Consider the following 144,179-nt stretch of genomic DNA (forward strand, 5'->3'; position numbering starts at 1 on the left):
TCCCAAGGTGCCACTGGGGGCACAAAAGGAGGCTGAATATGCAGGACTCCCTTGACAAAAGTCTGAACTTCAGGCAGTGAAGCCAGTTCTTTCTGGAAGAAAATCGACAGGGCCGAGATCTGGACCTTAATGGACCCCAATTTGAGGCCCAAAGTCACACCTGCTTGCAGGAAATGTAAGAAACGACCCAGTTGAAATTCCTCCGTTGGGGCCTTCTTGGCCTCACACCAAGCCACATATTTCCGCCAAATGCGGTGATAATGCTTTGCGGTGACATCCTTCCTGGCTTTGATCAGGGTAGGGATGACTTCCTCCGGAATACCTTTTTCCTTCAGGATCCGGCGTTCAACCGCCATGCCGTCAAACGCAGCCGCGGTAAGTCTTGGAACAGACAGGGTCCCTGCTGCAGCAGGTCTTGTCTGAGCGGCAGAGGCCAAGGGTCCTCTGCAAGCATCTCTTGAAGTTCCGGGTACCAAGTTCTTCTTGGCCAATCCGGAGCCACGAGAATAGTTCTCACTCCTCGCCTTCTTATTATTCTCAGTACCTTGGGTATGAGAGGCAGAGGAGGAAACACATAAACCGACTGGTACACCCACGGTGTCACTAGAGCGTCCACAGCGATCGCCTGAGGGTCCCTTGACCTGGCGCAATACCTTTTTAGCTTTTTGTTTAGGCGGGACGTCATCATGTCCACCTGTGGTTTTTCCCAACGGTTGACCAGCATTTGGAAAACTTCTGGATGAAGTCCCCATTCTCCCGGGTGGAGGTCGTGTCTGCTGAGGAAGTCTGCTTCCCAGTTGTCCACTCCCGGAATGAATACTGCTGTCAGTGCTAACACATGATTCTCTGCCCATCGGAGAATCCTTGTGGCTTCTGCCATTGCCCTCCTGCTTCTTGTGCCGCCCTGTCTGTTTACATGGGCGACCGCCGTGATGTTGTCTGACTGGATCAGCACCGGCCTGTTCTGAAGCAGGGGCCTTGCTTGACTTAGGGCATTGTAAATGGCCCTTAGCTCCAGAATATTTATGTGAAGCGAAATCTCCTGATTTGACCACAGTCCTTGGAAACTTCTTCCCTGTGTGACTGCCCCCCAGCCCCGAAGGCTGGCGTCCGTGGTCACCAGGACCCAGTCCTGTATTCCGAATCTGCGGCCCTCTAGTAGATGAGCCTTCTGCAGCTACCACAGCAGCGACACCCTGGTTCTTGCCGATAGGGTTATCCGCTGTTTCATCTGGAGATGGGACCCGGACCATTTGTCCAACAGGTCCCACTGGAAGGTCCTTGCGTGGAACCTTCCGAATGGAATTGCCTCGTACGAAGCTACCATCTTTCCCAGGACTCGTGTGCATTGATGTACCGACACCTGTCCCGGTTTTAGGATGTCTCTGACTAGAGATGACAACTCCTCGGCTTTTTCCACTGGAAGAAACACTCTTTTCTGGTCTGTGTCCAGAATCATTCCCAGGAACAGAAGACGTGTCGTCGGGACCAGCTGTGACTTTGGAATATTGAGAATCCAGCCGTGCTGTTGTAGCACTTCCCGAGAAAGTGCTACCCCTACTATCAACTGTTCCTTGGACCTCGCCTTTATCAGGAGATCGTCCAAGTACGGGATAATTGAAACTCCTTTCTTGCGAAGGAGTATCATCATTTCGGCCATTACCTTGGTAAAGACCCTCGGTGCCGTGGATAACCCAAACGGCAGCGTCTGGAACTGATAGTGACAGTCCTGTACCACAAATCTGAGGTACTCCTGGTGAGGAGGGTAAATGGGGACATGTAGGTACGCATCCTTGATGTCCAGGGAGACCATGTAGTCCCCCTCCTCCAGGCTCGCAATAACCGCCCTGAGCGATTCCATCTTGAACTTGAACCTTTTGATATAAGTGTTCAAGGATTTTAAATTTAAGATGGGTCTCACCGAACCGTCCGGTTTCGGTACCACAAACATTGTGGAATAGTAACCCTTTCCTTGCTGAAGGAGGGGTACCTTGACAATCACTTGCTGTGAATACAGTTTTTGAATAGCCACCAACACTGCCTCCCTGGCAGAGGGAGTTGCCGGTAAGGCAGATTATAGGAAACGGCGGGGGAGAGACGCCTCAAATTCCAGCCTGTACCCCTGAAGTACTACTTGAAGGACCCAGGGATCCACCTGTGAGAGAGCCCACTGTGCGCTGAAATTTTTGAGACGGTCCCCCACCGTACCCGGGTCCGCCTGAGCAGCCCCAGCGTCATGCTGTGGACTTACCGGACGCAGGGGAGGACTTCTGCTCTTGGGAACTAGCTGTGTGTTGCAGCTTTTTTCCTCTACCTTTGCCTCTCGGCAGAAAGGATGAGCCTTTAGCCCTCTTGCTTTTCTGGGGCCGAAAGGACTGTACCTGATAATACGGTGCTTTCTTTTGCTGTGGGGCAGCCTGTGGCAAAAAGGTCGATTTCCCAGCAGTAGCTGTGGACACGAGGTCCGAAAGACCATCCCCAAACAGTTCCACCCCCTTATAGGGCAAAACCTCCATGTGCCGCTTTGAGTCGGCATCGCCAGCCCATTGCCGAGTCCATAACCCCCTTCTGGCGGCAATGGACATAGCGCTTATTCTTGATGCCAGTCGGCAAATATCCCTCTGTGCATCACGCATGTATAAGACTGCATCTTTTATATGCTCAATCGTCATCAAAATATTGTCCCTATCCATGGTATCGATATTATCTGACAGGGAATCTGACCACGCAGCAGCAGCACTGCACATCCAAGCTGATGCAATCGCCGGTCGTAATATAATGCCCGTGTGTGTGTAAATAGCTTTTAGGGTAGCCTCCTGCTTTCTATCAGCAGGTTCCTTCAGGGTGGCCGTATCCGGAGACGGTAGTGCCACCTTCTTTGATAAGCGTGTCAGCGCCTTATCTACCCTAGGGGGTGTTTCCCAACGTGACCTATCCTCTAACGGGAAAGGGTACGCTGCCAATAATCGTTTTGAAATTATCAATTTCTTATCGGGGGAAGTCCACGCTTCCTCACACACCTCATTTAATTCCTCAGATGCAGGAAAAACTACAGGCAGTTTTTTCTCACCAAACATAATACCCTTTTTTGTGGTACCTGGGGTATTATCAGAAATGTGTAAAACATTTTTCATTGCCTCAATCATGTAACGGGTGGACCTATTGGAGGGTACACTAGTCTCATCATCGTCGACACTGGAGTCGGTATCCGTGTCGACGTCTGTATCTGTCACCTGAGGTAGCGGGCGTTTTAAAGCCCCTGATGACATTTGAGACGCTGGAACAGGCACAAGCTGTGTAGCCGGCTGTCCTATGTCGTCAAACCTTTTGTGTAACGAGTTGACACTTTCACGCAATTCCTTCCATAAGTCCAGCCACACAGGTGTCGACCCCGCAGGGGGTGACATCACATTCACAGGCATTTGCTCCGCCTCCACATCATTTTCCTCCTCATACATGTCGACACAGCAGTACCGACACACAGCAGACACACAGGGAATGCTCTTACAGAGGACAGGACCCCACAAAGCCCTTTGGGGAGACAGAGGGAGAGTATGCCAGCACACACCAGAGCGCTATATATCACAGGGATATCACCTATAGAAGTGTGTTTTCCCTTTATAGCTGCATAAAATAGTTATACTGCGCCTAATTTGTGCCCCCCCCCCCCCTCTCTTTTTTACCCTTTTCTGTAGTGCAGGACTGCAGGGGAGAGTCAGGGAGCTTCCTTCCAGCGGAGCTGTGAGGGAAAAATGGCGCCAGTGTGCTGAGGGAGATGGCCCTGCCCCTTTTTCGGCGGGCTTTCTCCCGCTAATGTAAAAGTTCTGGCAGGGGTTAATAAGCACCTATATAGCCCCTGGGGCTATATATGGTGCCAGTTTGCCAGCCAAGGTGTTAGTATTGCTGCTCAGGGCGCCCCCCCCCCCCCCAGCGCCCTGCACCCATCAGTGACCGCAGTGTGTGGTGTGCATGAGGAGCAATGGCGCACAGCTGCAGTGCTGTGCGCTACCTTGGAGAAGACAGAAGTCTTCAGCCGCCGATTTTCTGGACCACCTTCTTGCTTCTGGCTCTGTAAGGGGGACGGCGGCGCGGCTCCAGGAACGGACGACGAGGTCGGGTCCTGTGTTCGATCCCTCTGGAGCTAATGGTGTCCAGTAGCCTAAGAAGCCCAAGCTACCACCACTTAGGTAGGTTCGCTTCTTCTCCCCTTAGTCCCTCGCTGCAGTGAGCCTGTTGCCAGCAGGTCTCACTGAAAATAAAAAACCTAAACTATACTTTCTTTCTAGGAGCTCAGGAGAGCCCCTAGTGTGCATCCAGCTCGGCCGGGCACAGAAATCTAACTGAGGCTTGGAGGAGGGTCATAGGGGGAGGAGCCAGTGCACACCAGGTAGTCCTAAATCTTTCTTAGAGTGCCCAGTCTCCTGCAGAGCCCGTCTATTCCCCATGGTCCTTACGGAGTCCCCAGCATCCACTAGGACGTTAGAGAAATGTCTTGAATAGTAGTCTAAATGACTTTGCTGTGGATCTGTTCCCGGAAGCTTTTACCCCATGCCAGGTCTGTGGATGTTCTGATCGATCGGACTCAGACTTCCCAAAGCTAGGACAGCTCCGGAAGGAGTTCCGAGGGATGTACTGCTGCGGATGCACTACTTTCATGTTAAAGAATCCATCTTGAAATCTGCTAGATCTTTGTAAGAAGCGTCAGATGTTCTAGGCTCTATTCAAGTTATTTGGGACTTGTCTCAAGCGACTATTTAAAAGGCGTTCTATTTATCCCATCACTTCCATCCTTCAGAGAGAAAGTATTCCATACAGATGGGGCTTCCCGACGAAGTTGCTGATTTCCCGTGATGGCTTCACTATCGCAATTGCCAACGCTGAGGGTAGAACCCTCCTTTCCAAATGGAACATTGCAGGCTTTTCTATGATTTTGCCTCCTGACCGTAGACTCCAGCAGGACTGGTCTACAGCGGGACTTAAAACATAAGTCTTCCATGTTAGCATTGTTATATTTCTCAGGCATGCTACATTTCCCTTTTTTTTGTACAGGAGTGCTATATTTAGTCTTGCAATGTTATATTTTTCATCCATATTGCTTGTTTTTTTTGTTTTGGTGGGTATGTGATATTTAGTATTGCCTAAAAATTTATTTTGTTAATTCAGTGTTATACTTTGTACTGAGCTAGATTTTTTTGCTCCACAGCTGCGTGATTGTTATGCTGTTATCACACTAGTTTGTTATTGAAGCGTACAGCTTACTATTGTTATCCACAGTTCTTATATTGGTAGAGGTTTCTCTCTGTTTTGACTGTTCCTCTGTTGCTGTTTGCGATGGATGCATTTGTGTTAATTATGTGTCTGTTGCTCCAGATATACCGGATGACTGTTTTGACTATCCAGTTCTTTCTACTGTAATACCCATAACTATGCTTTTTACTTTATGTAACTGTCTTGGTGGTTTGCAGCAACAGACCTAGGATACTGAGGTACTTTACCTTACATTGGTAATCCCAGGCGAAGGTGGGTGTGCCACTTCCCCCCAACTTCTCTTTCGGGTTGCCATGGTATGGCGTCCACAAATGCCCTCACAAGGGTTTTTTTTCCTTATTTTGTTTTTTTTATCTCTCCTTGTTCTTGTTTTCCCTTTCATTTTCTTTTTTCTCCTATTGTTGCCAGATAATTGATTTATATTGTATATGCCCGGGTGTTGACCGTAATTTTCCAGTTTTCTACCAGTTAAATATGGTTAATATTATTTCCATAAACGCAAAGGGGCATAAACGGAAATTAGCTCTTCATTACTTCCACAAACACAAAGAACAGATAGTAGCAGTGCAAGAGACACATTTTAAAAATTCTACCCCACCTCAGTTTAGTAATATGAGATACCCTCTCTGTTATATGGCCAATAGCCCGCGAAGAAAGCAGGAGTGGCAATTCTTTTCTCCCATCACTGTACATTTACTATCACCTCTAAACATTCTGACTCTGAAGGGAGATGCCTGATCTTGATTGGGCTTCTTGAGAATGTAGAGACCACCCTGGTGGTTGGTTACGCCCCAAATACAAGGCAACTCTCCTTTTGTAAGAAATTGTGCTCTAAAATTCAACAACTTCGTAAAGGTGCTCTATTAATAATGGGAGATTTTAATATGGTTTTGGACCCATTAGTTGATAGATTACGTAAACGATCTCCACTCTCCAATCAGCCCCTCAAATCTGCAAAGGGTTTTCGCCAATTGTTAGCGGAATTTGATTTGTTTTTGACGTATGGCGTACAAAATAGCTGTCAAAGACTTTACATTCTACTCTCATGTACATGGTACGTACTCTAGAATAGCATTATCTGATAAGTGGACCTCATTGTCTATTAAAACGATTGCTAATCTACCCATGACATGGTCAGATCACTCACCATTGTTTGTGTGGGATATTGGGAGTCTCAACCAGATAGAAACTAAACAGGCCATGCAATCTTCCCTTGACTGTTACCCGAGTGTTAATTCTCTCAAGGATGCGCTGTTAAATCAGTGATTAAAGTTCTGCAATACAGATAGCGGCTAAGCTTAAGACAGATTATAGGGGGAAATTTGAGCAGGCCGAATCTGAAGTTGCTAGACTAGAAACAGAGCATAAATCCAACCTGCACGATAAGGCACTATTTACATCACTATGTGCAGCTAGGGACAAAGTGAATGTCTTTTATCTAGACGAGGTTCAACGTAACCTTAATAGACTCAATCAGAAATTCTATGTTTATGGAAATCGGGCCAGCAGATTGCTGGCTAATAAATTGAGAGGTAGAAAAGCAAGAGAAAAGATTCACAATGTCTATTCAGATACAGAAATTAAAGTTTTCGACCCTACTGACATAGCAGATGTGTTTGCATCCTATTATTCTAAACTCTACAATCTAAGGGATGACTTTTCCACCTATCAACCTATTACATTAGCCATAGAGAAATTTCTGGGTGATCTTGATCTCCCCTCGTTGTCACTAGAGGAGGTGCAACGGCTTATTGACTCTCTGCCAAGTGACAAGGTCCTGACGGATATCTATACAACTTCAACAAAATATTTAAGGATAAGCTGGCCTCGGTCCTTTTGTCTGTGTTTAGTGAGGCTTCTGAGTCCAAACACTTTCCAAAAGAAATGTTGGAAGCACAAATTATTGCTATTCCTTAATCGGGAAAGAGTCAATCATCAGTTCAAAACTAGTCTGATGTAAAAATATTTGCTAAATTGGTAGCCAATCTCCTCCCCTCCCTTATTAAACCTGATCAAGTGGGCTTTGTGTTGAACAGGCAGGCCCCAAACAATACTAGCCAGGTGATCAATGTCATTGAACAGTGCATGTCCAGGAGGGAGCCCCTTTTAGTGTTGTCGCTCGATGCCAAAAAGGCGTTTGATAGGTTGCATTGGGGGTTCTTGCAAGCAACTTTGGAGAAATTTGGTTTCGCTGGAAGGATTTTGGATTCCATTTTAGCGCTTTATTCAACCCCGTCTGCTAAAGTATTTGTAAATGGTTGTCTTTCCTCGGGATTTGATATCTCTAATGGCACTCGACAGGGATTCCCGTTGTCCCCTCTTATTTTTGCCCTAGCAATTGAACCTTTAGCCGAGAGGATTAGGTCACAGGTATTAATTAGAGGTCCTTTAATAGGAGGTCGCTCCCATAAAATTAGTCTGTTTGCAGATTATATTTTGCTGTGTCTACAGGATCCGGAGTCCTCTCTACCAATCCTACATAAGGTCTTGGAACAATACTCAGAGATCTCGTACTATCGATTAAACACCAATAAAATGGAAGCACTTCCCTTTAATATCCCTGCTGACGTTTTGGTTAGACTAAAAAACACATACAAATATGCCTGGCAGGGGCATTTTTTTTTTAAATACCTTGGGATCAATTTGGAGCATGATAATATAATGGATTGTAATTATGGCCCCTTATTGAGGGCCTTCGAGGGGTTGACTGGAGATTGGATGTTACAGGCGGTCTCATGGTTAGGCAGGATAGTGGCAGCAAATATGGTCCTTCTGCCGAAATTAATGTTCTTGTTTCGCGCTATTCCTCGGCTTCTCCCAAAACAATTATATAATAAATTCAACCGGATTTTGATTAAATATATTTGGAAAGGTTCCAAAACGAAAATCGCAAAGAAAACTTATTTTGCCAAAGGTTGCAGAGGGGTTGCTTTTCCAGACAGAGAAAATGGGATTTTGGTACTTACCGGTAAATCCTTTTCTCGGAATCCATAGGGGACACTGAAGGCTGATTACACTGGGGATAGACGGGCTGGCTATCAGAAGCTGGCACTTTAACTAATTTAAGAGAATGCAGACTCCTCCCCCACAAGCCCCAGTTTTAACAACTGAGCCATAAGGAGACAAACATAGTTTTTGAGGTTGAAGAGGCAAAATGCCCATCGTGTTCAACCTATTTTAAGTTGTCATGAGTCTACATACTTGCTGAATAATGTAGTATGACTAGTTAGCTACTATAATTCTCATGTTACCCCCGGATTAACCAAGCTGACATTTTAAGTATTATAACCTTGGATAGCTTTTTCATTCAGAAATGTATCCATTACTTTTTTAAATGAAATTACAGAGTCTGCCATTACCACCTTCCCTGGCAGGGAATTCTACATCCTGATTGCCCTAACAGTGAAGAACCCTTTCCTCCGTTGCATTCAGAACTTTCTCTCCTCCAGTCGCAGCGAGTGCCCATGTGTCCTAAACAGTGTTCTTTTAATAAATAATTCCTCTGATAACTCTGTAATGTCCCTTTACATATTTGAAGATATTAATAATATCTCCTCTTAGGCACCTCTTTTCTAGTGTGTACATATTCAGCCTAGTAAGTCTTTCCTTATAGTCCTGTCCTTCTAGGCCTTTGAACACTTTCGAGTTCACTGATGTCTTTTTTTTATACAATGGCGCCCAAAACTGAACACAATATTCCTGGTGCGGACGTACCAATGCCTTATACAGCAGCATGATTACATCAGAGTCCCTTGTCTCAGTTCTCCTTTTTATGCACGCTAGCACCTTACTTGCCTTCTTTACTGCGTTTTGACATTGTGTATGGTTATTAAGCCTATTATCAATGAATACCCCCAAATCTTTTTCCAACTCTGTTTGCCCTAGGCATTCCCCATTTAATATGTAGGATGCAAGTTTGGTTTTAGTCCCAAAATGCATAACCTTGCATTTGTCTGTATTGAACCTCATTTTCCATTTAGACGCCCAGAGTTCAAGTTTAGATAGATCATTCTGCAAGGACTCCACATCCAATTCTGAATTAATTACCTTACACAGTTTAGTATCATCTGCAAAGATTGACACTGTGCTTTCCAGGCCTATTTCTAGGTCATTGATAAATATGTTGAACAGTAGTAGTCCGAGTACGGACCCTTGTGGTATTCCGCCGACTACTGGGGACTAGGTTGAGGACTTCCCGTTGACCACTACTCGCTGTACCCTGCTATCCAACCAGCTGCTTATCCATGTGCAAACAGAGGAGAACAACAACTAACAATTACAACCTTGAACCTGAACCACAACACAGGCAGGAAACAGTGCTGGGCGGGCGTCCAGTGTCCCCTTTGGAATTATCGGTAAGTACCAAAATCCCATTTTCTCTAGCATCCACCAGGGGACACTGGAGGCTGATTACACTGGGGACGTCCCAAAGCTTTCCCTGTGGGCGGGAGAGCACTGAGGAATCTGCAAAACAAGCCATCCAAACCGTGAAGTGGAGGCAGGAAACAAACTTATAAAACCAAACAAAAGTATGAGCTGTGGACCAGGTAGAAGCACGGCAAAGCTGTGACAGAGAGGCACCGCGGCTCGCCGCCCAAGACGGGCCCACGGACCGCGTAGAGTGTGCCAAAATAACCGCTGGAAGTTGGCAGACCGAATGCAAAATTAGGCTTGGCAAATGGCCAACTTAATTCATCTGGCCAAAGGTTGCTTTGAGGCAGGCCAACCAAGCTTGACCACATCATACAGCAAAAACAAGGCATCCGCTTTCCGCAAGTGACATATATAGTAAGCGCCTGGACCACATCTAGAGAAGATGGAGCCCCGGAGTCATCCTTCAAAGTAGGAACCAAGATTGGCTGGTTTATGTGGAAGGCCGAAACCACCTTTGGCAAAAAACCGTAGTGTGTGCGGCGTTCCGCTATATCTTCGTGAAAGACCAGTTAAGGTGGTTTACATGATCAGAAACCCTGCAAGCTGACACGAAGGCCAAAAGGAGAACAGTTTTCCCAAGTAAGAAATTTGAAATCCACCTCCTCCAAAAGGTTAAAAAAAAAAAAAAAAAGACAGAGGCTTGTAAGAAGTGAAGGACCAAATTGAGGTCCCACAGAGCAGTAGGTGGAACGAATGGCAGTTGCACCCGCAACACTCCCTGCAGAAAGGGCTGCATTTCCGGCATGATTGCTGATTTGCGCTGGAAAAAGATAGACCAAGCTAAAACTTGCACTTTGAGAGAGCCGAAGCGTAGGTCACTATCCAGGCCCGTTTGTAAGTAAAGCAAAAGACAGGCCAATTTGAAAGATCATGTGTCGAAACTTCTTTCCAAACTCCAAGACATGTAGGCTCGCCATATACGGTGGTAATGGGTCGTTGTAACTGGTTTACGAGCCTTGAGCATGGTACTGATTACTGAGGAAGGAATACCTTTACTTCTCAAGATGGAGGCTTCAAGAGCCACCCCGTTAAACGCAGTCACGTCAAATCCGGGTGACGTAACAGGTCTGGACGAAGAGGCAACAGCCATGGTTAGGCTGCGAGGAGCAGAAGGAGGTCCGAATACCAAGCTCTCCGAGGCCAATTCGGAGCCACTAGAATGACTCACGTTGATTCCCTCTTGATCCGTTTGAGTACTCGTGGTAGAAGTGGGAACGGAGGGAAGAGATAAACCAGATTTTACGATCAAGGAGCAGTGAGATAGTCTACGTCTTCTGCTCTGGGATCTCGAGTCCTGGACAGATATCGCGGGAGTTGATTCTACCAGGAGGCCATCAGATACACTTGTAGAAGACCCCATCGCCGAACCAACTGTTGAAAAACCTGGGGGTGAGGAGCCCACTCTCCTGGGTGAAGGTCCTGACGGCTGAGATAATCCGCTTCCCAGTTGTCCACTCCTGGGATGAAAACTGCCGATATGACCTAGTGAAGTTCTGCCCACCTCAGGATCTGAGCCACTTCTCGCATGGCCATGCGACTGCGTATGCCACCCTGGCGATTGATGTAAGCGACTGCAGTTGCGTTGTCCGACTGCACTCGTACTGCTCTTGACCGAAGCAGGTGAACAGCTTCTCAAAGCGTATTGAAGATCGCCCTCAGTTCCAATACATTTATGGGCAGTAAGTTCCTGTTCGGACCACTTACTTGGAAGTGATCCTCCAGTAACACAGCTCCCCAGCCTCTGAAACTGGCATCTGTCGTGACAAAAATCCAGTCCCATATGCAGAATCTCCTTCCCGCCATGAGGTTGTTCAAATGAAGCCACTAGAGAAGAGACACTTGGGTGCGCAGAGCTAGCTGCACCATGCCTTGTAGATGTGACCCCGACCACTGGGTGAAGAGGTCTGTCTGAAAGGGGCAAGGAATGAAACTGCCCGAACTGCAACATCTCGTAGGCTGCCACCATCTTCCCTAAGAGACAAATACAAAGGTGTAATGACACGCTCTTTGGCTTGAGGACTTTTTGAACCATCAGCCGGATATTCTGCCCCTTGTCCTCTGGCAGGAATACCCTCTGTAGCTTGGTATCCAAAACCAGTCCCAGAAACAGTATGCGCTGGGCTGGCAAGAGATTGGATTTTCTGAAATCGAGGATCCACCCATGTCGCAAGAGGACGTCGTGAGTGATCAAGGGCATGCTTCCGAAGTTTCTCCGCTGTTAACTTTGAGCAAAAGATTGTCTAGGTACGGTACAATCGTTACCCCCTGAGAGCGAAGGTGTGCTACCATGACTGCCACGATCTCGGTGAACACTCTGGGAGCCGAAGACAGGCCGAAAGGAAGTGCTCTGAACGGATCATGATCCTGTAGAATTGCAAATCAAGAATTCCTGATGTGGCTCCCAAATAGGAACATGTAGGTATGCATCTTCTGGCTCCAGACCAGCTATCACAGAGCCAATCAACTCCATCTTGAATCTGTGATATGTGAGATATTGATTCAGAGACTTCAAATTCAGGATAGCAGTCTGACTTCGAGACCACAAACAGGTTTGAGTAGTAACCCTTTATCCGTTGAGGGCCTGGGACCAGCATTAAGACCGCTGAGGTCAATAGAAACTGAATCGCTCCCTGAAGAGCAATCAGTGTGTCCTCTGAAGCCGGAAGACCGTGGTAAAGAACCGTGGTGGAGGTGAAACTTCGAGATCGATCATGTAACCCCTGGACACGCACCCACGCATCTGTAGAAGTGTGCATCCACGCCTCCTGAAAATTTAGGAGACGGGCACCCCGTTACATTCACTGTACTCGGTACTCAGGGAACAGGGTGAACAAGCTCCGAGTACAGGAACGTAATGCTATAAGGGCGAAGTTCAGCAGTTACCCCTAAGAAGCCCTGACTCCGTTGTTTCACCCTCGTGGTCAGTCTACGCCTGCGAGACTGTTTGCTTGGGCCCACGGCAGCCGCGTTTGAAGGGCGGATTAAGTCTGCCCAATTCCGATGCCCCCCAGTCTTAGTTGGAGACAAGGCGTAAACTGAGACAGGGCGATAACAAGGGGAACCTCTAACTAAAAACCTGAAACAGAGTTAGGGGCAACTCCAGAACTCTAAACAAAAGTATGTGCGGCTCAGCCGCCAAGACAAACTACAACAAAGGCAATGCTATCCACACGCCGACACAATACTGTTGTGTACCGGCGACAGCATACGCAGAACCCTCTGCAGAAAATCCAAAGCAAATATAACAAGAAGCTACGGCCAAGGGCGTAAGATGCGGCAAAGCCGCTACTCACGAAACCGGTGTGAATACAGGCGGACGGACAAGAACCCCCCAAAACCGCAGACACAGGCTCACAGAACCGGAGGGCAGGCAGGATTCCGACAACAGGCCAGAGGACACCAAGACACAGGATAACTGGATCAGGAACAGGCAATACCACAGGACTTATGGATCAAAGGTTGACAGAATCACTGGGTTTCAGGACAGGAACGCTCCAGGACAGGAAGCAGCTCACAAGAAGCTCCGGACTCTGACAGAGCTGAGTACACAGGATTCCAGTATCAGACAGGGCCGGGACACAGATGCAATACTGGACAAGACACTAATCAGGAACATACAGGTATCTCAACAGAACGTCTATCACCAGCTCAGAACTGCAGAGCTAGCTAGATAATAAGGGAACACGCCCCAATCAGGATGGCTGGAAGCCATGCACAAGATAATGACCAAAACAGCTGCAGGTGAGAGTAACACAGACCAGAGCCAGATTGCAGTACAGAAACTCACCACATAATGATCAACTATCAGACAGGTGAGGCTAAACACATAGAAACAGGCTGCAATTACATCGACTCACCACCGGCGGCCAACAAGAGTCTTCTAAACAAATACAATGGAAATCCTGGCATGCAAACAGAACTACAATACATGAAATTAATAAACAGAATGCAAACAGGAATGAACCACTGCTTGTGGTTCTACCTCTTGTCGTCAGAAGCCTAAAGCCCACTGACAAAACAGTGGCATGACGGACTCCCTTCCCACCTGGGTTCTCCCATGGGGGATGGGAGAACCCAGGTGGGAAGGGAGTCCGTCATGCCACTGTTTTGTCAGTGGGCTTAGGCTCCTGACGACAAGAGGTAGATTGTTGGCCACTGCGGGCTCTTCCACCCTTGGGCTGACTTGCTGAAGTTCCGGATCGAAAGGAAGCAGAGGTTCGAAAGGAACAAAAAGACAGACCAGAATAGGTCCGTTTAGGTGGAGGAGTTACAGACAGCAAAAAACCTTGGATTTTCCACCCGTAGCTTGAGAAATGAGCTTGTCTAGATCGTCACCAAAAAGCACCTTCCCTGTAAACGGTAAGGCTTCTGCCGTTCATTTAGATTCTGCATCGGCCTTCCAAGAGCGCAGCCACAGTGCCCGGCGAGCAGCTAGCCGATATCCTTTGAAGCGTCTCCCAGGTACGCTGCTGATTCTTTAATATGTTCTGCTAGAACAATTAGTCAAGTGGAACTCCTGCTTCCAGGCCAGAAATCAATTGGGCTGCCCAATGTTCAATAGCCTTATTCACCCAAGACCCTACAAATGTGGGTCTAAGTAAGGCACCAGCAGCTGTGTAGATGGATTTCAGTGTCATTTCCATCTTACGGTCTGAAGGGTCCTTCATGGCTTTTGCCCCCTGAAACGGTAAAGCAGTCTTTTTTGACAATCGTGAAAGGGACGAATCCACTGGGGGAGGTTGTTCCCATTTTTCAGTCATAGTAGCTGGAAAGGGATACGAAGCCAGGAATCGTTTCTGTACCTGGAATCTCTTATCTGGGTGTTTCCAGGCTTCGAACAAATGTTCGTCCAATTTTGGTGAAAAGGGAAACGTTATGGAAGATTTGCGATTAGTACCAAATAAAGAAGAATCCGGGGATTCCGGAGGAGCTGTGTCAGTGATGTTCAACACCTGGTGAACCACTTTTTTAAAGGCTTCTACTCCTTGGTCTCGCAACGTGTTATCCTCTGCATCGGATACATCCTCCTCCGTCCCTTCTGCCCCCCAGTCACGCTTCGTCAGACTGAAGGATTGCTGGAAGAGTCCTTTTCTTTTTGGGCCGTATCGGTATAGGTTGACTGGCGAAGTAATCCATCCGTTTAACCAAGTCTTCTGCGGATCTGACTAGACCCGTTGCCCACGCTGGTTCTGCAGGGAGAGAAGGGGGTACAGAGGGATCAATAGCTCTAGCTGAGTTTCAATCTCTGCGAGAAGCTGCCAGTTCTGATCGGAGATCAGACATAATCTGTGCTAAATTACAGGCCCAAGGGGGTTCTGAACCTTCCAAAGAGGTAGTTGCCTGGACTACCTCTTCCTGCGCACATGCAGAACAAATGGTCGAACAGTCAGAGGCCTGGAGCAATTTCTTATTGCACCTAGTACATGTAAAGAACTTCTGAGAGGTCTTTGGCACTGTATTCCTCCCCGACATTGTGGCTCCGGCACAAGGACACTAGGAGCACTGTGAAACACACAATAGGGGATAGGGAGCTAGATAGAGGAGAAAGCACTCTCTAAAGCGTAAAAGCTGTATCACTTGCTATACGCTGTCTCTAATCTGTCCCCAGCACCTTCAGCCTCCAGGAGATGAAGGAATGCCGTTTTCAGGAGTCAGCAGTCTGGAGTCACTGCAACATAAGACGAATGTCACAGTGTTTAGTATATGTGAGCTTAGCCAGAAGCTCCGCCCCCTCCCCACCGCTGTGCGCCTGCTCAGCACCATTGCAAAACGTGGCTGGGTACACGGTTATAGGAGCAACGTAGATACAGACCTTCCCCCTCCACTGCCCCGTCTAAGGGGAAGCGCTTCGGGGACCCGCTGTCTCACCGCGGCTTATAGTCGCGGTGCTTGTATGCCGCTTCCTGCGGCTCAGTGCAGTCTCCCCCAGCCATTCTGCGCCCAGCGCTGGAGAGGGGGGGGGGGGGGGGGCAGCCATGCTCTTACCTGTGAGCGGGAGGCTGGCAAGCACTTTTCAGTAAGTGCTGACAGTCCTGTCCTGACGCATCTTCCAGCTGGCAGACTGCCCAAGGACCCAAACCCCACCTTTGCAGAGGTGGTGAAGGGCCTCCCCAGAGTCTCTCTTCGTTTGTTATCCGTAGTGCAGGAGCACTAAAAAAGATGACCGGCTTCTTCGGCACATTAGAAAAAACTGCGGCTTGTGGGGGAGGAGTCTCTTCAATTAGTTAAAGTGCCAGCTCCTGATAGCTAGCCCATCTATCCTCAGTGTAATCAGTGTCCCCTAGTGGATGCTAGAGAAATACCACTTTTCTTGTGTGCTGAACCAGATTAGAGATTAGTTCGATCTAGATTCCCCAAAGCCATGGGTTTCTCTGGAGAGCAGTAGTTGTTACCCTGTAATTCTCCACGACTTGTTGTGGATGCCGCCTTCCCTCACCAGTAAATGGGTGGGTTCTTGTAAATCACTAAAGAACACCGTAGATGTGTGGCATAAACGGATTTCTACTTGTGAAGAGGCAACCCTACTGTCCCCTTTTCTATAATTGCAAGCCTTGATGTTACGAATTCCGAACTTAGTACTGGATAATTGGATAAGTAACAGGCTCCAAAGTATAGGGGGAGACCGAGTTAGATCTTTTACTGATGGCGAGTGGGATTCGATCTTTGGTACTTGTTTCAAACTTTCCAAATGTATTAACCACTTAGAAATGAATTTCAAATTGATACAAAGAGCATATTTTACCACGGAGAGACAACATAAAATCTGGCCATCTACGTCACGATTTTGTTGGAGGAAATGTGGAGGGATAGGCGATATATATCATTTTCTGAGCTTGCCCGCAGCTACAATCACTTTGGAGAGAGGTGTTTCAAATGATGGGTCAGATCTTTGGAGTGTATATTCCTGCAGACCCCAATACAGCTCTATTCCACATTTATTTGGGTCAGCTGTCTGCTGGGGATAAATATGTTATGGGACATATCTTGATTGCTACCAAGGCTGCGATTGCTCAGCTCTAGAAAACAGAGGCAATCCCCTATTTGATAGCTATTCAGAATAAGATACATAAACACATATCTAATAGACAGGAAAAAACAGACACCCAACCGACTTTTCAAACACTTGAATTCCCCCCTATGTGTTTTAAACGGCTCGTGCTCAATACTCCTCTTCTCTATCCTCTATTCTCATGAAGTGGTATGGCTGGAATCTTTATAGAGAACAAATGGGTCACTCAACCATATATAGTTCTGAGCTAAATTCTCATTAGGATTTGTAATACCCTTCATTACACAATATATTTTACTTAAAAAGTCAACCTGTTGTATATAGGTGTACCTGGCTCCCTTACTGTTTTTTCCCCCTCTTATTTTTGTACCCCATTTATTTGTGAAAAATTTTCAATAAAAAGTAATGTTTGAAAAAAAAAAAAAAACACTTGGCCACTTTCTCTTTTGAAAACCCCACTAAACAGATGAAAATGTAATGGTGCTAGGAGAACTATGAATAATAAAAACTGCACAAAGATCGCTAGAATGCAAAATACATGAGGAAAAAAAAAAGAGCCAAGGTACTCGAACACCTACTCTCTTTGTACGCTGAATGATTTCCACCCCCTGTGATCCTTAAGATCACAATTGTGGCAACTCAAATACTTCTGGTGTGTCAGCCCCTCTGTATATTCCTTTTAAGAACCATAAAATGCATTTTTGGAGCTCTACTTGTTTTCCCTACATACTGTAATTCACATTTGCTTCTTCGTTATCATTTTGTTATATTTACCACTGATACTGTTCCTGTTAAGTTCGTCTTGTATTAAATTTGAACACACTGTTTTTACTTTCCAAGTTGTAATTGCTTTGGAATTCTCATATTTTGCATTTTTTTTTTTTTTTACAGTTCACTGCTATAGGTACATTTCTGCAACCATGCCTATTATGACGTAACGGCCATTTCCTAGTAAGCATTTATTCCCGACAAGAGGACTATTTGTAGAGATTGATGTTAATGTCTTTGTTGAGCAGCACTCCCTACATGAGGTAATTGCTTGTCAAACTTACCAATCAGAAAATACTTCCATACAAAGAACAGCGCCCTCACATGGGCTATTTTAGCTCTGCATGAGCAGGTCTTTCCGCATAATTGGGGTCATTCCAAATTGATCGCTCGCTACTTTTAGCAGCCCTGCAAACGCCTAGTCGCCACCCACGGGGGGAGTGTATTTTTTGCTTTGCAAGTGTGCGAACGCGTGTGCAGCCGAGCGGGACAAAAATGTTTTTTGCAGTTTCTGAGTAGCTCTGGACTTACTCAGCCCTTGCGATCACTTCAGTCTTTTAGGTCCCGGAATTGACGTCAGACACCAGCCCTGCAAATGCTTGGACACGCCTGCATTTCTCCAAACACTCCCAGAAAAAGGCCTTCTTCCTGTCAATCTCCTTGCGAACGGCTGTACGAATGAATTCTTTGTTAAATCCATCTCCCAGCAACGATTTACTTTGTACTCGTACGACGCGTCTGCGCATTGCGGTGCATGCGCAGTAGTAACCTGTTCGCTGCGAAAAATGGCAGCGAGCGATCAACTCGGAATGACCCCCAATATACATTAAAGAGAACCTTTCACCAGGTTCTACTTGTCCCTTTTCATTTACCCAGTACATTGCATTGGAAGCATGATGTAGCATAACAAAAATAAAAAAACACAAATACTTACACGGAGGATGAGAACCACTTGGTCCATCTAGTTCACCCTTTATTTTTGTTTTAACCTTTTGGTACCTTCGACACTACTTAAATAGGCGTTTCTCCATGAAGGTGACAGAGGAAGCCACTGAATCAGGACAGCGCTTTAGACAAAAAAAATCATTTAGAACTCTGACAAGATTATTAAATACAGATCAAATGGAACCAATCAGCCCAACTGACCACAGTTCACTAAAGTACAAACCAAAGTAAAAATAAAATGCAACAATGTAATTTCTAACAAAGAAAAAAGAGGAAGCAGTTTTTTTTCCAATATACTTTATTTGGGCCTGCAGTGATTTTTCTCCTCAGATCTGTGCAGCGGATTCTAGAATGTACATTATGAGCAGTTATATAGGTTAGAAAGAGAGTCATTTAAAAAAATAAAATTCTAAATGTCTTTAAACCTTTTGGTTTTTTTGGCTTATCCTGGTTTGTTAAAAAAATAATAATTCAGCAATTATTCCCCATTACTGGGAGACTCCTGGTTGTATTTACTGGAACTTTGCCAGCGTTTTGAGGTAAATTCATTTGGATATACATAATTTCAAGCAAATTTTGATCCGAAGCTCGGGTGTAGCGTTACCTCCGGTGACTTCTCTGCGCCTCTCTCAGTAATGTTTCAAAGTCTAGCGTTTCAAGCTTCCTCCTAACGGGCACTGGGTCAAAGTCATCGCGGTTCGAATCTGAAAGGAATTCAGATGTAAAAACTGAGACACAGACATGCAAAGTACTAGAGCGAAGTCACATTCAAAATAAAGACCAATTACTTTTTTTTTTTTTTATAATCAGGACAATTAGGAAAATAATGCATAAACATGGCAATGATCCATGACCATATTTAGATATTATAACATCATTGTAAGTAAATAGGGGGATGATGTGTGGTGTTGTATGGCACAGTTGGCTGCTTCGCGCCACATAGCTTGGACTGTTCACTCAAATATCTGATGCAAGCTAGGGTCTACGTAACAGCCCAATGACGCTAAACCATTGGCAAATTCCTGTGGATTAAAATAACCATATGCGAGCTGGTATAATGCTTATAGGAAGAATACATCACAAAACTACAGTACAGGATACAGTAGATGGAAAGAAGAGGAAAAATGTCTAACCGTGACATCCTTCTATTTATAGGTGTTGCCCCATCTCGGGTGCTTCAGGCCCTCTCTGTTTATAAACGATGCTAACCCACCCAATGCTATAATAGAATGTCCATAAATCCCAAGGATAGAGCACATAAAGTAATCCTTGACCAATCCATGGACATAATGCTAGTCTTACCGTCTACCAGCAAGCGGACTTGCCTGCATGGCTCAAGACCAACACGCATTTCACCTACAAGCAGTTAATTTCTCATAGGGTGTTCGGTGACTCAAGATAAGAAATCGCACTAAACTGATGTTATCCCAGAGCTCCAGAACATAAACCCTCCCCCATCAGACACTCCTCCTGCATCCACCGCTTAAGACTCACCTCTTCATGTCTTCATGGAAGCCTATCAAGTCCTCCCCTTACCCGTCTGCTCAGCCCCTCTCCCCCACCCACCTACTCTTTCTCCTAGTTCACTCTTAAGGCTATAGCTTCTTTCTTAACATCTAACACCTCAGAGGCATGGCTCTATTCTTCTATGCTGATATAGCATATTAAGTGCAGCTACAAGCTAAATATCTTCACAGTGCAGCAGACGCAGCTCCAGGACCAGGGAATGTAAGCAGTCTTACACCTCTCTGCTGCAGTGCAGAAACATTACAGGAGCAAAACCACCGTTTTCCCATCAGGAACTTGTGACACCACTGATGGACAAACTACCTCATGCCTCAGCGATGCATTTAGCCAGTACCCTGAATGCACCCTGTGTTGTACAAAATGAGGGCTCTCATACCGCACATTGTAAGAAACACACTGATTAATATGTAACACGCTATGAGACTTACCCAGATCCGCATAATTACTTTTACAGAACTGTCTCCTTCCCCCAAAGCAGAGGTCAAAGGCCAGCTCACCGGGAAGGCGCAGCTTGTGGCCACTCTCTATAGCAGCAAAGGCTTCCTCGGTGCAGCTGTACGTCACAAAGCCGTAGTTATCCCTGCAGACAGAAGCACAATATTACACATGGGGGATTTACATTCCCTGAGCACAGGACAGCTCATCACTGTACAGGCAAGTGACCCAACGTGAGGCACAGGCTGATCTAGCACGAGTCAGGCAATCTGAACATGGACATCCTGGTAAATGCGTCCATAGAGTGTAAATGCAGAACTTGAGGATTGATGCTATATTTGCTTTGCATCTAATGCATGATGGCAGGCCAGGTCACCTTTACTAGAAACAAATAGAGCACATGCGATATTACATTAGTGCTGAACCCGTAAGAGCAGAATGCGCCATTCCAAGCTTCCCACCGGGCAGCCACGTAAAAACCATTAAATCACTATGTAAAAGTGTTTTTATGCGCAGTGAGTGAGTAACATAGAAATATCTGCATGCTAAATGATGCAATTTTCATCCTCAGTCACTAAAATGATTTCAGGGAGGTGGCGGATAACCATATCACAGTTTCCCCATTTGTTTCTGCGTATTTACCTCCGGAGAGGTTCTAGGAATCCAGAGTGCTGCCTCGTCACATAATATTTAAAATGTCATTCAATTTCCTCAAATTGAGGGAGACTGGCTCAGGACCATGTAAGAGCTGTATAATGCTGGCAGTAATCAGCTAATCTGCATGCAGCTAGACAGTCACAGACTATTTGTGTTAATAGCCGGCGCTGCAGACCGCTTGTGGCTCCTCACAAAATATAACAGACATGCGGAACGCTGGAAATCTGACCTGTTATTTTAATGAAGGAACCTTTATTTGCAACGCTATGGCCACATAAAATAAACAGTTACAAGAACTATTAAACTATTGCACAAAGCAGGAGATGCAGAGATGGGAGACCCACAAGGTCTGTGGAACCCCGCTTCACTACCTATATAAAAGTAATCCTTACCCCTTCTCTCTTAAGTGAATGGTGCAGTCTTCTATATTCCCGAATGCAGAAAATCGCTCGCTCAGCTTTGACCTGGTCATCCGGCTGCTGATCTTACCGATGTACACAACTCTCCTCTCCTTCTGCAAAGGGCAAAGACATTCATTACAATCTGGAGGCTAAAGGACTGCAGAGCATTTAGCAAAATAATGACCGGATGGTAGCTAATTAGGGAAACAGGAAGTGGGAGGTAATGTTATAATTCTGATAAACTCTCTATGGGGTATTCAATTAGTGCAGAGTTTTCAGACAGTCGGAAAACCGGCACCAATTCAACGGTCTGGTATTCAGTAGCGAACAATTGACAGGTTTTTGCTCCGTTTTCGCCATGCCTTTTTGAATTTTTTTTTTTGTTGAATCGACAAGGGCGAAAACGGACCAAAAACACTGTCGATAACGCCCGCGAATTCGACAACACACGTGGATTGGCAGCGAATTTTCCAATCCACGTGGTTTTCGCCCAGGCGGATTTTTCGACAAGTCGAAAAAGCAGAATGCGCTGTGAATAGGTCGAATGTGAGTTCGACCTACAATCGGGCGGAAAAAAAACAAACTGCATTAACCGAATACCCCCATATATACGGATTGTTGTAGTAAACACATTACAATCACCTATACACCAACTACAGTCACAGACGAGCAACACCAAGCTGAAAGACTTTATAAATATGGGTGTGCCGGGCTAAGCTGGCCATATACCACGATAATCAGCCAAACAGCTGTCTGGGTCTTTTGGTTACCAAACCTTTTCCAATGTACCACACTGTCGTTCAGCCAACTTCATGCTGTGAAAGGAGATAAGGCCACATATGGTGCAGTGTATGGAGGAATTCAGATTTTCGTCTTGTTACTCCTTTACTCCTCTTTCGTGTCTCCTACGCAACTGTGCAGTCTATGGCCAGCTGAGATCAGCACCAAAGACAGCTCAGTTTCTTATAGCGTTGCCTATGACAGCAGCATATGTCCAGCTCACTTACAGAACATCTCAATATTGCATATGGCGAGAGCGGTGGAATGCTCCTGCGTGTTACATGTGAGTGACGGAGCACTGAAGACGTGCAACCCGTGTGTTACATGGGAGTGACGGAGCATTAAAGACATGCAACTCGTTACATAAAGGTGACGGAGCACTGAAGACGTGCAACCTGTGCGTTACATGGGAGTGACGGAGCACTGAAGACGTGCAACCTGTGCATTACATGGGAGTGACGGAGCACTGAAGACGTGCAACACATCAGCGAGCTAGTACTTTTGAACACTGCTCTAGATGGACAAGTGCAGTGCTATGGAGCCTGTGTGTCACCACTCTTCGTCCCCTGATGAAAATGAGAATAACGGGCAAAGGAACATGAGGAACAGAATGGAGAAGCTACAGGGTCCAGCATGTTAGGGTAAGTACAGAACTAAGAAACCGGATACAGATCCGTGCTCACCAACTGAAGTCGTTACCCCAGCACACTTTACAGAAACACTCGGGAATGTGCTGGGGATACTTACTATAGCTCGCTCTTTATGAGAATTCTTCTGCCTGTCATAACGGTCCCGGGATTGGAACCTGCCAAGCCAAAGCAGCATTTCATTTACATCCTCGTAACAGAACAGGCATGAAAAAGGATTAGGATTTGCAGTATGTCCCTATAGAGTGTAAGCTTACAAGCAGGGCACTCCTGCCTCTTTGTTATAACACAGCCTTTTTTTTTTATTTATTACTGTTTGATTCCCAGTTGTAAAGTGCAGAGCATGTCAGCACTATACAAGTAAATGTAATAAATTGCAGCCATAGGAGTCTAGGGCAATAAACGGACTTGTCTATACACAAACTACCATCACAAGCTTTTGAAAGAGGAAAGACTTAACTGAATTAAACTGCACAAATATTCAGCAAGATGAACAACAAATTTCTCCAACCATAAATGACCAAGATCAAATACAACTTCATCTGGACACAGCCCATATACTTAACATGGAGACACAAACATAAGAAAGGATAGATGCACCACCTATGTGATTACATTAACAGAAGGATCATATAAAAGGCACTATAGCAATAGGTAAGAGTATGAGAAGGTGATCCGGAGATGGACAGGAACCAGAAATTCATACTAGCAAATAGTCATTTCATATTCCAGGACAAATACTTCTTACACATCCAAGGAACAGCAACGGGAACAACATTTGCCCCAAGGTATAAGCAGCTTTACTTTTGTATGTGCGTATAAGTCTTGTTCACAAAATGCATCAAGCTCTGGAAAGAATCAATACTGATCCACTGGGGTGGCTGCAAAACCTCCCACACAACCAGTTCAGCACTCAGAAATAGGATGGCTCAGACCTAAGCACATGCAAAAGCAAAGACGACGAAACTAAGATTTTAGGAAATTTAATACAAAGAAACACTATATATACACACAAACACAAAAAAGACACTTGCCTCCTGCTGCGGTACCTCTTACAATCAGATGACCTGGATCGGCTGGACGATGAAGAACGTGATCGTGAATGCGAGGAAGATCTAGATGAACTACTTTCACTATAACTGGACCTGGAGGATGACCGTGATCTATGACGATTTCTAGGTCTGTATCTGGGGAATGGATTTAGAAAGAAATAAAGACAAGCACTGCAGTACAAAAGATGAAAGCTTCCCATTTACAACCAGTTTCCATCAGTCTCTACCACCCAAGACAGACTATCTTCTACTGTAGTCCAGTTCAGTGATCACTATCACCTGTACAGGAGTCCAACACTTCACAAAACCCTCCTTGGAGTTAATTATACACATTCTACAATACGATGTTAAAGAAATAAAAGGCTCAAAGCAGCACCCCTAGACAAACACCTAGCATACAAACGTAGACAACAATCCCACCCATTCATGAACTCTTTCTTGAAGGATTTATGCTTCAGTGGACCTGTACCGTAGGCGGGACAAGCTAGTCCAATGGATGATGTAAAAGCATTTCTGATCGTTAGCTGACAATTTAATCAGGGACAGCTGCTGGAAGCCCCACTGCAGCATGTGAATGCAGTATCTGCTAGGAAACTGCTCAGAAGCTAACAATTTGCTAACAACCCTGTATTACATCAGCAATATTTAATTGTTTCAGCTCAGGATCAAGTCCACTCAAGCAGATACAAAAACCGTTATATAGAGCTTTACAATACATACACATTCAGTAACCATTATATGAAGATGAAGGAACCTTAGCATACTGATCAGAAATATCAGCAAGAACACCCTATTACAAACTCTTATCTCTGCTCAAGCCTCTAACCCCAAACAACTCTTTAATACATTTAAAATCACTTCTGAATCCTCCCACACCTACCCCACCAGTCACTATCAAGGCAACAGATCTTGCTTCCTACTTCAAGGAGAAGATTGATAAGATCCGAGATGAAATGGTATGCTCTTCGGCAGCCAGTGACCTGCTCAGTTATTTACCAGAACCCTCTGGCACTCTCTTCATTTGATCCCACAAATGAAGATGAAGTATCATCACTCTTCTCATCCTGCTTCTCTACTACCTCTCCTCTTGATCCTTTACCCTCAGAAATAAGTAAAGCTGTGCCTCTGGTGCTCATCCCTACATCTGTAATCTCTCTCTCTACTGGTATTATTCCTTCACTCTTCAAGCATGCAGTGATTAATCCCATTTTGAAAAAAAAAAAAAAAATTCTGACCCAAACTCTCAAACTACCGCCCTATCTCTCAGCTACATTGTCTCTCTAAGCTACTTGAGAGACTTGCCTATACTCAACTCACACACTTTAACTCACACAATTTATTGGACCCACTTCAGTCAGGCTTCCGTTCCCAACACTCCACAGAGACAATACTGACTAAAGTGGTAATGATTTGGTCACTGACTAAAGTGGTTAATGATTTGGTCACTATGAAGTCTAAAGGCCATTACTCACTACTTATTCTTCTAGTTCTATCTGCTGCCTTTGACACTGTTGACCACTCTTCTCATACAAACACTACAATCCATAGGTCTTAAAGACACAGCCCTTTCTTGGTTCCTATCCTACTTATCTAATCGCTCCTTCAGTGTTCGCTTCTCTGAATCTACCTCCGCTTCGTTACCTCTTTCAGTTGGAGTACCGCAAGGCTCAGTCTTGGGTCCTCTGCTTTTCTCTATCTATACCTCATCTCTTGGTAAACTAATCAGCTCTTTTGGATTTCAGTATCATCTGTACGCAGATGATACTCCTATCTACCTATCCTCCCCTGATTTGTCCCCATCTGTACTGGGCCGTGTCACTGAATGCCTATCTGCCATTTCATCTTGGATGACATCTCGCCACCTCAAACGTAATATTTCAAAGACAGAGTTAAAGATATTCCCACCAGCCAATAGTAGGTACCAACCTGATATCTGTCAAGTTTTCAACAGTGATAATCTACCCTACCCCACAAGCTCGCTGCCTGGGTGTCAACCTCGACTCTGATCTGTCCTTTGTTCCCCACATTCAATCTGTCTCAAAATCATGTTACATGCACCTAAAAACATATCCCAAATACGACCATACCTTCAAGACGCTGCTAAAACTCTAATCCATGCTCTCATTATCTCCCGCATTGATTATTGCAATAGTTTCCTAGCTGGTCTTCCCAAAACGAGACTCTCACCACTACAATCCATTCTGAATGCAGCTGTGAGGCTAATCTTCCTCGCTAGACGTTCGTCTGCAGATCCACTCTCAGTCTCTCCATCGGTTACTTATATTCTACCGTATTCAACATAAAATATTTTTACTCGCATATAAAGCCATTAACCACTACACCCACGTACATCACTTCGCTTATCTCAAAATATCTCCCAACCCGACCTCTTCGCTCTTCATCAGATCTGCATCTCTCATCTACACTCATTACTCGCTCCCACGCACGATTGCAGGACTTTCATCGACTGCACCCACTCTGTGGAATGCCCTACCATGTACAATAAGACTCCTCTAGTCTCCAAACCTTCAAGCGTTCCCTGAAAACTCAACTCTTCAGGCAAGTATATCACATTCCAGAACCACCCACAAAACTTTCATAAACCTTCCTATCAAATTGGATCCACTCTGCACAGTCCACACATCCTCACGTCTTCTCATCCTTCCTCTCGACCCCGGTTCATCATTGCTGTGTGACCATATCATACAGCCCAAGAACCTTTGCAATCTGGTGAACAACTAGGCAACAGATAGCACCTAACCTTGTGTATCCATGCCTATTTCCCTATATATTGAAAACGGCCTTCCTACCCCTATGACTGTTTGTTATTACCCGTTTTGTTATATCATTGTTTAGAATTGTAAAGCGCAACGGAATTTGCTGCACTATATAAGAAACTGTTAAATAAATTACGAATCCATGACTATTCCAAAACTTTTCCAGGTGACCAAGCTCACTGACCTCAACTGGATTTGTAAGAGGTAAAAAACAAAACAAATAAGCATAGCAAAACCAAATAACTACAATATATAAATACAACCAAGTAACGAGTATAAGGAAGAGCAGTACGAGTCCATCCTATCCGCTACGTTAACATTATTTTGAAGACCCAAAACAAAGTCAGACAAGTGCGTTTCCCCCACTGGAGCGGATGCGCACTGTGTTACTATCTTTTGCAGGTAATCCAGTCTCTAGGTTGACCTCACTTAGGTCAACAGTCATTAGGTCGACCACTATTTATCGACGTGGTTAGCAGGTCGACACGAGTTTTAAAAAAATATATTTTTTAAACCTTTTACTTTACTATCCACGTGGACTATGATTGGGAATAATAAGCAAGCCATGCAAGGGAACACGGTACATTAATTGGGGTTCCCGGTCACTTTATGAAGAAATCTACACCAAATATTTTTTTTAAACAACTCATGTCAACCTCGTGGCCGCATCGACCTACTCACTGTCGACCAACACCCCTTTTGCAGTTATTAAGTCCTATATCTGCCCGCTGTTCTAGCAAAAATATGAAATGTCAGGTCATTTATCATCATAACGTACCATCATGATCGCTTTTGAAACTTTATACATTAATATTTTTATCCAGTCAGAGCCATACAACCACACCAAGTTTAAGCAAGCCTGATGCTCCTAGAGTCAAAATATACTGAGATGCTCACAATCTATACAATAATCAGCCAAGGTCTGTTCCGTCGCACACACACGTAACGGGGGAAGGTGCACATCCTCCTCCTCATCATAAGGGTTGTAAAGACCAACCCCCTGACAATCCAGATTTATTTCTAAATTGCTAATGGTTCCTGTACTGGGTCAGAGAAGGTTCAATCTACCAAGTGAAAGAATGTAAGAAGTTGAACTATACATCATAAAATAAAGATTTGTCTTTACCAACATATCAGTCATTAGTTAAAAATAAATTGGACAAGTACTCAGATATTGGTGGTCATTCAGAGTTTTTCGCTGTGCAGCAATGAGGGGAAAAATAAGATTTTAAACCTACCGGTAAATCTTTTTCTCCTAGTCCGTAGAGGATGCTGGGGACTCCGTAAGGACCATGGGGTATAGACGGGCTCCGCAGGAGACATGGGCACCTATAAAGAACTTTTAGTATGGGTGTGCACTGGCTCCTCCCTCTATGCCTCTCCTCCAGGCCTCAGTTAGAGAACTGTGCACAGAGGAGATGGACAATACGAGGAAAGGATTTTGTTAATCTAAGGGCAAGATTCATACCAGCCCACACCAATCATACCATATAACCTGGAATACCCAAAACCAGTTAACAGTATGAACAAACAACAGCATCGGTCCAAGACCGATTCCAACTGTAATATAACCCTTATGTAAGCAATAACTATATACAAGTCTTGCAGATTTTCCGCACTGGGACGGGCGCCCAGCATCCTCTACGGACTAGGAGAAAAAGATTTACCGGTAGGTTTAAAATCTTATTTTCTCTTCCGTCCTAGAGGATGCTGGGGACTCCGTAAGGACCATGGGGTTTATACCAAAGCTCCCAATCAGGCGGGAGAGTGCGGATGACTCTGTAGCACCGACTGAGCAAATGCTAGATCCTCCTCAGCCAGGGTATCAAACTTGTAGAATTTATCAAAAAAGTGTTTGAACCCGACCAAGTCGCCGCTCGGCAAAGCTGTAATGCCGAGACGCCTCGGGCAGCTGCCCAAGAAGAGCCCACCTTCCTAGTGGAATGGGCCTTAACGGAATGTGGTAACGGCAATCCAGCCGTAACATAAGCCTGCTGAATCGTTTTACAGATCCAGCGAGCAATAGTCTGCTTTGAAGCAGGCGCGCCCATCTTGCTGGCTGCATACAGGACAAACAGAGCCTCTGTTTTCCTAATTCTAGCCGTCCTGGCTACATAAATCTTTAAGGCCCTGACTACATCCAGGGACATCGAATCCTCCAAGTCACTTGTAGCCACAGGCACCACGATAGGTTGGTTCATATGAAATGAAGACACCACCTTAGGTAAAAATTGAGGACGAGTCCTCAATTCTGCTCTATCCACATGAAAAATCAAGTAGGGGCTCTTGTGAGACAATGCCGCCAATTCAGACACCCGCCTTGCCGAAGCTAAGGCCAATAACATGACCACCTTCCAGGTGAGAAATTTCAACTCAACCGTTTTAAGGGGTTCAAACCAGTGCGACCTAAGGAACTGTAACACCACGTTAAGGTCCCATGGTGCCACTGGGGCCACAAAAGGAGGCTGGATGTGTAGCACTCCCTTCAAAAACGTCTGGACTTCTGGAAGAGAAGCCAATTCCTTCTGAAAGAATATCGATATGGCCGAAATCTGTACCTTAACAGAGCCTAACTTCAGGCCCATATATCCACTCCTGTCTGTAGAAAGTGGAGAAAAAGGCCCAGGTGGAAATCTTCCGTAGGAGCATTCTTGGCTTCACACCAAGATACATACTTCCTCCAGATACGGTGATAATGTTTCGTCGTCACCTCCTTCCTAGCCTTTATTAGAGTAGGTATGACCTCCTCCGGAATACCCTTCTCAGCTAGGATCTGGCGTTCAACCGCCATGCCGTCAAACGTAACCGCGGTAAGTCTTAGAACATGCAGGGCCCCTGCTGCAACAGGTCCTCCCGTAGCGGAAGAGGCTAAGGATCTTCTGTGAGCATCTCCTGAAGATCTGAGTACCAGGCCCTTCGAGGCCAGTCTGGAACAATGAGTATTGTCAGTACTCTTTTCCGTCTTATGATCCTCAACACCTTTGTGATGAGAGGCAGAGGAGGAAACACATAGACCGACTGGAACACTCATGGCGTTACCAGAGCGTCTACTGCTATTGCCTGAGGGTCCCGGCACCTGGCACAGTACCTCCGAAGCTTCTTGTTGAGGCGTGACGCCATCATGTCTATTTGAGGAACTCCCCAGAGACCAGTTATCTCTGCAAAGACTTCTTGATGAAGTCCCCACTCTCCTGGATGGAGATCGTGTCTGCTGAGGAAGTCTGCTTCCCAGTTGTCCACTTCCGGAATGAAGACAGCTGACACAACGCTTACGTGATTTTCCGCCCAGCGAAGAATCCTGGTGGCTTCCGCCATCGCGACTCTGCTCCTTGTCCCGCCTTGGCGGTTCACATGAGCCACGGCTGTGACATTGTCTGAATCAGAACCGGTAGGTTGCGAAGAAGACCCTCCGCTTGTCAAAGGCCGTTGTATATGGCCCTTAATTCCAGCACGTTGATGTGCAGACAGTACTCCTGGCTTGACCATAGTCCTTGAAAGTTACTTCCTTGGGTGACTGCTCCCCATCCTCGGAGGCTCGCGTCCGTGGTTACCAGAACCCAGTCCTGTATGCCGAACCTGCGACCCTCTAGAAGGTGAGTACTTCGCAGCCACCATAGGAGAGACACCCTGGCCCTGGGGGACAGTGTTATTTTCTGATGTATTTGTAGATGGGACCCGGACCACTTGTCCAGAAGGTCCCATTGAAACGTCCCCGCATGGAACCTGCCGAAGGGAATGGCCTCGTAGGCTGCCACCATTTTCCCCATAACTCGAGTGCATTGATGAACTGACTCTTTTTGGCTTTAACAGGTCTCTGACCATGTTCTGGAGGTCCTGGACTTTTTCCAACGGGAGAAAAACCTTCTTTCGTTCCATGTCTAGTATCATGCCTAGGAACGATAGAGTTGTTGGAACCAACTGTGACTTTGGCAGATTGAGAATCCAACAGTGTTGCTGGAGCACTCTCAGAGAGAGTGACACGTTCTTCAGTAATTGATCTTTTGATCTCGCCTTTATCAGGAGATCGTCCAAGTATGGGATAATTGCGACTCCTTGCCTGCGCAGGATCACCATCATTTCCGCCATTATCTTGGTGAAAATCCTCGGGGCCGTTGAAAGCCCAAACGGCAATGTCTGAAACTGGAAATGACAATCCTGTACCGCGAATCTCAGGTACTCCTGATGAGCGGGATATATGAGGACATGAAGGTAAGCATCCTTTATGTTCAGTGACACCATAAAATCCCCCCCTTCCAGGCTAGCTATTACAGCTCGGAGTGATTCCATCTTGAATTTGAAACGTTTCAAGTACAGATTTAGGGATTTTAGATTTAAAATGGGCCTGACCGAACCGTCCGGCTTCGGGACCACAAAGAGTGTCGAATAGTACCCTTTTCCCTGTTGGCTCAGGGGAACCCCGATAATCACTTGCTGTTGACACAGCGTTTGAATTGCCGCTAACACTACTTCCCGCTCTGGGGTAGAAGCTGGTATGGTCGACTTGAAAAATCAGCATGGGGGCACCTCTTCGAATTCCAGCTTGTAGCCTTGGGAAACTATCTCCATTGCCCAAGGATCTACGTCTGACCAAACCCAGACCTGGCTGAAGAGTCGAAGGCGTGCCCCCACCGGTGCGGACTCCCGCAGGGGAGCCTCCCGCAGGGGAGCCCCAGCGTCATGCGGTGGATTTTGTAGAAGCCGGGGAGGACTTCTGTTCTTGGGAACCCGCCGCGGCCAGTGTTCTTTTCCCTCTACCCTTACCTCTGGCAAGGAAGTAGGAGCTCCGACCTCGTCTGAGCTTTTGCGACCGAAAGGACTGCATCTGATACTGTTGAGTTTTCTTTTGCTGTTGGGGAACAAAAGGTAAAAAGGTAGATTTACCTGCGGTAGCTGTGGAAACCAGGTCCGCGAGCCCATCCCCAAACACCACATCACCCTTATAGGGTAAAACCTCCATATGCTTTTTTGAATCCGCATCACCCGTCCATTGGCGTGTCCATAAGGATTGTCTCGCCGAAATAGCCATGGCATTGGCTCTGGAACCCAACAATCCAATGTCTCTTTGGGAGAGAATTCCCAACGTGCCCTGTCCTGTGTAGGGAAAGGGTACGCCATAAGAACCCTTTTGGGAATATGCAGTCTCTTATCTGGAGATTCCCAAGCTTTTTCAAATAACTCATTTAGTTCACGAGATGGAGGAAAGTTTACCACAGGTTTCTTTTCCGTATACATGCACACCCTCGTGTCGGGAACATCTTTTATTGCAATAATCATATACTGAATAGTTTTTGCCACCCTAGGGTGCAATCTAGCATCATCATAGTCTACACTGGAATCAGAGTCCGTGTCGGTATCTGTGTCCACAATTTGTGACAAGGGACGCTTTTGAGACCCTGACGGCCCCTGTGAGAGTCGGTCCAGTCCGTGGATTGACCCCGTGATGTCTCCCTGGATTCTGCTTGGTCTAGCCTCTTATGCAATGATGCTACACTTGCATTCAACATATGCCACATATCCATCCATTCCTGAGTCGGCACTACCGACGGGGACACACCACTCATCTCCTCCACCTCCTCCTTTGATAAGCCTTCCGCTTCAGACATGCCGACACGCACGTTACCGACCCCCCCCACACACAGGGATATAACTATACGGGGACAATTCCCCAACCAGGCCCTTTGGAGAGACAGAGAGAGTATGCCAGCACACACCCAGCGCCAAACTGACACTGGAAAACCCAGATTATTTATTATATTATATACATACATACACACACATACACACATATATATACACACACATACATACACAATGCTATTCCCACTCACTGCACTTGAAATGTGCCCCCCTCTTTTTCAGCCCTCTGATGTGTTCAGCAGGGGAGAGTCCGGGGAGCCAGCGTTCTCTACAGCTTCTGTGGAGAAAATGGCGCTGGTTAGTGCTGTGGGATCAAGCTCCGCCCCCAGCGGCGGGCTTCGGTCCCGCTTCAATTTCATAAAAATGGCGGGGGATCGTCTATTTGCTGCCTCCGCAGCCTAATATATATATTTGTGCCAAAAACGAGGTTTATTGCTGCCCAGGGCGCCCCCCCTGCGCCTGTGTGTTTTGTGTGGGAGCAATGGCGCGCAGCGTTACCGCTGCGCGCTTACCTCACGAAGATCTGAAGTCTTCTGCCGCCTTGAAGTCTTCTTTTCTTCTCATACTCACCCGGCTTCTATCTTCCGGCGGCGCGGCTCCGGGACGAACCCCAGGGTGAGACCTGTGTTCCGACTCCCTCTGGAGCTAATGGTGTCCAGTAGCCTAAGAAGCAGATCCTATCATTTAAGTAGGTCCTCTTCTCTCTTCTCAGTCCCACGATGCAGGGAGTCTGTTGCCAGCAGTGCTCCCTGAAAATAAAAAACCTAACAAAATTCTTTTACACAGAAAACTCAGGAGAGCTCCCTGTAATGCACCCTATCTCCTCTAGGCACAAGATCTAACTGAGGTCTGGAGGAGGGGCATAGAGGGAGGAGCCAGTGCACACCCATACTAAAAGTTCTTTATAGGTGCCCATGTCTCCTGCGGAGGCCGTCTATACCCCATGGTCCTTACTGAGTCCCCAGCATCCTCTAGGACGTAAGAGAAAAACAGCGCAATGTGCACGCGCGACATACTATTACAACAAACGATAGTTTCACACAAAGTCTAGCGATGCTTTTCAGTCGCACTGCTGGCCGCAGAGTGATTGACATGAAGTGGGCGTTTCTGGGTGTCAACTGACCGTTTTCAGGGAGTGTTTGGAAAAACGCAGGCGTGGCTGGGCGAACGCAGGGCATGTTTGTGACGTCAAAACAGGAACTGAACAGTCTGAAGTGATTGCAAGCGCTGAGTAGGTTTGGAGCTACTCTAAAACTGCACAAAACAAACTTTGTAACCGCTGCGGTCCTTTCGTTCGCACTTCTGCTAAGCTAAAATACACTTCCAGTGGGCGGCGGCCTAGCGTTTGCACGGCTGCTAAAAACTGCTAGCGAGCGATCAACTCGGAATGACCACCATTATCTGTTCCCTGCTATTTGTAAAGATTACCATCCAAAAACAGTGAAGAGAAAAAAAAGAGACTTTTGTGGGCGCACTCTTTACTTTTAAATGATAATGTAGATATTACATGAATCAAATACGGAAAAATCTAAGTATAAAATATTACTTTTATTAGCATCATGGAATAAAAGGATGTATAGTCGTCAAGTAAGGTAACAATCCAATATATACTGAAATTAGGATAACAAAAATTATGTTGATCCTCAGTAACAAACTAATAATATAAAGTAAATAAATGTTCAATTAGTAACAAGTCAATGCTGGAATTAGCATAATCGGTCCCGACTGCAAAAATCTAGTAAGAATGCCATGAAAATGTAATAGACGGGCTCCGCAGGAGACTGGGCACTCTAAAGAAAAGATTAGGTACTATCTGGTGTGCACTGGCTCCTCCCTCTATGCCCCTCCTCCAGACCTCAGTTAGGGAAACTGTGCCCGGAAGAGCTGACATTACAAGGAAAGGATTTTTGGAATCCAGGGTAAGACTCATACCAGCCACACCAATCACACCGTACAACTTGTGATAACCTTACCCAGTTAACAGTATGAACAACTGAGCCTCACTCAACGGATGGCTCATAACAATAACCCTTATTTAAGCAATAACTTTATACACGTATTGCAGAAAGTCCGCACTTGGGACGGGCGCCCAGCATCCACTACGGACTACGAGAAATAGAATTACCGGTGAGTAAATTCTTATTTTCTGACGTCCTAGTGAACGCTGGGAACTCCATAAGGACCATGGGGATTATACCAAAGCTCCCAAACGGGCGGGAGAGTGCGGATGACTCTGCAGCACCGAATGAGCAAACACAAGGTCCTCCTCAGCCAGGGTATCAAACTTGTAGAACTTTGCAAAGGTGTTTGAACCCGACCAAGTAGCCGCTCGGCAAAGCTGTAAAGCAGAGACCCCTCGGGCAGCCGCCCAAGAAGAGCCCACCTTCCTTGTGGAATGGGCTTTTACTGATTTTGGATGCGGTAATCCAGCCGCAGAATAAGCCAGCTGAATTGTGCTACAGATCCAGCGAGCAATAGTTTGCTTTGAAGCAGGAGCACCCAGCTTGTTGGATGCATACAGGATAAACAGTGACTCAGTCTTCCTGACTCCAGCCGTTCTGGAAACATATATTTTCAAAGCCCTGACTACGTCCAGCAACTTGGAGTCCTCCAAGTCCCGAGTAGCCGCAGGCACCACAATAGGTTGGTTCAAATGAAACGATACCACCTTTGGGAGAAATTGGGGACGAGTCCTCAATTCTGCCATGTCCATATGGAAGATCAGATATGAGCTTTTACATGACAAAGCCGCCAATTCCGACACACGCCTAGCCCATGCTAAGGCCAACAGCATGACCACTTTCCACGTGATATACTTTTGTTCCACGGTCTTAAGTGGCTCAAACCAGTGGGATTTCAGGAAATCCAACACAACGTTAAGATCCCAGGGTGCCACTGGTGGCACAAAAGGGGGCTGAATATGCAGCACTCCCTTAACAAACGTCTGAACCTCAGGCAGTGAAGCCAGTTCTTTTTGAAAGAAAATGGATAGGGCCGAAATCTGGACCTTTATGGACCCCAATTTTAGGCCCATAGTCACCCCTGACTGTAGGAAGTGCAGGAATCGACCCAGCTGGAATTTCTCTGTAGGGGCCGTCCTGGCCTCACACCAAGCAACATATTTTCGCCATATACGGTGATAATGCTTTGCTGTCACGTCCTTCCTAGCCTTTATCAGCGTAGGAATAACTTCATCCGGAATGCCTTTTTCCGCTAGGATCTGGCGTTCAACCGCCATGCCGTCAAACGCAGCCACGGTAAGTCTTGGAACAGACAGGGCCCTTGTTGCAGCAGGTCCTGTCTGAGAGGCAGAGGCCATGGGTCCTCTGTGCGCATTTCTTGCAGTTCCGGGTACCAAGTCCTTCTTGGCCAATCCGGAACAATGAGTATTGTTCTTATTCCTCTCTTTCTTACTATTCTCAGTACCTTGGGTATGAGAGGAAGAGGAGGAAACACATATACCGACTGGTACACCCACGGTGTCACTAGGGCGTCCACAGCTATCGCCTGAGGGTCCCTTGACCTGGCACAATATCTTTTTAGCTTTTTGTTGAGGCGGCACGCCATCATGTCCACCTGTGGCAGTTCCCATCGCTTTGCAATCTGTGTGAAGACTTCTTGAAGAAGTCCCCACTCTCCCGGGTGGAGGTCGTGTCTGCTGAGGAAGTCTGCTTCCCAGTTGTCCACTCCCGGAATGAACACTGCTGACAGTGCTTGCACGTGATTCTCCGCCCACCGAAGAATCTTTGTGGCTTCCGCCATTGCCATCCTGCTTCTTGTGCCGCCCTGGCGGTTTACATGGGCGACCGCCGTGATGTTGTCTGACTGAATCAGCACTGGCCGGTTTCGAAGCAGGGGCTCTGCTTGACTCAGGGCGTTGTAAATGGCCCTTAGTTCCAGTATATTTATGTGTAGAGAAGTCTCCAGACTTGACCACAGCCCTTGGAAGTTTCTTCCCTGAGTGACTGCCCCCCTTCCTCGGAGGCTTGCATCTGTGGTCACCAGGACCCAGTCCTGTATGCCGAACCTGCGGCCCTCGAGAAGGTGAGCACTCTGCAGCCACCACAGAAGAGACACCCTGGCCCTTGGGGACAGGGTGATCAGCCAATGCATCTGAAGATGCGATCCGGACCACTTGTCCAACAGATCCCACTGAAAGATCCTTGCATGGAACCTGCCGAAGGGAATGGCTTCGTATGAAGCCACCATCTTTCCCAGGACTCACGTGCAGTGATGCACCGATACCTGTTTTGGTTTCAGGAGGTCCCTGACCAGAGATGCTAATTCCTGGGCCTTCTCCACCGGAAGAAACACCTTCTTCTGTTCTGTGTCCAGAATCATGCCCAGGAAAAGCAGACGCGTCGTAGGAATCAGCTGCGATTTTGGAACATTCAGAATCCAGCCGTGCTGTTGCAACACTTCCTGAGAGAGTGCTACGCTGATCAACAACTGCTCTCTGGACCTCGCCTTTATGAGGAGATCGTCCAAGTACGGGATAACTATAACTCCCTTCTTCCGAAGGAGTATCATAATTTCGGCCATTACCTTGGTAAATATCCTCGGTGCCGTGGACAGGCCAAACGGCAACGTCTGGAACTGGTAATGACAGTCCTGTACCACAAACCTGAGGTACTCCTGGTGAAGTGGGTAAATGGGGACATGCAAGTAAGCATCCTTGATGTCCAGCGACACCATAAAATCCCCCTCTTCCAGGCTTGCAATAACCGCTCTGAGCAATTCCATTTTGAACTTGAATTTCTTTATATAAGTGTTCAAGGATTTTAAATTCAGAATGGGTCTCACCGAACCGTCCGGTTTCGGTACCACAAACATTGTGGAATAGTAACCCCTTCCCTGTTGAAGGAGGGGGACCCTGATAATCACTTGCTGGAGGTACAGCTTGTGAATTGCCGCCAGTACTACCTCCCTTTCCATGGGGGAAGCTGGCAAGGCCGGGGGGGGGGGGTCGCTTCGAATTCCAGCTTGTATTCCTGAGATACAATTTGTACAGCCCAGAGATCCACCTGTGAGCGAACCCACTGGTTGCTGAAGTTTCGGAGACGCGCCCCCACCGCACCTGGCTCCGCCTGTGGAGCCCCAACGTCATGCGGAGGACTTAGTGGAAGCAAGGGAAGGACTTTTGTTCCTGGGAACTGGCTGCATGGTGCAGCTTCTTACCTCTACCCCTGCCTCTGGCAAGAAAGGATGCGCCCCTGACCCTCTTGCCTTTCTGAGAACGAAAGGACTGCATTTGATAATACGGTGCTTTCTTAGGCTGTGAGGAAACCTGAGGCAAGAAAGTCGACTTTCCAGCTGTCGCTGTGGACACGAGGTCCGATAGACCGTCCCCAAGCAATTCCTCACCCTTATAAGGCAAAACCTCCATGTGTTTTTTAGAATCAGCATCTCCTGTCCATTGCAGAGTCCATAAGACCCTCCTGGCAGAAATGGACATAGCATTAATTCTAGAGCCCAGTAGGCAAATGTCCCTCTGAGCATCCCGCCTATATAAGACGACGTCTTTTATATGGCCCAGGGTTAGCAAAACAGTATCCCTGTCGAGGGAATCTATGTCGTCTGACAGAGTATCTGCCCATGCTGCTACAGCACTACACATCCAGGCTGAAGCAATAGCAGGTCTCAGTAGAGTACCAGAGTGTGTATACACTGACTTCAGGATAGCTTCCTGCTTTCTATCCGCAGGCTCCTTTAGGGCGGCCGTATCCTGAGATGGCAGGGCCACCTTTTTAGATAAGCGTGTCAGCGCTTTGTCCACCCTAGGGGATGTTTCCCAACGTAACCTGTCCGTTGGCGGGAAAGGGTACGCCATCAGTAACCTCTTAGAAATCACTAATTTCTTATCAGGGGAACTCCACGCTTCTTCACACAATTCATTTAATTCATCAGATGGGGGAAAAGTCACTGGCTGCTTTTTCTCCCCAAACATATAAACCCTCTTGGTATTAACAGGGTTAATCTCAGAAATGTGTAATACATCTTTCATTGCAATAATCATGTATCGGATGGCCTTGGTCATTTTAGACTGTAAATGTAGACATCATCGTCGACACTCGAGTTGGACTCCGTGTCGACATCTGTGTCAACCATCTGAGATGGAGGGCGTTTATGAGCCCCTGACGGTTTCTGAGTCGCCGGGGCAGGCGCGGACTGAGACCCCGGCTGTCCCAAGGCTGCAGCGTCATCAAACCTTTTATGTAAGGAGCTTACATTGACGTTTAAGACCTACCACATATCCATCCAATCAGGTGTCGGCCCCGACGGGGGCGGCACCACACTTATCTGCCCTTGCTCCGCCTCCACGTAACCCTCCTCATCAAACATGTCGATACAGCCGTACCGACACACCGCGCACACACACAGGGAATGCTCAGACTGAGGACAGGACCCCACAAAGTCCTTTGGGGAGACAGAGAGAGTATGCCAGCACACACCACAGCACTATATAACACAGGGATTTTCACTTATAATAAGTGATTACCTAATAGCTGCCTTATATGTTTTATTTGCGCCTAAATTTATGTGCCCCCCCTCTCTTTTTTACCCTTCTTGTACCTGGATACTGCAGGGGAGAGCCTGGGGAGCTGCTTCCAGCGGAGCTGTGAAGAGAAAACGGCGCTGGTGTGCTGAGGAAGAAGGCCCCGCCCCCTCAGTGGCGGGCTTCAGTCCCGCTTTCTGTGTAAAAAAAATGGCGGGGGTTTTTACATATATACAATGCCAGACTGTATATATGTACTTTTATTGCCAAAAGGTACTTCAATTGCTGCCCAGGGCGCCCCCCCCCAGCGCCCTGCACCCTACAGTGACCGGAGTGTGTAAGTGTGCTGGGAGCAATGGCGCACAGCTGCGGTGCTGTGCGCTACCTTAAATGAAGACAGGAGTCTTCTGCCGCCAATTTCGTCGTCTTCAAGCTTCTGTTCTTCTGGCTCTGCGAGGGGGACGGCGGCGCGGCTCCGGGAACGGACGATCGAGGACAGGTGCCTGTGTTCGAACCCTCTGGAGCTAATGGTGTCCAGTAACCCAAGAAGCACAAGCTAGCTGCAAGCAGGTAGGTTTGCTTCTCTCCCCTTAGTCCCACGTAGCAGTGAATCTGTTGTTAGCAGAAAGCTCACTGAAAATAAAAAACCTAATAAGTACTTTCTTTACTAGTAAGCTCAGGAGAGCCCACTAGGAGCACCCAGCTCTGGCCGGGCACAGATTCTAACTGAGGTCTGGAGGAGGGGCATAGAGGGAGGAGTCAGTGCACACCAGATAGTACCTAATCTTTTCTTTAGAGTGCCCAGTCTCCTGCGGAGCCCGTCTATTCCCCATGGTCCTTACGGAGTTCCCAGCATCCACTAGGACGTCAGAGAAATGATAAATCAAATATAACGCCTCCAATTAATACTGGGGCTGCCTAAACTGGTTGGCCCTATAACCGTGCAAGATCAAATGATAAAATGATAATTTTCACACTATTTGAGCAGGGGATAGAGCAGATAAGAAAAAGATAGTGTGAATCTGCTGTCAGCGTTAGACTCAGAGCGTAACGGACCAATGTGAGCTCTACAACACCGGGTATTCCTCAATGGTCACCCACTAGAGTACTGACCCAGCCCGACACGGATTAGCTTCCAAGATCGGACGGTTTTGGGCGTTTGCAGTGTGGTATGATAGTAGAAGATTGCGGATGAAGGCAAGGGCTCTGGAATCACTGATGAGAGTTCACTAAATGTATAGTAGAAAGAAAAAGATGGATCTGCTGCCAATGTTAGACAGGGATAAACCCTGAATCAATGGTGAGAGTCCACGAAAAAGATATAAAGGATGAAAGCAGATGATAGTGCCTGTCAGATCAATTTATGAATAATGTCAAAACTAAGATTCTTAATATGCACAGACATTAACAAATGATAGAAAGTGATGAGTTCTTCACATGAATGCAAAGAACATAATATCAGGCTTTAAAATGTAACAGCAATGTTGCCAGTGCTCCGTGATTGAGCCCCAGAAGGAAAAAGATACTTTGTCAATGTTGCTGATTCCAGGTCACAAAAGGACCCACTGATCTACTGATAAACATATCTTGTAATTCCTATCAAATCAGGATTTTGGTACTTACCGATAAATCCCTTAGTCCGATTCCACAGGGGCCACTGGAGTGTAGTTACAATGGGAAATAGTAGGCAGTAATTGGGAGCTGGCACTTTAAAAAATTCTAACCCTGTGGCTAGCTCCTCCCCTACTATCTCCCCTCCAAGCCAGTCTACGTAAAACGGTGCCCAAGGAGAGCTGTAATAAAGAAAACCATAAGGTAGAGGAGGTTATTGACGTCTACTCAACCAGGATAACCCAAACTAACCCTGGAATCGAACCTAATAATAAACAGGTTAACCTGAACTCAACAAGCGGTCATTAATTGAACCGCAAACCGTTAAGCAAAAAACAACAAGGAGGAACAGCGCTGGGCGGGCGTTTAGTGGCCCCTGTGGAATCGGAGAAAGGGATTTATCGGTAAGTACCAAAATCCTGATTTCTCCTTCATCCACTAGGGGCCACTGGAGCGTAGTTACAATGGGGACGTCCCAGAGCTCCCAGAACGGGTGGGAGAGCGCTGAGTCCTGTAAAACCGCTCGGCCAAAGTGAGATGCAGAGGCCGCATAAGTGTCAAACTTGTAGAATTTGACAAACGTATGACGGCCGGACCAAGTAGCCGCCCGACATAAAGTAGTCATAGAGACCCCCCGGGCAGCCGCCCAAGAAGGTCCCACAGAGCGTGTGGAGTGTGCTGAAATGGAAGATGGAGGTACCCGAGAAGTCGCCAAATAAGCTTGTCTGATGGTCAGTCGAATCCATCGAGACAAGGTCTGCTTAGAGGCCGGCCAACCACGGCGGGCAGCGTCGTACAGCACAAATAAGGAATCAGACTTCCGAATAGCCGAAGTTCTATCCACATAGATCTTGAGCGCTCTTACAACGTCCAATGATCTCGCATCCGGAGAGTCCCCCGAGAGGGCCGGGACGACAAGCGGCTGATTGATGTGAAAATCAGACACCACTTTAGGTAGAAAGGACATACGAGTACGAAGCTCGGCCCTATCCGCATGAAACACCAGGTAAGGAGACCTGCAAGAGAGAGCCCCCAGTTCCGACACCCGTCTAGCTGAAGCCAGCGCCAGGAGAAGAACCACCTTCCAGGTGAGATATTTTATCTCTACTGATTCCAGGGGCTCAAACAAAGACTGCAGAAAGGACAGGACAAGACTGAGGTCCCATGGCGCTGTTGGAGGACGGAAGGGAGGCTGTATTCGAAGAACCCCTTGAAAGAAGGTCTGAACCTCAGGCAGCAAGGCTAACCTTTTCTGGAAGTAAACCGAAAGAGCAGAGACCTGCACTTTTAGTGAGCCCAGTCTTAGGCCTGCTGAAAAACCCGCCTGCAAAAAATGGAGAAGACGGGCTAAGCTATACACGGAAGGAGAAAATTCTCGACGTTCACACCATGCTACATAAGCCTTCCAAATGCGGTAGTAGTGAGAAGATGTAACCGACTTTCTAGCCCGAAGCATAGTAGGTATAACTGTACGAGGAATCCCCTTCCTTGTCAAGATGGCTTTCTCAACAGCCACGCCGTCAAACGTAGCCTGCGTAAGTCTGGATAACAAAAAGGACCCTGTTGTAGAAGGGACAACAGATGTAGAGTGGAGTACCAAACCCTGCGTGGCCAATCCGGAGCCACTAGGAGAACCAGAGCGTCTTCTCTCTTGATGCGTTGCAGAACCTTCGGCAACAGCGGGAAAGGAGGAAAGAGGTAAACGAACTGGAAATTCCAAGGAGCCGTGAGAGCATCCACACCCGCCGCCGCCGGGTCCCTCGTCCGAGAGTAGTAAAGAGGCAACTGATGGTTCAGGCGGGACGCCATGAGGTCGATCTGTGGTTTTCCCCACCGGCGGACCAGTTGCCAAAACACCTGGGGATGTAGTGACCATTCTCCCGGGTGCATGTCCTGCCGGCTTAGATAGTCGGCTTCCCAATTGTCCACTCCCGGAATGAATATTGCCGAGAAGGACAGAGCATACTTCTCCGCCCAGAGAAGGATGTTGGTGACTTCCCTCATCGCTGCGCGGCTGCGAGTGCCGCCCTGACTGTTGATGTATGCTACCGTCGTGGCGTTGTCGGACTGAACTCTGACCGCTCGACCTCGCAGGAGGTGATGTGCCTGCAGCAGGGCGTTGTACACCGCCCTTAGTTCGAGGATGTTTATGGGGAGAGCGGATTCGTGGATTGACCAGCGCCCCTGAAACTGATGTCCCAGGGTCACTGCCCCCCAGCCTCGCAGACTGGCGTCCGTGGTGAGGAGAGTCCAATCCCATATGCCGAACCATCTTCCTTCCAACAGATGGGTCGACTGGAGCCACCAGAGCAGCGATGACCGTGCCTTTGGAGATAGCGTCACCCGCTGATGAAGGAACAGATGAGATCTTGACCATTGATTTAGAAGACACAGCTGAAACGGTCGAGAGTGGAAGCGACCGTACGGAAGAGCCTCGAACGCTGCTACCATCTTTCCCAGCAGGCGAATGCACAGATATACTGACACCCGACGGTGTTGAAGGACCAATCTTACCAGTGTCTGCAGAGAAAGTATCTTGTCCCGCGGAAGGAAAACCCTCTGATGGACTGTGTCGAGAATCATTCCCAGAAACAACAGCCGTTGTGAGGGGCATAAGTGAGACTTCGGAAAATTCAGGACCCACCCGTGTCGGATCAGAAGGTCCTGTGTCATCCGGATATTCTGAAGTAACCGTTCTGCTGAGCTTGCTTTTATTAGCAGTTCGTCCAGATAGGGAACAATTGTCACACCCTGCTTCCGAAGCAGGGCCATCATGACCGCCATGATCTTTGTGAACACTCTGGGGGCAGAAGAGAGACCGAAAGGAAGGGCCTGGAACTGTAAATGAGCGTCCTGTATTGCGAACCGGAGAAAAATAAGAATTTACTTACCGATAATTCTATTTCTCATAGTCCGTAGTGGATGCTGGGGACTCCGTAAGGACCATGGGGAATAGCGGCTCCGCAGGAGACTGGGCACATCTAAAGAAAGCTTTAGGACTATCTGGTGTGCACTGGCTCCTCCCCCTATGACCCTCCTCCAAGCCTCAGTTAGGATACTGTGCCCGGACGAGCGTACACAATAAGGAAGGATTTTGAATCCCGGGTAAGACTCATACCAGCCACACCAATCACACCGTATAACCTGTGATCTGAACCCAGTTAACAGCATGATAACAGAGGAGCCTCTGAAAGATGGCTCACAACAATAATAACCCGATTTTTGTAACAATAACTATGTACAAGTATTGCAGACAATCCGCACTTGGGATGGGCGCCCAGCATCCACTACGGACTATGAGAAATAGAATTATCGGTAAGTAAATTCTTATTTTCTCTAACGTCCTAAGTGGATGCTGGGGACTCCGTAAGGACCATGGGGATTATACCAAAGCTCCCAAACGGGCGGGAGAGTGCGGATGACTCTGCAGCACCAAATGAGTGAACTCCAGGTCCTCCTCAGCCAGGATATCAATTTTGTAGAATTTTACAAACTTATTTGCTCCTGACCAAGTAGCTGCTCGGCAAAGTTGTAAAGCCGAGACCCCTCGGGCAGCCGCCCAAGATGAGCCCACCTTCCTTGTGGAGTGGGCATTTACAGATTTTTGGCTATGGCAGGCCTGCCACAGAATGTGCAAGCTGAATTGTACTACAAATCCAACGAGCAATAGTCTGCTTAAAAGCAGGAGCAACCAGCTTGTTGGGTGCACACAGGATAAACAGCGAGTCAGATTTCCTGACTCCAGCCGTCCTGGAAACATATATTTTCAGGGCACTGACAACGTCTAGCAACTTGGAGGCCTCCAAGTCCCTAGTAGCCGCAGGCACCACCAATAGGTTGGTTCAGGTGAGACGCTGAAACCACCTTGGGGAGAAACTGAGGACGAGTCCTCAATTCCGCCCTGTCCGAATGGAAAATCAGATAAGGGCTTTTTCAGGATAAAGCCGCCAATTCTGACACGCGCCTGGCCCAGGCCAGGGCCAACAGCATGACCACTTTCCATGTGAGATATTTTAACTCCACAGATTTAAGTGGTTCAAACCAATGTGACTTTTGGAACCCAAAACTACATTGAGATCCCAAGTGCCACTGGAGACACAAAAGGAGGCTGTATATGCAGTACCCCTTTTACAAACGTCTGAACTTCAGGGACTGAAGCTAGTTCTTTTTGGAAGAAAATTGACAGGGCCGAAATTTGAACCTTAATGGACCCCAATTTCAGGCCCATAGACACTCCTGTTTGCAGGAAATGTAGGAATCGACCCAGTTGAATTTCCTCCGTCGGGCCTTACTGGCCTCGCACCACGCAACATATTTTCGCCAATTGCGGTGATAATGTTTTTGCGGTTACATCCTTCCTGGCTTTGATCAGGATAGGGATGACTTCATCCGGAATGCCTTTTTTCCTTCAGGATCCGGCGTTCAACCGCCATGCCGTCAAACGCAGCCGCGGTAAGTCTTGGAACAGACAGGGTCCTTGCTGGAGCAGGTCCCTTCTTAGAGGTAGAGGCCACGGATCCTCCGTGAGCATCTCTTGAAGTTCCGGTTACCAAGTCCTTCTTGGCCAATCCGGAACCACGAATATAGTGCTTACTCCTCTCCATCTTATCAATCTCAGTACCTTGGGTATGAGAGGCAGAGGAGGGAACACATACCAGAGCGTCTACAGCTTATTGCCTGAGGGTCCCTGGACCTGGCGCAATACCTGTCGAGTTTTTAATCATGTGGAAGACTTCTGGGTGAAGTCCCCACTCTCCCGGGTGGAGGTCGTGCTGAGGAAGTCTGCTTCCCAGTTGTCCACTCCCGGAATGAATACTGCTGACAGTGCTATCACATGATTTTCCGCCCAGCGAAGAACCCTTGCAGCTTCTGCCATTGCCCTCCTGCTTCTTGTGCCACCCTGTCTGTTTACGTGGGTGACTGCTGTGATGTTGTCCGACTGGATCAACACCGGCTGACCTTGAAGCAGAGGTCTTGCTAAGCTTAGAGCATTGTAAATGTCCCTTAGCTTCAGGATATTTATGTGAAGTGATGTCTCCAGGCTTGACCATAAGCCCTGGATATTCCTTCCCTGTGTGACTGCTCCCCAGCCTCGCAGGCTGGCATCCGTGGTCACCAGGACCCAGTCCTGAATGCCTAATCTGCGGCCCTCTAGAAGATGAGCACTCTGCAACCACCACAGGAGGGACACCCTTGTCCTTGGTGACAGGGTTATCCGCTGATGCATCTGAAGATGCGATCCGGACCATTTGTCCAGCAGGTCCCACTGGAAAGTTCTTGCGTGGAATCTGCCGAATGGGATTGCTTCGTAGGAAGCCACCATTTTACCCAGAACCCTTGTGCATTGATGCACTGAGACTTGGCTCGGTTTTAGGAGGTTCCTGACTAGCTCGGATAACTCCCTGGCTTTCTCCTCCGGGAGAAACACCTTTTTCTGGACTGTGTCCAGGATCATCCCTAGGAACAGAAGACACGTCGTCGGAACCAGGTGCGATTTTGGAATATTGAGAATCCAATCGTGCTGCCGCAACACTACCTGAGATAGTGCTACACCGACCTCCAACTGTTCCCTGGATCTTACCCTTACCAGGGAATTGTCCAAGGAAGGGATAACTAAAATTCACTTCCTTCGAAGGAATATCATCATTTCGGCCATTACCTTGGTAAAGACCCGGGGTGCCGTGTACCATCCATACGGCAGCGTCTGAACTGATAGTGACAGTTCTGTACCATAAACCTGAGGTACCCTTGGTGAGAAGGGTAAATTTTGACATGAAGGTAAGCATCCTTGATGTCCCGAGACATCATGTAGTCCCCTTCTTCCAGGTTCGCAATCACTGCTCTGAGTGACTCAATCTTGAATTTGAACCTCTGTACGTAAGTGTTCAAAGATTTTAGATTTAGAATCGGTCTCACCGAGCCGTCCGGCTTCGGTACCACAACAGTGTGGAATAATACCCCGTTCCCTGTTGCAGGAGGGGTATCTTGATTATCACCTGCTGGGAATACAGCTTGTGAATGGCTTCCAAAACGGTCTCCCTGTCAGAAGGAGACATCGGTAAAGCCGACTTTAGGAAACGGCGAGGGGGAGACGTCTCGAATTCTAATTTGTACCCCTGAGATATCACCTGAAGGATCCAGGGGTCTACTTGCGAGTGAGCCCACTGCGCGCTGAAATTCATTGAGACGGGCCCCCCACCTTGCCCGATTCTGCTTGTAAAGCCCCAGCGTATACTGAGGGCTTGGCAGAGGCGGGAGAGGGTTTCTGTTCCTGGGAACTGGCTGATTTCTGCAGCCTTTTTCCTCTCCCTCTGTCACGGGGCAGAAATGAGGAACCTTTTGCCCGCTTGTCCACGAAAAGACTGCGCCTGATAATACGGCGTCTTCTCATGTTGAGAGGCGACCTGGGGTACAAACGTGGAATTCCCAGCTGTTGCCGTGGCCACCAGGTCTGAAAGACCGACCCCAAATAACTCCTCCCTTAATAAAGCAATACTTCCAAATGCCGTTTGGAATACGCATCACCTGACCACTGACGTGTCCATAACCCTCTACTGGTAGAAATGGACAACGCGCTTAGACTTGATGCCAGTCGGCAAATATTCCGCTGTGCATCACGCATATATAAAAATGCATCTTTTAAATGCTCTATAGGCAAAAATATACTGTCCCTATCTAGGGTATCAATATTTTCAGTCAGGGAATCCGACCACGCCAACCCAGCACTGCACATCCAGGCTGAGGCGATTGCTGGTCGCAGTATAACACCAGTATGTGTGTAAATACCTTTTAGGATACCCTCCTGCTTTCTATCAGCAGGATCCTTAAGGGCGGCCATCTCAGGCGAAGGTAGAGCCCTTACAAGCGTGTGAGCGCTTTATCCCCCCTAGGGGGTGTACCCTAACCTCTGGCGGGAAAGGATATAATGCCAATAACATTTTAGAAATTATCCGTTGTTATCGGGGGAAACCCACGCATCATCACACACCTCATTTAATTTCTCAGATTCAGGAAAACTACAGGTAGTTTTTCCTCACCGAACATAATACCCCTTTTTTGGTGGTACTCGTATTATCAGAAATGTGTAAAACATTTTTCATTGCCTCAATCATGCAACGTGTGGCCCTACTGGAAGTCACATTCGTCTCTTCACCGTCGACACTGGAGTCAGTATCCGTGTCGGCGTCTATATCTGCCATCTGAGGTAACGGGCGCTTTAGAGCCCCTGACGGCCTATGAGACGTCTGGACAGGCACAAGCTGAGTAGCCGGCTGTCTCATGTCAACCACTGTCTTTTATACAGAGCTGACACTGTCACGTAATTCCTTCCAACAGTTCATCCACTCAGGTGTCGACCCCCTAGGGGGTGACATCACTATTACAGGCAATCTGCTCCGTCTCCACATCATTTTTCTCCTCATACATGTCGACACAAAAGTACCGACATACAGCACACACACAGGGAATGCTCTGATAGAGGACAGGACCCCACTAGCCCTTTGGGGAGACAGAGGGAGAGTTTGCCAGCACACACCAGAGCGCTATATATATATATATATACAGGGATAACCTTATATAAGTGTTTTTCCCCTTATAGCTGCTGTATAGTTAATACTGCGCCTAATTAGTGCCCCCCTCTCTTTTTTTAACCCTTTCTGTAGTGTAGTGACTGCAGGGGAGAGACAGGGAGCTTCCCTCCAACGGAGCTGTGAGGGAAAATGGCGCGTGTGCTGAGGAGATAGGCTCCGCCCCTTTTTCGCTGACTTTTCTCCTGCTTTTTTATGGATTCTGGCAGGGGATAAATGCATCCATATAGCCCAGGAGCTATATGTGATGCATTTTTTTGCCATCCAAGGTGTTTTTATTGCGTCTCAGGGCGCCCCCCCCCCAGCGCCCTGCACCCTCAGTGACCGAAGTGTGAAGTGTGCTGAGAGCAATGGCGCACAGCTGCAGTGCTGTGCGCTACCTTGTTGAAGACAGGACGTCTTCTGCCGCCGATTTTCCGGACCTCTTCTGCCTTCTGGCTCTGTAAGGGGGCCGGCGGTGCGGCTCTGGGACCCATCCAAGCTGGGCCTGTGATCGTCCCTCTGGAGCTAATGTCCAGTAGCCTAAGAAGCCCAATCCACTCTGCACGCAGGTGAGTTCGCTTCTTCTCCCCTTAGTCCCTCGATGCAGTGAGCCTGTTGCCAGCAGGTCTCACTGAAAATAAAAAACCTAATCTAAAACTTTTCACTAAGAAGCTCAGGAGAGCCCCTAGTGTGCACCCTTCTCGTTCGGGCACAGAGATCTAACTGAGGCTTGGAGGAGGGTCATAGGGGGAGGAGCCAGTGCACACCAGATAGTCCTAAAGCTTTCTTTAGATGTGCCCAGTCTCCTGCGGAGCCGCTATTCCCCATGGTCCTTACGGAGTCCCCAGCATCCACTTAGGACGTTAGAGAAAGCCTGGTGAGGCGGCCAAATGGGAACATGTAAGTATGCGTCCTTGATGTCTAAGGATGCCAGAAACTCGTCTTTTTCCAACCCCGCAATAACAGACTGGAGGGACTCCATCTTGAACTTGAACACCTTCAAATACGGATTGAGATCTTTCAAGTTCAGGATTGGTCTGACTGAGCCGTCCGGCTTCGGTACTAGAAACAGGCTTGAGTAATAGCCCTGTTTTCGATGATGCGAGGGAACAGGGATCACAACCCTTGCAGACAGAAGCTTCTGGACCGCGGTTTGTAAGGCAACTCCCCGGTTGTCGGAAACTGGCAAACCCGTGGTAAAGAACCGCTGGGGTGGTTGTTCCTGAAAAACGAGCTTGTAACCGCAAGTGATGAGATCCCGAACCCAAGCATCTGGGCAGGACTGTATCCAGACCTCCTTGAAATCCCACAAACGAGCTCCCACCCTGTGATCTCCCAGGTGGGAGGGAGGCCCGTCATGCGGTGGCAGTGCCAGAAGACTTAACGTCTGACTGGGCTGAGGCTGCGGAACCTCTACCCCTGCCGCCGCCTCTACCTCTATGGCCACGGAAGGTAGAAGCTCCACCCCCCCTGGCCTGTCCTCGAAACCTGGAAGGGGCACGAAAGGATCGAAAAGAGGGACCCCTATATGGTCTGCGAGTGGCTGGAGCAGCAGAAGGAAGATAAGCCGACCTACCCCCCGTGGCCGTAGAGATCCAGGCATCCAGATCCTTACCAAACAGAAACTCCCCCGTAAAGGGTAACGCCTCTGCCGCCCTTTTGGATTCCGTATCCGCATGCCAATGCCGGAGCCATAGCGCTCTGCGGGCCGCAATTGTTAAAGCGGAAATTCTAGCTCCGAGAACACCTATGTCCTTGGACGCTTCGCAAAGATAAAGGGCTGATTCACGGATGTGTTCTGCCAAGTCTATCAATTGATCCGCCGGTAATTCGTCACGAATTCCAGAGGACAATTGTTCCGCCCAAGCTTCGATCGCCTTGTTGACCCAACAACCTACCTGCGCCGGGCGCTGCAAAACCCCTGCCGCAGAGTAAATATTCTTTAAGGTAGACTCCAACTTCCTATCTGACGCCTCCTTAAGTGAAGTTGCCCCCGGAACAGGCAGGACCGTCTTTTTGGACAGATGAGACACCGAAGGATCCACGATCGGAGAGGTCTCATAGCGCGTTCTGCTACCTGCGGGAAAAGGATAGGAAGACAACATTTTTCTTGATACCTGAAATTTCGCGTCTGGATGCTTCCAGGCTGTTGTTATAAGCGCATCCAGCTCCTCCGAAACTGGAAAAGTCACCGGCAGGTATTGGTCGGTGCCAAACCTTGAAGGGCGTAAGATGTCTTCCGTCTCCTCCACCTGTAAGACTGAGCGAATAGCAGTAATAAGAGCCTCTATACCCTGAGCTACTGGTTCAGAGTCCTCATATACCTGATCGTCAGTATCCTGGATATCCACATCCTGTATATCCTGTACATCTAACCCCGCCTCATCTAATTGAGGCATATCATCATCAAAGTCCTGTAACACAGAGGCTAGCAATCTCTTTTTGCAGCCTGTTGGGGGTGGCTAAAGGACGGGGCTAGGGAAGGTATTACAGCCCTGGAAAGCCCTTCCACTGACTTTGCCAATGAGACTGCCCATGCAGGTTCTGGCGCCGGTACCGGGACAAGCTGTCGGAACCGGGCCGCCTCTCTATCTTCCCGAGAGGCTTTAAGTTCCCCAGTCAGCAGGGACATCACCTCTGTGAGCTGTGTCGTCCATGTCGGGGCGCTCTGGGGTTCTGAGGAGGGCTGAGCTGATGGCTGTGACTCCTCACCTAAAACCTGACCCTGCTTTTGTGCTGCCTTGGAGCCTTTGGTGGTCATGGCAGCACCTAAACTTGATACCCTTCCCCCACAGGAAAACAGCTATAGGGAGAATGGGAGGGAGGGGAGGGAAGCAGGGAAAAGAATTCAGCCACAGCAGCCGATCTGTCCTGCACGATACTGTGTGCAGTGACAGGCTGCAATAAACAAATATTGTACCTGTAGTGCCCCCCTTCCCCACTGTAACTGCTCTTGTGTGGTCGCGTGGCCTCCGTCCCGCGCTGCTGCTGACAGGAAAAGAACGGGTCCCCAGCGCGCGCGCTACTTCCGGGCGCGCAGAGCGGGATTAAGCCCCGCCCCCCTCCTTGACGGTGCCAAATTTAAAACTGCAGTGTGTCCTTATGTCGGATCCCTGTAGCGGCTCTGTGAGCCGCGCTGGCGGGGATCCGAGCAGTGAGGAGAGCGGGCGGCGGGCGGGACACAGCGCTGTTATTTTTTTTTTTTTTTAATAAATAAAAATGATTAATAATAATCCGAGGAGGGGGGGGGGGGGGGGATTGGGGGGATTGGGGGGGTTGTTAGGGTGCTGTAGGGGTGTTCTGTCACTGTCCCCCTGTAGTCACCAATAATAAAATTAATTCTTCAGAACCCCCGTCACCCCTTCATCCCAACACTCTGGGTGGGGGGGATATACACACCTTTCAGTGGTGGAGGGTGGCCCCGACACACGCAGCGGTGTCCGGCCGTCAGATACTCACCGCTGCCGTGCTGCCGGAATCTTCTGCTGGATGGAGTGGTGTCCGCCAACTCAGGAGAGCTCAGTGTCTCCCTCAGCCGGGGCCCATCCCGAGCCGCACGCAGCTGCGATGGGACCCCGCCGGCAGCTCCCGCGGTGCAGACTGGCAGTGGCAGAGCTGCCAGTCTGTGCGTGTGTGTGTGAAGAAAAATAAAAGAAAAAATTTCTTCAGCTAAACCCAAGTGAACTAGCTCCCTTGGGCACTAAACTAAGACTGGGTTGGAGGGGAGATAGTAGGGGAGGAGCTAGCCACAGGGTTAGAATTTTTTAAAGTGCCAGCTCCCAATTACTGCCTACTATTCCCCATTGTAACTACGTTCCAGTGGCCCCTAGTGGATGGAGAAACAATGAATTACATCAAAGGATTAAATTATATCAATCAATTAAATTGGATGAAATAAACTGCACAGCCGTGGTTAAATTAACAAGTGAAAAAATAGTATGTGAAAAAATAGAATAGAATTACACTGCCGGGGTTAGGTCGGTAACCCCGGCAGTGTAATTCTATTCTATTTTTTCACATAATAAATTAACAAGTGAAAAAATAGTATTTAATTTATTATTTTCATGGCATTCTTACTAGATTTATGCAATCGGGACCGATTATGCTAATTCCAGCATTGACTTGTTACTAATTGAACATTTATTTACTTTATATTATTCGTTTATGTTACTGAGGATCAACATAATTTTTGTTATCCTAATTTCAGTATATATTGGATTGTTACCTTACTTGACGACTATACATCCTTTTATTCCATGATGCTAATAAAAGTTATATTTTATACTTAGATTTTTTCCGTATTTGATTCATGTAATATCTACATTATCATTTAAAAGTAAAGAGTGCGCCCACAAAAAAAAAAAGAGTCTCTTTTTTCTCTTCACTGTTTTTGTTAGCGGCCCCATTGACTTTGGGTGCACCGCCAAATCATAACTGAAAACTGAGCGTTTTCTATAACTATTCATTTTGGCTGATTTGATCTATTTTACCATATTCTATACACCGGTGCGGTATTTATCCAAATACAAAGATTACCATCCACCAGAAAGTTTGCCAAGAATTGCAATTCTTGCAGGAAAAGCAGCACTCGGTGGCTCTGTTGCAAGCTATGCAAGGCCCCAAATTAGCTGGCTAGTTATTGTTTTACATGTGGAATTCCATCCAGTAACTTGCATTACAGGAGCAATGGTCGAGATTGTGCACAGAAATTAAGGGGGTTATTCAGACTGACAGATGCGGCCAGCAACGCAGTTTGCTGCGCGGGCACACATATTGCAGTCGCATCCCCGATGAATGCGACCGCAATGCGAACAACATCGGCGGACGTTCGCGGGTCGGCGATGCAGCATTTGGGGGGCCGGGACCGTTGCGTGCTGTCACACAAAGCCATTTTTTTTTTTTAAATGGCGTGGGGCCGCCTGACCGCGCAGTCCCAGGAGACTACCTTCGTTTTGCTGCGTCCGCAAGCATCCGGAGGCGGCCTCACACATTATGGGCGGACTTGCCCTTTGCTGGGCAGCCCCCAGCATGTGAGGAGATGAACGCAGATCTGACTGTGTCTGCAGCAAACTCCTCCCATCTCTGAATAAAGCCCTAAGTCCATCATTAAATTATGATTGTACTAACCAAACATTAACAGATTTTCCCATAGAGTAGGGCTGATCTTTTCTGGTTGGTGGTTCTCCCCAGAGTCAGATTAGCAAGTTGTAGCAAACAAAAAGAGAGGACTCTTTGTTAGTGCCTCAAAGTCATCTTTTTTTCTTTGCTGCAACTTATTAATGCGCATTACACCAGCTTTGGCCGAGAGATCTATGGCTTCACAATTTATCACCCATGTTATTCTGACTACATTGCACTGCGAAAGCTTTAGGCCTGTGAGGTGCATTGAAAAATAAGAATTTACTTACCGATAATTCTATTTCTCGGAGTCCGTAGTGGATGCTGGGGTTCCTGAAAGGACCATGGGGAATAGCGGCTCCGCAGGAGACAGGGCACAAAAAGTAAAGCTTTCCGATCAGGTGGTGTGCACTGGCTCCTCCCCCTATGACCCTCCTCCAAGCCTCAGTTAGGTACTGTGCCCGGACGAGCATACACAATAAGGGAGGAATTTTGAATCCCGGGTAAGACTCATACCAGCCACACCAATCACACTGTACAACTTGTGATCTGAACCCAGTTAACAGTATGATAACAGAGGAGCCTCTGAAAGATGGCTCCCTACAACAATAACCCGAAATAGTTAACAATAACTATGTACAATTATTGCAGATAATCCGCACTTGGGATGGGCGCCCAGCATCCACTACGGACTCCGAGAAATAGAATTATCGGTAAGTAAATTCTTATTTTCTCTATCGTCCTAGTGGATGCTGGGGTTCCTGAAAGAACCATGGGGATTATACCAAAGCTCCCAAACGGCGGGAGAGTGCGGATGACTCTGCAGCACCGAATGAGAGAACTCCAGGTCCTCCTTAGCCAGAGTATCAAATTTGTAAAATTTTACAAACGTGTTCTCCCCTGACCACGTAGCTGCTCGGCAAAGTTGTAATGCCGAGACCCCTCGGGCAGCCGCCCAAGATGAGCCCACCTTCCTTGTGGAGTGGGCCTTTACAGATTTAGGCTGTGGCAGGCCTGCCACAGAATGTGCAAGTTGGATTGTGCTACAGATCCAACGAGCAATCGTCTGCTTAGACGCAGGAGCACCCATCTTGTTGGGTGCATACAATATAAACAACGAGTCAGATTTTCTGACTCCAGCTGTCCTTGCAATATATATTTTCAATGCTCTGACAACGTCCAGTAACTTGGAGTCCTCCAAGTCACTTGTAGCCGCAGGCACTACAATAGGCTGGTTCAGATGAAATGCTGACACCACCTTAGGGAGAAAATGCGGACGAGTCCGCAGTTCCGCCCTGTCCGAATGGAAAATCAGATATGGGCTTTTGTAAGATAAAGCTGCCAGTTCTGACACTCTCCTGGCCGAAGCCAGGGCTAGTAGCATGGTCACTTTCCATGTGAGATATTTCAAATCCACATTTTTTAGTGGTTCAAACCAATGAGATTTTAGAAAGTCCAAAACCACATTGAGATCCCACGGTGCCACTGGAGGCACTACAGGAGGCTGTATATGCAGCACTCCCTTAACAAAAGTCTGGACTTCAGGGACTGAAGCCAATTCTTTCTGGAAGAAAATCGACAGGGCCGAAATTTGAACCTTAATAGATCCCAATTTGAGACCCATAGACAATCCTGATTGCAGGAAATGTAGGAATCGACCCAGTTGAAATTCCTCCGTCGGAGCACTCCGATCCTCGCACCACGCAACATATTTTCGCCAAATGCGGTGATAATGTTGCACGGTTACTTCCTTCCTTGCTTTAATCAAAGTAGGAATGACTTCTTCCGGCATGCCTTTTTCCTTTAGGATCCGGCGTTCAACCGCCATGCCGTCAAACGCAGCCGCGGTAAGTCTTGAAACAGACAGGGACCCTGCTGAAGCAAGTCCCTCCTTAGAGGTAGAGGCCACGGATCTTCCGTGATCATCTCTTGAAGTTCCGGGTACCAAGTCCTTCTTGGCCAATCCGGAACCACTAGTATCGTTCTTACGCCTCTTTGCCGTATAATTCTCAATACTTTTGGTATGAGAGGCAGAGGAGGAAACACATACACCGACTGGTACACCCAAGGCGTTACCAGCGCGTCCACAGCTATTGCCTGCGGATCTCTTGACCTGGCGCAATACCTGTCCAGTTTTTTGTTGAGGCGAGACGCCATCATGTCCACCATTGGTCTTTCCCAACGGGTTACCAGCATGTGGAAGACTTCTGGATGAAGTCCCCACTCTCCCGGGTGAAGGTCGTGTCTGCTGAGGAAGTCTGCTTCCCAGTTGTCCACTCCCGGGATGAACACTGCTGACAGTGCTATCACATGATTCTCTGCCCAGCGAAGAATCCTTGCAGCTTCTGCCATTGCACTCCTGCTTCTTGTGCCGCCCTGTCTGTTCACATGGGCGACTGCCGTGATGTTGTCCGACTGGATCAACACCGGTTTTCCCTGAAGCAGAGGTTCTGCCTGGCTTAGAGCATTGTAGATTGCTCTTAGTTCCAGAATGTTTATGTGAAGAGACGTTTCCAGGCTCGTCCACACTCCCTGGAAGTTTCTTCCTTGTGTGACTGCTCCCCAGCCTCTCAGGCTGGCGTCCGTGGTCACCAGGATCCAATCCTGTATGCCGAATCTGCGGCCCTCCAATAGATGAGCACTCTGCAACCACCACAGAAGAGATACCCTTGTCCTTGGAGACAGGGTTATCCGCTGGTGCATCTGAAGATGCGACCCTGACCATTTGTCCAACAGATCCCTCTGGAAAATTCTTGCGTGGAATCTGCCGAATGGAATTGCTTCGTAAGAAGCCACCATTTTTCCCAGGACTCTTGTGCATTGATGTACAGACACCTTTCCTGGTTTTAGGAGGTTCCTGACAAGCTCGGATAACTCCTTGGCTTTTTCCTCCGGGAGAAAAACCTTTTTCTGAACCGTGTCCAGAATCATCCCTAGGAACAGCAGACGAGTTGTTGGCATTAACTGGGATTTTGGAATATTCAGAATCCACCCGTGCTGTTTTAGCACTTCTTGAGACCGTGCTAATCCCATCTCTAGCTGTTCTCTGGACCTTGCCCTTATCAGGAGATCGTCCAAGTATGGGATAATTAATACGCCTTTTCTTCGAAGAAGAATCATCATCTCGGCCATTACCTTTGTAAAGACCCGAGGTGCCGTGGACAATCCGAACGGCAGCGTCTGAAACTGATAGTGACAGTTTTGTACGACGAACCTGAGGTACCCCTGGTGTGAGGGGTAAATTGGAACGTGGAGGTACGCATCCTTGATGTCCAAGGATACCATAAAGTCCCCTTCTTCCAGGTTCGCTATCACTGCTCTGAGTGACTCCATCTTGAACTTGAACTTCTTTATGTACAGGTTCAAGGACTTCAGATTTAGAATAGGTCTTACTGAGCCATCCGGCTTCGGTACCACAAATAGAGTGGAATAATACCCCTTTCCTTGTTGTAGAAGAGGTACCTTGACTATCACCTGCTGAGAGTACAGCTTGTGAATGGCTTCCAAGACCGTCTCCCTTTCGGAGGGGGACGTTGGTAAAGCAGACTTCAGGAAACGGCGAGGTGGATCTGTCTCTAGTTCCAACCTGTATCCCTGAGATATTATCTGCAGGATCCAGGGATCTACCTGCGAGTGAGCCCACTGCGCGCTGAAATTCTTGAGACGACCGCCCACCGCCCCCGAGTCCGCTTGAGAAGCCCCAGCGTCATGCTGAGGCTTTTGTAGAAGCGGGGGAGGGCTTCTGTTCCTGGGAAGGAGCTGCCTGTTGCTGTCTCTTCCCCCTTCCTCTGCCTCGTGGCAGATATGAATATCCCTTTGCTCTCTTGTTTTTAAAGGAACGAAAGGGCTGCGGTTGAAAAGTCGGTGTCTTTTTCTGTTGGGGAGTAACTTGAGGTAAAAAGGTGGATTTCCCGGCTGTAGCCATGGCCACCAAATCTGATAGACCGACTCCAAATAACTCCTCCCCTTTATACGGCAAAACTTCCATATGCCGTTTTGAGTCCGCATCGCCTGACCACTGTCGCGTCCATAAACTTCTTCTGGCCGAAATGGACATAGCACTTACCCGTGATGCCAGTGTGCAGATATCCCTCTGTGCATCACGCATATAAAGAAATGCATCCTTTATTTGCTCTAAAGACAGTAAAACATTGTCCCTATCCAGGGTATCAATATTTTCAATCAGGGACTCTGACCAAGCTACTCCAGCACTGCACATCCAGGCTGTCGCTATAGCTGGTCGTAGTATAACACCTGTATGTGTGTATATACTTTTTTGGATATTTTCCATCCTCCTATCTGCTGGATCTTTAAGTGCGGCCGTCTCAGGAGAGGGTAACGCCACTTGTTTAGATAAGCGTGTGAGCGCCTTGTCCACCCTAGGAGGTGTTTCCCAGCGCGCCCTAACCTCTGGCGGGAAAGGGTATAAAGCCAATAACTTCTTTGAAATTAGCATCTTTTTATCGGGGGCAACCCACGCTTCATCACACACCTCATTTAGTTCTTCTGATTCAGGAAAAACTATAGGTAGTTTTTTCACACCCCACATAATACCCTGTTTAGTGGTACCTGTAGTATCAGCTAAATGTAACGCCTCCTTCATTGCCAAAATCATATAACGTGTGGCCCTACTGGAAAATACGGTTGATTCGTCACCGTCGCCACTGGAATCAGTGCCTGTGTCTGGGTCTGTGTCGACCGACTGAGGCAAAGGGCGTTTTACAGCCCCTGACGGTGTTTGAGGCGCCTGGACAGGCACTAATTGATTGTCCGGCCGTCTCATGTCGTCAAACGACTGCTTTAGCGTGTTGACACTATCCCGTAATTCCAAAAATAAAGGCATCCATTCTGGTGTCGACCCCCTAGGAGGTGACATCCCCATATTTGGCAATTGCTCCGCCTCCACACCAATATCGTCCTCATACATGTCGACACACACGTACCGACACACAGCAGACACACAGGGAATGCTCTTAACGAAGACAGGACCCCACTAGCCCTTTGGGGAGACAGAGGGAGAGTTTGCCAGCACACACCAAAGCGCTATATATGACAGGGATAGCCTTATAATAAGTGCTCCCTGTATAGCTGCTTTTATAATATAATTTTTGCCACTATTTTGCCCCCCCTCTCGTTTTACCCTGTTTCTGTAGTGCAGTGCAGGGGAGAGACCTGGGAGCCGTCCTGACCAGCGGAGCTGTGTAAGGAAAATGGCAGCTGTGTGCTGAGGAGATAGGCCCCGCCCCTTTTTCGGCGGGCTCGTCTCCCGCTCTTTAGTGGATTCTGGCAGGGGTTAAATATCTCCATATAGCCCCCGGAGGCTATATGTGAGGTATTTTTTAGCCAAATAGGTTTTCATTTGCCTCCCAGGGCGCTCCCCTCCCAGCGCCCTGCACCCTCAGTGACTGCCGTGTGAAGTGTGCTGAGAGGAAAATGGCGCACAGCTGCAGTGCTGTGCGCTACCTTTAGAAGACTGAGGAGTCTTCTGCCGCCGATTCTGGACCTCTTCTTGTTTCAGCATCTGCAAGGGGGCCGGCGGCGAGGCTCCGGTGACCATCCAGGCTGTACCTGTGATCGTCCCTCTGGAGCTGATGTCCAGTAGCCAAGAAGCCAATCCATCCTGCACGCAGGTGAGTTCACTTCTTCTCCCCTAAGTCCCTCGTTGCAGTGATCCTGTTGCCAGCAGGACTCACTGTAAAATAAAAAACCTAAGCTAAACTTTTCTAAGCAGCTCTTTAGGAGAGCCACCTAGATTGCACCCTTCTCGGCCGGGCACAAAAATCTAACTGAGGCTTGGAGGAGGGTCATAGGGGGAGGAGCCAGTGCACACCACCTGATCGGAAAGCTTTACTTTTTGTGCCCTGTCTCCTGCGGAGCCGCTATTCCCCATGGTCCTTTCAGGAACCCCAGCATCCACTAGGACGATAGAGAAAATATTTTGTTTCAGAACTAAATTAAAATCTCCACAGAAAGTAGAGAGTATACATTCTAAATAATAAGAATTTACTTACCGATAATTCTATTTCTCGGAGTCCGTAGTGGATGCTGGGGTTCCTGAAAGGACCATGGGGAATAGCGGCTCCGCAGGAGACAGGGCACAAAAAGTAAAGCTTTCCGATCAGGTGGTGTGCACTGGCTCCTCCCCCCATGACCCTCCTCCAGACTCCAGTTAGGTACTGTGCCCGGACGAGCGTACACAATAAGGGAGGAATTTTGAATCCCGGGTAAGACTCATACCAGCCACACCAATCACACTGTACAACCTGTGATCTGAACCCAGTTAACAGTATGATAACAGCGGAGCCTCTGAAAAGATGGCTCACGACAACAATAACCCGATTTAGTTAGCAATAACTATGTACAAGTATTGCAGATAATCCGCACTTGGGATGGGCGCCCAGCATCCACTACGGACTCCGAGAAATAGAATTATCGGTAAGTAAATTCTTATTTTCTCTATCGTCCTTGTGGATGCTGGGGTTCCTGAAAGGACCATGGGGATTATACCAAAGCTCCCAAACGGGCGGGAGAGTGCGGATGACTCTGCAGCACCGAATGAGAGAACTCCAGGTCCTCTTTTGCCAGGGTATCAAATTTGTAGAATTTTACAAACGTGTTCTCCCCCGACCACTTAGCTGCTCGGCAAAGTTGTAATGCCGAGACCCCTCGGGCAGCCGCCCAAGATGAGCCCACCTTCCTTGTGGAATGGGCCTTAACAGATTTAGACTGTGGCAGGCCTGCCACAGAATGTGCAAGTTGAATTGTGCTACCAATCCCACGAGCAATCGACTGCTTAGAAGCAGAAGCACCCAGCATTGTTGGGTGCATACAGGATAAACAGCAAGTCAGATTTCCTGACTCCAGCCAACCTGGAAACTATATTTTCAGGGCCCTGATAACATCCAGCAACTTGGAGTCCTCCAAGTCCCTAGTAGCCGCAGGTACCACAATAAGCTGGTTCAGGTGAAACGCTGACACCACCTTAAGGAGAAACTGGGGACGAGTCCGCAGCTTTGCTCTGTCCGAATGGACAATCAGATATGGCTTTGTGAGATAAAGCCGCCAATTCTGACACTCGCCTGGCCGAGGCCAGGACCAACAGCATGGTCATTTTCCATGTGAGATATATCAAATCCACAGATTTGAGTTGTTTAAACCAATGTGATTTTTTAGGAATCCCAAAACTACGTTGAGATCGCCCAGTGCCACTGGAGACATCAAAGGGGCTGTATATGCAGTACTCCCTTAACAACTTCTGGACTTCAGGAACTGAAGCCAATTTCTTTCTGGAAGAAAATCAACAGGCCGAAATTTGAACCTTAATGGACCCAATTTGAGACCCATAGACACTCCTGTTTGCAGGAAATGTAGAAATTAACCTAGTTGAAATTCTTCCGTGGAGCCTTCCTGGACTCACACCCTGGCACATATTTTCACCTAAGTGGTGATAATGTTGTGCGGTCACCTCCTTCCTGGCTCTGACCAGGGTAGGGATGACCTCTTCCGGAATGCCTCTTTCCCTTAGGATCCGGCGTTCACCCGCCTTGGCGTCAACGCAGCTGCGGTAAGTCCCGGAACAGACACGGTTCTTGCCGAATCAAGACCCTTCTTAGTATCTCTTGAAGTTCCGGGAACCAAGTCCTTCTTGGCCAAACCGGAGCCACGAGTATAGTTCTTACTCCTCTCCTTCCTATCATTTTCAATACATTGGGTATGAAAAGCAGAGGATGGAACACATACCCCGACTGGTACACCGACGGTGTTACCAGAGCGTCCCAGCTATTGCCTGAGTGTCTCTTGACCTGGCGCTTCAGGTGGGACGCCATCATAACCACCTTTGGTCTTTCCCAACGGTTTACAATCATGTGGAAACTTCCAGATTAAGTTTCCACTTTTCCGGGTGGAATTCATTTATGCTGAGGAAATCTTCCCAGTTGCCCACTCCCGGAATGAACACTGCTGACAGTGTTATCACATGATTTTCCGCCCAGCGAAGAATCCTTGCTGTCATTGCCCTCCTGCTTCTTGTGTCGCCCCGTCTGATAACGTGGGCGACCGCCATGATGATGTCCTACTGGATCAGCACCGGTTGACTTTGAAGCAGGAGTCTTCCTAGGCTCAGAGCATTGTAAATTGCCCTTAGCTCCAGTATATTCATGTGGAGAGAAGTCTCCAGACTTGACCATACTTCCTTGGAAATTTTTTCCCTGTGTGACTACTCCCCAGCCTACTCAGGCTGGTATCCGTGGTCCCCAGAACACAGTCCTGAATGCTGAGTGTGCTGCCCTCTAAAAGATGAGCACTCTGCAGCCCCCACAGAAGAGACACCCTTGTCCTTGGAGACAGGATTATCCGCTGATGCATCTGAAGATGCGATCCGGACCATTCGTCCAGCAAATCCCCTGAGATCTGCCGAATGGAATCGCTTCGTAAGAAGCCACCATTTTTCCCAGGACTCCTGTGCATTGATGCACTGATACTTGGCCTGGTTTTAGGAGGTTTCTGACTAGGTCGAATAACTCCTTGGCTTTTTCCTCCCGGAGGAACACCTTTTTCTGGGCTATGCCCAGAATCATTCCTAAGAACAGCAGACGTATCGTCGGAAAACAGCTGCGATTCTTGGAATATTTAGAACCCAGTCGTGCTGTCGTAGAACTACTTTAGATAGTGCTCTTCCGACCTCCAACTGTTCTCTGGAACTTGCCCTTTTCAGGATATCGTCCAAGTAAGGGATAATTTAGATGCCTTTTTTCTTTGAAGAAACATCTTTTCGGCCATTACCTTGGTAAAAGGCCCGGGGTGCCGTGGATAATTCAAACGGCATCGTCTGAAACTGATATTGACAGTTCTGTACCACGAACCAGAGGTACCCTTGTTGAGAAGGGCAAATTTGGACATGGAGGTAATCCTTGATGTCCAGGGACACCATATAGTCCCCTTTTTTTCGGTTCGCTATCACTGCTCTGAGTGACTCCATCTCGATTTGAACCTTTTATGTAAGTGTTCAAAGATTTCAGTTTAGACTATGTCTCACCAAGCCGTCTGGCTTCAGTACCACAATATAGTGTGGAAAAATAATACCCTTTTCCTTGTTGTAGGAGGGGTACTTTGATTATCACCTGCTGGATATACAGCTTGTGAATTGTTTCCAATGCTGCCTGTCGGAGGGAGCCGTTGGTAAAGCAGACTTCAGAAACCTGCGAGGAGAAGATGTCTCGACTCTCCAATCTGTACCCCTGGGATAATACTTGTACTATCTAGGGGTCAACCTGCGAGTGATCCCACTGCGCGCTGAGACTCTTGAGACTACCCCCCCACCTTGAGTCCGCTTGCATGGCCCCAGCGTCATGCTGAGGACTTGGCAGACGCGGTGGAGGGCTTCTTTTCCTGGGAAGGGGCTGCCTGCTGCAGTCTACTTCCCTTACCTCTATGTCTGGGCAGATATGACTGGCCTTTTGCCTGCATGCCCTCATGGGAAAGGAAGGATTGAGGCTGAAAAGACGGTGTCTTTTTCAGCTGAGATGTAACTTGGGGTAAAAAGGTTGGATTTCCCAGCTGTTGCCGTGGTCCCCAGGTCCGATGGACCGACCCCAACTAACTCCTTCCCTTTATACGGCAATACTTCCATGTGCCGTATGGGATCTGTATCACCTGACCACTGTCGTGTCCATGACATCTTCTGGGTGATATGGACAACGTACTTATCTTGATGCCAGAGAGCAAATATCCCTCTGTGCATCTCACGTACATATATATAGAATGCATCCTATTAAATGCTCTATATGAATAAAATATTTTCAGTCAGGGAATCCGACCAAGCCAACCCAGCACTGCATCTCCAGGCTGATGGCGATCGCTGGTCGCAGTATAACCACCGTATGTGTGTATATACTTTTTAGGATATCTTTCCAGCTTCCTATCAGCTGGCTCCTTGAGGGCGGCCGTATCTGGAGACGGTAACGCCACTTGATAAGCGTGTGAGCGCCTTATCACCCTAAGGGGTGTTTCCCAACGCGCCCTAATTTCTGGCGGGAAAGGGTATAACGCCAATATTTGCTATCGGGGTAACCCCACGCATCATCACACACTTCATTTTATTTTATCTGATTCAGGAAAAACTACAGGTAGTTTTTTCACTCCCACATAATACCCTTTTTTGTGGTACTTGTAGTATCAGAAATATGCAACACCTCCTTCATTGCCCTTAACGTGTGGCCCTAATGAGAAATACGTTTGTTTATTCACCGTCGACACTGGATTCAGTGTCCGTGTCTGTGTCTGTGTCGACCGACTGAGGTAAATGGGCGTTTTTAACGCCCCTGACGGTGTTTCTGAGACGCCTGGACCGGTACTAATAGTTTGTCGGCCGTCTCACGTCGTCAACCGACCTTGCAGCGTGTTGACATTCTCACGTAATTCCCTAAATAAGCCATCCATTCCGGTGTCGACTCCCTAGAGAGTGACATCACCATTACAGGCAATTTCTCCGCCTCCTCACCAACATCGTCCTCATACATGTCGACACACACGTACCGACACACAGCACACACACCGGGAATGCTCTGACAGAGGACAGGACCCACACTAGCCCTTTGGGGAGACAGAGGGAGAGTTTGCCAGCACACACCAAAACGCTATAATTATATAGGGACAACCTTATATAAGTGTTTTCCCTTATAGCATCTTTATATATATCTCAATATCGCCAAAATCAGTGCCCCCCCTCTCTGTTTTAACCCTGTTTCTGTAGTGCAGTGCAGGGGAGAGCCTGGGAGCCTTCTCTCCAGGCTTTCTGTGAGAGAAAATGGCGCTGTGTGCTGAGGAGATAGGCCCCGCCCCTTTTTCGGCGGGCTCGTCTCCCGCTATTTAGTGAATCTTGGCAGGGGTTAAATATCTCCATATAGCCTCTGGGGGCTATATGTGAGGTATTTTTCGCCAAAAAAAGGTTTTCATTTGCCTCCCAGGGCGCCCCCCTCCCAGCGCCCTGCACCCTCAGTGACTGCCGTGTGAAGTGTGCTGAGAGGAAAATGGCGCACAGCTGCAGTGCTGTGCGCTACCTTTAGAAGACTGCAGGAGTCTTCAGCCGCCGATTCTGGACCTCTTCTTACTTCAGCATCTGCAAGGGGGCCGGCGGCGCGGCTCCGGTGACCATCCAGGCTGTACCTGTGATCGTCCCTCTGGAGCTGATGTCCAGTAGCCAAGAAGCCAATCCATCCTGCACGCAGGTGAGTTCACTCCTTCTCCCCTAAGTCCCTCGTTGCAGTGATCCTGTTGCCAGCAGGACTCACTGTAAAATAAAAAACCTAAGCTAAACTTTCTCTAAGCAGCTCTTTAGGAGAGCCACCTAGATTGCACCCTTCTCGGCCGGGCACAAAAATCTAACTGGAGTCTGGAGGAGGGTCATGGGGGGAGGAGCCAGTGCACACCACCTGATCGGAAAGCTTTACTTTTTGTGCCCTGTCTCCTGCGGAGCCGCTATTCCCCATGGTCCTTTCAGGAACCCCAGCATCCACAAGGACGATAGAGAAAGGCATTTAACAAATTACAGCCAGCGACTTACGTTCTTCTCCTCTTTGATGGAGGGGATCTTGAACGAGACGTTGAAGAAGAGGAGGAGGATGAACCAGAACAACTACGACTTGACCGCTCGCTCCCTGTAGATTGCTGGGGACTGGGGGATCTGGTGTACTTCCTGTAGCAGCGCAGAGACCTCCGAGACACAGAGTTCTCCCTTTTTACATCAGTTCTACTCTCTCCACAGTCACTGTGATAAGGCAAGGGGTCGGAGGACCTTAATACTGAGCCCGGTGGACTGTTTCCTGCCGATTCTGCTGTAGCAGGTATCCTATGGTCCAGAGGAGCATTACTATCTTTTTGGATACTTTTATAAGGTGCTTCTGGCTTCACCAAGCCACAGTCCGTACTTTGGTTGGGGACAACTGAAGGTGCACTTGATGCAGGCAGCTTTGGAGGGGATTTCTTCTGTTGTGTGTTGAACTGCACAATGGGCTTTATTGTAATATGTTGATGGTGCTTGACATTCCAGCGAGACCCTTCCTCGCACTGAGCTGGTGGGGTCAGTGTTGCGGTGGTTGCAGCGTTACCATCAGTAACTGGACTCTGCTCACGGCAGGAGGCAGAAAGGAAGCAGTAATCGTGTTCACCCGATGCCACGTGGACAGGAGGCAATGCCACGTGTGTGACAGACCCATTCCGGTTTCTCAGTCTGCCCCGTGGAAACGGTATCGCCTCAATGAGCTTTGTGGTCTTCAAGGGTGAAGAGTGGCTTCTCGCCAGACCATGCAAAGACTTGGATTTCCCCAGCAAGGGCCCAGAAATAACAGCCTTGCAATCAGGGCGTGATGGAGCGGCGGGAGGGGCGACACCTTTAAGATAAAATAACATTTGCGTCACAGACTGCTGTATAGCCATGAGGGAACAGCTTAGGATTTATCTACGGCAGATGTGGGCAGTCTGACTTCACCCATTGGGCAAAGACCCCAGAAGGGTTACCTAAACTATATTTACTGTATGGTAATTTAACCAATTCGTTAACCTACGTATTTTATGCATCTGTAACGTATTATAGGTCACAGAGTATACATACCAGCTGTATTAGCCAGCTTAGGTGCCGCATGTTTATCATGTATCTTCTCGTCTACAGGTTTTCTAGACCTGCAAAGGAAACAAATATTCATAGATCAAGAACAAGAACAGACTTGATGCCAGCACAGAGCGTTTCAGACTAAAATAAAATAAAAAAACAATCCGCAGCGTACAAGGCGAAGGGGGATCAGATTTTACCCAAATCCCTGTACAGAGACGCATGTTACAGTTCACGCACTTCAAGGCTTTTGTTTCCTCCAATAGAGCAAAATACATTATTCAGTAACCGCAAGAATTGGTGTCTTTGCAAAAAAACAGATGTCAGAATAACTCATATTTGGAGGTAAAGATATTTCCAGTACGTTCTATATTGTCAAGTGACTTCATTTTCATTTACAATAAATATTTAATTTATAGCACATGCTGAACCCACTTACTGGAAACGCAATTTGAAGTTCCAGTAGTTTCCCATCTCAGCGTTAAACACTCTTAACAAATAAAAAAGTATAAACTACAAAAACATTTTCTTCTCTGCGCACAGAAACAAAAATCAACACTTGCTGGACAAACACTAGAGGCCTAAGCACACAGATGTAGGAGGGGGAATTCAATTAGCTGCAGGACTTCCTGAGGGTGGTTAGCTGCCAGGTTAAGAGCCTGAAACTGCTCACTTACCGCCCGCGGAAAGCCCCACGTGTGGATTTCTGCTGGCACCTTAGGAGGTTGCGAATACAACCCCCAGAGTTTACCTCGCTGTCTAACTGCATAGCTCCGGGCACTGTTCCCAAAATCTATACCTTACCAATGAATATAAATGAACACCACCAGGTACATTACCTGGTAGCTAAAAGCCTGCCGTACGTCGGTATCCGGTCTGTAGCTCTACACTAAAAAGGTCTACAGTCAATAGGTCGACCACTAATGGTCTATATGCATTAGATCAAAACAGTAGTTTTTTTTTTTAAGGGGATTTAAAAAAAAAAAAAAAATTTGCAACTTTTGCTGCATTTACCATCCATGTCACAAACTATTCCCTTAAGTAACCTTGCGGCAAGCGAAACGGAGCCAGCAGCGTGGGGAGTGGACGCATTTCATAAAATGGACTATCCATGTCACAAAATGATCACCATTAGTAACCTTGTGGCGAGCGGAGCGACCAACCACGCCCAAAGCATGGCGAGCGAACGCATTTAAAAAAATTGGGGTAAAAAAATGTTTAGAAACAAGACCCAATTTTTGTGTCAAACTTTTGACCCTGTCGACCTAATGACTACTTGTCTAATGTCTATTCGTAAGTCCCACGGCTAATTAAATCATTCTTCCCCCCCCCCCCCCCCCCCCAGACTGTAGTCGGCCAATATTTCTTAAAGGTACGGTTCAGCCTTCACTGAGCTCTGCAGTCCAGACAGATTTAGTTTACCCTAGAATAAGCGGTGAACTGCGCATTAGACACAGTTTTACCAATGTAGGTGGAATTTCCCTTTATAGATCACACTAAGAACGGCTTCTCAACTCACTTACCCAGAGATGCCTACAGCCAATTTATCAGGACTGGGAGGGGGACATTTCTCATCTTTTTCTGAAAAGAACCAAATTTGGTGAAATACTGCATGTAAAGGATTGTAATGCACAGAACACATAACACTGCTAGACTCTAATTGTATTCAAAAGGGCCCTAACACACTGGGCGATGTTAGCCATTTTAACGACCAACATTATCATCGATGGTCGAAATTTTTTTTCCCACCAACGATTTCTGCCTGCACACGGGATGATATCGATGGGCAAATTGGACGATATGAGAGTACATACATCTATATCGTCCAAATTGACTTGCATCTATAAACAAGGATAGATCAACGATGAACGATTGCGGGACCGATATGAACAATTTATCATTCATTTTTGAACGATATCGATCATCGTTATCGCCAACTGTGTAGGGCCCAATACTCTTTTTACATTATGACACAGTGTCTTCAATGGTCACGAATCAGATAGGATATTTATAGAAATCACACAGAACAGCTGCCGAACGCTTTGTGTTAGAGCATGAAACATCAGTGAACTATAAGCGTAGGGGCCGGAATATTCCCAAAAGGCAGTAAAAGGGAGTTTCCCTGCAGATTAAAGTAATTGTCCTGCCACCGGAAGGCAGCAGCTGTTTTGCGCCCTGCAGTAAGTGTGGTATCCCAAGTGTGTGGCCACAGAACTACTTAACGTATATGTTGAGAAAATTTGAGGAGGATCATGGGACCTAATTCGGAGTTGATCGCAGCAGCAAGTTTGTTAGCAATTGGGCAAAACCATGTGCACTGCAGGGGAGGCAGATATAACATGTGCAGAGAGTGTTAGATTTGGGTGGGGTGTGTTCAATCTGCAATCTAATTTGCAGTGTAAAAATAAAGCAGCCAGTGTTTACCCTGCACAGAAACAAAATAACCCACCCAAATCTAACTCTCTCTGCACGTTATATCTGCCTCCCCTGCAGTGCACATGGTTTTGCCCAACTGCTAACAAACTTGCTGCTGCGATCAACTCAGAATTACCCCCATTGTCGGCCAAAATGAGCAGCCTTTGTACAACCACATGAACAGGCTGCTGGGAAAACCGGACGTAATCGTGGCTCTTCTTGTGCGACTTGACAGTCAATGTGTATGGCCTAACCCGGACACTGTGGCTGAGCAGAAGAACAGGTCTGTGTGGTTAACTTTAGGTAGCACAGCCCAGGACAAACCAAGAAAAAAGGCAAAATACAAAAATGCAACACGAAAATAGACAACGTTTTAAGTAACTAACATTGAACCCACGAAATCCCAGAGCTATGTTTCATTAGTTCAGTCTTGGATAAAGTTCAATTTAGGGCCGGTACATCACCAACCGTGCGTAGTACGGCTTATAATATCCACCTGTGTATTTGTAAGACAGTGACCTTGTCCCACTCTAGTCTTTTCCCACCCTCACACACTGAAGTCTCATTTTATAGCATGAAGGTGAAATAAATTCTGTTGTAAAGAGTATTGAGTATCCCGCACAGAACATAAAATAAGTAAATTAAATTATTTTTGAACCAGCTTGTGCATGAATTAGCTCACATTAATTTAGTATCAACGCCGGAGGTGCTCCACGGAACTGAATATCACCTACTCAAAAAAAGGAAACCCAGAAATGATTCCCAGAAGAGAAAAAAAAATCCCTTTGTGGAGCACTCTTTTATGTATATACCGTATATACTCGAGTATAAGCCGACTTTCTCAGCACTTTTTTTTGTGCTGAAAAAGCCACCTCGGCTTATACTCGAGTCAGTGCAGGCAGAGGCAGAGCAGTGTGAAGGAGGGACATGGAGCGCACAGCGCGCGGCGCTCCTGTGTCCCTCCTGCATCTCCGGCGGCAGCAGCGGCGGTTCTATTACAGGAAATACCCGTTCGTGACCTCTGATCACGAACCGGCACTTCCTATAATAGACCCGCCGCGGCCGCCGAAGATGCAGGAGGGACACAGGAGAGCCGCGCACGCTGTGTGCTTCGTGTCCCTCCAGAAGACAGCGCGGGATCGACGGAGGGGTAAGTAACAGCACTGTGGGGCATACCTGGCACTTGGGGAGGGAACGTATCTGGCAGCACTGTGGGGGCATATCTGGCAGCACTGTGGGGGCATATCTGGCAGCACTGTGGGGGCATATCTGGCAGCACTGTGGGGGCATATCTGGCAGCACTGTGGGGGCATATCTGGCAGCACTGTGGGGGCATAACTGGCAGCACTGTGGGGGCATATCTGGCAGCACTGTGGGGGCATATCTGGCAGCACTGTGGGGGCATAACTGGCAGCACTGTGGGGGCATAACTGGCAGCACTGTGGGGGCATATCTGGCAGCACTGTGGGGGCATATCTGGCAGCACTGTGGGGGCATATCTGGCAGCACTGTGGGGGCATATCTGGCAGCACTGTGGGGGCATATCTGGCAGCACTGTGGGGGCATAACTGGCAGCACTGTGGGGGCATAACTGGCAGCACTGTGGGGGCATATCTGGCAGCACTGTGGGGGCATATCTGGCAGCACTGTGGGGGCATATCTGGCAGCACTGTGGGGGCATATCTGGCAGCACTGTGGGGGCATATCTGGCAGCACTGTGGGGGCATAACTGGCAGCACTGTGGGGGCATATCTGGCAGCACTGTGGGGGCATATCTGGCAGCACTGTGGGGGCATATCTGGCAGCACTGTGGGGGCATATCTGGCAGCACTGTGGGGGCATAACTGGCAGCACTGTGGGGGCATATCTGGCAGCACTGTGGGGGCATATCTGGCAGCACTGTGGGGGCATATCTGGCAGCACTGTGGGGGCATATCTGGCAGCACTGTGGGGGCATAACTGGCAGCACTGTGGGGGCATAACTGGCAGCACTGTGGGGGCATATCTGGCAGCACTGTGGGGGCATATCTGGCAGCACTGTGGGGGCATAACTGGCAGCACTGTGGGGGCATAACTGGCAGCACTGTGGGGGCATATCTGGCAGCACTGTGGGGGCATATCTGGCAGCACTGTGGGGGCATATCTGGCAGCACTGTGGGGGCATATCTGGCACTGAGGGCTGTGTACGGCTAGAGCTGCATTTCCCACCCTAGGCTTATACTCGAGTCAATAAGTTTTCCCAGGTTTTTGTGGTAGAATTAGGTGCCTCGGATTATATTCGGGTCGACTTATACTCGAGTATATACGGTAATTAGTAATTTAATAAAACATAACTTTTATTCACTCTTGTTAAAAGACTAACTAAACATGGACATACAATACAAACACAATAATCATGTATATTATACGCTCACCAAATAATAATAATGGTAGTGGTGGTATTATAAAGCATTAAATGAATAAATACATGTAACACATCAATACACCAGAATAAAACTTTAAGTGTTAATTCATAGTCATCTCCAGCTAATGGTACCCTTAAATTAATTCTTAATAGGTTGCTGTTATTTCAAAACATTCCATGTAGTTCATTCATTGGCAATCAATTTTGGATAACATGCATTAAATCATAAGCAATGTGCCACAGGTGCTAAAATTGAACATACCATAATTTGCATACAACCTCATAAGTGAGTTATAGCTCATGCTCCCTGTGAGCAGAAGAGATTATCATCCTCTGCATATGGATCTAGGAGTTATCCTGCAAATTACCCAGAAAGCCAAATATTCACAATAATAGTTCATTCTTATAACAGTTACTATTGTAGCATGACTTTGGAATGATGGTGTAAATTATAAACCATGATGTGGCAAACATGCCTATCCCTTATATAGGTGTCAGGTATTAATTTCAATGCACTAGATTGGATAGATAGAGACAGCGTGGCAATCTGCAGCCCCTTCTGCTGCCTCCGTCTTCAGTGAGCGGACGAAGGTGAGAGCGGAGCACGCTGGCCGGAGAAAGATACAGTGAGCAGCCCCGTCTCCCGTGTGTGGTGTTAGGTGGTCCTGAGTACACGATTCATAGCAGGAACCAAATGCGCCGGAGAAGACACCTGAAAAGGGAGAGAAAGAAGGGTACCTGACTTGTTTAGCTGAAAGGTGTAGACGTGTAAATGCTGTTCCCCCTGCAGTGGGGAATCAGCAAACGGCTAGAACGCGTTTCACCATGATGGGCTTAATCACCTGTGTTAGGCTCACAGGTGATTAAGCCCTTCGTGGTGAAACGCGTTCTGGCCGTTTGCCGACGGAAATACTGGGAAGCGCGTGGAGGACCCTAAATCGTCGCTGATGACAACTGGGTCTGTGAGGTTAGCAAAACCGGCTGGTGTTAAAAAAATTTTTTTTTTATTTTAAAGGTTTGTCTTTTTCCCTATGTAAAGAAGGGAAAGATTTTTACAGCCGGATCCAATCCCCTCCCGTCGCTTATTACAATTTCCCTTCCTAGTGTAAAGGGGGAAAACGTTGTCTAATTGGCGTGTAGTGTGTCAGACATGTCTAAAGCAAGAGCACGCGGGTTGGCAGCTCCGGGGTGTGCGACTCCTGTTAGACAAGGACGCACTACCTGTAAGCAATGTTCCGTCTAGGTCATGGGAAGATACCCCTGCAAGACGATGGAAGAATTTCTCATCAAGTTAACGCCGCCCGCACAAGCAGAAAAGAATGTGCGCATGGCAGTTAAAAGATCTCTTCCGATTGTAACAGAGGAGGAGGGTCTTATTATGGATACGAAGGCAGGTGAGTTGATTGAATCTAATCTAGACGCAGATTCTCCGGAAGAGGACACAGCGATCTCAGGTCTTGATTCATTGATTGACGCGGTGAAAGAGATCCTAAACTTTAAGGCAGTAGGAGGTAAAGGAGCCTGAGGAATTCGAATTGTTCGAATCCCAAAAAAACGCGTTCAGCAGTCTTTCCTATTCCTAAATCTCTCCAAGTTCAGATGGAGGCGGCTTGGAAACAACCAGATAAACGTTTTCAATTTCCGAAACGGTTTCAAGTGACTTACCCTTTACCTAAAGGTGTAATGGATAAATGGGAGACTCCGCCGGCAGTGGATGCATCCTTAGGAAGATTGTCAAAAAAAGACAATCTTACCGATACCTAATGTAACGACTTTAAAGGATGCTTCAGACCGAAAGGTTGACACAGCTTTAAAGTCGATTTTTGTAGCAGCAGGTGCGGCACAGAGACCTACGCTCATCTGTGCTTGGGTTAACAAGGCCATGGGAGCATGGGCTAGCCGTATTGTACAGCCTATTGAGGAGAAAAATAGCTTGGAAGAGATTACCCAGCTAGCTGAACACATTAGAGAATCTGCTTCATACTTGTGTCAGGCCTCAAAGGATACTAGCAGGATTGTATCGCGCATCTCAGCATCCGCCATATCTGCTAGACGGATTTTATGGCTCAGAGAATGGCAAGGAGACTGACACCAAGAAGGCGATGGAAGCCATTCCCTTTGGGGGTGGAATGCTTTTTGGTCCAGAATTGGACAAATGGATTGCAAGGCTACGGCAGGGAAGTCCACATTCCTTCCAACTCCTTATACGAGAACCACTCCACAGGTTGAGAGGTTATTCGGGTCCAAGGTTTAATTCGTTTAGATCTCAGTCCTTTCGGGCCCGAAGCAGAGGTTTCGGTACGCCGGCACGTGGGGGCAGAGGTAGAGGCCGCTCACAGGCGACAACCAGAAAGCAGGATCAACCTGCTGACAAGACCGTGACATGACGGTCCCCCAGCTCACCTGGTGGGGGCACGTCTGGAAGGTTTTCAGGACATATGGGCCACAACCTCCACGGAACTTTGGATAAACCACATAATCTCACAAGGGTACAGGATGGAATTTCAACAGCGACCGCACAGTCAGTTTTTTTACAACTGGTTTGCCTCGGTGCCCTCTGAAGGCGAATGCACTACTGACTTTAATTCAAAAATTGCTACGGTCAGAGGTTATTACTCCAGTTCCTCTCTTTCAGAGAGGAACGGGCTTTTATTCCAATCTTTTTGTCGTGCTAAAACCAGATGGGACAGTCAGGGCAATACTCAATTTAAAAGCTTTAAACCAGTTTCTACAGGTTTACAAATTCAAAATGGAATCAATCCAATCGGTCATTGCAGGTTTGGAACAGGGCGAGTTCATGGTATCCATGGACAAAGGATGCATACCTGCATATCCCGATTTGGGCTCCCCACCAAGCTTACCTACGGTTTGCGCTGGTGAAGGATCATTACCAGTTCAGAGCCTTACCGTTCGGTCTATCGACTGCGCCACGGATCTTCACAAAGATCATGTCGGTAATGGTTGCAGGATTGAGACTTTTAGGGGTCACAATAATACCCTACCTAGACGATCTTCTGATCAAGGCCTTCTCACAGGAGAAGCTGATAGAAGATGCTCAGACATCTCACCGATTTCTCGTTCAACACGGGTGCATAGTGAATATCCAGAAATCCAACCTTATTCCAACTCAGCGGATTCAGTTCCTAGGTCTCCTCTTGGACACCGTGAAATTGAAAATTTTCCTGCCAGAGTCCAAGATCCAGGACATACAGAAGTTGGTGGCTCAGGTACTACGGACACAGACTGTTTCTCTGCACCTCTGTGTGCAACTACTTGGAAAGATGGTGGCGTCGTTCGAAGCTCTTCAGTACGGCAGACTTAATTTCCGACCATTTCAGATGAACCTCATTGTTCAGGGAGCGGGTTCGCACTGGCTTCTTCATCGGAGAATCCGACATCAACCGACGTACGAGTCTCCTTGATATGGTGGTCGTTACACAAGAATCTCGCAGCAGGGAAGAGATTCGGAATATGGAATTGGAGGATCCTGACAACGGACGCTAGTCTCAGAGGTTGGGGTGCCGTCTTCGAGGACCATCAGTATCAGGGACGATGGACGTTACAGGAGAGCAAATTGCCCATCAACATTCTCGAACTAAGCAGTTTACAATGCACTTCTCCTCGACGAAGACCTGGTCATGAATCAGTACGTGAGGATATAGTCGGACAATGTCACAACGACGGCTTACATAAACAGTCAGGGAGGAACAAAGAGCAGGATGGCGTTCCGAGAAGCCACAAGGATATTGTTGTGGGCAGAAAGGCGAAACGTCATCCTCTCGGCAGTGTTCATTCCAGGTGTGGAGAACTGGGAAGCAGATTATCTCAGTCGCCAGGACATGCACCCGGGAGAGTGGTGCCTGCATCCACGGATTTTCGACATGGTGGTGAGGAGATGGGGTCTTCCTCAAGTAGACCTAATGGCGTCTCTGCAGAACCACCAGCTGCCCAGATATGTGCCCAAAACAAGGGATCCGGCAGCAAAAGGAGTGGACGCATTAACACTTCCTTGGGGTTACAAAAAGGTTTACATCTTTCCACCGATCCCAGGGTTCTGAAGAGGTTGAAACGAGAACGAGTGTGGGCGATTCTAATCGCACCAGATTGGCCACGCAGGAGTTGGTACTCGGATCTACAGGGTTTGTTAGCGGACGACCCTTGGCGGTTACCTCAGAGAGAGGACCTGCCATCTCAAGGCCCGTTTCACCATCCGGACCTGAACAGGCTGAGTTTAACAGCGTGGCTATTGAAACCCGGATCTTAAGGAACAGAGGGATACCTAGAACGGCTATTCCTACGATGATTGAGGCTCGAAAACCGGTCACAGCCATGCATTATTACAGAATTTGGAAGCGGTACATAGACTGGTGTCAGGAACGTGGATGGAATTCGACGACCTTCCACTTATCTAGACTTTTCCTTTTCCTTCAGGCCGGCCTAGAGTTAGGTCTGCGGCTGGGATCTCTGAAGGTTCAAGTGTCGGCTCTTTCCATCCTTTTTCAACAGCGGTTGGCATCCTTGCCAGAGGTTCAAACCTTTTTACAGGGGGTTCTGAGGATACAGCACCCTTTTCGTCCACCCACTACACCATGGGATTTAAATTTGGTATTAGATTTTTTTTTAAATCGCCACTCTGAGCCGTTACCGAGAACAGACCTGAAACATCTCTCTTGGAAGGTAACGTTGTTTGCTGGCCTTGGCTTCGGCTAGGCGGGTTTCTGAGTTAGGAGCCTTATCGTGTAAGGAGTCCTTTTTTGATTTTTCACGAGGATCGGGCAGAACTCGGTACAAGAGCGGATTTCCTTCCTAAAGTTGTTTCGGGGTTTCATGTAAACCAGCCGATTGTGGTCCCATCTTTCCAGTGTCTTGCAGATGGGGATGTATCCTTGGATGTTGTCCGAGCGTTGCGGGTGTACGTACACATTACGTCGTCCTTTCGGAAGTCGGACCATTTATTTGTCCTTTATGATGGGCCAAAAGGGTTGGCCGGCTTCTAAGCAGTCTGTGTCTCGGTGGATTAGGCTTGCCATTCGGCAAGCTTATGTTTCCTGTGGTAAACAGGTTCCGGTACAGACAGGTGCTCATACCACCCGATCAGTGGGTGCCTCCTGGGCAGCTGCCAGAGGTGTTTCCACTGCTCAACTTTGTAGAGCGGCGACGTGGTCCTCAGCCCACACGTTTGCAAAGTTTTACAAGTTTGATACCTTTGCGTCTGAAGAGTTTAAGTTCGGACGTTTGGTTTTGCAGGCGGCAGACAGCACTCCCTCCCTGGGAGATAACTTTGGGACGTCCCCTAATGTCTAAGGAACCTCCAGTGTCCCCTAGTGGATGAAAGAGAAAGGAGGATTTTGGTACTTACCGATAAATCCATTTCTCTGAATCCTCTAGGGGACCCTGGACGCCCGCCTCGGTGCTGTCATTCTTGCTGTGTTTATGGTTCTTGTTCAAACAGTTTGTACAAACAGTGTTCGTTTTTCAGTTAAAGAAGTTCTGGGATGCTGTTTGATAGGTTGTACTGTTCGGTTCCTCGCCCGGTGCTATAGTATCATGTCCTATTCTCTCAGTCAAATTTTCAAAACTGAGGGAGGAGGGATGTGAAGGGGGAGGAGTCGGCTGTGCAGACAATTCTAATTTTAGATTGTGCCACACCTCCGGTTGCAAGCTTCACACCCCTAATGTCTAAGGAACCTCCAGTGTCCCCTAGAGCACAGGTTCTCAAACTCGGTCCTCAGGACCCCACACAGTGCATGTTTTGCAGGTCTCCTCACAGAATCACAAGTGACATAATTAGCTCCACCTGTGGACCTTTTAAAATGTGTCAGTGAGTAATTAATACACCTGTGCACTTGCTGGGTCACCTGCAAAACATGCACTGTGTGGGGTCCTGAGGACCGAGTTTGAGAACCCCTGCCCTAGAGGATTCAGAGAAATGGATTTATCGGTAAGTACCAAAATCCTCCTTTTCAGTGTATTGTTACATAGTAATAAAGATCACTCTCAGGGATACAGTTACGATACCTACAGTGCTGTTTTCTTGGATTAAATTCTACTCGATCATAATTATTACAGTATATGTCTATATTATCTGTACCTCTATTTTTTTTCTATTTTTTCATTTTCGGTGTTTGCCCTCCTCCCGGTGGCGAATTTGGTCCCTGCGATGCCTAGTGTAATCAGGGCCATCTAATACCGCAAACGGAGGAGAAAGGGCCTATCACTGTATCTCCCGTTTCGTGACCAGCGTTTGCTTGTCCCGCTCTCACCCCCCGTCCGCTCACGGAAGACGGCGGCAGCAGAAGGGGCGGCATATTCTCAAGCTGTCTCTATCCAATCTAGTGCATTGAAATTAATACCCGACACCTATATAAGGGATAGGGCATGTTTGCCACATCATGGTTTATAATTTACACCATCATTCCAAAGTCATGCTACAATAGTAACTGTTATAAGAATTAACTATTATTGTGAATATTTGGCTTTCTGGGTAATTTGCAGGATAACTCCTAGATCCATATGCAGAGGATGATAATCTCTTCTGCTCACAGGGAGCATGAGCTATAATTCACTTATGAGGTTGTATGCAAATTATGCTATCATGTTCAATTTTAGCACCTGTGGCACATTGCTTATGATTTAATGCATGTTATCCAAAATTGATTGCCAATGAATGAACTACATGGAATGTTTTGAAATAACAGCAACCTATTAAGAATTGATTTAAGGGTACCATTAGCTGGAGATGACTATGAATTAACACTTAAAGTTTTATTCTGGTGTATTGATGCGTTACATGTATTTATTCATTTAATGCTTTATAATACCACCACTACCATTATTATTTGGTGAGCGTATAATATACATGATTATTGTATTTTTATTGTATGTCCATGTTTAGTTAGTCTTTTAACAAGAGTGAATAAAAGTTATGTTTTATTAAATTACTAATTATATACATAAAAGAGTGCTCCACAAAGGGATTTTTTTCTTCTGGGAATCATTTCTGGGTTTCCTTTTTTTGAGTAGGTGAAAGAAATTACCAGATGTTGTACTTTAAGGCTATGTTCACACCTGACAAAATGGGAGCCTGAAATGCCATGTGTACTACGTTAGGTGCACTGCCTTCACTATAGAGCTTAATAAGGCATTCTTAAGGCTTTCATCATGCTTGTCTGCAAGACACTAACTTGCGAGAACGGCAAATTGTCCGAGTATGTACATCTATAATATTGCAGAGAAAGCAAATCACCAGTATAAGGAACCAGTGCAACCAAGTCCCCCCCCCCCCCCCCCCCCCACAGTGACGGTACTTCCCGATAGCCAAATATCAGAACAGTTGCGCCATACACTTACCCTCATATTTTTCAAACTGTTCCAGAAAGCTGCTTAGGTCTGATGCCACAATACCTTAATAAAGGGAGAAAGAAAATGTAGCATCATGAACTACACACACTACAAGTTATACTCTCCCATACACTAAACATCCTCATAAGTTACCTGACTCGCAAGTGAAACTTTTCTCCGGTTCCCCGTGATTGGATACTGGTAAAGTGGCCTGGACGCGTTTCCCTGATGGACAGACCTCTTCTGCAAGAGAAGGTAGGGCAGGCTCTTGGGCGCTTTGGTTAGGGAGGATACATGCCGTTACAGGGTTACTTTCCACTGCCATCTTTGAAGTGTCACATTGAGTGGTTGGAATGTTGACATCAACCTTTGGTTTAATCATGGGAACAATGGAAGACTTAGCGGCTACAGGTGTAGGAACTTCTTGTGTGCAGACACCAGCAAGTACAGTCTGCTCAGGCTCAGCAGGTTTTAATGCAGACACAGGAGGAGATTTCTCTGCTCCCAGATGGGGACTGGGCACGGTTACAGAAGACACAATTGATGGCTTTATCTGATAGCCAAGCTTTTGAGCCTTTTTTAAGATTTCCATTATTTTGAAGACGGTCTGGTTTGTAGACTGTTGGTCAATAGAAGTAACATTTGCCTTGATGGACTCTAGTGGAGGTTTAGACTGGACTTTCTCAACAGCTTTGCTAGGTGATGACTGTAAATCAGACTTAAGGTTGGGACATATTTGTGGACAAACTTTGGATGATGCCTTATATGTAGATTTGGTATACTCAACAGTTTCTAGTGTTTCTCTAGATTTTTTTGTACTGATCCCGTTACGCCCGGGCTTCTGCGATGGTATTTGGTTTGCTTTATCCCTAACAAGCACAATATCCTGGTTACAGTGTTCTACAGATGGAAAAGGGGTAACTTTGGGCATCTTCTCAGCAGGCAGTACATTTACACTTGCAGTACTAAAGGGAGCAGGGTTTTCAGCAGAGCTTTGCATGCATCTGTAATCAGGCATCATTGGGATAACTCGAGAGTTTGACCAGTAAGGTGGGGGCGGCTCAGAAACCCAACCAGTAGGATGCACTGGCCCCACCGCAATAGGTGGTGGGGGAAATGAAGGCCAACCCAGCACTGGTGGAGGTGGTTGCATGGGTATTATAGGTGGCATGCAGTTTGGAAATTGTGGCACTACTGGCAAAGGTGGCAGGCCAGGATAAAATGCAGGATATGAAGGGACAAGTGGCCAGTTGGATGGATAGAAAGGCGGTGGTACATTTGGTTGGGAAGCTACCACAGGAGGTGGAATAAGGTCTACAATATTTGTACAGGCTGATTCAGTTGGTTTCAGCTGTGGAGCCTCCTGGCTGTATACAGACGTTAGAGCCACATTTGGTGCGACAGATCCCAATCTTACAGGAACATTAAGCTCAGAGGTACATTCCTCAGCCTTACTCGGGGCAGCTCGTTTTCCCTCCACTGAGGTTTTATTTAATTTCATTGGTACAATCAAACAGGGGAGTTCTGCCAACTCTGTTGGTGGCTCGGGAATGGATGGCCATTTACTACAAGACACATTGTCATTCTCTTGCTCAGGGTTTGGTTTGCGGTGCTGAAACCGCTTCCTATATTCACTTAGGCTAAGTGACTTGGGCTTGGTGTCTTTGGTACACTGTGTAGAATCACAATCTTTGACATCTTCACTTTTTGAGAGATTCAATTCCTCCATACTTGAAGTCTCATTTAAATGGACATCAGGTACTGCAGTAACCAACATGTCCTGGCCACTCGCCTCTTCAAACTGCGCATCATCACTTACAGCAGATTCTGGAGCCACATCAGGTCCTGAGCTCTGATCTCCATCACGTCTTAGGTTACTTTCCTCTAATGCATAGTCCACGTCAGCAACTCTTTTTATACAATTTTGCTTCTCTTTTTCCACACAAGCAGACACGTCTTTACAGGCCTCAGCTGTCATTTTTCGCACAGGGTTGGTACTGTCCAAGCTTGCTCGGGTTCTCAATTTGGTACGACCCACCCTCGATGTGCGTAGTTCCATCTGGGAATCCTTTTTCACCTGCTCCAATGTTTTCATTAAAACATCAGACTCCTGCATTGCAGGGTTACTTAAGCAGCTTGGGGCAGGTTGGATGGCGCTTTGCTGTGTTACTGTATGCGGCGCATCCTGTGATTTGTCTTCACTATCTAGTTTATTTTTTACTTTTTTATCTTTGCTGGATTTTTTTCTCTTCAGTCGTAGCCTTTCCTTGCCAGCAAGTGGCACACAGATCACTGGGTCATCGATCTTCTGAGAATCTGGAGCCAATCCCTCTAAGTCTGGGTTACAGCCATCAGTGCTGCTTTTATTATCCAAAGTTAAATTAACAGTACCATCAGTAGTCAAAGGTTTAGTGGCTATGTCGTCCACACCAGGCACAATTGTGGACTCCTTGTTCAAACACTCCTTTACCTTCACGGAATCCACTGTAATCTCTATACTGGACAGAGGTTTTCCACGATTCGTTTCATGTCCGGGATCACACTGCTCGGACGCGGATTCAGGTGACAGTTGGGTTTTCACATGCAATTCCCCAGGGGAGTCGGGTGTAGGACAATTGTCCTCTGAAGACATTGGGCTCAGGTCATCCCCTGGGTGTTCCACAACTACAGGTACTTTTATACATTCCCCCTGATCAGACACTATCTCAAGAAACACAGAATCGCTCAAGAGGCTTTCATCATCATCTGGGTCTACGCACACAGTTACAGCAGGTAGGCAGTAAGGGTGCATGTATTTCACCAGGTCGTGAAGGGTAAAATTCTCTATATTAACGATACAAGGTGTGCCCTGCTTCAGGTACCGCTCACGTTCCAGTTCTCTGATCTCCGTTACAGTCTCAATAGCAAAATCTTTGTCAAAGGCCAGTAAGCCGGGGCTTTTCTCTGGAGTTTGAACCTCTTCATCTTCTCCATCACTACGTTGTCGGGTCGGCTCTGTTCTTCGTTCTCTGCGAAGTAAACATCCTCTTACGCTTCTTCTCCTCTTGCGCCTTTTTGATGTAGAGCCAATACAGTCTGGAAAAAGGTCCCAGTTTGGCCCAGAGCCGCGGTCGTCCATCTGTGAAGGAAAGCCATAAGATATGCATCAGCTCTGCTCTACAACCTTACAGGTGCCATATGGAAATGACCCACACACAGCAAAGTACTTATGATTCCATGCACAAAAGAATTGAACACAGTCAGCAAGGAGAAAATGTCCTACTCTAATGTAAAAGGATAAAACCCTCTCTCTCTCTCAACAGTCCAGGATTAAAGGATATCCAGTTTTGAGAACAGGCAACTTACTTCGTGCTCGATCACCTACGCTAAAGTACGTCAGACTTTAAAACCTGTACAGTTTCATGAGTTGGAATATCCCTCTTATATGTGACCCACTATTAGGCCGATGCTTTCATGGTGTGGTGGGACAGATTAGAAATTACAAGAAAAAGGGTAGGGCAGATAAAACAAACAATTCTGTGCATGGAGCCCTATGTCCTGGTGTATCTGAATATTAATTTAAATGAGGCCAGACTATCTGTTCTTACACTATGGCTATCCCCTGGCTAGCAGAATGTTGGCTCTTTTTAGGATTCCTCCCTTAGGGAATTAAGATTATCTACACTGTGTTACTTCTCTTCCACTCGTAATCCATTTGGGGGACATTGCTGACTGTTAGAGTGATGGCACAAGGAGCAAGCACTAAATAGTTAACTAAAAACTAAGTTCTGCTCACCTCCAACACATCCCACTCTAGTTAACAAAGCCACATGGAGGCAAAAAAAAAAAAAAAAATGTTTTACTTACCGATAAATCTATTTCTCATAGTCCGTAGTGGATGCTGGGGACTCCGTCAGGACCATGGGGAATAGCGGCTCCGCAGGAGACAGGGCACAAAAGCAAGCTTTTAGGATCACATGGTGTGTACTGGCTCCTCCCCCTATGACCCTCCTCCAAGCCTCAGTTAGGTACTGTGCCCGGACGAGCGTACACAATAAGGAAGGATCTTGAATCCCGGGTAAGACTCATACCAGCCACACCAATCACACCGTACAACTTGTGATTTGAACCCAGTTAACAGTATGATAACAATGAAGTAGCCTCTAAAAAAGATGGCTCACAACAATAATAACCCGATTTTTTTGTAACAATAACTATGTACAAGTAATGCAGACAATCCGCACTTGGGATGGGCGCCCAGCATCCACTACGGACTATGAGAAATAGATTTATCGGTAAGTAAAATCTTATTTTCTCTAACGTCCTAGTGGATGCTGGGGACTCCGTCAGGACCATGGGGATTATACCAAAGCTCCCAAACGGGCGGGAGAGTGCGGATGACTCTGCAGCACCGAATGAGAGAACTCCAGGTCCTCCTCAGCCAGGGTATCAAATTTGTAGAATTTAGCAAACGTGTTTGCCCCTGACCAAGTAGCTGCTCGGCAAAGTTGTAAAGCCGAGACCCCTCGGGCAGCCGCCCAAGATGAGCCCACCTTCCTTGTGGAATGGGCATTTACAGATTTTGGCTGTGGCAGGCCTGCCACAGAATGTGCAAGCTGAATTGTACTACAAATCCAACGAGCAATAGTCTGCTTAGAAGCAGGAGCACCCAGCTTTTTGGGTGCCTACAATATAAACAGCAAGTCAGACTTTCTGACTCCAGCCGTCCTGGAATTATAATAAGATTTTACTTACCGATAAATCTATTTCTCGGAGTCCGTAGTGGATGCTGGGGTTCCTGAAAGGACCATGGGGAATAGCGGCTCCGCAGGAGACAGGGCACAAAAAGTAAAGCTTTTCCAGATCAGGTGGTGTGCACTGGCTCCTCCCCCTATGACCCTCCTCCAGACTCCAGTTAGGTACTGTGCCCGGACGAGCGTACACAATAAGGGAGGATTTTGAATCCCGGGTAAGACTCATACCAGCCACACCAATCACACCGTACAACCTGTGATCTAAACCCAGTTAACAGTATGATAACAGCGGAGCCTCTGAAAGATGGCTTCCTTCAACAATAACCCGAATTAGTTAACAATAACTATGTACAATTTATGCAGATAATCCGCACTTGGGATGGGCGCCCAGCATCCACTACGGACTCCGAGAAATAGATTTATCGGTAAGTAAAATCTTATTTTCTCTATCGTCCTAGTGGATGCTGGGGTTCCTGAAAGGACCATGGGGATTATACCAAAGCTCCCAAACGGGCGGGAGAGTGCGGATGACTCTGCAGCACCGAATGAGAGAACTCCAGGTCCTCCTTAGCCAGAGTATCAAATTTGTAAAATTTTACAAACGTGTTCTCCCCTGACCACGTAGCTGCTCGGCAAAGTTGTAATGCCGAGACCCCTCGGGCAGCCGCCCAAGATGAGCCCACCTTCCTTGTGGAGTGGGCCTTTACAGATTTAGGCTGTGGCAGGCCTGCCACAGAATGTGCAAGTTGGATTGTGCTACAGATCCAACGAGCAATCGTCTGCTTAGACGCAGGAGCACCCATCTTGTTGGGTGCATACAATATAAACAACGAGTCAGATTTTCTGACTCCAGCTGTCCTTGCAATATATATTTTTAATGCTCTGACAACGTCCAGTAACTTGGAGTCCTCCAAGTCACTTGTAGCCGCAGGCACTACAATAGGCTGGTTCAGATGAAATGCTGACACCACCTTAGGGAGAAAATGCGGACGAGTCCGCAGTTCTGCCCTGTCCGAATGGAAAATCAGATATGGGCTTTTGTAAGATAAAGCTGCCAATTCTGATACTCTCCTGGCAGAAGCCAGGGCTAGAAGCATGGTCACTTTCCAAGTGAGATATTTCAAATCCACCTTTTTTAGTGGTTCAAACCAATGAGATTTTAGAAAGTCCAAAACCACATTGAGATCCCACGGTGCCACTGGAGGCACCACAGGAGGCTGTATATGCAGCACTCCCTTAACAAAGGTCTGGACTTCAGGGACTGAAGCCAATTCTTTTTGAAAGAAAATCGACAGGGCCGAAATTTGAACCTTAATAGATCCCAATTTGAGACCCATAGACAATCCTGATTGCAGGAAATGTAGGAATCGACCCAGTTGAAATTCCTCCGTCGGAGCACTCCGATCTTCGCACCACGCAACATATTTTCGCCAAATTCGGTGATAATGTTGCACGGTTACTTCCTTCCTTGCTTTAATCAAAGTAGGAATGACTTCTTCCGGCATGCCTTTTTCCTTTAGGATCCGGCGTTCAACCGCCATGCCGTCAAACGCAGCCGCGGTAAGTCTTGAAACAGACAGGGACCCTGCTGAAGCAAGTCCCTCCTTAGAGGTAGAGGCCACGGATCTTCCGTGATCATCTCTTGAAGTTCCGGGTACCAAGTCCTTCTTGGCCAATCCGGAACCACTAGTATCGTTCTTACGCCTCTTTGCCGTATAATTCTCAATACTTTTGGTATGAGAGGCAGAGGAGGAAACACATACACCGACTGGTACACCCAAGGCGTTACCAGCGCGTCCACAGCTATTGCCTGCGGATCTCTTGACCTGGCGCAATACCTGTCCAGTTTTTTGTTGAGGCGAGACGCCATCATGTCCACCATTGGTCTTTCCCAACGGGTTACCAGCATGTGGAAGACTTCTGGATGAAGTCCCCACTCTCCCGGGTGAAGATCGTGTCTGCTGAGGAAGTCTGCTTCCCAGTTGTCCACTCCCGGGATGAACACTGCTGACAGTGCTATCACATGATTCTCTGCCCAGCGAAGAATCCTTGCAGCTTCTGCCATTGCACTCCTGCTTCTTGTGCCGCCCTGTCTGTTCACATGGGCGACTGCCGTGATGTTGTCCGACTGGATCAACACCGGTTTTCCCTGAAGCAGAGGTTCTGCCTGGCTTAGAGCATTGTATATTGCTCTTAGTTCCAGAATGTTTATGTGAAGAGACGTTTCCAGACTCGTCCATACTCCCTGGAAGTTTCTTCCTTGTGTGACTGCTCCCCAGCCTCTCAGGCTGGCGTCCGTGGTCACCAGGATCCAATCCTGTATGCCGAATCTGCGGCCCTCCAATAGATGAGGACTCTGCAACCACCACAGAAGAGACACCCTTGTCCTTGGAGACAGGGTTATCCGTAGGTGCATCTGAAGATGCGACCCTGACCATTTGTCCAACAGATCCCTTTGGAAAATTCTTGCGTGGAATCTGCCGAATGGAATTGCTTCGTAAGAAGCCACCATTTTTCCCAGGACTCTTGTGCATTGATGTACAGACACCTTTCCTGGTTTTAGGAGGTTCCTGACAAGCTCGGATAACTCCTTGGCTTTTTCCTCCGGGAGAAAAACCTTTTTCTGAACAGTGTCCAGAATCATCCCTAGGAACAGCAGCCGAGTTGTCGGCATTAACTGGGATTTTGGAATATTCAGAATCCACCCGTGCTGTTTTAGCACTTCTTGAGACAGTGCTAATCCCATCTCTAGCTGTTCTCTGGACCTTGCCCTTATTAGGAGATCGTCCAAGTATGGGATAATTAATATGCCTTTTCTTCGAAGAAGAATCATCATCTCGGCCATTACCTTTGTAAAGATCCGAGGTGCCGTGGACAATCCGAACGGCAGCGTCTGAAACTGATAGTGACAGTTTTGTACAACGAACCTGAGGTACCCCTGGTGTGAGGGGTAAATTGGAACGTGGAGATACGCATCCTTGATGTCCAAGGATACCATAAAGTCCCCCTCTTCCAGGTTCGCTATCACTGCTCTGAGTGACTCCATCTTGAACTTCTTTATGTACAGGTTCAAGGACTTCAGATTTAGAATAGGCCTTACCGAGCCATCCGGCTTCGGTACCACAAAAAGAGTGGAATAATACCCCTTCCCTTGTTGTAGAAGAGGTACCTTGACTATCACCTGCTGAGAGTACAGCTTGTGAATGGCTTCCAAAACCGTCTCCCTTTCGGAGGGGGACGTTGGTAAAGCAGACTTCAGGAAACGGCGAGGTGGATCTGTCTCTAATTCCAACCTGTACCCTTGAGATATTATCTGCAGGATCCAGGGATCTACCTGCGAGTGAGCCCACTGCGCGCTGTAATTTTTGAGACGACCGCCCACCGTCCCCGAGTCCGCTTGAGAAGCCCCAGCGTCATGCTGAGGCTTTTGTAGAAGCCGGGGAGGGCTTCTGTTCCTGGGAAGGAGCTGCGTGTTGCTGTCTCTTCCCTCGACCTCTGCCTCGTGGCAGATATGAATAGCCCTTTGCTCTCTTATTTTTAAAGGAACGAAAGGGCTGCGGTTGAAAAGTCGGTGCCTTTTTATGTTGGGGAGTGACTTGAGGTAGAAAGGTGGATTTCCCGGCTGTAGCTGTGGCCACCAAATCTGATAGACCGACTCCAAATAACTCCTCCCCTTTATACGGCAAAACTTCCATATGCCGTTTTGAATCCGCATCGCCTGTCCACTGTCGCGTCCATAAAGCTCTTCTGGCCGAAATGGACATAGCACTTACCCGTGATGCCAGTGTGCAGATATCCCTCTGTGCATCACGCATATAAAGAAATGCATCCTTTATTTGTTCTAACGACAGTAAAATATTGTCCCTGTCCAGGGTATCAATATTTTCAATCAGGGACTCTGACCAAACTACCCCAGCACTGCACATCCAGGCAGTCGCTACAGCTGGTCGTAGTATAACACCTGCATGTGTGTATATACTTTTTTGGATATTTTCCATCCTCCTATCTGATGGATCTTTAAGTGCGGCCGTCTCAGGAGAGGGTAACGCCACTTGTTTAGATAAGCGTGTTAGCGCCTTGTCCACCCTAGGAGGTGTTTCCCAGCGCTCCCTAACCTCTGGCGGGAAAGGGTATAATGCCAATAATTTCTTTGAAATTATCAGCTTTTTATCAGGGGCAACCCACGCTTCATTACACACGTCATTTAATTCTTCTGATTCAGGAAAAACTATAGGTAGTTTTTTCACACCCCACATAATACCCTGTTTAGTGGTACCTGTAGTATCAGCTAAATGTAACGCCTCCTTCATTGCCAAAATCATATAACGTGTGGCCCTACTGGAAAATACGGTTGATTCGTCACCGTCACCACTGGAGTCAGTGCCTGTGTCTGGGTCTGTGTCGACCGACTGAGGCAAAGGGCGTTTCACAGCCCCTGACGGTGTTTGAGTCGCCTGGACAGGCACTAATTGATTGTCCGGCCGCCTCATGTCGTCAAACGACTGCTTTAGCGTGTTGACACTATCCCGTAGTTCCATAAATAAAGGCATCCATTCTGGTGTCGACTCCCTAGGGGGTGACATCCTCATATTTGGCAATTGCTCCGCCTCCACACCAATATCGTCCTCATACATGTCGACACACACGTACCGACACACAGCAGACACACAGGGAATGCTCCTAACGAAGACAGGACCCACTAGCCCTTTGGGGAGACAGAGGGAGAGTTTGCCAGCACACACCAAAAGCGCTATATATATATATATCAGGGATAGCCTTATAATAAGTGCTCCCTTATAGCTGCTTTGTTATATCAAAATATCGCCATAAATTTGCCCCCCCCTCTCTGTTTTACCCTGTTTCTGTAGTGCAGTGCAGGGGAGAGACTTGGGAGCCGTCCTGACCAGCGGAGCTGTGAGAGGAAATGGCGCCGTGTGCTGAGGAGATAGGCCCCGCCCCTTTTCCGGCGGGCTCGTCTCCCGCTATTTAGTGAATCCAGGCAGGGGTTAAATATCTCCATATAGCCTCTGGGGGCTATATGCGAGGTATTTTTAGCCTTTATATAGGTTACATTTGCCTCCCAGGGCGCCCCCCCCCAGCGCCCTGCACCCTCAGTGACTGCGTGTGAAGTGTGCTGAGAGGAAAATGGCGCACAGCTGCAGTGCTGTGCGCTACCTTTAGAAGACTGCAGGAGTCTTCAGCCGCCGATTCTGGACCTCTTCTGACTTCAGCATCTGCAAGGGGGCCGGCGGCGCGGCTCCGGTGACCATCCAGGCTGTACCTGTGATCGTCCCTCTGGAGCTGATGTCCAGTAGCCAAGAAGCCAATCCATCCTGCACGCAGGTGAGTTGACTCCTTCTCCCCTCAGTCCCTCGCTGCAGTGATCCTGTTGCCAGCAGGAATCACTGTAAAATAAAAAACCTAGCTAAACTTTTTCTAAGCAGCTCTTTAGGAGAGCCACCTAGATTGCACCCTTCTCGGCCGGGCACAAATATCTAACTGGAGTCTGGAGGAGGGTCATAGGGGGAGGAGCCAGTGCACACCACCTGATCTGGAAAAGCTTTACTTTTTGTGCCCTGTCTCCTGCGGAGCCGCTATTCCCCATGGTCCTTTCAGGAACCCCAGCATCCACTAGGACGATAGAGGAAATATATATATATATATATATATATATATATATTTTCAGGGCCCTGACAACGTCTAGCAACTTGGAGTCCTCCAAGTCCCTAGTAGCCGCAGGCACCACAATAGGTTGTTTCAGGTGAAACGCTGACACCACCTTAGGAAGAAACTGGGGACGAGTCCGCAGTTCTGCCCTGTCCCGAATGGAAAATCAAATATGGGCTTTTGTAAGACAAAGCCGCCAATTTTGACAATCGCCTGGCCGAGGCCAGGGCCAACAGCATGGTCACTTTCCATGTGAGATATTTCAAATCCACAGATTTGAGTGGTTCAAACCAATATGATTTGAGGAATCCCAACACTACGTTGAGATCCCACGGTGCCACTGGAGGCACACAAGGGCTGTATATGCAATACTCCCTTGACAAACGTCTGGACTTCAGGAACTGAAGCCAATTCTTTCTGGAAGAAAATCTATAGGGCCGAAACTTGAACCTTAATGGACCCCAATTTGAGGCTCATAGACACTCCTGTTTGCAGGAAGTGCAGAAATCGACCTAGTTGAAATTTTTTCGTGGGGCCTTCCTGGCCTCACCCACGCAACATATTTTTACCACATGTGGTGATAACGTTGTGCGGTCACCTCCTTCCCGGCTTTGACCAGGGTAGGTATGACCTCTTCCGGAATGCCTTTTCCCTTAGGATCCGGCGTTCAAACCGCATGCCGTCAAACGCAGTCGCGGTAAGTCTTGGAACAGACAAGGTCCCTGCTGGAGCAGGTCCTTTCTTAAAGGCCGATGCCACGGTTCCTCTTGGAACAGACATGGTACTTGCTGAAAGCAAATCCCTTCTTAGCTCCCGAGGCCATTAGTCCTCTGTGAGCATCTCTTGAAGTTCCGGTTACCAAGTCCCTCTTGGCCAATCCGGAGCCACGAGTATAGTTCTTACTCCTCTATTCTTATAATTCTCAATACCTTGGTTATGAGAAGCAGAGGAGGGAACACATACACCGACTGTTACACCCACGGTGTTACCAGGACGTCCACAGCTATCGCCTGAAGGTCTCGTGACCTGGCGCAATACCCGTCCCATTTTTTTTTTTTCGGGCGGGACGCCATCATGTCCACCTTTGGTCTTTCCCAACGGTTCACAATCATGCGGAAAACTTCCCGATGAAGTTCCCACTCTCCCGGGTGGAGGTCGTGCCTGCTGAGGAAGTCTGCTTCCCAGTCGTCCACTCCCGGAATGAACACTGCTGACAGTGCTATCACATGATTTTCCGCCTAGCGAAAAATCCTTGCAGTTTTGCCACTGCCCTCCTGCTTCTTGTGCCGCCCTTTCTGTTTACGTGGGCGACTGCCGTGATGTTATCCCACTGGATCAATACCGGCTGACCTTGAAGCAGAGGTCTTGCTAAGCTTAGAGCATTATAAATTTGCTCTTAGCTCCAGTATATTTATGTGGAGAGAATTCTCCAGACTTGATCACACTCCTTATGTGACTGCTCCCCAGCCTCTCAGGCTGGCCTCCGTGGTCACGAGCATCCAATCCTGAATGCCGAATCTGCGGCCCTCTAGAAGATGAGCACTCTAATCACCACAGGAGAGACACCCTTGTCCTTGGATATAGGGTTATCCGCTGATGCATCTGAAGATGCGATCCGGACCATTTGTCCAGCAGATCCCACTGAAGAGTTCTTGCGTGAAATCTGCCGAATGGAAGCGCTTCGTAATAAGCCACCATTTTTACCAGGACTCTTGTGCAATGATGCACTGACACTTTTCCTGGTTTTAGGAGGATCCCGATTAGCTCGGATAACTCCCTGGCTTTCTCCTCTGGGAGAAACACCTTTTCCTGGACTGTGTCCAGAATCATCCCTAGGACCAGCAGACGTGTCGTCGGAACAACTGCGGTTTTGGAATATTTAGAATCCACCCGTGCTGTCGTAGAACTACTTGAGATAGTGCTACTCCGACCTCCAACTGTTCTCTGGACCTTGTTCTTATCAGGAGGTCGTCCATTTTCTTTGAAGACGAATCCTCCTTTCGGTCATTACCTTGGTAAGGACCCGGGGTGCCTTGGACAATCCAACGGCATCGTCTTGAAACTGATAGTGACAGTTCTGTACCACGAACCTGAGGTACCCTTGGTGAGAAAAGGCAAATTTTGGGACATGGAGGTAAGCATCCCTGATGTCCCGGGACACCATATAGTCCCCTTGTTCTTTGCTATCACTGCTCTGAGTGACTCCATCTGGATTTGAACCCTTGTAAGTGTTCAAATTTTTCAGATTTAGAATAGGTCTCACCTAGCCTTCAGTACCACCATATACTGTGGAGTAATACCCCTTTCCTTGTTGTCGGAGGGGTAATTTTATTATCACCTGCTGGGAATACAGCTTGTGAATTGTTTTCAATACTGCCTCCCTGTCGGAGGGAGACATTGGTACAGCAGACTACAGGAACCTGCGAGGGGGGAAACCTCTCGACATTCCAATCTGTACCCCTTGGATACTACTTGTAGGATCCAGGGGTCCTGTACGGTCCCAGCGTCATGCTGAGAACTTGGTAGAAGCGGTGGAGGGCTTCTGTTCCTGGGAATGGGCTGCCTGCTGCAGTCTTCTTCCCTTTCCTCTATCCCTGGGCAGATATGACTCTTATAGGGACGAAAGGACTGAGGCTGAAAAGACGGTGTCTTTTTCTGCAGAGATGTGACTTAGGGTAAAAAACGGTGGATTTTCCAGCAGTTGCCCTGGCCACCAGGTCCGATGGACCGACCCCAAATAACTCCTCCCCTTTATACGGCAATACATCTTTGTGCCGTTTGGAATCTGCATCACCTGACCACTGTCGTGTCCATAAACATCTTCTTGCAGATATGGACATCGCATTTACTCTTGATGCCAGAGTGCAAATATCCCTCTGCGCATCTCGCATATATAGAAATGCATCCTTTAAATGCTCTATAGTCAATAAAATACTGTCCCTGTCAAAGGTATCAATATTTTTAGTCAGGGAATCCGACCAAGCCACCTCAGCTCTGCACATCCAGGCTGAGGCGATCGCTGGTCGCAGTATAACACCAGCATGTGTGTGTATACTTTTTAGGATATTTTTCAGCCTCCTATCAGCTGGCTCCTTAAGTACGGCCCTATCCGTAGATGGTACCGCCACTTGTTCCGATAAGCGTGTGAGCGCCTTATCCACCCTGAGGGGTGTTTCCCACCGCGCCTTAACTTCTGGCGGGAAAAGGTATACCGCCAATAATTTTCTATCGGGGGAAACCCACGCATCATCACACACTTCATTTAATTTATCTGATTCAGGAAAAACTACAGGTAGTTTTTTCACCTCACACATAATACCCTTTTTTGTGGTACTTGGAGTATCAGAAATATGTAACACCTCCTTCATTGCCCTTAACGTGTGGCCCTAAAAGAAAATACGTTTGTTTCTTCACCGTCGACACTGAAATCAGTGTCCGTGTCTGGGTCTGTGTCGACCGACTGAGGTAAATGGGCATTTTACAGCCCCTGACGGTGTTTGAGACGCCTGGACAGATACTAATTTGTTCGCCGGCCCTCTCATGTCGTCAACCGGCTTGCAGCGTGTTGACATTGTCACGTAATTTCCATAAATAAGCCATCCATTCCGGTGTCGACTCCCTAGAGAGTGACATCACCATTACAGGCAATTTGCTCCGCCTCCTCACCAATATTTTCCTCATACATGTCGACACACACGTACCGACATACAGCACACACATAGGGAATGCTCTGATAGAGGACAGGACCCACTAGCCCTTTGGGGAGACAGAGGGAGAGTTTGCCAGCACACACCAAAACGCTATAATTATCCAGGGACAACCTTTATATAAGTGTTCCTCCCTTATAGCATTTTAATATATATACATATCGCCAAATCAGTGCCCCCCCTCTCTGTTTTAACCCTGTTTCTGTAGTGCAGTGCAGGGGAGAGCATGGGAGCCTTCCCACCAGCCTTTCTGTGAGGGAAAATGGCGCTGTGTGCTGAGGAGAATAGGCCCCGCCCCCTTTTCGGCGGGCTTCTTCTCCGGAGTTTTAGATATCTGGCAGGGGTTAAATACATCCATATAGCCTCAAGGGCTATATGTGATGTATTTTTCGCCATACAGGTATTATACATTGCTGCCCAGGGCGCCCCCCCCCAGCGCCCTGCACCCTCCGTGACCGCTGTGTGAAGTGTGCTGACAACAATGGCGCACAGCTGCAGTGCTGTGCGCTACCTGATGAAGACTGAGAGTCTTCTGCCGCCTGGTTCCGGACCTCTTCATCTTCAGCGTCTGCAAGGGGTGTCGGCGGCGCGGCTCCGGGACGAACCCCAGGGCGAGCCCTGTGTTCCGACTCCCTCTGGAGCTATGTCCAGTAGCCTAAGAATCCAATCCATCCTGCACGCAGGTGAGTTGAAAATCTCTCCCCTAAGTCCCTCGATGCAGTGAGCCTGTTGCCAGCAGGACTCACTGAAAATAAAGAACCTAAAAACTTTTTCTAAGTAACTCTTTAAGAGAGCCACCTAGATTGCACCCTTCTCGGCCGGGCACAAAAACCTAACTGAGGCTTGGAGGAGGGTCATAGGGGGAGGAGCCAGTACACACCATGTGATCCTAAAAGCTTGCTTTTGTGCCCTGTCTCCTGCGGAGCCGCTATTCCCCATGGTCCTGACGGAGTCCCCAGCATCCACTAGGACGTTAGAGAAAAGTAAAGCCTATGTAGCAGGATAAGCCACAATAATATGGAAGGACACCGTTGACTCTGGGACTTCCCAAAGCAAGTCTACAGATGTGTCCACTTACGTCGAACCTCCCTGCACATTAAACAGACTTTCTAGTCATGCCATGCCGTGGTGTGGTGTGACTCTGTAGCGGCAATCAATTTATTGTGTGACTTTTTACATTAAAATTAATCTTATTCACAAAATGAAGTTAAGATGCACAGGCAGCTTTTGCTGATTAAAATGATACGCAGCATGCCTATATTTTGTGTACGACCATGACTGTATCTGCATACGAAACGCAAAATTACAGGGTTTCCCTAGAAAACACTAACGTAGCATTTCGTATGTAGATACAGCTGCAGTTGAACACAAAATATAGGCATGCTGCATATTTTAAATCAGCAGAGTCTGCTTGTTCGTCTTATTGGCAAAAAAAAAAAAAAACCACCCAACCTCTTATTGTTAACCTGTCAGCTCACTCACTCCAAGCATCTCCTGCCGAGTGGTGTATTGAGGCAAGATGTATGAGAACACATGTAAGAGGGCTGGGGGTACACTGTGGCAAAGCTGTAATTAAAAATTTGACCCAAAACTGGCACTATAGCGTCCAGAAAGCATTGACAGCCCAAAAAGAATGATCCCAAAGGAAGTCTGGAACAAGCCTGGCGCAGAACAGGTATAGTGATCCACCTAGCTATGAAGCACTGAGTCTGGCCTGCCACGTTTAATCGCATTTACTAAAATCAATTGACTGCCAAATTTAGGACGTACGGTCAAGATAAATCAGTAACGCACGCACCACATCCAAAAGATGTAGCGTAGCCGATGTAGTAAGACAACAATGACTGGGAGAAATCCGAAAGAACAATATATTTGTTCAAGTGAAATCACGAGATAACCTTCGCTAGAAAAGACTGCTTTGTACGTAAAATCACTATTAGAATGGGGAAAAAAAATAGGGAACTTAAAGGACAAAGCCACCAATTCTGAAACTCTCCTGGAAGCACTGACCAGGAAGTAAGACACTTTCAACATAAGAAAATGCAATTTTCACGGACTCAAGATGCACAAAGGGCTTAACTGAAAAGCCACCAAAATTAATATTCCATGGAGGGGTAGAAAGGATATAAGCAGGTTGGATGCTTACCACTTGTTTGGAAACCTGACAAGCCCTCAGGATCTGGGTCTGGGTCTCAAACAGCACACCATCAAAGCCACAAATTGGGGTGCAGACACAGGTGGTCTTGGAGAGAAATATGCCAAGGAGACTCAAACATAATCTCGATCCGTAAACCATAAATTCATATGAACCGGATCACTCTTCCTAACATAAACCAAGTCAATGTAAGCGAATCCACCAAGGACCTACTGAGGGTCCCTGGACCGTGCACCATCTGTCAGGGAGCGCTGCTGCATTCCTTCCAATCAACAACCCAGATTTTAATTCCAAGAGTAAGTTATTTAACCTTAAAGAGATGCTGCAGGCAGAGTGCGGAATTTCAAGCACCCCACTAACTGGCTTCATCACCCTGTCCATTACCTCCCACTATGGGCTCAGTTTAACACTCCTGTTGGATGTTTACAAGTTGAGATGACATTAACAATCAATGACTAAGTCTACTGGTGCCACTTGGGAAAAATAGTCGCTCTCAAAATGTGACCTAGAACTTCAATATAGACTTAAATTGTGTAAACACTATACGATGCGACGGTCATTCCAATTTCCCTAATCCCAGAACACACGATATAGAGCGTGCACACTATCCAATCTTCTGAACAATGGCACGATGCGTGTCGGAGGATTGCGTCCAATTAACTGTTACTCCTCTTTCCACCATACCATCAGATTTCAATAAAACAGAATCTGTGGGTGTCGCACCACAAGAACGCTCCTGAATGGTCAACGTAGCTTGAAATATGCTTAGCGTTCAATACTGGGATTCAATTTGAACCGTCGTTTCAATGTTTGCCACATAATTCTACTTTCTGAACGGCAATACGGGTACAAAAACATAATAGACTTACAGAGCTAGAATCGCGAACCTTTGATGGCACCAGCAGGTCCGTATCAGGAAGTGTGTCAAATGGGGACATATTCTCATCGTCTGTATTGTCCAATATCTCTGTCAGAGCAGTAAGGAGAGTTAATTCATCCTCCTCGTCAAGAAGATCTTCATTCTGGGGAAACGCAACAAAATACTTTTACCAATGTGAGCGGATGCGGAACCATTTTGACAATGATTGGAACTAAATCACTAGTCTACAAAGAACAAACTTTTTTTTTTTATTTAAACAGAAGTCATGAACACAACTCAAGCCACCTGTGCCAAGTCGCAGCCAACACCGCTAGGTGTTTGAGGTATAAAATGGATCATCCATTCAGATGGTCCCATGGATTGTGGCGTGTGTTGTCAGTACCTCAGCTTGGCCACCAATATCATCAAGGATGGAAATTATGGAGTGGTCAATGTATCCTTGGAAGGTCCCCAGTAGCCCTTCATTATCCAGGGATGACAGAGAGAGTTCAGAGAGGTCATCACAGGCCTCATCTTCATCCAGGCCACCACACTGCAAGAGGATATCTGAAATTACTCCAGAGTGCTTACACGTTTCATCTAGTGCAAAGACAGACACTGTTTGCATGTATCATGAATACGGATCAGATAATATCTGCAACATGAATTTCCCGGGATCAAGAACACAAACAGCCCTGCACCCTGATATCGTTACTGCCCGACAGCTCCCGGGATATACAATACAGTCTACAGGGATATACAATGCTAATAGTAATATTACTGGTCGAGGGATGATAAAGAGCTAGAAGTTACAGGATTACATATAAAATAACAAATATACTTAAAATGAATTTCAACTAGCAACCATAGCAGACAATGCTGGGCCAAGATGATGCAATTTGCAGTTGATTACATCATCAAGGTCCTGCCACACCCACTTCCCAAAAAAGAAAAAGTGGGATTGTGACGGTGGAAGCGTTGCCCAGTAGGGTGGCAGAATATCAGGGCAACATCAGAGTTTCAGTTTTGAGGATCAGAGGACAGTAAAGTAATAGTTGGGCGAAATCACTTAAGAAACAAAAAGAGTAATTATCCTGGAGAATAATACAGATAAAGGTCTGGAATGGAATGATTTAACAGAAGGATTACAGGAGCCTGGGATCACAGAATACAGATTAGAATCAGAGGCTGGGACGATATAGTAGAAGTAATGCAGACTACAGTCAGAGGCGAGTATGATAATAGATGTAATACAGATAAGAGTAAGTGACTCAGAATTAAACAGAGCAATACATAGTAGAGTCGGATGTTTGGATGTTATGTTAAGGGCCCTACACACTATGCGATCCGCCGCCGAGCTGCCCGACTGCAGATACGACCGACCCGGCGGCGTGGAAGGCAGTGATGGGGGGAGGGGGGGGGGGTGAAGTTTCTGCACTCCCCCTGTCTCCCGGCTCCATAGCAGTGCAGGCAAATATGGACCAGATCGTCCATATTGGCCTGCATGCACAAGCGACGTGGCACCAACGATGAACAAGCGCTGGGCCGAACATCATTCATCGCTGGTGCCTCCACACTGCAAGATATGAACGAGATCATTCATATCTTTCAGTAATATCGCCCAGTGTGTATGGCCTATTAGATCATAGGTCTGCAAACTCGGTCCTCATTACCCCACACAGAGCATGTTTTGCAGGTAAGCAAGCAGGTGCACAGGTGTATTAATTACTCACTGACACATTCGTATCGTTCACACTGACTGGAAGTGAAGGTTTCCCATATGGTGTTCTAATGCCGCTGTACAATAGCAGAATTTGTTTCCGCTAATTCTAGCGCACAAAAAGCCTTCTCTACTGGCGTAGCAGGCAATTTGCTTGCGTGGCACAATAGCCGCTGACGCCACAGAAACTTTCACGCCAGCTGAGATTTTTATCTTGTTCCCCCACTTCCGGCCAGTGTAAACAATCCGAAGCAAGGCGCCACAGCGGCTGTTGCGAGTGTTGACGGGGACATGCACTGGTGGGTTTGGAACAAATTGGATTATCGCATTACTATCGGTCGTGTGACAAAAGCCTGCACATAGGGGAGGGGGGGGATTCAAATGTTTGAAAAGTCAGCTGGGTGTCTGTTTTTTTCCTAATAGACACCCAACCAACTTTTCAAACATTTGAATTCCCCCCATAGAACACTTGTTACTTATGGAAATTTACAGCCATATACTACAGACCCATGCATTTTGACTAGATCAATAATACTTTGGTTTATTTAAAACATGATTCAGCGTGTCTATCTCTATCACATAGTAACCCTGTAATAAGCTGAGATGTGGGGCCAGTGGGACAGCAGCTGGAAGTTACTCTGGGGCCACATGATAATTTGGGGGGTTCCCTGTATAGAGGCCCCCAGCCTGTGACTGGAGCTGCACAGAGGGGGGGGCAGCTACCATGCACAATGGCCGGGTGGCCCCGGGGCCAGTGCCCGGGCGCTCCCACGGGCGGCTCCTGCACACACGCGTGTCTCTGCTATCCACGTGTCACCGGCAGCTGGTGCAGACAGCGCCTCTGGGGGCCCCCGGTGCCCACCACGGACCTCGCCCGCCTCTGCAAGCCTGGGGCAGCTGCTGCGGTACCTGGTGGCGGCCTCCGGCGGCGAAGAACTCCATCCCCCCGATTATTTGCGTCTCCTCTCCCGTTCCCCACCGCGCCGCCATCTTGGCCCTCGCCTCTGATACTGATAGATACTTTTTGCCGGCACACGTGGTGCTCGCCGCATGGTAGGGGGCGGGGCTGGGCCGGGCGGCCATCTTGGTGGTGGCAAAACTCCCAAAGTCCTGAGGAACTTCAGGTAGCTAATGTTGTGTCTCAGCAGGTAGTTTATTTGTGCACGAAGCGTCAGCAAACACAACAAATCAATGATTCCGTAGCTGGCAGCCCTTCATTGTCAGGATACTAGTTTATGTTTCAAGGTTTGTGCCAGGAAATGTCAATATTGATCAAGTGGGTAGTCACTTATCTGCTGGTACATGTTATTGTTACCACGTAGTTCCTGCTCTCTTGGCTTTATAACTCGATATTTGTTCAGTAGGTGTATGAAAAATGCCAAAACATTTCCTATCTATGAGTATGTATACAATATGATGTGTTATGTTCAATGTACTTTGCTTTGCACATTGCTGTAATAAAAAAAAATGTGTGTGTGTGTGTGTGTGTGTGTGTGTGTGTGTGTGTGTGTGTGTGTGTGTGTGTGTATATAAAAGATAGAGGGACGCACCAAGTGAGTATTAAAGTATCAATGATTTAATAACATAATAAAAGCTTACATACATCTAAAAAAAATGTCATCAGGCTCACGCTTCTCTTGCGAAACCTCCGGATGTCTCACAGTGTGAAAGCTGTAATGGCTGATACAAGCATTCGGCTACGGGTCTCCCGCTAGCAAGACAGGCGTCTGCAGTGTATTCAAGCCTTCCCAGCCTCGGATCTTTCGTTTTCCACGGATAATGACTGTGACGTCTGTCCGCTTCAGTCCACAGGCCACGCCCAACTGGTTTCGTCGTTAGACTTCGTCAGGTGGTGCGTGGTCTCACTAGTACCCGCTCAGTATTTATTTATGCTCATATCACATTCTTCAACAAATTAATATGGTAATAGACAATTCACAATTAGCACAACATTCCTTAACAATCACAATTCCAAATACATACATTCTTATATACGAACGACAGCTTTAGCATATAAAACAGCCCTCCTTTAATAGCATATAATATACTAGGTGATTCATCGCGCCCTACGGGCGCTCTTCACACTGTCGCAAGGGGCTACGCTCCTTAAACCCTTGCACGCCCTTGTGGCGTGCAATATTCTTTTCTCTAACGTCCTAGTGGATGCTGGGGACTCCGTAAGGACCATGGGGAATAGACGGGCTCCGCAGGAGACTGGGCACTCTAAGAAAGATTTAGTACTACTGGTGTGCACTGGCTCCTCCCTCTATGCCCCTCCTCCAGACCTCAGTTAGAATCTGTGCCCGGCCAGAGCTGGGTGCTTTTAGTGGGCTCTCCTGAGCTTGCTAATAAGAAAGTATTTTAGTTAGGTTTTTTTATTTTCAGAGAGCTTCTGCTGGCAACAGACTCTCTGCTACAAGGGACTGAGGGGAGAGAAGCAAACCTACTAACTGCGGCTAGGTTGCGCTTCTTAGGCTACTGGACACCATTAGCTCCAGAGGGATCGAACACAGGACCTGACCTTGTCGTCCGTTCCCGGAACCGCGCCGCCGTCCCCCTCGCAGAGCCAGAAGACAGAAGCCGGCAGAAGCAAGAAGACATCGAAATCGGCGGCAGAAGACTTCAAGCGGAGACCCTGCTTCGCGACCAACCGGTTCTGATCCAGTCAGACAATATCACCGCAGTGGTTCATGTAAACCGCCAAGGCGGCACAAGGAGCAGGGTGGCGATGGTAGAAGCCACCAGAATTCTTCGCTGGGCGGAGAATCACGTAAGCACACTGTCAGCAGTGTTCATTCCGGGAGTGGACAACTGGCAAGCAGACTTCCTCAGCAGGCACGACCTCCACCCGGGAGAGGGGGGACTTCACCAAGAAGTCTTCACGCAGATTGCAAATCGACGGGAACTGCCACAGGTGGACATGATGGCGTCCCGCCTCGACAAAAAGCTAAAATGGTATTGCGCCAGGTCAAGGGACCCTCAGGCGATAGCTGTGGACGCACTAGTCACACCGTGGGTGTTCCAGTCGGTCTATGTGTTTCCTCCTCTTCCTCTCATACCAAAGGTGCTGAGAATTGTAAGAAAAAGAGGAGTGAGAACAATACTCATTGTTCCGGATTGGCCATGAAGGACTTGGTACCCGGAACTGCAAGAAATGCTCACAGAGGACCCATGGCCTCTGCCTCTCAGACAGGACCTGTTGCAACAAGGGCCCTGTCTGTTCCAAGACTTACCGCGGCTGCGTTTGACGGCATGGCGGTTGAACGCCGGATCCTAGCGGAAAAAGGCATTCCGTATGAAGTTATTCCTACGCTGATAAAGGCTAGGAAGGACGTGACAGCAAAGCATTATCACCATATATGGCGAAAATATGTTGCTTGGTGTGAGGCCAGGAAGGCCCTACAGAAGAATTCCAGCTGGGTCGATTCCTGCACTTCCTACAGTCAGGAGTGACTATGGGCCTAAAATTAGGGTCCATAAAGGTCCAGATTTCGGCCCTATCCATCTTCTTTCAAAAAGAACTGGCTTCACTGCCTGAGGTTCAGACGTTTGTTAAGGGAGTGCTGCATATTCAGCCCCCTTTTGTGCCACCAGTGGCACCTTGGGATCTTAACGTGGTGTTGGATTTCCTGAAATCCCACTGGTTTGAGCCACTTAAGACCGTGGAACTAAAGTATCTCATGTGGAAAGTGGTCATGCTGTTGGCTTTAGCTTCAGCTAGGCGTGTGTCAGATTTGGCGGCTTTGTCATGTAAAAGCCCCTATCTGGTTTTCCAGATGGACAGGGCAGAATTGCGGACTCGTCCGCAATTTCTGCCAAAGGTGGTGTCACCTTTTCATTTGAACCAACCTATTGTGGTGCCTGCGGCTACTTGTGACTTGGAGAATTCCAAGTTGCTTGACGTAGTCCGGGCTTTGAAGATTTATGTAACCAGAACGGCTGGAGTCAGGAAGACTGACTCGCTGTTTATCCTGTATGCTTCCAACAAACTGGGTGCTCCTGCTTCAAAGCAAACTACTGCTCGCTGGATCTGTAACACGATTCAGCAGGCTCATTCTGCGGCTGGATTGCCGCATCCAAAATCAGTGAAAGCCCATTCCACAAGGAAGGTGGGCTCTTCTTGGGCGGCTGCCCGAGGGGTCTCGGCATTACAGCTTTGCCGAGCTGCTACTTGGTCGGGTTCAAACACATTTGCAAAATTCTACAAGTTTGATACCCTGGCTGAGGAGGACCTTGTGTTTGCCCATTCGGTGCTGCAGAGTCATCCGCACTCTCCTGCCCGTTTGGGTGCTTTGGTATAATCCCCATGGTCCTTACGGAGTCCCCAGCATCCATTAGGACGTTAGAGAAAATAAGATTTTACTCACCGATAAATCTATTTCTCGTAGTCTGTAGTGGATGCTGGGCGCCCGTCCCAAGTGCGGACTTTCTGCAATACGTGTATATAGTTATTGCTTAATAAAGGGTTATGTTATGTTGGCATCCATTGGTTGATGCTCTGTTGTTGTTCATACTGTTAACTGGGTAAGTTTATCACAAGTTATACGGTGTGATTGGTGTGGCTGGTATGAGTCTTACCCTGGATTCCAAAATCCTTTCCTTGTAATGTCAGCTCTTCCGGGCACAGTTTCCTTAACTGAGGTTTGGAGGAGGGGCATAGAGGGAGGAGCCAGTGCACACCAGTAGTACTACATCTTTCTTAGAGTGCCCAGTCTCCTGCGGAGCCCGTCTATTCCCCATGGTCCTTCCGGAGTCCCCAGCATCCACTACGGACTACGAGAAATAGATTTACCGGTGAGTAAAATCTTATTATTATATAGAGTATTACCTCCAATCATAATTGTGTGAGTGGTTAAATATTGCACGGACAAAGGGCATGCAATGGTTAAGGGGTCATAACCCCTTGCAATGGCGTGAACAGCGCACGCAGGGCCTGATGCATACTTGCCTACTTTTGAAAAAGCATTTCAGGGAGATTGTGAAAGTAAAACCTGTAAGATGCACTCAATAATCTACATCTCCCAGCAGCCCTTAGCGCCGGAATGCTCCTGCACTAAGGGCTGCTGGGAGCTGTAGTTTATTTAGTGCGTCTACTTCCCTTTAATGCAACACGTTGGGACACCATCCCTAACAATAGTGACTGGCTGGCAGAACTGACTGACTCGTTGAATCAATGTAAAAGGTGAGAGTGCTGTGCAGTGTCATTGACACTGCACACCCACTGCACTGCACAGCACTGTCACCTTTTACATTGATTCAGCGTCCAGACATTACCGTCAGCAATATCACCCACTCTATCCGTTACATTAGCCATCTCGGGGCTTACAGGCCAGCAGGCCAGGTGCTGTGTTGCGGAGTCAGGGCCTCTAAGGATCTGGGCGCGGCTATGGCGGGGAGGCACTTCTGTGACATCACGCGCAGAGGAGGCTCCGGGGCTTAGAGAGTATGCGATGCAGGGAGGCCTATGAAAGCCTTCCGCTGCGCTGCTTTCATACACATCTATGCCGGTGGCCGCAGCAGCTTTTGTTCCACCTGCGCCACGGCTAGGGAGTGGGGATTGTTGATGCCGGAGGGGGCTGGCAGACTGGCAGCAGGACATAGGACGCTGCAGTAAAAGTTTTTTCTCTTACGTCCTAGAGGATGCTGTGGACTCCAAAAGGACCATGGGGTATAGACGGGATCCGCAGGAGCTTGGGCACACTAAAAAGACTTTGACTGGGTATGAACTGGCTCCTCCCTCTATGCCCCTCCCCCAGACCTCAGTTAGACTTTGTGCCCAGGAGTGACTGGACACACACTAGTGGAGCTCTACTGAGTTTCTCTAGAAAGACTTTTGTTAGGTTTTTTATTTTCAGGGAGACCTGCTGGCTACAGGCTCCCTGCATCGTGGAACTGAGGGGAGAGAAGTCAGACCTACTTCTTCTTAGTTAAAGGCTCTGCTTCTTAGGCTACTGGACACCATTAGCTCCAGAGGGTTCAATCACTTGGTTCGCCTAGCTGCTTGTTCCCGGAGCCGCGCCGTCACCCCCCTCACAGAAGCCAGAAGGAAGAAGCCGGGTGAGTATTAGAAGAACCGAAGACTTCAGTGACGGCAGAAGACTTCAGTAACGAGGTACAGCTCAGCGGTAGCGCTGCGCTCCATGCTCCCACACACATCACCAACGGCACTCGCAGGGTAGGGGGGAGCGCCCTGGGCAGCAGTTACTGGGGTCAGTAGACTGGCAGAACAGATTATACGGTGCCTGGGCACCGTATAGATTACCCCCGCCAGTATAAAAGGGGCGGGCCTTAGCCGGCACATTGCTCACCAGCGCCATTTTCTCTCTCTCTACAGTGCTGCAGAGACGCTGGCCCGGACCTCCAGGCTCCCACAAGTAACAAGGGGGCAAAAATGGGGGGGGGGGGGGGGGGGTGCACATAAACTTTGGTGCTTTTATCATATTGTTGACAGCGCTGGTCACATATACTATATCTATTAGTATATGGGCGCTGGGGTGTGAGCTGGCATACTCCCTCTGTGTTTCTCTCTACGGGCTTCCCTGTGGGTCTGTCCCCTTGTTTTTGGCCAGTGTGGGTGTGTCGGTACTCCGTGTCGACATGTCTGAGGCTGGGTGTTCCTCCCCGGAGGAAGTTATTTGGGGTGCAGAGAGGGATTTGGGTATGACTCTGTCGGCACAGCCGACTGCTGATTGGGTGACTATGCTGAGTACACTGAATGCAAATGTGGCTTTATTATCTAAGAGACTGGATAAATCTGATTCGCAGACACAAACATGGAGAAAATCCATGGAGGAGGCTTTGTCTCAGGTACAGACTACCTCAGGGTCACAAAAGCGTTCTTTTACCCAGATGGCAGATACAGGTACCGACATGGACTCTGATTCCGATGTCGATTTCAATGAGGCTTCTTTACATCCAAGGGTTGTTAAGAGCATTCAGTACATGATTATAGCCATCAAAGATGTTTTACATATATCTGAGGAACCTGCCGTTCCTGACACAAGAGTTTGTTTGTTTGTTTGTTTAAAGGGAAAAGGCCTGAGGTAAAATTTCCCCCATGAAATGAATGCACTTTGTGAAAAGGCTTGGGAGTCGCCTTACAAAAGGTGGCAGATTCCCAAGAGAATTTTGATGGCATATCCTTTCCCCTCTGACGACAGGGACAAATGGGAGTCGTCTCCCAATGTGGACAAGGCTCTATCCCGTTTGTCCAAGAAGGTGGCGCTTCCGTCTCCGGACACAGCTGCTCTCAAGGACCCAGCGGATCGCAAACTGGAGACGACATTGAAGTCCATTTTCGTTAATACTGGTGCAATGCTCAGACCTGCTGTGGCGTCGGTATGGGTGAGTAGTGCTATTGCTAAGTGGGCTGATAATTTGGCTTCTGATATGGATACCCTTGATAAGGATAACATTCTTTTGACTCTTGGTTATATCAAGGACGCTGCAGATTACCTAAAGGATGCAGCGAGGGATGTTGGCCTCTTGGGATCAAGAGCCAATGCCATGGCGGTCTCGGCCAGAAGGGCGCTGTGGATTCATCAATGGAATGCTGATGCCGACTCCAAGAAGAATATGGAAGCTCTCCCTTTTAAAGGTAGTGTTTTGTTTGGTGACGGCCTGGCTGACCTGGTGTCTACCGCTACTGTGGGTAAGTCATCTTTTCTTCCTTATGTTCCCACACAACAGACGAAGGCACTCCATCAGCAGATGAAGTCCTTTCGGCCTAATAAATACAAAAGAGGTAAGGGCTCATCCTTCCTCGCCTCAAAGGGTAGAGGAAGGGGAAAGACGTTGCCTGCAGTGTCAGGCACCCAGGACCAAAAGTCCTCCCCCGCCTCTACCAAGTCCACCGCATGACGCTGGGGCTCCCCTGCGGGAGTCCGTACCGGTGGGGGGCCGTCTCCGATTCTTCAGTTAGGTCTGGGTTCAATCGGCCCTGGATCCTTGGGTCTTAGACATAGTGTCCCAAGGGTACAGACTGGAGTTTCAGGAGATGCCCCCCCGCCGCTTTTTCGTGTCGGCCTTGCCAGTTTCTCTTCCCGAAAGAGAGGTGGTAAAGGCTGCAATACAAAAGTTGTGTCAACAGAGGGTCGTTGTGCCGGTTTCCCCGTCCCAACGGGGGGGAAGGGTTCTATTCGAGCCTCTTTGTCGTGCCGAAGCCGGACGGCTCAGGCAGACCGATTCTGAACCTAAAATCCCTCAATCCATACTTGAAAATTTTCAAGTTCAAGATGGAGTCTCTTCGAGCTGTGTTCTCCAGCCTCGAAGGGGGTTATTTTATGGCGTCAGTCGACATAAAGGATGCTTACTTGCACGTCCCGATATACCCTCCTCATCAAGCCTTCCTGAGGTTTGCGGTACAGGACGGTCATTACCAATTTCAGGCGTTGCCGTTTGAGCTCTCCACGGCCCCAAGGGTTTTCACCAAGGTAATGGCGGAAATTATGGTTCTCCTTCGCAAGCAAGGGGTCACAATTATCCCGTACTTGGACGATCTCCTGATAAAGGCGAGGTCCAAGGAACAGTTGTTGAGAAATGTGGATCTCACCCTGTCGGTTCTGCGACATCATGGTTGGATTCTAAATTTGCCAAAGTCTCAGTTGATCCCGGCCACTCGGCTGTCCTTTCTGGGTATGATCCTAGACACGGAACTACAGAGAGTATTTCTTCCGGAGGACAAAGCTCTGGAAATCCAGACCATGGTCAGGGAGCTTCTGAGGCCGACAAGTGTGTCGATTCATCAATGCACTCGGTTACTAGGGAAGATGGTGGCGGCTTACGAAGCCTTTCCGTTTGGCAGGTTTCATGCCCGGGTGTTTCAGTGGGATCTGCTAAACAAATGGTCCGCACATGCACCGGAAAATAAGTCTATCTTCCAGGGCCAGGATCTCTCTCCTCTGGTGGCTGCAAGGTTCTCACCTCCTAGAGGGACGCCGATTCGGAATCCAGGACTGGGTCCTGCTGACAACAGATGCAAGTCTCCGAGGCTGGGGCGCGGTCACGCAAGGAAGACATTTCCAGGGAAAGTGGTCAAGCCAGGAATCTTGTCTCCACATAAATGTTCTCGAGTTAAGAGCCATTTACAACGGCCTGCTGCAAGTGAAGAACCTTCTTCAGGGTCTCCCTGTCCTGATCCAGTCGGACAACATAACAGCGGTGGCGTACGTAAACCGCCAAGGCGGAACAAGGAGCAGGGCGGCAATGGCGGAGGCCACAAGAATCTTTCGCTGGACGGAACAGCACGTGAACGCTCTGTCAGCAGTCTTCCTCCCGGGGCGTGGACAACTGGGAAGCAGACTTCCTCAGCAGACACGATCTCCATCCGGGAGAGTGGGCTCTTCATCAAGAGGAATTTGCAGAAGTGACAAGGCATTGGGGAATTCCTCTGATAGACATGATGGCGTCGCGCCTCAACAAGAAGATTCCGAGGTATTGTTCCAGGTCAAGGGACCCCCAAGCCAGTGCAGTGGACGCCCTGGTAACTCCGTGGGTGTTTCAGTCGGTGTATGTGTTCCCTCCGCTTCCTCTCATTCCAAAGGTGCTGAGGATCGTACGACGAACAGGTGTTCAGGCAATACTTGTTGTTCCATATTGGACACGGAGGGCTTGGTACCCGGATCTTCAGGAATTGCTGGTAGAAGATCCTTGGCCGCTTCCTCTAAGAGAGGACCTGTTACTGCAGGGGCCCTGCGTGTTTCCAGACTTACCGCGGCTGCGTTTGACGGCGTGGAAGTTGAACGCCAAATCCTAGCTCCGAAGGGTATTCCTGGGGAGGTTATTCCCACTCTCCTTAAAGCTAGGAAGGAGGTTACGGCAAAAAATTATCACCGTATTTGGAGGAAGTATGTGTACTGGTGTGAAAGAAAAATCAATTTGTGTTCCCTAATGCACACTGAGTGAAAAGTACTAATACTACATAATAATAAGATAATACGGAGATCTTAGTTGCGTATATATCTGCAGATATAGGGTTAAGCCCCCAGGCCGATCGACAAGGCTTCTCTGGGGGTCCCTAATACTAGGTATGGGTCCGGGGTGCAGGACCCCATCACGTCGACACAGGTCGGCCACCCTAGGTCAGCACACAGGTGAAAATTAATAAGGGTTAATAAGAAGCACAGAAGTGCTATGTAAGTGGTGTGATTAAAATAATACAAAAATATATACAAAGTGATAGGGAAAATCAAAAGTGTTAATAAAGTGTTAGGGTGTGTCGACCTGAAGCCGCCCAGCCATACCGACACAGGGGCCACCGCACCCCACACCCACCCCATGAATAATTACACATATGTCTGGGTCTAAATTCCCAGTGTAAGGCCACATGATAATGGCTCCTACAGTATCTGAGAGCCAGCTTACCTGGAGACACCCCTGGCTTCTCCAATGGCCCTCTGGAGTCAGCAATCCCTCCTAATGCTGACCCATCCATGCCTCTCTAAATACAATGCAAATATAATGGTGAGCTGCTCAATCAGATTGTAATTTTACTCAGGTGCTAAAAGGGAGGGGTAATTCTGTGGAAGAAAAAACAATTTTGGGGTGTGGGCCTGGAGCTGCAGCTCCATCAGCCCCATTGTTATTCCTGCTCTGGGAACACACAGCAGCCAAAGGGCTGAGCCTCCCATTGGATGTAACCTGTGTGGGAGGACGTTTCTCACCCAATCAGCTGTGGACTGGTTGTGATAGACCTGCTGCTAACCCAATGAGAGCTCCTAGCCACGCCCAGCGTTATACACACAGTCACAGAGTGACAGATCTGGGCTATTATATAGGAGATGACCCATTGACCTCTATTTTTCCAACATTTATATCTAGCAACATTACACATATTCACATTGTAACATATAGTTAAAAAAACACTTATGCTGTCTATATTGATACCAGTCTCATGGCTTACAAAGATACATTTTATGCAATAAGTTTTAAAAGTGCTCTAAAAACGAGAGGAAGAAAAAGGACAAAAGAAACAGGCAGGGCCTCCTCCCCTGACAGGCAAAATATAGGGGTGTGGCCTCATGGGGAAGGGGCATGGTCAGTTATGCCCCCTGTAGCTGTGTCCTCAGTAGTTGTGCCCCCTGTAGCTGTGCCTTCAGTAGTTGTGCCCCCTGTTGTGCCCCCTGTAGCTGTGCCCTCAGTAGTTGTGCCCCCAGTACTGTGCCCCCTGTAGCTGTGCCATCAGTAATTGTGCCCCCTGTAGCTGTGCCGCTTACAAAAACAAAAAAATACTCACCATCCCGCTCCTGGTTTCCGACCGCTGCTGCCCTCTATCTCCGGCCGCCGGCGCCGCTCCTCGGATCTATCAGAGAGACGTCATGACGTCTCTCCCATAGAACCGCATAGACACAAGAGGACAAATGTAATAGCTTGAGAGATTCAGAAAGTGAGAGATTTGGTAAGGTTTTTCAGGTTTTTTTTTTTAAAGTGGCGATCATTTACACTGCAAAACCAGGTTGATCTTGCTGTGTAAATTATTGCCACTTTAAAAAAAAACTGCAAAACCTTACCAAATCTCTCACTTTTTGAAACTCTCACTCTATTACATATGGCCCTAGAGGTCAATTATGACCTCTAGCGTCTATGGCTGCTCCCACAATGCCGTGCGGTGCGCGATGACGTTGATGGGTTATGTTCCTTGCCCAGGGGGGAGCTAATCTTACTCCTACAGCATATTCAGGACTCTTCTAACTTTATGGTGGAGGCCATAAAGGAAAGTGGTTTGCTTAACGCACGCACCACTGCCATGGCAGTGTCAGCACGCAGGGGCTTGTGGGTACGCCAGTGGACTGCGGATGTGGATTCCAGGAAAGGCGTGGAAAGCCTACCATTCACAGGTGAGGCCCTTTTTGGAGATGAACTGGATACGTGGATATCCAAGGCCACGGCGGGTAAATCTACTTACCTTCCTTCCGCAGCACCCCCAGCTAGGAAAACCTACTCTGCTCCAACTCTACAGTCCTTTCGGATAGCGAAATTTAAAAATAAATCCAAAAGTTCTTCTACAGCCTTCAAAGGCAATAGAGGTAAACCCAGAAAACCATCAGCTGCAGGTTCTCAGGAACAGACCTCCGGTTCTGCATCCTCAAAGCCTTAAGCATGACGGTGGACCGCACTGCCTGGAAGATAGGCAGGTGGGAGCCCGATTACGTTATTTCAGTCACATTTGGGCAACATCTTGCCATGATCCCTGGGTAAAAGATCTTATCGCCCAGGGTTACAGACTGGAGTTTCAGGAACTCCCACCTCACAGGTTCTTCAAGTCAGGCTTACCAGCTTCTCCAGAATGCAATGTGACTTTACAGGAAGCAATTCAGAAACTGGTACTTACTCAGGTCATTGTCCCAGTTCCACTTCAACTACAAAAAAAGGTTACTATTCCAACCTGTTTGTGGTACCGAAACCGGACGGTTCGGTAAGGCCCATTTTAAACCTCAAGTCACTGAACCCGTACTTACGGGTGTTCAAGTTCAAGATGAAGTCTCTGAGAGCAGTGATCTCAGGTCTGGAGGAATTGGAATTCCTGGTGTCTCTAGACATCAAGGATGCGTACCTTCATATTCCGATTTGGCCTCCTCATCAGGCTTATCTGAAGTTTGCACTACAGGACTGTCACTACCAGTTCCAGGCCCTGCCATTTGGGCTCTCCACGGCACTGAGGGTATTCACCAAGGTGATGGCAGAGATGATGTTTCTCCTCCGCAAGCAGGGAGTGAACATAATACCTTACCTGGATGACCTGCTGATAAAAGCACCATCCAGGGAGAGGTTGTTTGACAACATTGCCCTCTGAACCCGACTACTCCAGGAACATGGGGGGATTCTGAACCTACCAAAATCCCACCCGGAACCAACACGGAGGCTTCCATTCCTGGGGATGATACTGGATACGGAGGAACAGAAGGTATTCCTTCCATTGGAAAAGGCATTGGTAATCCAGTCAATGGTGCGGGGAGTGTTCTCACACCAACCCGGATATCGGTGCATCTATGCATTCGTCTTCTGGGGAAGATGGTAGCCTCTTACGAGGCTCTGCAGTACGGAAGGTTTCATGCAAGGCCCTTCCAGCTGGATCTGTTGGACATATGGGCCCTCATTCCGAGTTGTTCGCTCGTTGCCGATTTTCTCTATATTGCGATTAGTCGCTTACTGCGCATGCGCATGGTTCGCAGAGCGCATGCGCTTAGTTATTTTACTCAAAAGTTAGGTATTTTACTCACGGCATTACAAGGATTTTTCTTCGTTCTGGTGATCGGAGTGTGATTGACAGGAAGTGGGTGTTTCTGGGCGGAAACTGGCTGTTTTATGGGTGTGTGTGAAAACAGGGGAGTGCCTGGGCGAACGCTGGGTGTGTTTGTGACGTCAAACCAGGAACGAAACTGACTGAACTGATCGCAGTGGCAGAGTAAGTGTCGAGCTACTCAGAAACTGCTAAGAAATTTCTATTCGCAATTTTGCGAATCTTTCGTTCGCAATTCTGCTAAGCTAAGATACACTCCCAGAGGGCGGCGGCTTAGTGTGTGCAATGCTGCTAAAAGCAGCTAGCGAGCGAACAACTCGGAATGAGGACCATGGTCCGGATTGCATCTTCACATGCAACAGAGGATACGTATCGTCTGTCGCCGAAAGCCAGGATTTCTCTTCTGTGGTGGCTTCAGACTTCTTACCTGACCAAGGGTCGAAGGTTCAGGATTCAAAATTGGATTCTGCTAACCACAGACGCAAGCCTCAGAGGTTAGGGAGCAGTCACCCAAGGGGAACAGTTCCAAGCAAAATGGTCAACTCAGGAAACCATTCTCCTGATCAACATTCTGGAGGTAAGAGTCATATACAACGCCCTTCTACAGGCATCACATCTTCTTCAAGATCACACCATGCAAGTTCAGTCGGACAATGTGATGGCAGTAACGTACATAAACCGACAGGGCGGAACGAAGAGCAGAGCAGCAATGTCAGAGGTAACAAGGATTCTCCTTTGAACAGAAAGATACGCGGTGGTGCTGTCAGCAATCTTTATTCCGGGAGTAGACAACTGGGAAGCGGACTTCCTCAGCAGACACGACCTCCACCCAGGAGAGTGGGACCTTCACCCGCAGGTGTTCGAGTCCTTGACACGCCGGTGGGGAATTACACAAATCGACATGATGGCCACTCGTCTCAACAAGAAACTAATGCTGTATTGTTCCAGGTTGAGGGACAATCAAGCAGTGGCGGTGGATGCTCTGGTGACTCCATGGGTCTACCAGATGGTTTACGTGTTTCCACCTCTTCCATTGATACCAAGAATTCTCAAAAGAATAAAAAGGGAAAAGGTTCAAGCAATTCTCATTGCTCTGGACTGGCCAAGAAGGGCCTGGTACACAAATCTACTGGAGATGCTCCTGGAGGACCCGTGGCCTCTACCTCTTCGCAAGGATCTTCTACAAAAGGGGTCATTCGTCTGTCAAGACTTACCACGGCTACGTTTGATGGCATGGAGGTTGAGCGTCAGATTCTAGCCCGGAAAGGGATCCCGGACAGGGTTAATCCAACCTTGATCCCAGCCAGAAAGGGGGTAACGTCTAAACATTACCACCGTATTTGAAAAAAATACGTCTCTTGATGTGAGAATAGGAAATTTCCTGCAGTGGAATTTCAAGTGGGACGTTTTCTCCTTTTTCTAAAAATCTGGTGTGGATGTGGGCCTACGTTTGGGCTCTTTAAAAGTCCAGATTTCGGCTTTATCCATTTTCTTCCAGAAACAATTGGCTTTCCTCCCTGAGGTTCAGACATTTTTGAAGGGTGTTCTGCACATCCAGACGCCCTTTGTGCCTCCTACAGCACCATGGGATCTCAACGTGGTGTTGCAGTTCCTGCAGTCGGAATGGTTTGAGCCTTTACAGGAGGTGGACGTAAAGTTTCTTACGTGGAAGACCATCCCACTGTTGGCCTTGGCTTCGGAAAGACGTGTGTCGGAACTGGCGACGTTGTCTCACAAGAGCCCCTATTTGATTTTTCATGATAGGGCTGAACTCAGAACTCGTCAGCAATTTCTTCCTAAGGTGGTGTCTGCGTTTCATATCAACCAACCTATTGTGGTTCCGGTGTTTAGCGACACCTCTTCTACCTCAAAGTCCTTGGATGTTGTGAGGGCTTTGAAGATCTATGTGAAGCGGACAGCTCATCACAGAAAATCTGACTTGCTGTTTGTTCTCTATGAGCCCAATAAAATTGGGTGTCCTGCTTCAAAGCAGTCTGTTGCTCGCTGGATCAGGCTTACTATCTAGCATGGTTATTCTACGGCAGGATTGCCGGTTCCTAAATCTGTACAGGCCCACTCTACTAGGTCGGTGGGTTCTTCCTGGGCGGCTGCCCGGGGTGTCTCGGCTTTACAGCTCTGCCGAGCAGCTACTTGTTCAGGTTTGAACACGTTTGCTAAGTTCTACAAGTTCGATACTTTGGCCTCTGAGGACCTTCAGTTTGGTAAATCAGTTCTGCAGGAACCTCAGCACTCTCCCATCTGGTTTGGGAGCTTTGGTACATCCCCATGGTACTAATGTGGACCCCAGTATCCTCTAGGATGTAAGAGAAAAGAAAATAGGATTTTAATTACCTACCGGTAAATCCTTTTCTCGTAGTCCGTAGATTATGATGGGCGCCCGCCCGGTGCTTCGTGTTTCCTGCACTGTTACTTTGTTAAGTATTGTTGTTGGTTCAGCTGTTGCTGTTCTGGTTTCAAGTTTGGTTAGCATGGCTTTCCTCTTGTTTGGTGTGTGCTGGTTCAAATCTCACCACTATTCTGTTAAATCCTTCTCTCAAGGTATGTCCGTCTCTTCGGGCACAGTTTCTAGACTGAGTCTGGTAGGAGGGGCATAGAGGGAGGAGCCAGTGCACATTATTGATTTCTTAAAGTGCCCAAGGCTCCTAGTGGACCCGTCTATACCCGATGGTACTAATGTGGACCCCAGTATCCTCTACGGACTACGAGAAAAGGATTTACGGTAGGTAATTAAAATCCTATTTTTCGTTGACGTTTAGTCTTATGGGCCCTACACACTGGCCGATATTTTGAAAGATATGAACGATCTCGTTCATAAATGAACGAGATCTCGTTCATATCTTTCAGTGTGGAGACTTAAGCGATGAACGATGCGCGTCCCCGCGCTCGTTCATCGCTGGTCTCCTGTCGGCTGTGCATGCAGGCCAATATGGACGATCTCGTCCATATTTGCCTGCACGTCTATGGAGCCGGGTGACGGGGGGAGTGAAGAAGCTTCACTCCCCCCGTCACTGCCCCCCCCGCCGCCGGGTCGCTCGTCGGCCGTATCGGCCGTCGGGCACCTCGGCCAGTGAGTAGGGCCCATTACCCACATAACGGGCTCCACATTCACATTCTGGTAAATAAATAACACATGTGGTCTGGCAGTTAATAAAACCTTTTATGTCCCATGATTTTGTTTTATCAATATTCTATACCTTTTTATGATCCTTAGTCATATAACGACATATTTTACAATGATTACAGGGAAAACTTTTATTAACATTACTTAGCCATTTTCCCTCATGTACAAGAGGTAAATTGCTTGGGGCAAGGGTATTTTTCAGGGTTCTAGCTCTTCTAAAAATAACATGTGGTGTCTCAGATAAAACTCCTTTTAACAGAGGATCTAGGCTTAATACATCCCAATGTTTCTTTAATATATTTCTTATATCTTTACTTTTAACATTATAACCTGTAATAAACGGAACATTTATCCATTACCTTATTTATCTCCTTATATACCAATAGATCTTTCCTATCTAGTTTATCTGTTCTCTCTTTGCATTTGTCCATCAATTCTTTAGGATATTTCTTTAAAAAAAAAACGTTCTCTATACAGATAAGCTTTTATATATATATATATATATATATATAAACAATTCTTTTTTATAAATAAACATGACTTGCCGGGAATTATGGGTGTGTAAGCTCAGTAGCAGCAGTATTGCATTTCCCCAAACGTTCGGGCACTGTCTTGCTGTTCCACCCACCAGCTGCTGTGCCCCGAGAGGGTTGTGGGCCACTGTCCCACCACTGCTGGGCTAGCTCTAGGAGCTCTGGGCACCCACTCTGAGTAATGAGAAGTGGTGGTGTGGTGTGTGACGTGCCCCTGCTACAAGAAGTCATGACCCCGAGGTCACAGCCATTTCTCATGCGAGCACTGGAGGCCACGCTTTATGATATTGGCATACCTCCCAAATGTCCTGATGTTGGGCAACCTCTATTCCACATGTGGCTACAAAAACCAGAATAGAGAACAACTTGGGCGCTACCAGATATAAACCATTCTCAAATGTAACATACAAGATTACCTTATTTGTCCAAAATTTAAAATAAGAGAACACGTTTATAATCACGATCAAAGTTAAAAACATTGGGGCTAATTCAGACCTGATTGCTAGGCTGCGTTTTTGCGCAGCAGCGATCAGGCCTAAACTGCGCATGCGTATGCACCGCAATGCGCAGGCGTGTCACACGGGTACAAAGCTGATCACCGCTCAGCGATGGGTTTGTGCGAAGAATCCATTCGCACGGGCGTTCGCAAGGAGATTGACAGGAAGAAAGGGTTTGTGGGTGGCAACTGACCGTTTTTAGGGAGTGGTTGGAAAAACGCCGGGGTTCCCAAGCGTTTGCAGGGAGGGTTCCTGACGTCAATTCCGGGCCCGAACAGGCTGAAGTGATCGCAGCGGCTGAGTAAGTCCCGGGCTGTGCAGAGACTGCACAAAATCTGTTTGTACAGCTCTGCTACACATGCGTTCGCACACTTGCAATGCTATAATACATTCCCCCTGTAGGTGGTGACTATCTGATCGCAGCAGTGCAAAAATCGCCTGCTAGCGATCAGGTCTGAATTAAGCCCAATATGAAATACCAGTTTCCGTCCCTATCGCTGTTCTTAGAGCCCGATTCAGAGCTGATCGTAGATGTGCAAAAAAACGCATATCTACGATCAGAATCAGAGGCATGCAGAGGAAGGCCCAGCACTGGGCTAGTCTGACCCGCATACCAAGCCCCTTCCCCCACAGAGGTGTGAAAGCATCGCACAGCGGCGCTGCTTTTGCCCCCGGCAAATAGCTTCCTGCCTACACAGCCTAGCTGCGGAGGCAGGTGACTACCCACCATGTTTTGGGTCACAGCGGCTGCGTGTGACATCACGCAGGCACTGCGGCCTGCCCCACCAACAGTCCGGACACGCCTGCATTGTCCGGACCACGCCCCCCAACGGCGTTCAAACGCCACCGGCACGCCCCATCCCGCCCATATCACTGTGGGTGGCATTTATTAAAATACATCACCGCCCACCGCAGCAATGCTAATCGCATCTGTACTAACATGCGATTAACAAAGACCCCCCCCGCGATACCTGTCAGATGGTTGTGCGGGGGTCTCCATCACCTGCTTGGGGGTCTCTCACCTCCCAGACACCGGCAAGCAGGCAGACGTGAGTCCCGGGCTCCTCCTTCTCCTCCCTGCAGCCGGAAGGATCTCCGGCTTTGTTGCTAGGGGGAGGAGGAGTTTGGTTTCCGGGACCAGGGCTGCCTGCACACAGGTATGCCGGGGGGAGGCGTGGGCGGCGCGGGGAGGCAGGATGCGGCAAGTCGCAGTAAGAAGCCCATAGGCTTCTATAGGGTATTGCCATCAAAAGATGGCGATACGCGTGGCGGCGAAAACCTGGCGGCCGGATCTTAGTACATATGAAAATGCAGTAACACCCCCAAAAACTTATAATTTTTGTAATATTTGTATTTGGATCGCTTTTTGCAGGGTGTAGTATGGCTGACCGGCGGTCTCCTGACCGCCAGTCAGCTTACCGACGCCGGGATCCCGGCAGCATACCGACGCCGGGATCCCGGCGGGGAGGGGCGAGTGCAGCAAGCCCCTTGCGGGCTCGCTGCGCTCGCCACGCTGCGGGCTCGGTGGCGACCTACGGTCGCCACGGGTTCTATTCCCACTCTATGGGTGTCGTGGACACCCACGAGTGGAAATAGTCCCTGTTGGTCGGCATGCCGACCATCGGGATACTGAGCTGGCGGGATGGTGGAGGTCGTCATGTGACTGTCGGTCAGCAGACCGCCGGTCACATGAATACCACCCCTTTTTGCAATCCAACCTGAATTGAGCACTAAGCCTCAGCTTACTCAGGCTGGCCGTCACAGTCCTTGGCCTCAGCACTCCCAGGAAAAGGGGGGGTGACACGCCCCTGTTTCCGACAATGCCGCCCGCCTCATCCCTCCCCCCAAATGCTTCTGCCTGTCAATCAGGCAGAGGCATCCGCAATATTGCATTGTGATCGCATGCACAGTTTCCAAGCTGAATAACCTCTGTGTCTGTATACGGAACATAACTAGTATTGGGAAAAAGCTGCGGCTGCTGCTTTGTGGCACTTTGTGTACAGATTCAGAGACTCAGGAGTATGTAAACTAAAGTGCGGGTTTACAGAAGTGGAGATCTTGCCATTAGCCAGAGGCGTCACCGGGTGTGGTGACACCCAGTGCGCACCCCCTGGATCTCCCTGCGCGCTGGAGGCGCACACGCGACAAAAAGGGGGAGTGGCCACATGCATAGAGGGCGTGGCCTCTTGGGGATCCCAAACTTGTAACTCCGGAGATGTTGGGCTGTACTGGGCAGCCCCCGGAGACACTCTTCCTTAGCTGTCGGCTCCTCATCAGTGACAGGAACCAGGGGCTGTACGAGCCTGTCACACTGCAGCACCTGGCTCCCGTCACTGTGGAGGAGCAAGCACTTTGGTGTCACCCACTCCGAGGGTGACACCCAGGTGCGGGCTGCACCCCCTCCGCACCCACCTTATGACGCCGCTGCCATTAGCAACCAGTCAGATTCTATTTATCATTTATCTAGCACCTTCTGGAAGATAATAGCTAGAATCTGATTGGTTGCTGTGAGCAACATCTCCACTTATATAAACCCACCCCTTAGTAAATATACCCCTCCGTCGCACACAGATATACAAGTGTCATATATCAAATTAATCGGTGCATTCTCCTCGTGCGTCCTAGTCACGTTGTTTTGCGACTAACGAGCATTTTCTGAAAAAATAAGAATTTACTTACCGATAATTCTATTTCTCGTAGTCCGTAGTGGATGCTGGGAACTCCGTAAGGACCATGGGGAATAGCGGCTCCTCAGGAGACAGGGCACATCTAAAGAAAGCTTTAGGATCACCTGGTGTGCACTGGCTCCTCCCCCTATGACCCTCCTCCAAGCCTCAGTTAGGATACTGTGCCCGGACGAGCGTACACAATAAGGAAGGATTTTGAATCCCGGGTAAGACTCATACCAGCCACACCAATCACACTGTACAACTTGTGATCTGAACCCAGTTAACAGCATGATAATAGAGAAGCCTCTATAAAAGATGGCTCACTACAACAATAACCCGAATTTTTTGGTAACAATAATTATGTACCAGTATTGCAGACAATCCGCACTTGGGATGGGCGCCCAGCATCCACTACGGACTACGAGAAATAGAATTATCGGTAAGTAAATTCTTATTTTCTCTGACGTCCTAGTGGATGCTGGGAACTCCGTAAGGACCATGGGGATTATACCAAAGCTCCCAAACGGGCGGGAGAGTGCGGATGACTCTGCAGCACCGAATGAGAGAACTCCAGGTCCTCCTCAGCCAGGGTATCAAATTTGTAGAATTTTACAAACGTATTTGCTCCTGACCAAGTAACTGCTCGGCAAAGTTGTAAAGCCGAGACCCCTCGGGCAGCTGCCCAAGATGAGCCCACCTTCCTTGTGGAGTGGGCATTTTAAGATTTTTGGCTGTGGCAGGCCTGCCACAGAATGTGCAAGCTGAATTGTACTACAAATCCAACGAGCAATCGTCTGCTTAGAAGCAGGAGCACCCAGTTTGTTGGGTGCATACAGGATAAACAGCGAGTCAGATTTTCTGACTCCAGCCGTCCTGGAAACATATATTTACAGGGCCCTGACCACGTCAAGCAACTTGGAATCCTCCAAGTCCTTAGTAGCCGCAGGTACCACAATAGGTTGCTTCATGTGAAATGCAGAAAACCACCTTAGGTAGAAATTGAGGACAAGTCCTCAATTCTGCCCTGTCAGAATGAAATATTAAATAAGGGCTTTTATATGATAAAGCCGCCAATTCTGACACACGCCTGGCTGAAGCCAGGGCTAACAGCATCGTCACCTTCCATGTGAGATATTTTAAGTCCACAGTGGTGAGTGGTTCAAACCAATGTGACTTTAGGAAACTCAACACAACATTGAGATCCCAAGGTGCCACTGGAGGCACAAAAGGAGGCTGTATATGCAGTACCCCTTTTACAAATGTCTGAACTTCAGGCACTGAAGCCAGTTCCTTTTGGAAGAAAATCGACAGGGCCGAAAATTGAACCTTAATGGACCCTAATTTTAGGCCCATAGACAGTCCTGTTTGCAGGAAATGGAGGAAACGACCCAGTTGAAATTTCTCTGTAGGGGCCTTCTTGGCCTCCCACCACGCAACATATTTTCGCCAAATGCGGTGATAATGTTTTGCGGTTACGTCCTTCCTGGCCTTGACCAGGGTAGGGATGACTTCATCTGGAATGCCTTTTTCCTTCAGGATCCGGCGTTCAACCACCAAGCCGTCAAACGCAGCCGCGGTAAGTCTTGGAACAAACAAGGCCCCTGCTGGAGCAGGTCCTTTCTTAGAGGTAGAGGCCACGGTTCGTCCGTGAGCATCTCTTGAAGTTCCGGATACCAAGTTCTTCTTGGCCAATCCGGAGCCACGAGTATCGTTCTTACTCCCCTTTGCCGTATAATTCTCAGTACTTTTGGTATGAGAGGCAGAGGAGGGAACACATACACTGACTGGAACACCCACGGTGTTACCAGAGCGTCCACAGCTATTGCCTGAGGGTCTCTTGACCTGGCGCAATACCTGTCCAGTTTTTTGTTGAGGCGGGACGCCATCATATCCACCTTTGGTTTTTCCCAACGGTTCACAATCATGTGGAAGACTTCTGGATGAAGTCCCCACTCTCCCGGGTGTAGATCGTGTCTGCTGAGGAAGTCTGCTTCCCAGTTGTCCACTCCCGGAATGAACACTGCTGACAGTGCTATCACATGATCTTCCGCCCAGCGAAGAATCCTTGCAGCTTCTGCCATTGCCCCCCTGCTTCCCGTGCCGCCCTGTCTGTTTACGTGGGCGACTGACGTGATGTTGTCCGATTGGATCAATACCGCCTGACCCTGAAGCAGGGGTTTCGCTTGACTTAGGGCATTGTAAATGGCCCTTAGTTCCAGAATGTTTATATGAAGAGATGTCTCCAGGCTTGACCATAAGCCCTGGAAATTCCTTCCCTGTGTGACTGCTCCCCAGCCTCGCAGGCTGGCATCCGTGGCCACCAGGACCCAGTCCCGAATGCCGAATCTGCGGCCCTCTAGAAGATGAGCACTCTGCAACCACCACAGGAGGGATACCCTTGTCCCCGGTGACAGGGTTATCCGCTGAAGCATCTGAAGATGCGACCCGGACCATTTGTCCAGTAGGTTCCACTGGAAAGTCTTGCGTGGAATCTGCCGAATGGGATTGCTTCGTAGGAAGCCACCATTTTTACCCAGAACCCTTGTGCATTGATGCACTGAGACTTGGTTCGGTTTTAGGAGGTTCCTGACTAGCTCGGATAACTCCCTGGCTTTCTCCTCCGGGAGAAACACCTTCTTTCTGGACTGTGTCCAGGATCATCCCTAGGAACAGAAGACAAGTCGTCGGAACCAGCTGCGATTTTGGAATATTGAGAATCCAATCGTGCTGCCGCAACACTACCTGAGATAGTGCTACACCGACTTCCAAGTGTTCCCTGGATCTTACCCTTATCAGGGAATCGTCCAAGTAAGGGATAACTAAAATTTCCTTCCTTCGAAGGGATATCATTTCGGCCATTACCTTGGTAAAGACCCGGGGTGCCGTGGACCATCCCTACGGCAGCGTCCGAACTGATAGTGACAGTTCTGTACCATAACCTGAAATACCCTTGGTGAGAAGGGTAAATTTTGACATGAAGGTAAGCATCCTTGATGTCCCGAGACATCATGTAGTCCCCTTCTTCCAGGTTTGCAATCACTGCTCTGAGTGACTCAATTTTGAATTTGAACCTCTGTATGCAAGTGTTCAAAGATTTTAGATTTTAGATTTTAAAATCGGTCTCACCGAGCCGTCTGGCTTCGGTACCACAATAGTGTGGAATAATACCCCGTTCCCTGTTGCAGGAGGGGTATCTTGATTATCACCTGCTGGGAATACAGCTTGTGAATGGTTTCCAAAACTGCCTCCCTGTCAGCGGGAGACGTCGGTAAAACAGACCTTTGGAAACGGCGAGGGGGATACGTCTCGAATTCCAATTTGTACCCCTGAAATATTACCTGAAGGATCCAGGGGTCTACTTGCGAGTGAGCCCACTGCGCACTGAAATTCATTGAGAACGGGACCCCACCGTGCCTGAACTTGTAAAGCCCTAGCGTCATACTGAGGGCTTGGCAGAGGCGGAAAAGAGTTTCTGTTCCTTGGAACTGGCTGATCTCTGCAGCCATTTTCCTCTCCCTCTGTCACGAGCAGAAAAGAGGAACCCTTTTGTCCGCTTGCCAACCAGGACTGCGCCTGATAATACGGCGTCTTATTTTGAGAGGCGACCTGGGGTACATCCCCTTTTTTGTTAAGGCAATACTTCCAAATGCCGTTTGGAATCCGCATCACCTGACCACTTTACTGGTATAATTGGACAACGCACTTATACTTGATGCCAGTCGGCAAATATTCCGCTGTGCATCATGCATATATAGAAATGTATCTTTTAATTGCTCTATAGGCAATAATATACTGTCCTTATCTAGGATATCAAATTTCCAGTCAGGGAATCCGACCACGCCAACCCAGCACTGCACATCCAGGCTGAGGCGATTGCTGGTCGCAGTATAACACCAGTATGTGTGTAAATACATTTTAGGATACCCTCCTGCTTTCTATCAGCAGGATCCCTAAGGGCGGCCATCTCCAGAGAGGGTAGAGCCCTTGTTCTTACAAGCGTGTGAGCGCCTTATCCCCCCTAGGGGGTGTTTCCCAACGCACCCTAACCTCTGGCGGGAAAAGGTATACTGCCAATAACTTTTTAGAAATTATCAATTGTTATCGGGGGGAAACCCACGCATCATCACACACCTCATTTTATTTCTCAGATTCAGGAAAACTACAGGAAGTTTTTCCTCACCAAACATAATACCCCTTTTTTTGGTGGTATTTATATTATCAGAAGAGTGTAAACTTTTTCCATTGCCTCAATCATGCAATGTGTGGCCCTATTGGAAATCACGGTTGTCTCTTCACCGTCGACACAGGAGTCAGTATCCGTGTCGGCGTCTGTATCTGAGGTAACGGGCGCTTTAGAGCCCCTGTATGAGACGTCTGGACATGCACAAGCTGAGTAGCCGGCTGTCTCATGTCAACCACTGTCTTTTATACAAAGCTGACACTGTCACGCAATTTCAACAGTACATCCACTCAGGTGTCGACCCCCCAGGGGGTGACAACACTATTACAGACACTCTACTCCGTCTCCTCATCATTTTTCTCCTCATACATGTCGACACAAACGTACCGACACACAGCACACACACATGGAATGCTCTGATAGAGGACAGGACCCCACTAGCCCTTTGGGGAGACAGAGGGAGAGTTTGCCAGCACACACCAGAGCGCTATATATATACAGGGATAACCTTATATAAGTGTTTTTCCCTTTATAGCTGCTGTATTGTTTATACTGCGCCTAATTTGTGCCCCCCTCTCTTTTTTAACCCCTTTCTGTAGTGTAGTGACTGCAGGGGAGAGCCAGGGAGCTTCCCTCCAACTGAGCTGTGAGGGAAAATGGCGCCAGTGTGCTGAGGAGATAGGCTCCGCCCCTTTCTCGGCGTCCTTATCATCCGTTTTCTTGTATGTTTTGGCAGGGGTTAAATGCATCCATATAGCCCAGGAGTTATATGTGATGCATTTATTTTAGCCATAAAAGGTTTTCTATCGATTTATTGCGTCTCAGGGCGCTGCCCCCCCAGCGCCCTGCACCCTCAGTGACCGGAGTGTGAAGTGTGCTGAGAGCAATGGCGCACAGCTGCGGTGCTGTGCGCCTACCTTTATCTGAAGACAGGAAAGTCTTCTGCCGCCGATTTTTCCGGACCTCTTCGCTCTTCTGGCTCTGTAAGGGGGCCGGCGGCGCGGCTCCGGTGACTCATCCAGGCTGAACCTGTGATCGTCCCTCTGGAGCTAATGTCCAGTAGCCTAAGAAGCCCAATCCACTCTGCACGCAGGTGAGTTTGCTTCTTCTCCCCTTAGTCCCTCGATGCAGTGAGCCTGTTGCCAGCAGGTCTCACTGAAAATAATAAACCTAAACTAAAACTTTCACAAAGAGCTCAGGAGAGCCACCTAGTGTGCACCCTTCTCGTCGGGCACAGAAAATCTAACTGAGGCTTGGAGGAGGGTCATAGGGGGAGGAGCCAGTGCACACCAGGTGATCCTAAAGCTTTCTTTAGATGTGCCCTGTCTCCTGCGGAGCCGCTATTCCCCATGGTCCTTACGGAGTTCCCAGCATCCACTAGGACGTCAGAGAAATTATAAGTAATAAAGACGCCCGGCACTAAAAGATTGTCAGGCGACCTGGCGTGATAAGAGTGCCTGTTGTGACTGCAGCAGTGATGTATGAGGACACATCTGTATGTGTGCCCGCTATGGTCTGCAGTTTCTCATACTGTTATCAGCAAGTATTCGCTGTTATAACAGATCACCAGTCTTACAGTCCGCCGATACTGGCACAAGTAAGGCTTGGTAAACTGCCAGTAAAGCTGGATAAGAAATGAAAGCTAGCCCCTTATGTGGATGGTTCTGACCGAGTAAAATGGCACATCATTTAAAAAGTGCTGTGTGTACGGACGATAACGATGGCAATGCCTGCACCCGCGGGTCGTAGGTCATCTCCTCAGATCTTTTGTACATGCGGACCTGAGGAGGTGGAGAACGATGCGAGTGTAGCATGGCCCCTCACAACCCCCACCCCCCCGCCGACACTCGTTGCTGCGGCATTGGCAAGTGTATATGCACATTGCACTCGCGAATGTGTCGTTTGGCGACACATCGTGCCGTGTGTAGGGGCCTTTAAGTTCTGGTTATACAATACAACAGACCAGCACTGATAAATTATTAAACACCAATAGGACAGAAGAAAATTCAAGGCTCAGTAATCAATAATGTGTAAATAGATTTAATATCCCTAGTATGACGTCTATTAAATCAAACTTGCATAAGATACAAATATAGATAGAATCAGATAATATATAAGCATAACTTAATCCCTTTTGAAAATGCAGTATCACGTTTAAAATTGTTATACGGTGCCAAATATAGGCCCTAATTGATTGCAGCAGCAAAATTGTTCTCTAATGGGCAAAACCATGCTGTACTGCAGGTGGGGCAGATGTAACATGTGCAGAGAGAGTTAGATTTGGGTGGGGTGTGTTTAAACTGAAATGTAAATTGCAGTGTAAAAATAAAGCAGCCAGTATTTACCCTGCACAGAAACAAATGAATCCACCCAAATCTGACTCTCTCTGCACATGTTACATCTGCCCCCCCTGCAGTGCATATGGTTTTGCCCATTAGAGAACAATTTTGCTGCTGCGATAAGGTCTGAATTAGGCCCATAGTCCAATATCTCAATTTGCACATGTGCTATTTGCTCCTTTAAGTCATGGTGGTCATTCTGAGTTGATCGCTCGCTAGCAGTTTTTAGCAGCTGTGCAAACGCTATGCCGCCTCCCACCGGGGAGTGTATTTTTGCTTTGCAGAAGTGTGCAGCTCTGTGCAGCAGAGCGCCTGCAAAAACGTTTTGTGCAAAACAAGACCAGCCCTAGACTTACTCTTCGTGTGCGTTGATTCTAACGTTGGAGGGACGGCTTTTGACGTCACACACCCGCCCAGCCACGCCTGCATTTTCCCTGGCACGACTGTGTTTTTCTAAGCACTCACTGAAAACGGTCAGTTACCACCCAGAAACGCCCCCTTCATGTCAATCATTCTGCGTTGTGCCGTGCGACTGAAAGCTTCGCTAGAACCTATGCAAAACCACAAAGAACTTTGTACCCGTACGTCGCACGTGCGCATTGCGGTGCATACGCATGCGCAGAAATGCAGATGTTTAGCCTGATAGCTGCGCTGCGAACAATGGCAGCTAGCGATCAACTCGGAATGACCCCCATTGATCTAACTTGCGTTTTTCACTCTACCACTAATGGTCAAAGGGGGTTATTCTGGTTTGTTAGCAAACCAAAAAAGTTAGCAGTTCGGCAAAACCATGTTGCACTGCAGGTGGGGCAGATGTAACATGTGCAGAGAGAGTTAGGTTTGGGTGGGTTATTTTGTTTCCGTGCAGGGTAAATACTGGCTGCTTTATTTTTACACTGCAATTTAGATTGCAGATTGAATACACCCCACCCAAATCTAACTCTCTCTGCACATGTTACATCTGCCCCCCCCCCTGCAGTGCACATGGTTTTGTCCAACTGCTAGCAAAGTTCTTGCTGCGATCAACTCGGAATTACCCCCGATATACACTGCACATTCTAAGCAATAATTTAGGGTTAAATTGCCAGCTGTCGGGATCCTGGCGTTCATGATACCGACTACGGAATCCCGACAGCTGACAATGCCACTAGCTGGAATCCCGGCGCAACGATAGAGTGGGAATAGATCCTGTGGTGAGCACAGCGAGCCACTGAGCCCGCTAGTGCCCACCTCGCTCCGCCGGTATAACGTATCCCGCTAGTGCATCCCATCCGCCGGTATAACGTATCACACCCATTTAGGACTCTTGCCTCACACTTTGGTAGAATGGCTCAGCAGTATGGCTGACAGAGGCTCTGGAGTATTGCACGCAGGGTGAGGATTCCTGGTTCCTGGCATGTGGTTAACTGACCTGCACGAATGTTACTTATGAACATACCCGCGGATGAGTCACACCCCCATTAGTTTTTATAGTGAGACTTCACCTAGCAGTCAGTGCTAGGTGATTGATATGTGTTCCTGTCCTGGTTTCTGCTTTCATCACTGTGCACCAACCTGAGTAATCTCCTGACCTTGCTCTGCAAACTTCCTTCTGCTCATTTGGATCTGCTTTTAGTCCTCATTCTGCAGAATTCCATTCGCCCATTTGGATCTGCTTTCTGCCTTTGTTCTGCCATTTTCCATTTTCTGGTTTGGATCTTCCTTCCGTCCTCGCTCTGCAAACATTTATCTGCCCTTTATTATCTGCTCTCTGAACGCGCTCTGCAAGCTTCTTTCCCAGCCCATTGGTATTTGCTCTCTGATCAAGCTCCTACTTACTGTAATGCTGTGAATTATGGCAGGCGCTGGTGTCAGTGGTGCTACACACTGTTGATGATGAACTTTTGACTACTGATCTGATTGTTACATGCATCACGACCGCCTGGATATTACAAGACAGGTGAACAACATGGATAAAGAGTCTTTACGCTATTGTTGCTCACTGAATATTGTCATATTGGAAGAAGGTCCTTGCAATAGGAGTTCTACTCAGTAAATAGGTAATTGATTACAAATGCTTGTGACATTAATTTCTCCAAATTTTCAAAACTCATCCAACTCCTTAAAATTGATAAAACACTGTGCACCCACTAGGTGGCAGCATACACAACATAAACATTATAGCCAAGTTTCTCAGCCTTATAATCATAGTATTCACTCTAGAAATTATAATAGGCAGGGCGCCGGACTGCGGGGGCATATGGATGTGCGCGCGACTTTGCCCCGCGTGCATTCCGGAATGGGGGAGTGACCATGTAAAATAGGGGGCGTGGTCATCTAATGCCATTTAAGTGTGCGGTGCGGCCCACAGACATTACTGCAGGGGGTGTGGGCGGACGTCGCCGCCACTGTTGGGGGCGTGCCCAGCACCTACGGAGGTGCTGGGCTTCCCCCAAGCTCTCTCCCTTAGCATGAATGGACGCGTGCGCATGCGCACGACAGCTTAACACGCTGGGAGGGCAGGCAGCAGAAAGGTCAGGGCGGATTTGTCCTTATCAAATCGGGCAGGGCGCGACGCCGTGCTAGAACACCCTAGCGTGAACACTAAATAATGTAGCCTGTATGATGCTAGAGTTTTACAATGATACTTGCCTGCATTGGGTATCTTCCTTCCAGGGCTGTAACTAGGGCTCTGGGCACCCCTGGCAAAGTGAAGGATTTGAGCTCCCCATAGTCCATATAATTTTGGTTAATAGCGTGGCCATCTGTGCTGTATAAGGCATATTATTAACCACTTAACTGACGATTTTTTTCCACAAAAAAAACGCTCCGAAATTGTTTTTTTTATGAGTGAATTAGGTGAAGAACATGAATTTAACCCTATCCAAAATTACTTTAGTAAAAAAAAAAAAAATATATATATATATATATATTATATATATAGTTTCAAACATCAAAATATCGATCAGGAACATCGCGACCATCGGAAACATAGCGACTTTCATTTTGAAAGCTGGGACAGCTTCCAGGTACACTGGGGGTGGGCTTAGGAGGATTCATTTACAGTCCCCAGCGGCTGCTATTGTCTGCAGCTGCTGGAGGGGAAGGTCCTGCTGACCAATCAGCAGTGATCGGCAACATGGCAACACTGGGAACTGGGTGCTGGAAGGCAGAGGGACCTTCCGGTCCCTCTGACAGCAGCAGCGGAGGAAAGTTTCCCTTCCCTGCCGCTGCTAACACAGTTTATCTGACTGGTCGCATCCTGTGCGACCAGGTCAGATAAAGCGCTTGCAGGCATGGTGGTATCTGATGCGACCATGCCAGGCAAGTGGTTAAAGACCCTGCCAATAAAAACTTGAAATATAGAGGGAGGAGTGGGATACATTATGGGAGGTGGGACTGTGTATTAACAGTGGCACAAGGATAGGAGCATTGCACAGGATGGATGGGAAAGCGGAGGGACAAGTGGTATGTGGTAAGATAGGGAGAAGACAGAGCCGGTCCTAGGCATAGGCAAACTAGGCAAATGCCTAGGGCACTTGGTGTGCCTAGGGGCACAAGCAGATTCTGCTGATTAAAATGATATGCGGCATGCCTATATTCTGTGTGTGACTGCAACTGTATCTGCATACAAAATGCTACGTTACAATGATTTCCCGGAATACACTGTAACATAGCATTTTGTATGCAGATACAGCCGCAGAATATAGGCATGCAAATTATCATATTAATCAGCAGAATCTGCTTGTGTGTCCTAGTCACATAGCAATGAAAATAAGACGCATTTTCTGCAAAAAAAAGGTGCCCAACGTTAGCAGAGCTGGACGGGCATATTGAGGCAAGATGTATGAGGACAGATCTGTATCCAAGCAGAGGTCACAGTGTTAGCGGCTGTGTGAGTGAGCCGTGTGTGGGTAGGTTCATTGTGCAATAGTGTTCGGCATATGTGTAAGGGGCATTATGTTTGTCATTATGTGTATAATGGCATTAATAATGTGTGTCATATGTGTAAGGTGCATTACTGTGGTACTATGTGTATTAAGGCATTACTAATGTGTGGCATTTTGTGTATAAGTTGCTCTACTGTGGGTGTGGTGTAATGTGAATAAAGAGCAATATGGTGTGGTGTAATGTGAATAAGGGGCACTACTGTGAGGAATAACGTATATAAGGTAAAGTGGTAGTACTGTGTGATTTAACCTGAAGAAGGGACACAAGTGCATGATATAATGTGAATAAAGTTGCACTACTGTGTGGCGTAATTTGAATTGTGGGTACTATTGTGTGGCCATGCCCCTTCTCAAAGAACACGCCTCTTTTTGGGCTGCGCGGCTTAATGTGCACACTGTTCCTATTTAAAATATTGGGGGTAGGAGCAACAAAATTAGGACTGCTTTGACTGAGGGGTGATGATGATGGGAAGGGGTGCAGGGTCAGAGGTGGAACTAGCAGCAGTGCTAGGGGGCACCAGCCAAAATCTTGCCAAGGGCATCATATGGATTAGGGCCGGCTCTGCGAGAAGAGTGGGGATGACAGAAGCGCAAGATGTAAAGCCTTGTTGGATATTGTGGCCGGAGACCCCCATCCCACATGATAAACCTGTGGCGCGTTCGCCATTATCTAAATGGACAAGGCAGTGCTAGGCGCCATATAATGCAATTGTATAGGGGTTAATGTGCTTTAACATGTTATATTCAGTGCTAGGCACAGTTGTAGAATTTGACATGTACAATGCATGGGCGAAGCACTTAGGAGGAATGTGTAAGTTGTTTTGGTTTTAAAATGCATTGACGTTTGGGGACAAATTGCCATGGGATATTCTCACATACATTAATATGTTAATGACCCTGGCACCTCTGGACAAGCCATTTCTTTGAGATGCAAGTCCAGGGGAGCATTCTTGTGTCTCTGTGTAACAGGGGGAGACGCCAGGGGGTATATTTACAAAGAATCGTATTTGTGCTGATTTGGTGGGAGATTCATCTCGAATAGTATCGGTCGTGGTTTTTTTTTTTTTTTTTGCATCTTTTTGGTTTTTTTTCATGTAATTTACTAATCTGCCGAGTCCTCTTCTTTCGTATGTTCCGATGTCGATGTGAATCGTATTGTCGGGCAGTGTTTTATTAGTAAAAGTGATTGATTAGTAAAACACTGCCGGACATAACACAATGAAGCCCGGCCGGATCAGTGAGATCCGTGCAGGGCTTCATTGTGTACATTCTAGAGAGATAATGCCACAGCCGGGGGACACTTTTATACTGATCCCTGCGGCCGTGACATTACCCCCCCAACTAGTCACTCCTGGCCGGGGTACCCTGGAGGAGTGGGGACCCCTTAAATCAAGGGGTCCCCCCCCTCCAGCCACCCAAGGGCCAGGGATGAAGCCCGAGGCTGTCCCCCCATCCGTGGGCGGTGGATGGGAGGCTGATAGCCTTTGTGTAAAAATAAAGAATATTGTTTTTTTGTAGGAGAACTACAAGTCCCAGCAAGCCTCCCCCGCAAGCTGGTACTTGGAAAACCACAAGTACCAGCATGCAAGGGAATAACGGGCCCGCTGGTACCTGTAGTCCTACTACAAAAAAATACCTCCCAAATAACACACACACACCGTGACAGTAAAGCTTTATTTTACATACATGCACACTTACACACTCACATACTTACCTATTGTCCCACGGAGCCCCTTGGTCCTCTTGTACCATAGAATCCACCGTAGACCTGTGAGAAGATGCCCAAAATACTCACCTGTTATCCGGTGTAGTTCGGTCCTCTTCATTCCATGTAGCATCCAGGGGGTTAAAAAACAACAAACCGCTAAAACCCGATCCCTCTCACTAAAGGAGTTCCATGTTTACACATGAAACCCCTTTTTCCGACTGCCGGGACCGACCGTGACTTCTGTCAGTGAAGGTCTCGTCAGCCAATCAGGGAGCGCCACGTCATGGCACTCTCCTGCTCGGCTGTGTGCTCCTTGCCTGTCAGTCAGGCTCAACGCAGCGGCTAGAATGGAGGATCGGGGGGGACAGCCTCGGGCTTCACCCCTGGCTCTTAGGTGGCTGGAAGGGGGGGACCCTTTGATTTAAGGGGTCCCCACTCCTCCAGGGTACCCCGGCCAGGAAGGACTAGTTGGGGGGGGGGGGGGTAATGTCACGGCCACAGGGACCAGTATAAAAGTGTACCCTGGCTGTGGCATTATCTCTCTGGCTAGTGGAGCCCGGTGCTGGTTTGAAAAATACGTCTTTTGTCCCCCGTATTTTTTGAACCAGGACCGGACGTAGAGCCCGGTGCTGGTTGTTTAAATATAGGGGGACCCTACACAATTTTCCCCCTGTATTTTTACAACCAGGACCGGCTCAAAGAGCCCGAGGCTGGTTATGCTTAGGAGGGGGGACCCCACGCAATTTATTTTTTTATTTTTAACACTTTCACACCCCTTCCCACAGATAAGCATGCACGGATCTCACTGATCCGTGTATGCCTCTCAGAATACGCATCCAACAAGCAGGTCTAATTAAAAACTGCTTTTTTTTACGAATTAGAACATTTACCGGCAGTGTTTGGCTATTGCCAGCAGTGATTGTGAATATGAATTCTTAGTAAATTACGAGTTCTATAAAATAACAGGCGTGTTTGACCGATGGTGTATTCATTTGTATTTGTGAACTCTGCCGTTAAAACAAATACGAATGCCCTCATCACTGCCGAGATTTGTGTTTAGTAAATTTCCGAGATGACTCTTTGAAAATTAAAAAAAACTCAGCCAAAATTGGGACCTTAGTAAATATACCCCCAGGTGAAGAGACCGTATTGTGGGGTTTCAGAGTTTCATGTTGTTCCTAAAAAGGTGTTGGGATTATGGCCCTCATTCCGAGTTGTTCGCTCGCTAGCTGCTTTTAGCAGCATTGCACACGCTAAGCCGCCGCCCTCTGGGAGTGTATCTTAGCCATAGGTGTGCGCAGGGGGGCTGCCTGGTGCGCACAGGCACCCCCTAATGTCCGGCTCCCCGATCTCACATGCCTGATGCAGCCGAGCAGGCTGATTACTGTCCCCTCTGCACTGCACCCTGTCAGGACTGCATTACTGAACGGACGCCTGGGTTAATCAAGGGTGCCACTGCCATCGGCTTTCAAACTCCCGGCTCCACCTCCATGTACAAAAACAGCGTGATGTGATGTGATTACGTCATGCTGCTCGCACGCCCACCCGCCACATGCCCACCTCTCTCCTTCTATGCTATGACAACGCCAGCCACTGATGAGGATCATCATGCAGCCAGCATTCCTCTTCGGAAGACAAATTAAATACTGGCAGGCGGTCGGCAGCAGCATTGACACGTCACTCGGTTTTCCAGCAGCAGCAGCAGTACCAGTCTGCGACTGTCAGTGTCAGTGAGTTACTAACTTGTAAGTAAGCTGCTGGAGCTTGCAGGGGAAAGAGAGGGGGAGCCAGACCAGGCTGAGGAGGAGCAGTGTAATTACAGTGAGTGCCATCAGGGGTGTTTGTTTGGTGCACACCACAACATCTGACAATGGCCCTCATTCCGAGTTGTTCGCTCGTTATTTTTCTTCGCATCGGTGCGATTTTCCGCTTACTGCGCATACGCAATGTTCGCACTGCGGCTGCGTCAAGTAAATTTGCTAAGAAGTTTGGTATTTTACTCACGGCATTACAAGGTTTTTTCTTCGTTCTGGTGATCGGAGTGTGATTGACAGGAAGTGGGTGTTTCTGGGCGGAAACTGACCGTTTTATGGGGGTGTGTGAAAAAACGCTGCCGTTTCTGGGAAAAACGCGGGAGTGGCTGGAGAAATGGGGGAGTGTCTGGGCGAATGCTGGGTGTGTTTGTGACGTCAAACCAGGAACGAAACTGACTGAACTGATCGCAGTGGCAGAGTAAGTGTCGAGCTACTCAGAAACTGCTAAGAAATTTCTATTCGCAATTTTGAGAATCTTTCGTTCGCAATTCTGCTAAGCTAAGATACACTCCCAGTGGGCGGCGGCTTAGCGTGTGCAATGCTGCTAAAAGCAGCTTGCGAGCGAACAACTCGGAATGAGGGCCATTGTATCTGCTTTATTAGGATTGGTACAAGGGTGGATTTTTTATATTGCGATGACCGTCAATAGATGGTGCTAGACATGCCCAAAAGGTGGTGCTAGACACACTCCTCCGATGGTGCACCCCCTAATAAAATGTGCTGCGCACGCCTATGATCTTAGCATAGCAGAATTGCGAACGAAAGATTAGCAGAATTGCGAATAGAAATTTCTTAGCAGTTTCTGAGTAGCTCCAGACTTACTCCTACATTGCGATCAGTTCAGTCAGTTTCGTTCCTGGTTTGACGTCACAAACACACCCAGCGTTCGCCCAGACACTCCCCCGTTTCTCCAGCCACTCCCGCGTTTTTCCCAGAAACGGTAGCGTTTTTTCGCACACTCCCAGAAAGAGGCCAGTTTCCGCTCAGAAACACCCACTTCCTGTCAATCACATTACGATCACCAGAACGATGAAAAAGCTTCATTATGCCATGAGTAGAATACCTAACTTTTGTGTAAAATAACTAAGCGCATGCGCTCTGCAAACCTTGCGCATGCGCAGTAAGCGACTAATCGCAGTATAGCGAAAATCGGCAACGAGCGAACAACTCGGAATGACCCCCTATGATTGGGCCAAACTGCTTTCAGTCTGAATGTGTGAGATGATGAATGCAATTGAAATTCAAGTTACTTACATTTGTGAAAGAGACAGGAACATGTTAATCAGATTTGGCTTGGGAAAGCACACTGGTTTGGTTCATATATGAAAAGGAGCAGAAAATTGCTTTATCCACTTATTAACTATTTTGAATTGTAATTTGTATTTTGTGAGATAGTCTGATTGGTTAAAAAGACTCAGGGTGGAACCACACCCTATGGTGGTTTGAGATAGAAAAAAGGAGGCCTGCGTGCTTCAAATGTACATATTTTCTCTTACATCCTAGAGGATGCTGGGGACTCCGTAAGGACCATGGGGAATAGACGGCTCCGCAGGAGACATGGGCACTAAAAAGAACTTTAGATATGGGTGTGCACTGGCCCCTCCCTCTATGCCCCTCCTCCAGACCTCAGTTTGATACTGTGCCCAGAGGAGACTGGGTGCATTACAGGGAGCTCTCCTGAGTTTCCTGAAAGAAAGTAATTTTGTTAGGTTTTTTATTTTCAGGGAGCCTGCTGGCAACAGACTCCCTGTATCGAGGGACTGAGGGGAGATAAGCAGACCTACTTAACTGCTAGGCTCTGCTTCTTAGGCTACTGGACACCATTAGCTCCAGAGGGAGTCGGAACGCAGGTCTCTCCTAGCTGTTCGTCCCGGAGCCGCGCCACCGTCCTCCTCACAGAGCCGGAAGATAGAAGCCGGGTGAGTATGAGAAGAAAGAAGACTTCAGTGGCTGCAGAAGACTTCGGATCTTCACTGAGGTAGCGCGCCATTGCTCCCGCACAACACACACACGGCAGGCACTGTAAGGGTGCAGGGCGCAGGGGGGGCACCCTGGGCAGCAATTAAACCTCTGATCTGGCAAAATCAGGGCATATATGGGCTCTACAGTATATATAAGAGAATCCCCGCCAGTTTTTTAAAATAAATCGAGCGGGACCGAAGCCCGCCGCTGAGGGGGCGGAGCTTGTTCCTCAGCACTCACCAGCGCCATTTTCTCCACAGCACACCGCTGAGAAGCTGGCTCCCCGGACTCTCCCCTGCTGAACACGGTGACAGAGGGTTTGAAAGAAGGGGGGGGGGGGCACATCATTTGGCGCAGTGTTATATTAAAAGCACTATCTGGGTAATTTTTTTCCCTGGGTCATTGGCGCTGGGTGTGTGCTGGCATACTCTCTCTCTGTCTCTCCAAAGGGCATTGTGGGGGAACTGTCTCCAGATACAGAATTCCGTGTGTGTGTGTGTGTGTGTGTGTGTGTGTGTGTGTGTGTGTGTGTGTGTTTGGTATGTCGATACGCGTGTGTCGACATGTCTGAAGCGGAAGGCTCTTCTAGGGAGGAGGTGGAGCAAATGTGTGTGGTGTCTCCGTCTGCAACGCCGACACCTGACTGGCTGGGTATGTGGAATGTTTTAAAATAAGAATTTACTTACCGATAATTCTATTTCTCGTAGTCCGTAGTGGATGCTGGGGACTCCGTCAGGACCATGGGGATTAGCGGCTCCGCAGGAGACAGGGCACAAAAGTAAAAGCTTTAGGATCAGGTGGTGTGCACTGGCTCCTCCCCCTATGACCCTCCTCCAAGCCTCAGTTAGGATACTGTGCCCGGACGAGCGTACACAATAAGGAAGGATTTTGAATCCCGGGTAAGACTCATACCAGCCACACCAATCACACTGTACAACCTGTGATCTGAACCCAGTTAACAGCATGATAACAGCGGAGCATCTGAAAAGATGGCTCACAACAATAATAACCCGAATTTTGTAACAATAACTATGTACAAGTATTGCAGACAATCCGCACTTGGGATGGGCGCCCAGCATCCACTACGGACTACGAGAAATAGAATTATCTGTAAGTAAATTCTTATTTTCTCTGACGTCCTAAGTGGATGCTGGGGACTCCGTCAGGACCATGGGGATTATACCAAAGCTCCCAAACGGGTGGGAGAGTGCGGATGACTCTGCAGCACCGAATGAGAGAACTCCAGGTCCTCCTCAGTCAGGGTGTGCCCCTGACCAAGTATCAGCTCGGCAAAGTTGTAAAGCCAAGACCCCTCGGGCAGCCGCCCAAGATGAGCCCACCTTCCTTGTGGAATGGGCATTTACATATTTTGGCTGTGGCAGGCCTGCCACAGAATGTGCAAGCTGAATTGTACTACACATCCAACTAGCAATCGTCTGCTTAGAAGCAAGAGCACCCAGTTTGTTGGGTGCATACAGGATAACAGCAAGTCAGTTTTCCTGACTCCAGCCGTCCTGGAAACCTATATTTTCAGGGCCCTGACAACATCTAGCAACTTGGAGTCCTCCAAGTCCCTAGTAGCCGCAGGTACCACAATAAGCTGGTTCGGGTGAAACACTGACACCACCTTAGGGAGAAACTGGGGATGAGTCCGCAGCTCTGCCCTGTCCGAATGGACAATCAGATATGGGCTTTTTTGAGACAAACGCCGCCAATTCTGACACTCGCCTGGCCGAGGCCAGGGCCAACAGCATGGTCACTTTCCCTGTGAGATATTTCAAATCCACAGATTTGTTTAAACCAATGTGATTTTAGGAATCCCAGAACTACGTTGAGATCCCACAGTGCCACTGGAGGCACAAAAGGGGGTTGTATATGCAGTACTCCCTTGACAAACTTCTGGACTTCAGGAACTGAAGCCAATTCTTTCTGGAAGAAAATCGACAGGGCCGAAATTTGAACCTTAATGGACCCCAATTTGAGGCCCATAGACACTCCTGTTTGCAGGAAATGCAGGAAACGACCGAGTTGAAATTTCTTCATGGGGCCTTCCTGGCCTCACACCACGCAACATATTTTCGCCACATGTGGTGATAATGTTGTGCGGTCACCTCCTTCCTGGCTTTGACCAGGGTAGGAATGACCTCTTCCGGAATGCATTTTTCCCTTAGGATCCGGCGTTCAACCGCCATGCCGTCAAACGCAGCCGCGGTAAGTCTTGGAACAGACATGGTACTTGCTGAAGCAAGTCCCTTCTTAGCGGCAGAGGCCATGAGTCCTCTGTGAGCATCTCTTGAAGTTCCGGGTACCAAGTCCTTCTTGGCCAATCCGGAGCCACGAGTATAGTTCTTACTCCTCTACGTCTTATAATTCTCAATACCTTGGGTATGAGAAGCAGAGGAGGGAAGACATACACCGACTGGTACACCCACGGTGTTACCAGAAACGTCCACAGCTATTGCCTGAGGGTCTTTTGACCTGGCGCAATACTTGTCCAGTTTTTTGTTTAGGCGGGACGCCATCATGTCCACCTTTGGTCTTTTCCAACGGTTCACAATCATGTGGAAGACTTCCCGATGAAGTCCCCACTCTCCCGGGTGGAGGTTGTGCCTGCTGAGGAAGTCTGCTTCCCAGTTGTCCACTCCCGGAATGAACACTGCTGACAGTGCTATCACATGATTTTCCGCCCAGCGAAAAATCCTTGCAGTTTCTACCATTGCCCTCCTGCTTCTTGTGCCGCCCTGTCTGTTTACGTGGGCGACTGCCGTGATGTTGTCCCACTGGATCAATACCGGCTGACCTTGAAGCAGAGGTCTTGCTAAGCTTAGAGCATTGTAAATTGCCCTTAGCTCCAGTATATTTATGTGGAGAAAAATCTCCAGACTTGATCACACTCCCTGGAATTTTTTTCCCTGTGTGACTGCTCCCCAGCCTCTCAGGCTGGCCTCCGTGGTCACCAGCATCCAATCCTGAATGCCGAATCTGCGGCCCTCTAGAAGATGAGCACTCTGTAACCACCACAGGAGAGACACCCTTGTCCTTGGAGATAGGGTTATCCGCTGATGCATCTGAAAATGCGATCCGGACCATTTGTCCAGCAGATCCCACTGAAAAGTTCTTGCGTGGAATCTGCCGAATGGAATCGCTTCGTAATAAGCCACCATTTTTCCCAGGACTCTTGTGCAATGATGCACTGACACTTTTCCTGGTTTTAGGAGGTTCCTGACTAGCTCGGATAACTCCCTGGCTTTCTCCTCCGGGAGAAACACCTTTTTCTGGACTGTGTCCAGAACCATCCCTAGGAACAGCAGACGTGTCGTCGGAAACGGCTGCGATTTTGGATATTTAGAATCCACCCGTGCTGTCGTAGAACTACTTGAGATAGTGCTACTCCGACTTCCAACTGTTCTCTGGACCTTGCCCTTATCAGGAGATCGTCCAAGTAAGGGATAATTAAGACGCCTTTTCTTTGAAGAAGAATCATCATTTCGGCCATTACTTTGGTAAAGACCCGGGGTGCCGTGGACAATCCAAACGGCAGCGTCTGAAACTGATAGTGACAGTTCCGTACCACGAACCTGAGGTACCCTTGGTGAGAAGGGCAATTTGGGACATGGAGGTAAGCATCCTTGATGTCCAGGGACACCATATAGTCCCCTTCTTCCTGGTTCGCTATCACTGCTCTGAGTGACTCCATCTTGATTTGAACTTTTGTATGTAAGTGTTCAAAGATTTCCCATTTAGAATAGGTCTTACCGAGCCGTCTGGCTTCAGTACCACAATATAGTGTGGAATAATACCCCTTTCCTTGTTGTAGGAGGGGTACTTTGATTATCACCTGCTGGGAATACAGCTTGTGAATTGTTTCCAATACTGCCTCCCTGTCGGAGGAAGACGTTGGTAATGCAGACATCAGGAGCCTGCGAGGGGGAGACGTCTCGAATCTCCAGTCTGTACCCCTGGGATACTACTTGTAGGATCCAGGGGTCCACTTGCGAGTGAGCCCACTACGCGCTGAAACTCTTGAGACGACCCCCCACCGCACTTGAGTCCGCTTGTACGGCCCCAGCGTCATGCTGAGGACTTGGCAGAAGCTGTGGAGGGCTTCTGTTCCTGGGAATGGGCTGCCTGCTGCAGTCTTCTTCCCTTTCCTCTATCCCTGGGCAGATATGACTGGCCTTTAGCCCGCTTGCCCTTATGGGGACGAAAGGACTGAGGCTGAAAAGACGGTGTCTTTTTCTGCTGAGATGTGATTTGGGGTAAAAAAGGTGGATTTTCCAGCTGTTGCCGAGGCCACCAGGTCCGATGGACCGACCCCAAATAACTCCTCCCCTTTATACGGCAATACTTCCATGTGCCGTTTGGAATCTGCATCACCTGACCACTGTCGTGTCCATAAACATCTTCTGGCAGATATGGACATCGCACTTACTCTTGATGCCAGAGTGCAAATATCCCTCTGTGCATCTCGCATATATAGAAATGCATCCTTTAAATGCTCTATAGTCAATAAAATACTGTCCCTGTCAAGGGTATCAATATTTTCAGTCAGGGAATCCGACCAAGCCACCCCAGCGCTGCACATCCAGGCTGAGGCGATCGCTGGTCGCAGTATAACACCAGTATGTGTGTATATACCTTTTTAGGATATTTTCCAGCCTCTCAGCTGGCTCCTTGAGGGCGGCCCTATCTGGAGACGGTACCGCCACTTGTTTTGATAAGCGTGTGAGCGCCTTATCCACCCTAAAGGGTGTTTCACAACGCGCCCTAACTTCTGGCGGGAAAGGGTATACCGCCAATAATTTTCTATCGGGGGAAACCCACGCATCATCACACACTTCATTTAATTTATCTGATTCAGGAAAAACAGCAGGTAGTTTTTTCACACCCCACATAATACCCTTCTTGTGGTACTTGTAGTATCAGAAATATGTAACACCTCCTTCATTGCCCTTAACATGTAACGTGTGGCCCTAAAGGAAAATACGTTTGTTTCTTCACCGTCGACACTGGAGTCAGTGTCCGTGTCTGTGTCTGTGTCGACCGACTGAGGTAAATGAGCGTTTTACAGCCCCTGACGGTGTTTGAGACGCCTGGACAGGTACTAATTTGTTTGCCGGCCGTCTCATGTCGTCAACCGACCTTGCAGCGTGTTGACATTATCACGTAATTCCTTAAATAAGCCATCCATTCCGGTGTCGACTCCCTAGAGAGTGACATCACCATTTCAGGCAATTGCTCCGCCTCCTCACCAACATCGTCCTCATACATGTCGACACACACGTACCGACACACAGCACACACACAGGGAATGCTCTGATAGAGGACAGGACCCCACTAGCCCTTTGGGGAGACAGAGGGAGAGTTTGCCAGCACACACCAAAAACGCTATAATTATACAGGGACAACCTTTATATAAGTGTTTTTCCCTTATAGCATTTTAATATATATATACATATCGCCAAATAAGTGCCCCCCCTCTCTGTTTTAACCCTGTTTCTGTAGTGCAGTGCAGGGGAGAGCCTGGGAGCCTTCCCACCAGCATTTCTGTGAGGGAAAATGGCGCTGTGTGCTGAGGAGAATAGGCCCCGCCCCCTTTTCGGCGGGCTTCTTCTCCCGTTTTTCTGAGACCTGGCAGGGGTTAAATACATCCATATAGCCCCCAGGGGCTATATGTGATGTATTTTTAGCCAGAATAAGGTACTATCATTGCTGCCCAGGGCGCCCCCCCCAGCGCCCTGCACCCTCAGTGACCGCTGCTATGAAGTGTGCTGACAACAATGGCGCACAGCTGCAGTGCTGTGCGCTACCTTATGAAGACTGAAGAGTCTTCAGCCGCCGTTTCTGGACCTTCACTTTTCGGCATCTGCAAGGGGGGTCGGCGGCGCGGCTCCGGGACGAACCCCAGGGTGAGACCTGTGTTCCGACTCCCTCTGGAGCTAATGGTGTCCAGTAGCCTAAGAAGCCAATCCATCCTGCACGCAGGTGAGTTCACTTCTCTCCCCTAAGTCCCTCGTAGCAGTGAGCCTGTTGCCAGCAGGACTCACTGAAAATAAAAAACCTAACAAACTTTTACTCTAAGCAGCTCTTTAGGAGAGCCACCTAGATTGCACCCTTCTCGGCCGGGCACAAAAATCTAACTGAGGCTTGGAGGAGGGTCATAGGGGGAGGAGCCAGTGCACACCACCTGATCCTAAAGCTTTTACTTTTGTGCCCTGTCTCCTGCGGAGCCGCTAATCCCCATGGTCCTGACGGAGTCCCCAGCATCCACTTAGGACGTCAGAGAAATGCAAATGTGAATTTATTACACAAAAGGTTGGACAAAGCTGAGTCCAGGGAGTGTACAGGGAGTCAAACCCTGCCTTTCACTATGTCGCAGGGACCTTCTGGGTCTCAAAAGCGCCCACTATCCCAAATAGTAGACACTGATACCGACACGGATTCTGACTCAAGTGTCGACTACGATGATGCAAAGTTGCAGCCAAAATTGGCTAAAAGTATTCATTATATGATCATTGCAATAAAAGAGGTGTTGCATATCACAGATGACCCCTCTGTCCCTGACACGAGGGTGCGCATGTATAAGGAAAAGAAACCTGAGGTAACTTTTCCCCAATCTCACGAGCTGAACAAATTATTTGAAAAGGCTTGGGAATCTCCAGACAAAAAGCTGCAGATTCCCAAAAGGATTCTTATGGTGTATCCATTGCCGACTAAGGACAGGATACGATGGGAATCCTCCCCGAGGGTGGATAAAGCGTTGACTCGCTTATCCAAAAAGGTAGCGCTGCCATCTCAAGATACGGCAACCCTCAAGGATCCTGCTGATCGCAGGCAGGAGACTACCTTGAAGTCTATTTACACACATACTGGTACCTTACTCAGACTGGCAATAGCGTCAGCGTGGGTTTGCAGCGCTGTAGCAGCGTGGACAGATACCTTATCTGCTGATATAGATACGCTGGATAAGGAAACCATTTTATTGACCCAGGATCATATTAAAGATGCTGTCCTGTATATGAGAGATGCTCAGAGAGACATTGGCCTACTGAGTTCCAGAGCCAACGCTATGGCGATTTCGGCTAGACGAGCCTTATGGACCCGACAGTGGACGGGCGATGCCGACTCGAAGAGGCATATGGAGGTTTTACCTTACAAGGGTGAGGAATTGTTTGGGGAAGGTCTCTCGGACCTAGTTTCCACAGCTACGGCAGGTAAATCAGCTTTTTTGCCTTATGTTTCCTCACAGCCTAAGAAAACACCACATTATCAAATGCAGTCCTTTCGGTCGCATAAACCCAAGAGAGTGCAGGGATCTTCCTTTCTTGCCAGAGGTAAGGGAAAAGGGAAAAAGCTGCCAACCACAGCTAGTTCCCAGGAGCAGAAGTCCTCCCCGGCCTCTACAAAATCCACCGCATGACGCTGGGGCTCCACTGAGGGAGTCCGCACCAGTGGGGGCACGTCTTCGACTTTTCAGCCACGTCTGGGTTCACTCACAGGTGGATCCCTGGGCAGTAGAAATTGTTTCCCAGGGTTACAAGCTAGAATTCGAAGAGGTGCCTCCTCGCCGGTTTTTCAAATCGGCCCTACCGACTTCTCCCCTAGAGAGGGAGATAGTGTTAAATGCAATTCAAAACTTGTGTCTTCAGCAAGTGGTGGTCAAAGTCCCCCTGCTGCAGCAGGGGATGGGGTATTACTCAACCCTGTTTGTAGTCCCGAAACCGGACGGTTCGGTCAGGCCCATTTTTAATTTAAAATCCTTAAACCTTTACTTAAAAAGGTTCAAGTTCAAGATGGAGTCGCTCAGAGCGGTCAAAGCCAGCCTGGAAAGGGGGTATAATATGGTGTCCCTGGACATAAAGGATGCATACCTTCATGTCCCCATTTATCCGCCTCATCAAGCGTTCCTGAGGTTTGCAGTACAAGATTGTCATTACCAATTTCAGACGTTGCCATTTGGGCTTTTCACGGCCCCAAGAATTTTCACAAAGGTAATGGCGGAAATGATGGTGCTCTTGCGCAAGCAGGGTGTCACAATTATCCTGTACTTGGACGATCTCCTAATAAAAGCGAGATCGAGAGAACAGTTGCTGAACAGCGTATCACTCTCCCTGAGGGTGTTGCAACAGCACGGCTGCATTCTCAATATCCCGAAGTCACAGTTGGTTCCAACGACTCGTTTGCCTTTCTTAGGCATGGTTCTGGATACAGACCAGAAAAGGGTTTATCTTCCGACGGAAAAGGCCCAAGAACTCGTGTCTTTGGTCAAGGACCTATTGAATAGAAAGATAGTGTGTTCAAGACCCGCGCACAACTGCTTGAGACATATATACCCTTCACCTTATTAAAACAAAGTCACAAAAATGTATACTGAGCTTGGTATAACAATCCGACTCCTTTTTCCCGGGTTGTTCACAAAGATAGGCTTGAAAGTTCGTTCAAATCCAAATAACAATAGCTCTGTAAAAATAAATGTGTTCCAGACCAGTGCTTGATAGCAGAGGTGGAGGAGCCACAAAAAGGGAAACGATAATAGTGCAGTGGTAAAAACAAAGCTGATGTTTTAATACAAATCGCACTTACAATATCAAATAGTTAAAATCACATAGAAAGGACCCAATGGCACACAGGAACACAGCACAGAAGCTCACGGACATCCACAGATGACTTCCAAGTGGTAACGACGGCCTCAATACCGGAATTTGAAGTCGTCAAGTCCTCAAGATGTTATGCAACGTCCCCCAGTGTCCACAAGAATGGGTAGTCCACAACCACACTTAACGCGTTTCGGATCACATAGGATCCTTCATCAGAAGTGTGGTAAGAGTCCAATAACAGTCCTTTTAAAAACCTCCTAATGACTATAATCACATACACATGCATGAATCAATCAACTTCCTGTTCTTCCGGCGGATATAACATCACCCTGAAGTACCATGTGCGTTCCAGCGCCGGTTTGTATATCAATATTCCCCTATACATAAAGCGCTCATCTATCATCCCTATAAGAGATGACATATCTGTAGGGTCAACAACAAACCGGCGTTGACCCGCACCGCACGACGAGTGCCACTAGTAAGAGAAATAACATTTCTAAAAGTCCGGGCGGATATGACGTAATCCGGAAGTCCGACATGCGTTCCAGCGCCGGTCTGCGTGTCATCGATCTCTTCCGTCTCAGGTAAATCAACTCTCCTTGCTTTTGAGGAAATGACCCGCTCGGACGATCATGCGCATTCCGGCGCTGGCTTGCGCTTCACGGATGCGTTCCACCAGTTAAAAGATGGTCTATAAGCAATAAAAAGATTTATTTGTAGGCATCAAACAAATAAAAAAACTCATCACCTTTAGTTCATAACACAAGGGAATACATATAAGAAAAGATGTGATCCAAACACCAAAAAAAGGCACAAACCCCCGTGATATCAGGATAGAAAGCAACCCAAATCAAAGTCACTATTCAGACCTTTGGGGATTAAAGTTTTTAACTGATAGATCCAGCGGGTTTCCGCCATAGCCAATCTTTTATCTATATCCCTAGTTCTAGATCTAGGAAGAATCAATTCAATTCCATAGAATGTTTTTATATGACATTCATTTTTACCATGAATTTTTTTTAAATGTACTGGAACGGTGTGCGTATCAAGTCCTTTTCTAATATTGTATATGTGTTCGGCCAATCTTGTTTTTAGTGCCCTGGATGTTCGACCCACATACCTGAGTCCACAGGTACACTCGAACACATATACAACATTACGAGAGTTGCAGGTGATGAACTGGTTAATCGAATATGATTGTCCATCTACAGTAAATTCCTTAAATTTATTGGAGTTACTTTTCACCGTTCTGCACATTAAACAGCATCCACAACGGTGAAAGCCTTTTGTGCGTATACTTTGACGAGTATCAGTCTCCAAACTACTTTTAACAAGTTTATCCTTCAATGCCGGTGTTTTACCTAACACCTTTTCAATTTCACTACAAACTATTTTGTTAAAACGTTCTATCTGACTTCCTTTAAAAAAGGTAGGATAGAATGTTGATGGAGGTTTGAATTGTGATGTATCACTCACCACAGCAACATTATCTGCAGATACTTCCTTCTCTTTATTTAAGAAGAATCTTTTAACAGTTAATTTTCTGATAAATTTCTGCACGTCAATAAAGACATCAAAAGGATTGGGTTGATATGATGGTGCAAATTTAAGCTTTTATTAGCCAATACAGCAATAGCTTTAAAGATATAGAAAAAATATTTAAATCTAATTGGAAGCTTTGTTGCAAGATTCTGTCATCTCTGATCATTTACCTGTACACCCATCCTTTATTTACAGACGAGCACCGGCATTGAAGGATAAACTTGTTAAAAGTAGTTTGGAGACTGATACTCGTCAAAGTATACGCACAAAAGGCTTTCACCGTTGTGGATGCTGTTTAATATGCAGAACGGTGAAAAGTAACTCCAATAAATTTAAGGAATTTACTGTAGATGGACAATCATATTCGATTAACCAGTTCATCACCTGCAACTCTCGTAATGGTGTATATGTGTTCGAGTGTACCTGTGGACTCAGGTATGTGGGTCGAACATCCAGGGCACTAAAAACAAGATTGGCCGAACACATATACAATATTAGAAAAGGACTTGATACGCACACCGTTCCAGTACATTTAAAAAAATTTCATGGTAAAAATGAATGTCATATAAAAACCTTCTATGGAATTGAATTGATTCTTCCTAGATCTAGAACTAGGCATATAGATAAAAGATTGGCTATGGCGGAAACCCGCTGGATCTATCAGTTAAAAACTTTAATCCCCAAAGGTCTGAATAGTGACTTTGATTTGGGTTGCTTTCTATCCTGATATCACGGGGGTTTGTGCCTTTTTTTGGTGTTTGGATCACATCTTTTCTTATATGTATTCCCTTGTGTTATGAACTAAAGGTGATGAGTTTTTTTATTTGTTTGATGTCTACAAATAAACCTTTTTATTGCTTATAGACCATCTTTTAACTGGTGGAACGCATCCGTGAAGCGCAAGCCAGCGCCGGAATGCGCATGATCGTCCGAGCGGGTCATTTCCTCAAAAGCAAGGAGAGTTGATTTACCTGAGACGGAAGAGATCGATGACACGCAGACCGGCGCTGGAACGCATGTCGGACTTCCGGATTACGTCATATCCGCCCGAACTTTTAGAAATTTTATTTCTCTTACTAGTGGCACTCGTCGTGCGGTGCGGGTCAACGCCGGTTTGTTGTTGACCCTATAGATATGTCATCTCTTATAGGGATGATAGATGAGAGCTTTATGTATAGGGGAATATTGATATACAAACCGGCGCTGGAACGCACATGGTACTTCAGGGTGATGTTATATCCGCCGGAAGAACAGGAAGTTGATTGATTCATGCATGTGTATGTGATTATAGTCAT

The 144,179-nt window shown here is 47.8% G+C and overlaps 1 protein-coding gene and 1 pseudogene across 2 annotated transcripts; both read right to left on the minus strand.

Annotated features, from left to right (window-relative positions):
- Nucleotides 1-18,693: 18,693 nt before the first annotated feature.
- PPRC1 (PPARG related coactivator 1) lies at nt 18,694-97,819 on the minus strand. Of its 2 annotated transcripts, XM_063962359.1 has the most exons (13): nt 97,645-97,818; nt 95,419-95,568; nt 95,026-95,178; nt 78,048-81,012; nt 77,904-77,957; nt 67,258-67,315; nt 65,738-65,805; nt 64,691-65,516; nt 23,906-24,058; nt 22,972-23,029; nt 21,436-21,557; nt 20,380-20,531; nt 18,694-19,128 (listed from the first exon to the last, which is right to left on the minus strand). In XM_063962359.1, the coding sequence occupies exons 1-13, from the start codon at nt 97,816-97,818 to the stop codon at nt 19,025-19,027; spliced, it is 5,037 nt and encodes a 1,678-aa protein (XP_063818429.1). In that variant the 3' UTR covers nt 18,694-19,024. The 2 variants fall into 2 exon arrangements, with proteins under 2 accessions (XP_063818429.1, XP_063818430.1); XM_063962360.1 differs by lacking the exons at nt 95,026-95,178; nt 95,419-95,568 and having other exon boundaries at nt 97,645-97,819.
- Nucleotides 39,898-40,016, minus strand: LOC134897975 (5S ribosomal RNA; annotated as a pseudogene).
- Nucleotides 97,820-144,179: the final 46,360 nt, after the last annotated feature.

Source organism: Pseudophryne corroboree, chromosome 3, assembly GCF_028390025.1.
Source record: "Pseudophryne corroboree isolate aPseCor3 chromosome 3, aPseCor3.hap2, whole genome shotgun sequence".
Classification (NCBI taxonomy): Eukaryota; Metazoa; Chordata; class Amphibia; order Anura; family Myobatrachidae; genus Pseudophryne; species Pseudophryne corroboree.

Coding starts and splice junctions, on each gene's coding strand:
- PPRC1 (XM_063962359.1), bottom strand. CDS start 97,818: ATGGCCGCCCGGCCCAGCCCCGCCCCCTACCATGCGGCGAGCACCACG. Junction 65,806..67,257: donor TTGGCTGTAGGCATCTCTGG/GTAAGTGAGTTG, acceptor TTTCCTTTGCAG/GTCTAGAAAACCTGTAGACG. Junction 20,532..21,435: donor ATTCACTTAAGAGAGAAGGG/GTAAGGATTACT, acceptor TTCTGTCTGCAG/GGATAACTACGGCTTTGTGA.